This window comes from Hordeum vulgare, chromosome 6H (genome assembly GCF_904849725.1).
Source record: "Hordeum vulgare subsp. vulgare chromosome 6H, MorexV3_pseudomolecules_assembly, whole genome shotgun sequence".
NCBI classification, from domain to species: domain Eukaryota; kingdom Viridiplantae; phylum Streptophyta; class Magnoliopsida; order Poales; family Poaceae; genus Hordeum; species Hordeum vulgare.
In genome coordinates, this window is record NC_058523.1 from 221,581,469 (window position 1) to 221,725,647 (window position 144,179).

Consider the following 144,179-nt stretch of genomic DNA (forward strand, 5'->3'; position numbering starts at 1 on the left):
TAGTGGGTTTGCATCCAACTTGCTTGCTCATGAAGACCTAGAGCTCATTTGAGGAGGCTCATCATTGGAATATGCAAGCCAAGTCCTATAGTGTAAGGGTCCCCACATAGTTATGCATGAATGATAACCTCTATGTAGTACAAATATAACAATGGAGTACGAGTGTTGATCTTTCAAAAGGAATAATAGTGTCGCCCCCTTCTCTCTTTTTATTTCTCTTTTTTTGTGTGGCCTCTTTGTCTCTTTCTTTTTATCTCTCATTTGTCCTCTTTGGGATATTTCATTTTGCCCTCTTTGGGATCTCTTCCTCACTTAAGGGAAACACTCTATGTTTTACAAGAATAAAAAGAATATCATCACACTTTATAAGAAGTACTCAACATAAAGACAAGTGAAAACTATCATGATGTATGCAAATGTATGCCTCTGCCAGTGTAGCAAGATAAGGAATGAAACTAGCGGGTCATGTAGCAATAATAAGGGCAAGGACCAACTAGCATGCTGCTCCTCGATCAAGCAAAAGCATGTATGACATGAAGATCAAGTCATGAGATAGTGGATGTTGCATGGCAATGTATCTCGGAAAGGCTATGGAAATGCCTTAATAGGTAGGTATGGTGGCTGTTTTGATGAAACATATAATGAGGATTATGATGACAGAGCGTATCGTGCCAAGGGTTTGGATGCACCGGCGAAGTTTCCACCAACTCTCAAGATGAGAAAGGGCAATGCATGGTACCGAAGAGGCTAGAAAAATATGGATGGTGGAAGTGCCAACAATCGAATACTCATATTAGTCCGAAGAACTCATACACTTATTATTGGTAACTCTCTATCTAGTTAGGCGATTCACAAAGAGACAAGTACCCCGAGGAGGAGTGTTTGGGGGTTTGGTTATCCTTGCGCATCCTCTGCTCATGGTAACGTGAGGGTACTCTATATATTACAACCCCTCTAGAGGTTAGCGATCAATTTAGTAGCTAGAGTTCTCAACTAATTTTTAGTTTTTGAAAAACACATGGATTTCCCAAAATACAACACCTATCACTAATAGTCTCAAGCTCTGGGCACCAATAGTCCAAAAATTACTCAAATCAATAGCTCAAAACTATTGCAAGTTACTACTATACTTAAATAGCAACCTCAATTACCTACTCATGCAAGACACACAACTCAGTGCAACGAGCAATCTCTCTAACCAAGATAAGCATGATAACTCAAGAGAGTTCCAAAAGCAACCGAAATAAAAGCTCTTAAAATGATATAGCATGAAAAATAAGAGCTAAGCATGACAGTAGCTATGTAAAGATAGAGAACAAACAAAAAGGATAAGCATAAAAAACTATGTTGTGTTCTAGAGTGGAATGGAGCGTGTTTCTCTCCCAAACAAGTTCGGCTAGGTTCCGACTTGGTATGAACAACAAGAAAAACTAAAACAAACTAAAAAGTAAAGAGTGGGATGCTCCAATCATAGCAGATAACATATGAAGTGATAAAAATATAGCATGGAGATGGACGAACTGATGATTGTTGATAGAGAAGGGGATGCATGGGGGCATCCCCAAGCTCAGACGCTTGAGTATCCTTGAATATTTATTGGAGTGCATGGGGGCATCCCCAAGATTGAGCGCTTGACACTCCTAGATCTTCTTTCATCATCTTCCATCACATACATGAAAACTCCCTTCATACGAAACTCATCATAAGCTGATTAGAGTGGTTAGTACCCATGATAAGATAATTCATTACCTATTGGAAATAAAGATTTTCATGAAAATCTACTGTTTCTCATTATTGCCAAAAGGTTTTTGCAAAGGAAAAGCAAGCTTAAGATTTGCAAAATGATGAAAACGCAAAACGTGGTAGAATCTTTGAAAAACAGAAGAACATGTAGTAAATAATTTTTTCAGGCCACTTCTGCAACACAAATCAAAAAGCTCAGAACGGATGCCAGAAACACAATTATATAGAGCATGCGGTCAAAACAATTCAGATCAAAAATATGGTCTGGTGATTTTTGGTGAATTTTTCCATCATGCAGACACAATCTGTTTCTGGACAGCATGTCACAACTTTTGAACTTTCTTGCAATCAGATGCTAAAACTTGGCCCAAAGCTTGAAAATAAAGATACAATGATGTTTCTACAATAGTAACAAGCATCAAGACCACTAAAACGGAAAGTAAAAAACAAATTGGGTTGCCTCCCAACAGGCGCTTTCTTTTATGCCTTTGAGCTAGGCATGATGCAAAAGATCAAGATGTATCAATTGGACCATCACAAAGATCATCAAAAAGCTCTTCAATAGTACAACTAATCTTAAGAGGACTCCCAAAGAGAGGCTCAGAGGCAACACTTCTTGTGGGGACCCCGACTTACGAATCGAGATCGCCGAATGAACGTGGTCAGTGATCCCAGAGATCAATGCTCACCGAACACACAGATACTGAATATTGAGAGTCTTACATCGAAGTACCGAATTATTACATCACGTGACCAAATGGTCAAGTTCACAAGGTAGGGCCTATAAGGACAAATCACATAGATACAACTAGTAGCGGAAATCTTAGGGCTAAGAGGCTGCCCATGCCATCAACCTACACCAACATGCATTCTGACTAGGAAGCGTCCTAGTTCGCAGGGCCGTTTCTGAAGATGTACTCTTCTCCAAACTCCCGTCCTTCCTTGTTTGGTAAATAATATAACCAATGGCAAGCCAATGAGTACTTTTGAATGTACTCGCAATCATCCCATGATATTAGCAATGCAATGGAAAGGATACCAAGTAATATGCATCTTTGTGGATAGCATCTTATCTATGAATAAACTTGTTCATGGATATGCATCATAAACTAGATGTTGATTTGAAGAAGAGGTTACAGATATAAATAAATCTATCAAGGGATGAACACTCCGGGTTCACCCTATATGCCAAGTCACCAAACTTGCTCATATCAACTGTTTTAATTTAACACCAATTACTAGGCACTCAAACACACTTGGTTTATGCGAAAACGAATGGATGTAGTTTAAGTAGGATTACCTAACTGCCCTTGACCATGGACATGGCTATTCGAATAGTTTTACACTCTGCAAAGGTAGTACGCTGGACCCACGAGATCCGGGAAACTTTCGTGTTATCCACGACTCGCAGGGTAAATAACATACCCGAGGTAATTACCCGATCAATGCCTTTCCCCTGATGATACTAGACAAAGAGGTCCACTCGATTGGTATTCAACCCACATGTTGTACATCTTACGAGCACCGACTCTGGACAGTATCCACCATGTGGGGACCAACGGTGTGTGTGGAACATGTAAAAAAGGCATAGTCGCCCTACCTGGCACGACCCCATCACGAGAGTATTCAACAAAGTCCCGTCCCATAAGGGGTAACGTGGTCGTACATGTAAGGTTGGGATGGTCGACACATCATAAATCTAATTCCATTTCCGAAACCATACACACACAAAATACCCGGTGCACCACTTCTCCAAAAGTGGCCACCAAACTCATCATCACCCTCGGGCATTAGTGGCACCCGATGGGGTTTTCATAAACCTTTGATTTATACCAACATCATGCTCATGCTACTATTATTCTATCTTTACTTGTCAACATGTTATTAGCGTGATCCTCATAGGTGGTAGGATCAAACACAATGCAAGTGCTCCGAAGGGGCCATCGGTAACATCACTTCAATGATTTACCGACACTTATGATCACATGCAACGGAAATATTTCCTACACTAGCATGCAATATAACATATGCTCGGTAATGGTCAAAGGGCTGCTTGCCTTGGTCAGCTAGGTATCCGAGGTCTTCTGGGTCTTCAGGTCCAACTCCTTCGTCACACGGGTTTCCTATCGTCGTAAAATAAAAAGCAATAAGTGGCTCACTCCAAAACAGATCACAAAGTCACTTTAAAAATGTTGGTCAATTCAGATAAATCCTTATTGTTATTTCAAAAATATTTGTCTCTGGTTTTGGTGAAAGGATATCTTGAAAATCAATTTAACAGAAGCAAAACTATTCCAAGTTAGCTCTTTTTATTATTATAAAACAGAATAGTTGTTACAAAAATTCATCCAAGGGTTCTGTTAAATACTACATATTTTTAGAAAAATAACAGTGGAAGAATTATGATCTTTCACAGGATAAATATTTTTTACAAAGATCATCTAAAACCAGGTTTTAAATAAAAATAAAAAGGTTACAGCCCCGGCCTGGCTTGGCCTGGGACTGGGCCGGCCCACAGGCCATCCAAGCAGCATGCCCAGGCGCGCGCGTCGTCAGGTTTGAACCTGACGCGCGACCTCCTGCGGTCAGTGGCTGCCGGCAGCGAGGGAGAGAGAAATGGGCCACCGACAGGTGGGGCACACCTGTCAGGGTCATCTCCTACCTCTGGCCAGAGAGGAGGAGGAGCACCCCGCGTTGCTACCGACGTCCTAGGGCCCTAACGATGACATGAATGGGTCCGGCTCGTTGTCGCCTACCTGCTGGTGGTCGAGTCGATGACGGAGGGGCTGTGGTTCACCGGCGATGAGGTTGCCGCGACGGAGGGGTTTCGGGTGAAGGTGGAGGTGGCAGCTATGGGCACGAATTTGCTAAGGGAAGAGAGGGGAAAGCTTGCTGGGGTCACGGGGAGTGTTTTGATGGGCAGAGGGACGCGAGAGCCGACGTGTAGCCGGAGATCGACTGGACCTCCGAGGCGGAGGTGCCTCGGTCGATCTCGAGCACCGGTGCTCTGCTTGCTCAACGGGGTGGCTAGGGAGGTGATTGAGGTCTCGGTGAGGTGGAGTGAGGGGTTCTGGAGCGAGTGGAGGGGCTATTTATAGGCCCGCGACGGTGAGCTGACTCGGGAGCGCCAGTGATCCACTATGGCATGCATGAGGGTGCACAGAGAGGTTGGGGTCAAAACCACGGTCTTAGTTCGTGGTTTTAGTGCTCCAGGACTCACTGCGAGAGAGAGGAGGAGAGGAGAGGCGAGCTATCATGGCCGCGCTCCTCTGACGCATCTGGTGCACGCGGGCATGCATCGCACCGGCTCTTAGCGCGGGAAAGCAGGGGCCCTCAGGTCTGCCTGATGCAGGGGGGCCGTCGGGGGAGAGGAGAAACTCCGTGGGGAGGCTGGAATTGGCCGAGGGAGTCGCTTGGCCCCCACCTCGATTGCTCTCTATAGTGCGCCCAGAGCGCGGCTTTGGCATGCCACGGTATGCTGGCGCACCCTGGAGTGCCTTGGACGTGTCTAGTGTGTCCTCGGCACTGGCTTGGAAATGCCTAGCCATTGGAGTCCCATGGGAGCCTCGGCTGGTCAAAGGAAGACAGGGAAACAGGTGCTGTCAGCCTTGGGCTGAAGCTCAAATTAAGGATTTTGGTTTTGTTGGGGAACGTCGCATGGGAAACAAAAATTTTCCTACGCGCACGAAGACCTATCATGGTGATGTCCATCTACGAGAGGGGATGAGTGATCTACGTACCCTTGTAGATCGTACAGCAGAAGCGTTAGAGAACGCGGTTGATGTAGTGGAACGTCCTCACGTCCCTCGATCCGCCCCGCGAACAATCCCGCGATCAGTCCCACGATCTAGTACCGAACGGACGGCACCTCCGCGTTCAGCACACGTACAGCTCGACGATGATCTCGGCCTTCTTGATCCAGCAAGAGAGACGGAGAGGTAGAAGAGTTCTCCGGCAGCGTGACGGCACTCCGGAGGTTGGTGATGATCTTGTCTCAGCAGGGCTCCGCCCGAGCTCCGCAGAAACACGATCTAGAGGAAAAACTATGGAGGTATGTGGTCGGGCAGCCGTGAGAAAGTCGTCTCAAATCTGCCCTAAAAGCCCCATATATATAGGAGGAGGGAGGGGGACCTTGCCTTGGGGTCCAAGGGATCCCCAAGGGGTCGGCCGAGCCAGGGGGGAGGACTCTCCCCCCCCAAACCGAGTCCTACTTGGTTTGGTGGGAGGGAGTCCTTCCCCCTTCCCACTTCTCCCTTTTTTTCCTTTCCTTTGATTTTTTCTCTCTTGGCGCATAGGGGATTGGTGGGCTGTCCCACCAGCCCACTAAGGGCTGGTGTGACCCCCTAAAATGCCTATGGGCTTCCCCGGAGTGGGTTGCCCCCCTCCGGTGAACTCCCAGAACCCATTCGTCATTCCCGGTACATTCCCGGTAACTCCGAAAACCTTCCGGTAATCAAATGAGGTCATCCTATATATCAATCTTTGTTTCCGGACTATTCCGGAAACCCTCGTGACGTCCGTGATCTCATCCGGGACTCCGAACAACAGTCGGTAACCAACCATATAACTCAAATACGCATAAAACAACGTCGAACCTTAAGTGTGCAGACCCTGCGGGTTCGAGAACTATGTAGACATGACCCGAGAGACTCCTCGGTCAATATCCAATAGCGGGACCTGGATGCCCATATTGGATCCTACCTATTCTACGAAGATCTTTATCGTTTGAACCTCAGTGCCAAGGATTCGTATAATCCCGTATGTCATTCCCTTTGTCCTTCGGTATGTTACTTGCCCGAGATTCGATCGTCAGTATCCGCATACCTAATTCAATCTCGTTTACCGGCAAGTCTCTTTACTCGTTCCGAAATATAAGATCCCGCAACTTACACTAAGTTACATTGCTTGCAAGGCTTGTGTGTGATGTTGTATTACCGAGTGGGCCCCGAGATACCTCTCCGTCACACGGAGTGACAAATCCCAGTCTTGATCCATACTAACTCAACTAACACCTTCGGAAATACCTGTAGAGCATCTTTATAGTCACCCAGTTACGTTGCGACGTTTGATACACACAAAGCATTCCTCCGGTGTCAGTGAGTTATATGATCTCATGGTCATAGGAATAAATACTTGACACGCAGAAAACAGTAGCAATAAAATGACACGATCAACATGCTACGTCTATTAGTTTGGGTCTAGTCCATCACGTGATTCTCCCAATGACGCGATCCAGTTATCAAGCAACAACACCTTGTTCATAATCAGAAGACAGTGACTCTCATCGATCAACTGGCTAGCCAACTAGAGGCATGCTAGGGACGGTGTTTTGTCTATGTATCCACACATGTAAATGAGTCTTCATTCAATACAATTATAGCATGGATAATAAACTATTATCTTGATACAGGAATTATAATAATAACTATACATTTACTATTGCCTCTAGGGCATAATTCCAACAGTCTCCCACTTGCACTAGAGTCAATAATCTAGCCCTCACATCACCATGTGAATTACATTGTAATAAATCTAACACCCATACAGTTCTCGTGTCGATCATGTTTTGGCCGTGGAAGAGGCTTAGTCAGCGGGTCTGCTACATTCAGATCCGTGTGCACTTTGCATATATTTACGTCCTCCTCCTCGACGTAGTCGCGGATGAGGTTGAAGCGTCGTTTGATGTGTCTGGTCTTCTTGTGAAACCTTGGTTCCTTTGCTAAGGCAATGGCACCAGTGTTGTCACAGAACAAGGTTATTGGATCCAGTGCACTTGGCACCACTCCAAGATCCGTCATGAACTGCTTCATCCAGACACCCTCCTTAGCCGCCTCCGAGGCAGCCATGTACTCCGCTTCACATGTAGAATCTGCTACGACGCTTTGCTTGGAACTGCACCAGCTTACTGCACCCCCATTAAGAATAAATACGTATCCGGTTTGCGACTTAGAGTCATCCGGATCTGTGTCAAAGCTTGCATCGACGTAACCTTTTACGGCGAGCTCTTCGTCACCTCCATACACGAGAAACATCTCCTTAGTCCTTTTCAGGTACTTCAGGATATTCTTGACCGCCGTCCGGTGATCCACTCCTGGATTACTCTGGAACCTACCTGCCATACTTATGGCCAGGCTAACATCCGGTCTAGTGCACAGCATTGCATACATGATAGAGCCTATGGCTGAAGCATAGGGGACGGAGCGCATATGCTCTCTATCTTCATCAGTTGCTGGGCACTGAGTCTTACTCAATCTCGTACCTTGTAACACTGGCAAGAACCCTTTCTTGGACTGTTCCATTTTGAACCTCTTCAAAACTTCATCAAGGTATGTGCTTTGTGAAAGTCCTATCAGGCGTTTTGATCTATCCCTATAGATCTTAATGCCTAGAATGTAAGCAGCTTCTCCTAGGTCCTTCATAGAGAAACTTTTATTCAAGTAACCTTTTATGCTCTCCAAAAGCTCTACGTTGTTTCCAATCAGTAATATGTCATCCACATATAATATTAGAAACGCCACAGAGCTGCCACTCACTTTCTTGTAAATACAAGATTCTCCAACCACTTGTATAAACCCAAATGCTTTGGTCACCTCATCAAAGCGTTTGTTCCAACTCCGAGATGCTTGCACCAGTCCATAAATGGATCGCTGGAGCTTGCACACCTTGTCAGCATTTTTAGGATCGACAAAACCTTCGGGTTGCATCATATACAACTCTTCCTTAAGGAAACCGTTAAGGAACGCCGTTTTGACATCCATCTGCCAGATTTCATAATCGAAAAATGCAGCTATTGCTAACATGATTCTGACGGACTTAAGCATTGCTACGGGAGAGAAAGTCTCATCGTAGTCAATTCCTGGAACTTGTGAAAAACCCTTTGCCACAAGTCGAGCTTTATAAACGGTCACATTACCGTCAGCGTCCGTCTTCTTCTTAAAGATCCATTTGTTCTGAATGGCCTTGCGGCCCTCAGGCAGCATCTCCAAAGTCCACACTTTGTTCTCATACATGGATCCTATCTCGGATTTCATGGCTTCTAGCCATTTGTTGGAATCTGGGCCCACCATTGCTTCTTCATAATTTGCAGGTTCATTGTTGTCTAACAACATGATTGATAAGACGGGATTACCGTACCACTCTGGAGCAGCGCGTGATCTCGTCGACCTGCGTGGTTCAACAGAAACTTGAACTGGAGTTTCATGATCATCATCATTAACTTCCTCCTCAACCGGCGTCGCAATGACAGAGGTTTCCCCTTGCCCTGCGCCACCATCCAGAGGGATGAGAGGTTCGACAACCTCGTCAAGTTCTACCTTCCTCCCACTCAATTCTCTCGAGAGAAACTCCTTCTCGAGAAAAGTTCCGTTCTTAGCAACAAACACTTTGCCCTCGGATTTGAGATAGAAGGTGTACCCAACTGTCTCTTTTGGGTAACCTATGAAGACGCTCTTTTCCGCTTTGGGTTCCAGCTTTTCAGGCTGAAGCTTTTTGACATAAGCATCACATCCCCAAACTTTAAGAAACGACAACTTTGGCCTTTTGCCATACCACAGTTCGTATGGTGTCGTCTCAACGGATTTCGATGGTGCCCTATTTAAAGTGAATGCAGCTGTTTCTAATGCATAACCCCAAAACGATAACGGCAAATTAGTAAGAGACATCATAGATCGCACCATTTCTAACAAAGTACGATTACGACGTTCGGACACACCATTACGCTGTGGTGTTCCAGGCGGTGTTAACTGCGAAACAATTCCACATTGTCTTAAGTGAGTACCAAACTCGAAACTCAGATATTCACCCCCACGATCAGACTGTAGGAACTTGATCTTCTTGTTACGATGATTTTCCACTTCACTCTGAAATTGCTTGAACTTTTCAAATGTTTCAGACTTGTGCTTCATCAAGTAGACATAACCATATCTACTTAAATCGTCAGTGAAGGTGAGAAAATAACGATATCCTCCGCGTGCCTCCACGCTCATTGGACCACACACATCGGTATGTATGATTTCCAACAAGTCACTTGCACGCTCCATTGTTCCGGAGAACGGAGTCTTAGTCATCTTGCCCATGAGGCATGGTTCGCACGTGTCAAGTGAATCAAAGTCAAGTGACTCCAAAAGTCCATCAGTATGGAGTTTCTTCATGCGCTTTACACCAATATGACCCAAGCGGCAGTGCCACAAAAATATGGTGCTATCATTGTTTACTCTAACTCTTTTGGTCTCAATGTTATGTATATGTGTATCTCTATCAAGATTCAATATGAACAATCCTCTCACATTCGGTGCATGACCATAAAAGATGTTACTCATAGAAATAGAACAACCATTATTCTCAGACTTAAAAGAGTAACCGTCTCGCAATAAACAAGATCCAGATATAATGTTCATGCTCAACGCAGGCACTAAATAACAATGATTTAAGTTCATCACTAATCCCGATGGTAGTTGAAGTGACACTGTGCCGACGGCGATTGCATCAACCTTGGAACCGTTTCCTACGCGCATCGTCACTTCGTCTTTCGCCAGCCTTCGTCTATTCCGCAGTTCCTGCTTCGAGTTGCAAATGTGAGCAACAGAACCGGTATCGAATACCCAGGCACTACTACGAGAGCCGGTTAAGTACACATCAATAACATGTATATCAAATATACCTGATTTTTCTTTGCCCGCCTTCTTATCTGCCAGATACTTGGGGCAATTGCGCTTCCAGTGACCCATACCCTTGCAATAGAAGCACTCTGTTTCAGGCTTAGGTCCAGCCTTGGGTTTCTTCGGCGGATTGGCAACGGGCTTGCCGCTCTTCTTCGAATTGCCCTTCTTGCCTTTGCCGTTTCTCTTGAAACTAGTGGTCTTGCTCACCATCAACACTTGATGCTCTTTACGGAGTTCAGACTCTGCGACTTTCAGCATTGCAAACAACTCGCCGGGAGACTTGTTCATCCCTTGCATGTTGTAGTTCAACACAAAGCCTTCATAGCTTGGCGGCAGGGATTGAAGGATTCTGTCAGTGATAGCTTCTTGCGGGAGTTCAATCCCCAGTTCAGCTAGACGGTTTGAGTACCCAGACATTTTGAGCACATGTTCACTGACAGACGAGTTTTCCTCCATCTTGCAAGCATAGAATTTATCGGAGGTCTCATACCTCTCGATCCGGGCGTTCTTCTGAAAGATAAACTTCAACTCCTGGAACATCTCAAATGCTCCATGACGCTCAAAGCGACGTTGAAGTCCCGGTTCAAAGCCATACAAGACTGCACATTGAACTATGGAGTAGTCCTCCTTACGTGCTAACCAAGCGTTCTTAACATCCTGATCAGCCGTAGCGGGTGGTTCATCTCCTAGCGCAGCATTAAGGACATAATCCTTCTTTCCAGCTTGTAAGATTAGCTTAAGATTACGAGCCCAGTCTACCAAGTTGCTTCCATCATCTTTCAACTTAGCTTTCTCTAGGAACGTATTAAAATTCAGGATGACACTAGAGTGAGCCATGATCTACAACACAAACACATTCAAAGTGGACTTAGACTATGTTCAAGATAATTAGAGTTCAACTTAATCAAATTATATGCTAAACTCCCACTCAAAAGTACATCTCTCTAGTCATTTGAGTGGTTCATGATCCACTTACACTATCCCAAGTCCGATCATCACGTGAGTCGAGAGTAGTTTCAGTGGTAAGCATCCCTATGCTAATCATATCAGCTATATGATTCATGATCGACCTTTCGGTCTCATGTGTTCCGAGGCCATGTCTGCACATGCTAGGCTCGTCAAGCTTAACCCGAGTGTTCCGCGTGCGCAACTGTTTTGCACCCGTTGTATGTGAACGTTGAGTCTATCACACCCGATCATCACGTGGTGTCTCGAAACGACGAACTGTAGCAACGGTGCACAGTCGGGGAGAACACAATTTCGTCTTGAAATTTTAGTGAGAGATCACCTTATAATGCTACCGTCGTTCTAAGCAAAATAAGGTGCATAAAAGGATTAACATCACATGCAATTCATAAGTGACATGATATGGCCATCATCACGTGCTTCTTGATCTCCATCACCAAAGCACCGGCACGATCTTCTTGTCACCGGCGCCACACCATGATCATCCATCAACGTGTTGCCATCGGGGTTGTCGTGCTACTTATGCTATTACTACTAAAGCTACATCCTAGCAAAATAGTAAACGCATCTGCAAGCACATATGTTAGTATAAAGACAACACTATGGCTCCTGCCGGTTGCCGTACCATCGACGTGCAAGTCGATATTTCTATTACAACATGATCATCTCATACATCCAATATATCACATCACATCATTTGCCATATCACATCACAATCATACCCTGCAAAAACAAGTTAGACGTCCTCTAATTTTGTTGTTGCATGTTTTACGTGGTGACCAAGGGTATCTAGTAGGATCGCATCTTACTTACGCAAACACCACAACGGAGATATATGAGTTGCTATTTAACCTCATCCAAGGACCTCCTCGGTCAAATCCGATTCAACTAAAGTTGGAGAAACCGTCACTTGCCAGTCATCTTTGAGCAAAGGGGGTTACTCGTAACGATGAAACCAGTCTCTCGTAAGCGTACGAGTAATGTCGGTCCAAGCCGCTTCAATCCAACAATACCGCGGAATCAAGAAAAGACTAAGGAGGGCAGCAAAACGCACATCACCGCCCACAAAACCTTTTGTGTTCTACTCGAGAAGACATCTACGCATGAACCTAGCTCATGATGCCACTGTTGGGGAACGTCGCATGGGAAACAAAAATTTTCCTACGCGCACGAAGACCTATCATGGTGATGTCCATCTACGAGAGGGGATGAGTGATCTACGTACCCTTGTAGATCGTACAGCAGAAGCGTTAGAGAACACGGTTGATGTAGTGGAACGTCCTCACGTCCCTCGATCCGCCCCGCGAACAATCCCGCGATCAGTCCCACGATCTAGTACCGAACGGACGGCACCTCCGCGTTCAGCACACGTACAGCTCGACGATGATCTCGGCCTTCTTGATCCAGCAAGAGAGACGGAGAGGTAGAATAGTTCTCCGGCAGCGTGACGGCGCTCCGGAGGTTGGTGATGATCTTGTCTCAGCAGGGCTCCGCCCGAGCTCCGCAGAAACACGATCTAGAGGAAAAACTATGGAGGTATGTGGTCGGGCAGCCGTGAGAAAGTCGTCTCAAATCTGCCCTAAAAGCCCCATATATATAGGAGGAGGGAGGGGGACCTTGCCTTGGGGTCCAAGGGATCCCCAAGGGGTCGGCCGAGCCAGGGGGGAGGACTCTCCCCCCCCCCCAAACCGAGTCCTACTTGGTTTGGTGGGAGGGAGTCCTTCCCCCTTCCCACTTCTCCCTTTTTTTTTTCCTTTCCTTTGATTTTTTCTCTCTTGGCGCATAGGGGATTGGTGGGCTGTCCCACCATCCCACTAAGGGCTGGTGTGACCCCCTCAAATGCCTATGGGCTTCCCCGGAGTGGGTTGCCCCCCTCCGGTGAACTCCCGGAACCCATTCGTCATTCCCGGTACATTCCCGGTAACTCCGAAAACCTTCCGGTAATCAAATGAGGTCATCCTATATATCAATCTTTGTTTCCGGACTATTCCGGAAACCCTCGTGACGTCCGTGATCTCATCCGGGACTCCGAACAACATTCGGTAACCAACCATATAACTCAAATACGCATAAAACAACGTCGAACCTTAAGTGTGCAGACCCTGCGGGTTCGAGAACTATGTAGACATGACCCGAGAGACTCCTCGGTCAATATCAAATAGCGGGACCTGGATGCCCATATTGGATCCTACATATTCTACGAAGATCTTTATCGTTTGAACCTCAGTGCCAAGGATTCGTATAATCCCGTATGTCATTCCCTTTGTCCTTCGGTATGTTACTTGCCCGAGATTCGATCGTCAGTATCCGCATACCTATTTCAATCTCGTTTACCGGCAAGTCTCTTTACTCGTTCTGTAATATAAGATCCCGCAACTTACACTAAGTTACATTGCTTGCAAGGCTTGTGTGTGATGTTGTATTACCGAGTGGGCCCCGAGATACCTCTCCGTCACACGGAGTGACAAATCCCAGTCTTGATCCATACTAACTCAACTAACACCTTCGGAAATACCTGTAGAGCATCTTTATAGTCACCCAGTTACGTTGCGACGTTTGATACACACAAAGCATTCCTCCGGTGTCAGTGAGTTATATGATCTCATGGTCATAGGAATAAATACTTGACATGCACAAAACAGTAGCAATAAAATGACACGATCAACATGCTACGTCTATTAGTTTGGGTCTAGTCCATCACGTGATTCTCCCAACGACGCGATCCAGTTATCAAGCAACAACACCTTGTTCATAATCAGAAGACACTGACTATCATCGATCAACTGGCTAGCCAACTAGAGGCATGCTAGGGACGGTGTTTTGTCTATGTATCCACACATGTAAATGAGTCTTCATTCAATACAATTATAGCATGGATAATAAACTATTATCTTGATACAGGAATTATAATAATAACTATACATTTACTATTGCCTCTAGGGCATAATTCCAACAGGTTTATCTACTTTGAACGAGAGAGGGGCCACTTGACTGGAGTTAGGCACTGATGTCATCCACCTAATCTATGAGTTTGGGAAAAAGGTATTGGGTTTAGCTATGGTTTGGAGGGGTTTTAGCCAACTGTTAGAAGGTGCTCGATAGTGGTTTGGGGTGGTTGAACCCCATCACTGGCTATGCAACATAACTGGATTGGGCTTGGTGCTAAAACAAGGGGCTACACCAAGTTTGAGCTCCATTGGACAAGTTTAGCTTCGTAAACTTGAAAACATGCCTAAATGACCACATCTGTTCCATCCAAAGGGAGCGTGGGCAATTCAAGTCCCACAAATCCCGTTTTTGGCATGGAGTCCTCGTTTGAGGTATTAGGCACTCCTGCAAAGTTTCAGCTCCATTGGATAAACTTTGCTATGTAGAGTTGCTCTAACTTCATACTGGACAGAAGGGGTTTTGCAATTATTTAGTGGCCTTAACCACCTTGGATCAAGGTTAATATTTATATAGACACCAAATATGGCTTACGGATACCACTGGAATTTTGTAGGAATTTATTGAGAATATTTCCTTTGTAAATATTTCAAAAGATCAAAACAGACACAAAAAGTTTTCAGGGTTTTACTCAAATAATTATAATATGAATAGGGGTTGAAAATCTAATGTATGGAAAATATATGCCCTTGTGAGTAACACCAAATTTTCTCAGATTTTTCTAAGGCAGAAAAGTATTTTTTCCATATAGGAATACAATTTCTGACCTCAAAAATGGACATGCAAATAAAATAGGAAAATAATTTATAAAATAATTATTTTATTATTTTGGTGAACTAAAATGGTGCTAGAGCGCGATCACCAACTTTGGGTAAGAGCACTCCTTGCCATCAAGGACTTGTAGTGCAACCCAAAGCAGGGTTTTGAATTAACCAAAAATAAGAAAAAGGGTTTTGAAAATAATTAGGTTAGGAGAAATGTGGTTTTTGACATCACACAATCAAGCGTACAAGCATACAACGACAATCATGGCACTCACAACATTAGTTTTGAAAAAGTTTTAATAAACTCAGATTTTTGAATTACAGAAAAAGTGATAGTGAAAACAGGGTGTGACACTTCTAGGATCAAAAGCAAAGTTAGTAAGACCAATTCGAATTTCATTTCTAATTCTATTTAATAGAGGTATTTCTTCCAAGGTCTTGCTTGCGGCGGTATATTTGTTTTGGGTTGAGGAACCTTGGGTACGTGAATGAATTTAGGTCCCTTGCTTGCGGGGGTTTCTACCTTTTTAGTCTTGATGGAGGATAGAGTAGGTCCTAAAGTTTCAATAATATCCTCGGTCTTATCAATCCTAGAAGGATCCATATCATGGGATTTAAGGGTCTCCAAAATTTTGTAAATTCTGTGCATGGAGCTATCAAGTCTATTTAAGTTCCCTTGAATCATACGATGTACTTCATTTATTTTACTCATGCTTGGCATCTCTAGCTCTATCTTCTCAAGTTTACTAATAATGTGAGCTAAAGTCATATCATCCTTTATATCAACAATAGGTGGGATTCCGACAAGATTTTCTATAACATTAACAGCCTCCCAACGGGAGCTTCCAAGAAATTCCCTCCTATTGCTGTGTCTAGAACAAACCTATGCCAAGAAGTAATACCAACATAAAAATTTCTAAGCAAAATAGTGGTGTATTGCTTCTTGGTGGCTCTATCTTGAGAATTTTTAATTCTATACCAAGCATCTTTCAAACTATCTCCAACCCTTTGTTTGAAGGTGAGAATATCTCCTTCGGGTGCGACACTAGAGGCAAAGGACTTGGGCATACTGACTAAACAAAGAAAAGTAACTAATTTATTTGTTGTTTTTTCTATAAGACTCTAAAGAAAAAATAACAAGACTAAAAAGCAAACTAACAAGACTAAAAAGCAAAAATAAAAGATAGCGTGGAACTCCCCTGTCTTGAAAACTGTAGTTCCCGGCAACGGCGGCAGAAAACTTTCTTGATGACGAGATGATGGATATACTTCTTGCTCCTCGTTGGTTACACCAAGTGGAAGGTGGAGATGCAGTCAGCAGCAAGTTTTCCCTTACACGGAGACTGTAAGGTTTATCGAACCAGGAGGACTCCAAGGATCAACAAGTAGGTGTCCCCTGCCCTGGCACAAGCATAAGACGTGGAACTACACACACACAAATAACTTTGCTCCCAACGAGTACAGAGAGGTTGTCTATCTCTCCGGCCTTGTAGTTTGCAAAGGATCAAAACACAAGCGGGAATAGTGATAGTGATTGCAACGGAAAAGTAAATGAAAACAATAATTGATGGGGGTGTAAGCGATGGTGGTGATATGGGCCGGAGCCACATCATGTTCACTAGTCATGTCACTCTCCCAAAAGACGATAAACAACTATGCTTGGGTAAACAAATTACAGGTGGGCAATTGATAGAATTATAAACGCACCGCAATGCTAATTATGCTACTTGAAAGTTAGAGGCTCAATAGTAATGGGCAGTACGCCAAGACAAGTACACCGTTTATTCATCAGCATCAACTTACTGATCATCCACCTTGAGATATCTATCCAGAACATCTCGCTGGTATAAAGTTGCGAGCCCCACCCAAAGTGTAAATTCAAAGCAACAGAGAACTACATTAACGAACTATGCGTAAGGTAAACAATCCTTGCAACCGTGGTCACAAGGACCATTGTTTTCTCCCTGGTGGCAATAGCTCATCCCCTAGTCTCATGTTTCTGTCACTCAAGCTAGACATCAGGGGGCATGAACCCAAAATCATGCATCACGCTCCCTCTTGGAGTTACAATCTACTACTCGGCCAAAGCAATAAAGAGCAACGGTGAACATGCATGAATCACTAAAGAACATAATATAAAAGGATAATCAAATATATAACTCATAACATTCTGAACATAGTCTCATAATCCATCGGATCCCAACAAACCGAGCATAGCAATTGCAGCAAAATTACATAGATGCCTTGATCATGTAGGGCAGCTCACAAGGGTTAATCATGGAAGAACAAGATAGGAGAGAAGACATCCCATAGCTACTGGACATGGACTCATGGTCCAAGGAGGACTACTCATGGCACATCTGAGAAGCGTCCATGGTGGTGGAGAAGCTCCCGGAGTTCAATCCTCCATTCGGCAGAGTGCCGGGAAGAGGTATCATGATGCTCCCAATCTGAGAACCGCTGGGGCGGTGGAACGATGGAGAAATTTGCGATTCTGGATGTGATGGAAGGGTTTCCTCTCGGAGATGCAAATATAGGCCAAAGGAGGGCGTCAGAAGATGTGGGGCCCACCTAGGCGGCCTGTGGGCGCGATCAGGGGCCATGTTGTGCCGGGTAGTCGTCTTGACAGCCCCTGGCTGTCCTCTGGGTCATCTCGGGTGATCTGGAAGCTTCCGTTACGCTGATTTTTATATTTTTTCTTTCCGATTTTTGGGGCTCCAAAAAATTGGGTAAAATCTCCTACAAAAATTACACCAATAGACAGAAACTAGCACTTGGTGCACTGAATTAGTAGGTTAGTCCAAATATGTGTAAAAATATATAAAAGTGTAGCAAAACATATGACAATGTCACACAAAAGATCATGGAACAAGCAGAAATGATAGATATGTTTGGGACGTATCCTCCGCGTGCAAGAAGGGGAAGGTTGTGGCGCCTACGATGAACGTCGCCCCCGTCGGGCCAGCCCTCTTCCCTTGCTATGTCTCAAATAAAGAGTATCTAGGTCTGGTGCTCCCGTTTGTGGCCGGAGATACGCATGACTGGGGAGAGACCATTGTATGGCCGAGCTTAGCGACCCCGAGCAGCTTGGTGAGGTCTTCCTACCCTTTCTTCCTCCACAACGTCTACGTTGGGCTGGTACCACCATTCTTCGCCTTCTTCTATGCCATCCTCTCCCATTAGTGGATCTGGACTCTGCACCTCCAGCCCAACTCCGTCCTTCTCTTGTCTGTCTTCGCTTTCTACCGTGGGGCTTTCGTGGGCATGAGGCCCTCATTGGTGCTCCGTCGTCACTTCTTCACCGCCCCAAGCGAACATTCTACCTGTGTGTCCTTTGTCTATGTCGGGGGTTGATAACCCAAAAGTATAGGGGATCACTTGTAGCCTTTCTCAATAAGTAGGATTGTCGAACCCAACGAGGAGTGATACGTCTCCGTCGTATCTAGAATTTTTTATTGTTTCATGCAAATATTCTATAATTCTAGTTAAAAGTTGTAGAATATTGGCATGAAACAATCAAAAATTCTAGATACGACGGAGAAGTATCACTCCTCTTTGGGTTCGACACTCTTACTTATTGAGAAGGGCTACAATTGATTGCCTATGCTTGCGGGTTATCAAGACCTTTTTCTGGTGCCGTTGCCAGGGAGCAATAGCGTTGGGTGAATATTCTCGTGTGTGCTTGTTTGCTTTATCACTAAGTAGATTTTATTTTTGTTTAGCTTGTTTTCCATATTTAGATACGGGTAGGAAACGCAAAATACAAAAAAAAATAGATGTACTTGCTGCTCCAAAAGTTGAGGAACCACTAGTGTCCGTACCAAAATAAACGCAAGAATATTACTTGGGCCATCTTTGATCCATTTGTGCTCGTGCTGAAACCCAACTAGCTTAGTTGAGGGCACATCATTAAATGAGCATCCTTATTATGTGCGACACCGCTTGTCGGTGTTCTGGCAATGGGGGTACCCAGACCTGCCTGCCTGTGGCCCAGGGCTGGCCCACTTCATTAGTCAAACCAACGGGGTCGGCACCACTCAAGGCAAGGCCCTCCTGAGGGGCCAAGCCTCACGAGGAGGAACGACATCAAGACCCACAGGGGGCCTCCTCATGACCCCTACGGAACGACAGATATTTTGAGGCGAGGTCTAGCCTCAGGAGTCAAGGGTGACACAAGGGAAGGACAGTCGAGCAGCAGACAACAAGGTAGAGCAGTTTCCCCTTTAGTGCAAAGAGGGGCAAGGACATACCAGGGTTCCAAAGGCATCTTCCAAATGTTTCCCTTCTCATGCAACTAGGCTGTCGCCGCCCGCCAGCAGGACAGACGTAATCCCTGGGCCCATCCCTGCAGCGCGGGCAGCCACTTTGTAGGCAAAGACGACCTTCGGGCAGGGGAGCATGTTCCCCTGTTCCCCTTCAAAATTGGCCGATGTGGGATCCCTTCCCGTCGAAACGATAAGGGAAGAGGACCGGGGCCGCCACTATAAATAGAGGATATGTTGCTTCACAGAGTGCGATCCGATCCAGTCCCGAACCATTCATTCACCCATCTTTACACCACTAAGGACGCCTAGCCTCAGGAGGCCGAAGAACACAGTACTAGTTCATCCACCAAAGTAGGAGTAGGGTTTTACACTTTGTAGTGGACCGAACCTGGGTAAACTGTTGTGTTCTGTGTTTCCCTCTCCATCGAGTGAGTCTCCTGCCATCGCAAACAAGTAGCAAGCTAGGTGAGGCGAACCAGTGAGAGATCTTCATACACGCCCCTGAGTTTGAATCTTTAGGGTTTTGCGGAGCCCAATATCCGACATTTGGCGTGCCAGGTAGGGGGCGCGTCAAGGTTTCTTCCAAGCTCCGCCTTCACCAAGCTTCGCCTCTCCGATAGCTGACGCCAGTAGGGCTCGCGCAGAGCGTCGCGTCTCTGTCGCCCGTGGTGAACGCTGCCACCGGCCTTGAAGTTCAAGAGTAGTAGGTTTCCTTCCAGCCGGTGACCGAGCAGGCCGACGGCCGCACGACCACTCTATCGCTCGTCTGGGCTTTAGGGTCAGCATCGCGCACTCGGTTGGAGAGGCCGCATGGCCGGCGCGCGCTTGCCATGGACACAGAGCTGCTCCACTACCAGCCCGCCCCTGACCGCCACAACGACTGGCTCGTGCGCATCGAGGAGCTCGTCGCTGCCGCCGGTGACTCCAACCCCAACCGTCTCTGGCGAACGACGAGGAGCAAGACGTGCAACCCCACCTACGCGGACCCTGAACCCAAACAGGAAGCGTGTCCCCGCTATCGGCCTCGCGAACCAAGGGCGGGGCCAGGAGATGAAGGCAGCTGTCAAGTGGTTCCTCGGCCCCGCGCTGATGCACACGTGCCCCCATTGTTGTGAATCCCGCGTCATGAGCACGACCCTCTTGAAGAAGACCCGATGGAGCAACAAGACCCGGCCGTTCCCGCCGGTCGGGTGCCTCGCCATCTCCCCTGAGCTTTACCCAACTACGTGGACCTGCAAGTTCAAGCCAGATCTACCCCCGCGCTACAACGGCTCCCTGGACCGGGCCGAGTTCCTACAACTCTACATGCTGAGCAGCAGGGAGGAAGGAGGAGGTGACAAGGTCATGGCATGCTGGTTCCCCATGGCCCTCAAAGGAGGCGTGCTCTCTTGGCTCCTCATCCTCACAAAGCCGCCCATCACCTCCTCGGATGATCTGCGCGAGCGCTTCATTGCCAACTTCTAGGGCACTCGCGACCGCACTCCTACCGTGAACGACCTACGGTGCATCAAGCATGAGGAGGGGGCGACCCTGCACAAGTTCATAAAACTCTTCATGGTCATGCGCCGCAAGATCCCCAAGGCATTTGACGAAGCCGTCATCTCGGTCTTTTCTAACGGAGTCACCGACCTCAAGATGATGGAGGAGCTCGCCATGAATGACGAAATGAGCACTGCACTCGAAATGTACAACCTACCAAGCAAATGCGCCAGGGCTGAAGAAGGGCACATGTCACTCCTCGGGCCCCAGACGGGGACCCAAAAGAGAAGAAGGCCAAGGCCAAGGAGGTGAAGCGCAAGGCTCCGGTGGTGCTCGCCGCCGAGCCCGAGGCGAAGCGCAACCGAGGGGGAGAGCATCGGTCCGGAGAGGGCAACGTGCATCTTCCATGGCACCAGCGACCATGATACTTCAAAGTGCCACGAGCTCCGACTGGTCCATGCCGAGCACTTCAGCAGGCTCCCCAGACACGGAGACAAAGGCCCTGCGTGTGGTCGTGGCCGCTTGGATGACCAAGAGCCGCGTAAGGGGTGGTACGAGCAGCCTGAGGAGGACCTCTGGCGTGGACATCCTCAGGAGGACCACTAGCGCGACGACCCTCAGGAGGGGCAACGACGCGGTCAGCCTCGTGAGGCTCGCCCTCGTGAGGCTGGGCTGCCTCCGCTTCATCCACCACCCAGAAGGAGGGATGTAAACAAGCAGAATGATGGGGCTGGGTGCTTCCAGGAGGTCAGGGCAGTGGCCTCCATCCTGGGCGGCGCCCAGATCCCAGCCTCGAACCTTGCCTTCAAATAGTTTGTCTGGGAGGTGAATGTCGCTCTCCCGATGCCTGAAGCAATGTGCCACCTCAACTGGTCCCAGATCATCATCACCTTTGACCCCGGTGATCAGGTTAGGTCCTCGTTCATGGACGGCAAGCTCCCCATGATGTGCACCACGACCATCAAGAATGACCTCGTCAGCAAGACGTTCATCAATAGTGGAGCGGGGCTCAACGTCCTCGCGGTCAAGACCTTCGAGACACTTTCCTTACGAGCAGCTCATGCCCACCAAGCCCTTCTCGAGGTTCACGGAAGGGTCCACTACACCTGCCATTCACCTTCAGCGAACGCAAAAACTACCACACCTAGATCATCGTCTTCGACATCGCACACATCCACCTTTCATACAATGCGATCCTCGGGTATCCGGCTCTCGCCCAGTTCATGGAAGTGACCCACCATGGCAACAACGTCCTCAAGATGCCAGGAAGCGGCAGCTTCATCACCATCGCCTGGGACAAGAAGGATGTCGTCTGCACCCTCGTGCACGATTACCACGAAGCGGCTGTCGAACGCTCGGACGACGAAGAGACGAGACACCTCACGAGGACCCACACAAGAGGAAGAAGAAGCTCCTCCTCACAGAGCGCCCTGGGACTTCAGGCCTTGAGCCCGGGGACGTGGCCATGCCTCCCATCGCATAGGAAGGCGCACTCGACACCCCCTTGGGTCGGGCCTGGTGGCTCCCAACTGGGAGATCCCCGGCCTGATCAGTGAGATGAAGGTGGCGCTCGAGCCGAACCCGAGGGCGAGCTCCAGAGCACGCCCACCCAGCTCGTGTGAGTCCGTCATAAGAGCAATCTGATAACTTCGAGAGGCCCAAAACGTGCGAGGCGGGGACTTCCCTACACCACCAATCGCAGTCATCGGCACGATCGACCGGCCCCGCATCAGCATCAACGCGGTCGCAACCGACAGAGCCGTGGATCAAGGCCCTGTCTAGCCCGCTCTAACTGACCATCGGTGGGTGTACCCGCGCGTCAGTGCCCTCATGCCCTTTGGGTTAGGGAACGCGGCTGCCACCTACTAGAGGCTCCAATGCGCCATGCTCATGCCTGGCCTACTGGGGCATGGCGATGAAGAGGAGGAAATGCTCGGGACGAGCGAAGGCCCTGAACCTTGGGAGATGGCCGACCCGTGAGGGTCGCGACCGCGGAGGCAGGAGATCGGACAACGACGGCGCCTTCGGCACTTCAGCGGCATGGCCGCCGGGTGACTTTTTGTCGGCTGCTGGCAGGTAACTTTTTGGGTTACCCAGTCTGAGGGTGCCCCAGGGCCAGGCGCCCCCTAGGAGCTCAGGGCACTCCCCCAGCCGCTACTTTCATTTACACACCCTTTAGTTGTTTCTATCTCACCCAATTCGAACCCTAACGTTCTACCTTGCTTGTATTGTCGGGCGGTCGGCCCCCTCTTGGGGGCTCCGGTCGAAGCTTATCCTTGAAGGCCTCCTGAAGCAGCAGATACCCAGCCTCACTCCTGAAGAAGAAGAAGTCAGCCGGGTTTGCCAGTAACCCAAATGAAATCAACTCATTCCACCAATGACTCGGGGGTAGGGACACTCGCAAGGCCATAGCATCCTGGCGGCCTCCCATATACACCCCACTATGACACTCTCATATAATAACGAGTCGAGGTTGTATACGCCCAGGGCCCCACGAGGACGCGGAGGGGTCCATCCCACACCTAGTGGTAGCCCTATGCTCTGCGCTGGGGAGAAGATGAAGGCAATCAACACAGTCCGCCAATGACTACGCCCGCAGCTGGCATCAACACAGTCCGCCAATGACTACGCCCGCAGCTGGCATCAACACAGTCCGCTAATGACTACGCCCGCAGCTGGCATCAACACAGTCCGCCGATGACTACGCTCGTAGCTGGCATCAACATAGTCCGCAAATGACTACGCCCGCAGCTGGCATCAACACAGTCCACCTACGACTACGCCCACGCCCAGTGTGGGGGACACGCGATTGGAGGTACAGATCTGCTCGTACGTCAAGGGAGACCCCTGAGTATCACGACTCAGGAGCCTAACTATGCCCATAGCCCCTTCCCCCATTGGGCCGTCCTTGGATTCCGGTCGGTTCAATCACGGGGACGTAAGCGCGGAGCGGGCCCTGCCGACGCGGAGCCTGGAGCGCTCAACAAACCACCTCAAATCTCTTAGGAAGAACGCTGGAGTCACTCGTACATCAAGGGGGACTCCTGAGCATCGCGACTCAGGAGCCTGAACTGCGCCCGTAGCCCCTTCCCCTTTTGGGCCGTCCTTGTTTTCTGGTCGGTTCAACCACGGGGAGGTACGCGCGGGGAGGGCCCTGCCGAAGCAGAGTGCTGAAGGATTTTGGGAGTCTCAAATTATTAGCTTCCTAGGAGGGACATTGGAGTCGCTTGCACGTCAAGGGGGTCCCCAGAGCATCGCGACTTAGGGGCCAAACTGTGCTCATAGCCCCTTCCCCCTTTGGGCCGTCCTTGGTTTCTGGTCGGCTATATCGCGGGGAGGTACACACGGGGCAGGCCCTGCCAACGCAGTGTATTGAAAATGTTCCAAAGTTCCAAAATCCTCACTGCGTTCCCCTCATGAGGGCAACTCGCGCGTCAAGGAGGACCCTGGAGCATCGCAAGTCAGGGGCTTAACTGCGCTCGTAGCCCCTTCGCCTTTTGGGCTGTCGTGGAATTCCGATCGATCCAACCGCGACGAAGGTACGCCCGGGGTGGGCCCTGCCGACGCAGAGCGTCACGGGAAACATGAAAGTAACGAGGCGAAGAAACTATTCAAGCATTCAGTTATTACAACCCTTGACAAGTTCATAAAAAGACAAATGTGTTTAACGCCTCCAAAGGGGCTGGACGTCGGTGTCAGAAGCGTCGCCCTCACCGTCATCGGCTTCAGCGGTATCCGGAGACAATGGAGATGCGAAGCGGGTGAACCTCTTCACCAACGCATCCACGGGGCCCTTCAACGCCTCTGCGGTGTGGTCTCGGGCCTCCGCAGGGACCGACAGGATCACTAAGCCGAGATCAAACCCTGGCTCGCGAAGATGAAGGTGGCTAAGACGCGAGTCGCGGCCGCGAAGAAGAGGTCGCGACAATCGTTGTCCAAGATCTTGTCCATCTGCAAGACGGCATCCACCAGCGCCACAGCGAGCTCTGTCGTGAGCGCGGCAAAGCTGCCCTCTGGGGTGGTAAGAGGATTTTCGAACCCGTCCCGGCAGAGGGAGTGGAGCACTGTGCGAAGCTTGAGCTCAACGTGAGGGAAGTAGGTCAGCTCCACGGCCTTTTTCCTCTCGGCTGCGGCGAGGGCTTCCCTTTGGGCATCAAGGAAGGCCTTCCTCAAGGCACCCTGCTTCTCCTGCTCTTGCAAGCGCGTCTGCTTCTTGCCTAGGGGATTCGCCTCCTGGGATAGCTTTTCCTTTCGGGTGGTAGGCTTGGCCTCACGGGCATCAAGTACCTCCTCCTCGAGGTTATTCTGCTCGGCTAGCTTGGCATGTTCCCCTTGGAGTGCCTGCAGGCGGGCCTTCGCCTCTTTGCAGCGTTTGGCAGCAGCCTTGGCATCGTTCAGCACCTCCTCACGCGCAGCGCGGGCGGCCTTCACCTCCCTCTCTCCTTTCCCTATCTCGACTGCGACCTTGCACAGGACGGTGAAGGCCGCGTTCAGGACACCCTGGGTGAATACCGAGGTCCTCTGGACCTCCCCCTGAACAGACTCCAATGTTGTCGCGGGCGGTGCCATCGGGGAGGCAGCGTCACGAAGAATAGGCGGCTTCGAAGGCTGCGTGGAGGTTGCAGGCATTAGCGCATCAGCAGGCTTAGGGCCATCCAGAGCCTGCCCCTCGGAAACAGTGTCACCACGACCGCCTCAGGACTCTTCATGGGCTCAGGGGGCGCAACAATCAAGGCCTGGGAGGTCGCCACGCGAGCCTCCCCCTCTCCATCGGATGGCGGCGACCTATTGGACACGGTCGGCCGGGCGTCAGGAGTCACCTTCGGCTTGAAGCCCATCTTCTTCCTCTTCGCCCTCGGCGAGACGGCATCCTTGGACATTAGGCAAAATAGGGAATCAGCCAAGCACGGGCTGAAGATGCGCATGGCATGCCAAGACAAATGAGTCACTCTTCGGGGTCAATCCACCTCTTCCTCTTCACGTCCCACGCGCCGGCGGGAGTAACAGGACCCCCCACGGAGGGGGGTGAGCCCAGCGCCTCAGGTTTTCCACAATCGGAGGCGAGATGCGCCAAGGATGACCCAACCTCACACTTCTGCGGGGCACGCACGCGAACGTCGTAGCGCGCTGGTCGACGCTGGTCCCTCGGAGGTCCTAGTCGGCCGCAAGGAGACCCCCGCAGAGACCTCTACAACCGCATCATCATCTGCAAGCTTGTGCAAAAGGACGGCATATGATGGGAGAGGGGCGTTCGCCAGGCAGTCATCAACGGTCTTCTCCGAATCCCCCTCACCGGAGGTTTCGCGAGATTACACCTCTACCGGACCGGCGCCCACGGCTGGGAGAAGCATCCGCTTATGGAAGACTTTTAGCCCGACGATCACGTCGGCCCGGTCGTCTAGACGGTACATCGGACCCAGAGCCTCAAGGAGGTCACCAGGGTCACCGCCCCGCAAGATCACCATGACCCTGCTCGGCTCATCAGTGGGAAGGTCCTGCGACCATAGGCTGAGCTCTTCGTCACCAGCACAGTAGTCCCACAGAGGCTTGGAGTGGCACTGAAGAGGCGTCAGGTGCTGGGCCAAGAATTCCTTCATTATCATCCCACCGGTCACCCTCTTGGTACTGATGTCGCGGGAGAAGCGCTCGAGGACGGGCGCGGCCCGAGGGTCGGAGGGCTTCGTCGAGCTCCATGCGGAAGTCTTCACACGCAACCCCTTCGGCTCCTCCAGCCGAGTGTTGGCGTCCTTGTGGCTTATAAGAAACCAATGTTGCCTCAAGGTTTCCGCCTTCTTCCCGGCCTTCAGGAGCAGGTTGCCGCTCTGGGCCGTCATGAAGGAGACGCATACCAACGAATTGGCACCGTCATGCAGGCGCAGGCTGAAGAAATGGCGGAAGAGGGCCAGTGAAGGCCGCACACCTATGAAAGCCTCGCAGTAGAAAGCAAAGACGAACAGGAGCAAGACAGAGTTGGGCTGGAGGTGAAGGGCCTCGATCCCATAGTGGTTCGAGATGGCCGTGAAAACAAGGAGAAAGGTGGCAACAGCCCGGCGTAGACGTTGTGGAGGAAGAAGGGGTACACCGCCTTCGGCGCGGGCCGCTCCACTATGGCACCAGGCCAGATCGGGGTCCGCTCATGCTCGTTGGACTCGGCTGCAGTCCCTGGAAGCACATGCACGAGATCAACATCCTTGGAAAGGACGCACTCCAAGAGCGGAGGAGGCGGGGCTGGGCCTTGCTCCTCTAGCTTCTGCTTGCCGGTAGGCGCCATCGTTGGACTAGCGAGGGAGTGGCGCGATGCCGGATATGGGGGATGCCGGTTGGAGTTGAAGACCAAGGAGGAAGAGCGAGTGTGGGAGAAGGAAAGAAATAATGCACCGACGCAACCAGCCAGGCTCCTAATAACTCGAACACAGACAGAAGACAAGGAAGACCCAGCACCAGTCGCGTGACGCACACTGGCCTGGCCCATAGGCATTTAGGGCTAGCGGCGCCTCAGACCTACCCACGAGGCTTCGCCCACAAGCGAACCCGAGCGTGTCGTGGGCCCGGGGGTTATGGTCGGTGTTCTGGGAATGGGGGTACCCAGAGCTGCCTGATTGTGGCCTAGGGCTAGCCCACTTCATCAAGCAAACCAACGGGGTCGGCACCACTAAAGACAAGGCCCTCGTGAGGGGCCAGCCTCACAAGGATAAACGACCTCAAGACCCTTAGGGGGCCTCCTCAGGAGCCCTCCATAGCGGCGGATATTCTGAGGCGAAGTCCGGCCTCAAGAGTCAAGGGTGACGCAAGGGAAGGACAGTCGAGCAGCAGACAGCAGGGCGGAGCAGTTTCCCCTTTAGTGCAAAGAGGGGCAAGGACGTACGAGCGTTCAAAGGCATCTTCCAAAGGTTTCCTTTCGGGTACAACAAGGCCATCGCCGCCTGCCAGCAGGACAGACGTCATCCCCGGGCCCGTCCGTGTAGCGCGGGCAACCACTTTGCAGGCGAAGACCACCTTTGGGGAGGGGAGCATGTTATCGAGTTCCCCTTCAAAATTGGCCGTTGTAGGATCCCTTCCCGCCGAAACGATAAGGGAAGAGGACCGGGGCCGCCACTATAAATAGACGATAGGTTGCTTCGTGGAGGGCGATCCGATCCAATCCCGAACCATTCATTCACCCATCTTCACACCACTAAGGCTGCCTAGCCTCAGGAGGCCGAAAATCACTATACTAGTTCATCCACCAACCTCCACGAGAGGCAATCCACCAAAGTAGGAGTACGGTTTTACGCTTCACAGCGGCCCAAACCTGGGTAAACTATTGTGTTCTGTGTTTCCCTCACTGTCGAGTGAGTCTCCTGCCATCCCAAACGAGTATCGACCTAGGTGAGGCGAGCCAGTGAGATATCTTCGTAGACGCCCCTGAGTTCGAATCTTTAAGGTTTTGTGGAGCCCGATATCTGACACCGCTTATCTCAAAAAGGAAAAATTTTATGGCATCATATTAATACTTTGCAATTCTATGCTTGGAATTTATGCAAAATTTATGATTTTACTTGTTGTTGTGAAGACCCTAAAAAACACCTTCCCTATCAATATGAGTTTAAGGATAATGGAATGATCTCTCCTTATGCCAAGGGTGTTTATAATATTTATGATATTAAGCAAATTAAAGAATTTGTTGCTTCTAAGGGTGCCTATGATATTGCTTATTTGATTGAAAAGTTTGATTCTACTCTGTACAAATCGAAAAGTTTTGCCATACTTATATACTGCTATGACAACTATGATTCGAATGCTAATGTTAAGCCATATGTTGAGGACTCCTCCGCTTTCCAAGAGGAGACTAATATTTTGCAGGAATCTATGGAAGAAGAAATTGATGAAACTGTGAGCTCATTAGATGAAAAAGATAAGGAGGAGAGCGAAGAACAAAAGGAGGAAGAGAGGATTAGCTACATGTGCCCACCTTCTAATGAGAGTAACTCTTCAACTCATACATTGTATAATTTCCCTTCGTTCTTACCGAAGGATGAATGCTATGATAATTGCTATGATCCCTTGGATTCGTTTGAAATATCCATTTTTGATGAATTTGATGCTTGCTATGATGTGGCCATGATGCCAATATGAATGATGATTATGGAGAAGAACTTGCTATAGTTCCTTATGTTAAGAATGAAATTGTTGCTATTGCACCCACACATGATAGTCCTATTATCTTTTTGAATTCTCCCAAATACACTATATTGGAGAAGTTTGCACTTATTAAGGATTATACAGATGGGCTGCCTTTTACTATTACACATGATGATTTTTATAGATATAATATGCATGTGCTTGCTGCTCCTACTTGCAATTATTATGAGAGAGGAAGTACATCTCCGACTCTCTATGTTTCCAATACGATAAAATTGCAAGAAATTATTTATACTATGCATTGGCCTCTACTTTGTGTGCATGAATTGTTCTTTTATGACATGCCGATGTAGAGGAAGAGAGTTAGACTTCGTTGTTGTGTGATATATGTTACTTTGTTCTCACTACTAAATTACAAATCATTGTTAATTAAAATTGGGTTTGATATACCTTGGGACCCGGGTGGATGAATTACTTGAGCACTTTATGCCTATCTTAATGGCTTTAAAGAAAGTGCTGCCAGGGAGACACCCCGAAAGTTTTATAGAGTCATTTCATTTTGATGTGTCCTTTTATATACATTAAAAAACAAAATAAATAAATAGGGGAAGCTAAAACTTTTTCGAAAAGAAAAGTGAAAGTGAGAGAGACGAGCATTATTAAAATGAGAGCATGCCTTGAACTTTGTTCATTCCCATGGAAACCTTGTGAATCTTAATTACAGTAACTTTTTAACAAAAATAATTATCCCCTTGTATAAATCCACAGTATTATAAAAATAATGTGCCAAGATTTTCCTCTAGGATGATTAGATTGCTTGTTTGGTGTGTGTAGTGCAAAAACAGAAACTTTGGCTGTAGTAAGTGAATTTACATTTTTTACCGGAATGTCAAAAGTTTCTGAAATTTTTACACAATACTTATATGCAAATTATTTATTTCTTCCTAATGTTTCAGAACGTTTAGAGTTACACAAGTATAGTGAATGTATAGATTACTATAGACTGTCCTGTTTTTGACAGATTTTGTTTTTCATGCATTGTTTTGCTCATTTTGATGAAACTAGCGATTGTATCAGTGGTATAAGCCATGGGAAACTTATATTACAGTATATACAATAGAAAAACAAAATATGAATTGGTTGGCAATATTTCTTAAAGTTTTAATATGCTTTATTACCACCAACGGATCTCACGAGGGTTTTGTTAAGTTTTGTGTGATTGAAGTTTTCAAGTTTTGGGCGAGATCAAGATGGATGAATGAATAAGGAGTGGGAAGAGACTAATCTTGGGGATGCTCGAGGTACCCCAAGGTAATATTCAAGGACTCCCAAGTAATTAAGCTTGGGGATGCACCGGAAGGCATCCCCTCTTTTTTCTAACAACCATCAGTAATTTTACTTGGAGCTATATTTTTATTCGTCATATGATATGTGTAAATCTTGGAGCGTCGTCTTTTTTTATTTTTATTTGAATAATGCACCATGCTGGTATGAAAAAGATCTTGGTTTATTTATAGAAGGCTCTTTGCACATCACTTATATTTTCTGAGTATGGCTTTATAGAATGCTTCATGTGCTTCATTTATATCATTTAAGTTTGGGTTGCCTGTTTCTCTACACATACAAAACCACCATTTGTAGAATGCCCTTTTGCTTCACTTATATTTGTTAGAGCGTGGGCATATCTTTTCTAGAAAGAATTAAACTCTCATGCTTCACTTATATCTATTTAGAGATTTAACAGGAGTTGGGCATTCACATGGTTAGTCATAAAATCCTACATAAAACTTGTAGATCACTGAGTATGATATGTTTGATTCCTTGCAATAGTTTTGAGATATAAAGATGGTGATATTAGAGTCATGCTAGTGACAAATTGTGGATTTGTAGAAATATTTGTGTTAAAGTTTGTCATTCCTACAGAAGGCATGTATGGTGAACCATTATGTGAAGAAGTCGGACATGATTTATTCATTGATTGTCATCCTTTGTGTGGAGATCGGGACAGCGTGATGGGTAATTCCTACCAACCCTTCCCCTAGGAGCATGTGTGTAGTATCTTGTTTCGATGACTAATCAATTTTTGCAATAAGTATGTGAATGCTTTATGACAAATGTTGAGTCCATGGATTATATGGACTCTCACCCTTCCACATTTGCTAGCCTCTCTAGTGCCGCGCAAGTTTCGCTGCTGCATTAAACCCACCTTCCTCAAAAAAAGCCACCATACCTACCTATTATGTTATTTCAACAGCCATTCCGAGATATATTGCCATGCAACTTCCACCATTTCGTTTATTATGATACGCACCATCATTTCATATTGCTTTGCATGATCATAAGATAGCTAGCATGATGTTTTCATGGTTTTTGATGTCATTGCCACGCTAGATCATTGCACATTCTAGTACACTGCGAGAGGCATTCATATAGACTCATCTTTTATTCTAGTATCGAGTTAGAATTCTTGAGTTGTAAGTAAATAAACGTGTGATGATCATCATTATTTGAGCATTGTCCCATATGAGGAAAGGAGGATGGAAGCTATGATTCCCTCACAAGTTGGGACGAATCTCCAGACTGTATGAAAAATAGAAGAGGCCAAAGAAGCCCATGTAAAAAAAGAGGCCAAAGAAGCCCACCAAAAAAGGAAAAAAAACAAAAAATGAGAGAAAATATAGAAGGGGCAATGCTACAATTTGTTTTCCACACTCGTGCTTTAAAGTAGCACCATGATCTTCATAATAGAGAGTCTCCTATATTGTCACTTTCATATACTAGTGGGAATTTTCCATTATAGAACTTGGATTGTATATTCCAATGACGAGCTTCCTCAAATGTCCCTAGGTCTTCATGAGCAAGCGATTTGGATGCACACCCACTTAGTTTCTTTTTGAGATTTCATACACTTATAGCTCTAGTGCATTCGTTGCATGGCAATCCCTACTCACTCACATTGATATCTATATATGGGCATCTCCAATGCTCATTGATACGCCTAGTTGATGTGAGAATATCTCCTTCTTTTTGTATTCTCCACAACCTCCTCCATATTCTATTCCACCTCTAGTGCTATACCCATGGCTCACGCTGTATTGCGTGAAAGTTGAAAAAGTTTGAGAATACTAAAGTATGAAACAATTGCTTGGCTAAAACCAGGGTTGTGCATGATTTAATACTTTTTGTGATGAAGGTGGAGCATAGCCAGACTATATGATTTTGTAGGGATAACTTTATTTTAGCCATGATATTTTAAGAAGACATGATTGCTTTATTAGTATGCTTGAAGTATTATTGTCTTAATGTCAAGTGATAGACTATTTCTTTGAATCACTCGTGTCTTAATATTCATGCCATGATTAGATTATATGATCAAGAATATGCTATGTAGAATTCCACATCAAAAAGTATCTTTTTTATCATTTACCTACTCGAGTACGAGCATGAATTAAGCTTGGTTATGCTAAAACGTCTTTGTCGTATCTATAATTTTTGATTGTTTCATTCAATATTCTACAACTTTCATATGCTTTTGGCAACGTTTTATACTATTTTTCGGACTAACATATTGATCCAGTGCTCAGTGCCATTTCCTGTTTGTTGCATGTTTTTTTCACAGAAAGTCCATATCAAACGAAGTCCAAAAGGGATAACAACTTACGGGGATTTTGTTAGGAATATATGTGAATTTTGGGAAGTTGAATTAACAAAAGGTGGTTCCCGAGGGGCCCACAAGCCAGAGGGGCGCTACCTGGGGGTAGGACGTGCCACGCTGTCTTGTGGCCACCGCGTAAGGCGGTTGGTGCCCTTCTTTCGCAGCAAGAACGTTTATATCCGGATAAAAATCGTGTTAAAATTTAAGCCCAATCGGCGTTACGGATCTCTGGGAATATAAGAAACGGTGAAACACCAGAATCTGAAACACAGAAAAATGAAGAAGGAGAAAGAAACAGAGAGAGATCCAATCTCGGAGTGGATCTGTCATGACCGGTTTCCAAATAAAGGATTTAATTGGAAATCAGCCATTCTTGTCTAAAGTGAAGAAAATATTCCCCACTAACGGAATCAACTTGATGCAGAAAACTAGTAGAACTCAATATATTACAAGTAGAGCGAGGGTCGCTCTACAAATTATTACAACTCATCCAAGTCTTAGGATAGATGGAAATATTATAGCGGTCTTAGGGTGACTCTACTGCTCGCGAAAAATAAAGGGGCACGTCACATCAGAGTAATGTGACATGACAAGTACTACTACATGCAAAGCCTCAGAGTGAAGCTCAACGATTTACTCGGGGCGGCGAAAGCGATGGAATAAAACAGCGGCGGACTCCAGGATCGCAAGACTGACTGGAAATCCTCTAGACGTGGGACTCGCTATCGAACTCCTCATCCATGAGGTCTCCTTCATCCATATCTGGCCACAACAACAAGCCGATGAGTACTCCGAGAAGTACTCGCAAACAGTTTGCACAAAAGATGAGATGCATGCAGTTCATTTTATTATGCATGATTATAGTCAAGTTATATGCAAAAATATATGTACTCGAAGTAAATAGGTTAGTTGTTAAATCAGGCGGTAGTCCTCCCGAGATATCCATGCAGAAAAATAAATAACACTGTCGGGCTTCTGAGCAACACCACATACAGGGCAAAAAGTAAATAACATAACATGCCGCAGTCGGGCGTCTCAGCGACACCACATAGAGGGCTTATAAGAACAATAATAAAACAATGCCACAGTCAGGCGTCTCAGCAACACCACATTAAGGGCTTATAAGAATAAATAAAGACAATGCCACAGTCGAGTGTCTCAGCGACACCACATAAAGGGCTTATAAGAATTAATAAAGACAATGCCATAGTCGGGCGTCTCAGCGACACCACATAAAGGGCTTATAATAATTTATAAAGACAATGCCACAGTCGGGCGTCTCAGCGACACCACATAAAGGGCTTATAAGAATTCATAAATACAATGCCACAGTCGGGCATCTCAGCAACACCACATAAAGGGCTTATAATAAATAATAAATATTGAATACCCACAAGGTAGAACCATCCCAAGGATATCCAACAATAAAATCATAGGGGTTAGGCCAGATAATAATCATATATGATCATTCACCACGTCATCATACGATTCACCACATCATTGTTATTAATATCAATTAATAATCCAACACTTGACTCGTCAAACAACGTCCTTGACCGGGGACACGGCTGCTCGAATAGTTTTGACTCTGTAGAGGGTGTACTCTTTACCCATAGTCCATGGTTTTCAATAGACAATATGACTAATTCCACGTACGACATTTTAGAAGTGGACACACAGAATCATCACACACCCAATTTACCTCCGCGAAGCCCGTATACACACGAACTACGCTGCCAAGACGGGGAGGCTCTGACCTCGACTAGCATGGGATCAACAATATTTATACCGCACACTTACGGGGAGTGCCCTCCCTTCCGGTCCCAGACCGGAAACACCCATGCCCCCTGATCGGATGACGGGATTTAGTCCAGGGCCACGTATGCCTTCATACCAGTCCCTCTAATGGTGTGTGATTGATAATAGGTCTACAACTGAATATACCGAACCCATTATCCAGGGAACTTTGGTAGCATGGTAAGAAGTATGACACGGACAAGATTCGATCGAGGTCGATACTGGAGTTTACCAAATTTGTACCAGCACCAATGTGCTCAAGGCATGTCAAGGACATAACAAATCACGTCCCGCGTGACTAGGCTATTCCACAACCTTTCATAACCATCACTTTCCTTCATCATATTATATCACGGTTGATTATGTGTAACAAGTATGAAATATGCAAGGTGTTGGAAAAATAAATATGAGCATGATAGCAAACAGTACACCAAAAGTAACAAACATGCTTGCCTGGTTCCACGTAGTCGGGATCAACCTCGGTGCAGTTGGCGTCCGGTATCTCGGTGTTGGAATCTACTGTATAATACAAAAAAGGACATAAGCTACACTGCTTAGCTACTAGTATAGAAATAGTTTTAGAAAAATCTGAAAATAAACTAGACCTTATGAGGATCATTTTGCAAAAAGAATCACTACAAAAGGTGTTATAGAATAAAAGTTATAGCCAAACCAAAACTAGGGTTGTTCTGTAATTAGTTCCAAAGGAAACAGTGGCTAGACTAGAAAGATTCCAAAGCGCCCGAGGGTGGTGCGTTTCCCAGAAAGGAAAACGGCTTCGGTCGAATATGCCTTCGATGAAAACGTTTCAGAGAGGGGGAGAGAGACTGACAGGGGAGGCCCACCTGTCGGGTTTGAACTCCTCACTGGTGCTAGAGGCTTCCGGTGATCGTCGGTGACGATAGGAGGTGTGAGAGAGTGAGATAGAGGTGCGGGTGCACTCACCGTCGACTCGCCTGACGGATGGAGGTGGATTGGATGGCGGGGGATGGCTCACGACAGCGGCAGCAGATCTCCGGCGGCAACAACTCCGGCGACACGACGGAATCAACAACCGAGGGACTCTGCGATGACATCGAGCACGGGGTAAGTGGGGGAGGAGCTCCTCGATGCGACCGAAGGTCTCAGAGGATCCTACCTCGACTTACAAAGCATGGGAGCGGCCACATCCCGAAGCGGATCTGGGCGGCCGGAGCTGGGGAAGAAGGTCCCTCGAGGGCCTCTTCCTGGATTGGCTGCTTCCTGGAGGGGGAGATGGAGTGCGGGAGAGAGGTGGGTGAGCTCAGAAGTGCTGGGGAAGTGCTCTATAAATAGGCACCGCGGGAGGGGCTTCGGCCGTTACTCCGGCGAGGAATTCTGGCGAAGCAGGCGCTTGGGCAGGCGATTAGGTGGTACTGGACGAACCTAATTACCGAGAGGAACTCATTTTTGACCCAAGGAGGCTTGGTCATGCATGAGAAGAACGTGGCGACGACGCAGTCAATACGGAGCTCTACGGCGGCAGGAATGGTGCTCTGTGGTTGCAGGGGCGTTGCTACGAGATTTGCGGGTCTAAACCAGAGCACGTGGTCACGAGGAGCCTGCCAGAGCGATGGGCGGTGCCGGGTGGCGCGGCAGCGAAGCATGGAGCTGCTGTGGCTCCTGCAACGCCGCTGCTAGGGCTTTGGCCGGCTCTGTCGGTGATCTACCGATGAGAAGAAGAGGCCAAGCCTCTGGCGGCACTAAGGATAGGGTCGAGGGACAAGAGCGACGGCAAACTAGCTGCTACTGGCGAGATTGACGACGGGGGGGGGGGAGGAGGTTGCGCCTGTCTGAAGTTTGGTCTAAAATAAATTTAGACAGTTTCAGACAGGTGTAGGATGGGTGCTCGGCAGAAAGAAAACCTTAGCTATAAAAAGAATTTGATGCTGAAATTTGGAGGGGAGCACTCTCATTGGAAGAAAATAGGCTGCAAAAATTATCAGAATTTTTGGTGGAGTTTAAGGAAGGTTTGAGTCAAAAATGAGTTTCTGGGGTCAAACTTCAGTCAAACCAAATTTGAAATTTGCAAACTTGATGTCCCAAAGTTTTTGGTGGAATAGGCTGAGGATACCAACGACTAAAAACTGCCAAGGTTTGGGGTCAAGATTCCAAAGGAAAAAGGAGGTTCCTTTGAAAAAAATTTGAAGCTCAAAGTGATGACAGAATTTCCCATTTTCGCAATAAAAATAATTGGGGTGATCCAACCCTTCTAAATCTTTGAAAAACTTTAAAAAATAAGCTCAGGGATTAGGAGAGGAGTAAAAATATTTAAAAATAGAATGTTGATTAGTTATCTTTGAAGAATTAATAAATAAGCTTATGAAGAAATCCAAAAAAATAAATAAATAAAAGGAATCCAATTTCTCTACTATTAAAGGGGGATTTCCCGTCGTCGTGATGGTTCGACCAGCGATCCCCCTTTAGCGGTAAACCTTCCACCAATTTTTTCGATTTTTTTCAACCCTCCATAAACCAGCGCTGATTACAAAATGGTTGAAACTCAAAAAGCAGAAAAACCCACTAAACCACGCCCACGTCCTGGCGGCTCCACCCTTCCTCCCTTGCCCACGCCCACGTCCTGGCGGCTCCACCCTTCCTCCCTTGCCCACGCCCACGTCCTGGCGGCTCCAGCGGTTCAACCCTTCCTCCCTTGCCGGCTCCAGCTACGACTCAGGAGAGCACCTCTTGCCGCCGGTGCAGACCTTGCCTCACCTGGTGACCTTGCCCCGCCTGGTGCTTCGTCCGTTGCCGGCTCCACCTCCCCGCCTGGTGTTTCCTCCCATGCCGGCCTCCCTTGCTGGCCTCCCTTGCCGGCCTCCCTTGCCGGCTCCACCTCCCCGCCCGGTGTTTGCTCCCTTGCCGGCTCCACCTCCCCTCCCGATGTTTGCACCCTCGCCGGCCTCCCTTGCCGGCTCCACGCATGTGCATCTGCTGCTGTTGCCGAATCGATCACTGCAGCTCCTGTTGGCTGTGTTGGTAACATCTCTTCGTGTCGGCCTCTTCCCAGGTGCACCTGCCTCTATCTCTCTCTCATTCTAGCTGTAAATACAAAGTTCAGGTGTTAACTTAGTGAACTGTTGATGATAAAAGGTAGGAAGTAGATAGGGTTTTGCAAAGTAGGAAGTAGATAGGGTTTTCCAGAGTCCAACACTGTAAATACAACTGTTATCACATGTACACACTCAGGTAGACACTAATCAGGTAAATACAACTGCTAAGAAGGCTGTAAAAATTGCAGTTGAGAGATGTGTTAATGTTGTGGTCATGTTTAGTTGTACAACATGGCAGAGAAAGCATTCATTCAGGTTCTAGGAATGGAACACTGATAATGTATTGCCTACTTCTTTTTAACCTTTTTAAGACATTCATATTAACCTACTGAGTGGTGCTTAAACTCCCACTGTGTTACTTTAAGCTCCAAAGAACAATCTTTTACAAAATGTCGTATCTTGGTTATTAATAGGGCTCCTCATTTCTTAATTGGCCAAATATACTATATTATATATGCAACTACAAAAGTTCACATGGTAAATCAAGAAAAGAGAATGTGTACATTTGTTTACTGCACCTGTTGATTACAAGTACCAAGTTAAGTCTCTTCCAGAAATTTGTGATACCTCTGATGCAGTCTGCAGTCAAGGGCCCAAAGGGTGTGTTTGGTTGTTGCCCGAGGTTGCCTATAAATTGGCCTGCACTAGCTAAAATTTCGGTGTTTGATTGCCTATAAATTGGCCTGCACTCGGTAAAAAAATAAACTAGAGATTGGAAAGGAGCATTGGCATGCCAAAATGTTGACACTCATCCAGATAAAGATAAATATTTTGGTCAACAATCGAAACGAACCCAAAGTGTTCCAAGTTTGAGTTAGCAAGAAAATGTACTCTGGGCAAAATTAAAGAACCTACAAATCTGTTGCTGAGGTTATTAGTAGCCAAATAATCAAGTGGATAAGCAGCAAGTTCAAGTTGGATACTATGTACTGTAATAAATAAGCAGTAATGGCATGGAATTAGAGATATGAGGCTTCTGTGGCACCAGCGAAGGAATTAGAGAGATGAGGCTTCTGTGATACCTTTTGCATCTTAATAGTAGATATTGCTAGGTCTACATGATAAAGAAAATGGCTGTCCATGCATATTACTAAGAGTGCTTTGGAAACTTTTGCATCTTCCATGGTGATACCTTGGGGTAGTAAGCAGGACCCAATAGAAGCTTTGACAGTATCCGTGTGCTCCATCTCCAACCTGGAAAATGGTATGTCTTTTTATTATCATTGTGGGAAAGAATCAACTGCAGTAAATACATGATAAAGATAAATATTTTGGTCATAGCCAAAAAAATGGCAAGGTAATATTTGGTCAACAATCGAAACAAACCCAAAGTGTTCCAAGTTTGAGTTAGACAGAAAATGTACTCTGGGCAAAATTAAATAACCTACAAAGCTGTTGCAGAGGTTATTAGTAGCCAAATAATCAAGTGGATAAGCAGCAAGTTCAAGTTGGATACTATATACTGTAATAAATAAGCAGTAATGGCATGGAATCCATGGTAAGAACGAAAAATGTTGTCGCAAGAAAACAGAAGTAAAGAGGATAAAATATTCAAAAGATGCTTAAGGGTCGACTCAGTGCTATGCTTCACTTCTTGTTGTTTGTACCAGGAGCCACATAATACACACTATGTTCTTAGCTCTATTCTCAACCAAGAGTGGTAACCAGCAGGGCAATCTACTCGATCCTGACCGCACAACTAATGTCCAAAAGCAACTTAGGAACAACCAGACCGCGCGAATAGAGATCAGAGAGGACGGAGCATTGTTCAAGTACCTCATTAGGCTTGACAGTTATCATGTAAGGAGTAAATGTTGTCCCAGCTGAACCTACAGTTCAACAAATGAAATATCATAGTCAGCACCAAAAAACAGTTCACAGATAATATGTTATGTTATGCAACTAAAACCAAACCTGGTACATTGCGATTAATAATATATTTTATGCAAAAGGAAAATTCCAATTCGCTTGCAAATTTTAGAAGTTAACACAATTTGAGACATGATAGAAAAATGAGCAAAATAAAAATAGTAATACATAGAAGACGATTCTTGCCAAAGTAGGAAGTAGATAAATCAGATGCATGAAGATCACTTTCGGTCAATGCAGCAGCATAAGATGCGTTTCCACGCAGATTAACATCATGGCTTGCAGAAGTGTTGTTTTCACTTGTAACGGACGCTACCTCCTAAACATAGTCGGCGAAAATCCAACACTAGCTGACAAATTGAATTAGCAAATTCCCCACGGATGTACGGAGGGCATGCTTCTTGAGTAACACTCTCCAAGCACCTTTCTAACTGATGCATGTCAGTCTGGATAGACATTTGTTGCGCAGTTTTGTGAGGATCATCGGAAACATTCCGCAATGCATGAGGATCCAATCTAGGATGTTCCTACATAACCTTCTAAGGAGACATAAGTACCATCCATGACTTCACATATCTCCTTTGCATTTTGGTTTATATTAACCTAATGAGTGGTGCTTAAACTCCCACTGTGTTACTTTAAGCTCCAAAGAACAATCATTTAGAAAATGTCGTCTCTTGGTTATTAATAGTGTGAACTATTTTCTTAATTGGCCAAATATAGTATATTATATATGTAACTACATGATCTTTAATTATTCTGTTGTGCTAATATGCCACCAAAAAAAGATGCCAATTATTTTTATCGGTGTTGACAGTTTCATGAGAAGGAACAGATCGACCATCCTAATGCAATGTAGAGTCCTAAACTGATTACATTAACACATCCTCAGCATAAAACACAACAGGATCCAAAAGATTACACTAAGCATAAAACATATAACTAAATACGATTCAAGGAAGAGTAAAAACAACAGCAACGACAACAAAGAAAGAAAGATGAAAAGTAGGGCTACACATTAAGATCCATGTCCATGAAGATTGTGTACATACCTGTTCAGTTCATGATTGCGCTGCTTCTAAATTTTTAGTGATTCATTCAGTTAAAGATGATCCTTCCTGGTCTGCTAAATATCATAACATTGTCATCGATGGTCACAATAAAATTGCCATATCTGTGAATTGTCATTGGATCAATTTACAGTTTCGCTCTTTCTATAAGTACCATTTCTTTTACCAACTCTAGGTCAATTTTGAGGCCATAGATTTATCCAGACTGCTGTGCCACATGATTGCATTTGTTTCAATTTTTTCTTCAGCACATGTAGACACTCAGTCGGGGCTAAAAAGATACTAACAAACCGAGAGATGCTAACATATAGGTTCCATATCCACGTGCCATGGTGGTTTTGTGCAATTGTATTATGAATCATTAACTCCATTTGTCCATCAAACCGAGAGAACCATAAACAATCGATTTCTTCAGTTATTTCTACTTCTACAACGATGGCTTGAATGGCATCAATATCAAATTTTAATCAGGAGACCTTGGCCTGACCGGCTGACCACAAGAAAGTGTACGGGAAAAAACAGAAACTCTACGCAAGACTTGGCTTCTCTTAGACTTGTCTTCTGCCAATTACGATCAACTGTCAGTGCAGGCAAAAGGCGAAAGAAAATCCCATCGCCGCACCCTTCATGTTATGCTAAAAGTATAACCGAATACTCGAATGGCATCATTATCAAAGTTTCAGTAAATAATATATGCCGAACTAAATAGGTTTCTAATTTGTAACATCAAATTCAGTATTTATGTTAATATAAAAAATCATTCATTGAAACTGTACCGCTAGACTTTGAATTGGTAGGATTCCTTTTAGTCGCAAAAAGGCATCCGTGGGAGTAACAGAAATCCTTACAAAATAGATAAAAGTATATCTAGATTACAAAATAGAGTATATCCAAACTCATGAAGATCATGCTAACAGAGCTCTACTGACCTTCCATATTAGTCAATCATTCAGTACTACCACTGAATCTAGCAAGTGATACCAGAAGGTATGACAGAAGCACATACCGAAAATAAGGTGCCCCAGTTGCTGAAACCTGAATGACACTATAACATACTGCTACTAGAGACCAATTAACACATCCTACCAAAATAAATTTAAATTTAAGAGATTTTTATTTTACTTCTATGTGAAATCCCATTTGGTGAAACCTGAATGACACTATAACATAGTGCTACTAGAGACCAATTAATCATGTAAGGAGTAAATGATGTCCCAGCTGAACCTACAGTTCAACAAATGAAATATCATAGTCAGTACCAAAAAAAAGTTCACAGATAATATGTTATGTTATGCAACTAAAACCAAACCTGGTACACTGCGATTAATAATATATTTTATGCAAAAGGAAAATTCCAATTCGCTTGCAAATTTTAAAAGTTAACACAGTTTGAGACATGATACAAAAATGAGCAAAATAAAAATAATAATACATAGAAGACGATTCTTTCCAAAGTAGGAAGTAGATAAATCAGATGCATGAAGATCACTTTCGGTCAATGCAGCAGCATAAGATGGGTTTCCACGCAGTTTAACATCATGGCTTGTAGAAGTGTTGTTTTCACATGTAACAGACGCTACCTCCTAAACAGAGTCGGCGAAAATCCAACACCAACTGACAAATTGAATTAGCGAATTCCCCACGGATGTACGGAGGGCATGCTTCTTGAGTAACACTCTCCAAGCACCTTTCTAACTGATGCATGTCAGTCGGCATAGACATATGTTGCGCAGTTTTGTGAGGATCATCGGAAACATTCGGCAATGCATGAGGATCCAATCTAGGAAGTTTCTACGTAACCTTCTAAGGAGACATAAGGACCATCCATGACTTCACATATCTCCTTTGCATTTTGGTTTATATTAACCTAATGAGTGGTGCTTAAACTCCCGTTGTGTTACTTTAAGCTCCAAAGAACAATCATTTAGAAAATGTCGTCTCTTGGTTATTAATGGTGTGAACTGTTTTCTTAATTGGCCAAATATACTATATTATATATGCAACTACATGATCTTTAATTATTCTGTTGTGCTAATATGCCACCAAAAAAAGATGCCAATTCTTTTTATCAGTGTTGACAGTTTCATGAGAAGGAACAGATCGACCGTCCTAATGCAATGTAGAGTCCTAAACTGATTACATTAACACATCCTCAGCATAAAACACAGCAGGATCCAAAAGATTACACTAAGCATAAAACACATAACTAAATACGATTCAAAGAAGAGTAAAAACAACACCAACAACAACAAAGAAAGAAAGATGAAAAGTAGGGCTACACATTAACATCCATGTCCATGAAGATTGTGTACATACCTGTTTAGTTCATGATTGTGCTGCTTCTAAATTTTTAGTGATTCATTCAGTTAAAGATGATCCTTCTTGGTCTGCTAAATATCATAACATTGTCACCGATGGTCACCATAAAATTGCCATATCTCTGAATTGTCATTGGATCAATTTACAGTTTCGCTCTTTCTATAAGTACCATTGCTTTTACCAACTCTAGGTCAATTTTGAGGCCATAGATTTATCCAGACTGTTGTGCCACATGATTGCATTTATTTCAATTTTTTCTTCAGCACATGTAGACACTCAGTCGGGGCTAAAAAGATACTAACAAACCGAGAGATGCTAACATATAGGTTCCATATCCACGTGCCATGGTGGTTTTGTGCAATGGTATTATGAATCATTAACTCCATTTGTCCATCAAGCCAAGAGAACTATAAACAATCCATTTCTTCAGTTATTTCTAGTTCTACAACAATGGCTTGAATGGCATCAATATCAAATTTTAATCAGGAGACCTTGGCCTGACCGGCTGACCACAAGAAAGTGTACGGGAAAAAACAGAAACTCTACGCAAGACTTGGCTTCTCTTAGACTTGTCTTCTGCCAATTGCGGTCAACTGTCAGTGCAGGCAAAAGGCGAAAGAAAATCCCATCGCCGCACCCTTCATGTTATGCTAAAAGTATAACCAAAAACTCGAATGGCATCATTATCAAAGTTTCAGTAAATAATATATGCCGAACTAAATAGGTTTCTAATTTGTAACATCAAATTCAGTATTCATGTTAATATAAAAAATCATTCATTGGAACTGTACTGCTAGACTGTGAATTGGTAGGATTCCTTTTAGTCGCAAAAAGGCATCTGTGTGAGTAACAGAAATCCTTACAAAATAGATAATAGTATATCTAGATTACAAAATAGAGTATATCCAAACTCATGAAGATCATGCTAACAGAGCTCTACTGACCTTCCATATTAGTAAATCATTCAGTACGACCACTGAATCTAGCAAGTGATACCAGAAGCTATGACAGAAGCACATACCGAAAATAAGGTGCCCCAGTTGCTGAAACCTGAATGACACTATAACATACTGCTACTTGAGACCAATTAACACATCCTACCAAAATAAATTTAAATTTAAGAGATTTTTATTTTACTTCTATGTGAAATCCCATTTGGTGAAACCTGAATGACACTATAACATACTGCTACTAGAGACCAATTAACACATCCTACCAAAATAAATTTAAATTTAAGAGATTTTTATTTTACTTCTATGTGAAATTATACGTCGGACTAAGAATCAGAGATCCCCTTTTTCACTGTCCAAATCGTTTAGGTGAAGCCTCTCAACAACACGAATTATTGCACCTTCCCCTGCTTTATGTTCATGTGTATACTAAACCATGGCACGTTGACCAACAAAGTTCCCAATTTACGCAACGGATTGGAATATACTAATATGTAAGTAGTATACTTCTCCGATTCACAAATCAAAATCGAGTTCACCTACTATAGCATGTTGTCTATGCTCTACTTCACTTCTCAGCTTCCAAGATTTGTTTTGGCTTGTTTCTCATTATGACCGTCAAGAATTAGATGGCATGAAAACAAGCAGGAGCTATCGTAAACAGATATTTTTAGTAACTACAAGGTTGCCTTATTCATATTCATGCATTAGTCTCACTGTAAGAACTGGGTGACTAACTGAAAACTTGTTACATACATAACACTTATGCAAGGAAAGAAAGATATAGATTACATTGTCAAACAATAAAGGAACCAACGTTAACACCATACCGTCAGCAGTCCCAATGGGTTGGCCCCAACAAATCTTCCATGGCCTAGAAGTATTACAGCTAGGTTTAAAGCAAGGCAACTGTTTCCATTTCTCAACGTGTATGACACCAAATGACAGTCTGACTTATGTATCCTGAAAGTACAATGTTAATCTTGGATTAGAAAACTGGTAGGTAAGTTGCAGAACACTTCCCTAAATTTACATTAGAAAAGCAAGCAAGAAATAATAGCCTGGTCACTGCCTATTTATAGTCGGAAGTACTGTCCATATATTTCGTTTATTATGCTTCGTTTGTGAAAACAGAGACGGTAGACAATTCATTTACATATAGCATTGATGAGTCAAAATGAATTTAGGTGCTTATAGACCTATAAATGAATTTAGGAGAAATGGAACTTCTGTCAACCATTATTGGATAACACAGCTCCAATGCAAGAGCAGCCATATGCAAATCGATGTCACTGCCATAATACATAATCCAACATCAATCTTCGACCTAGGCAGGAAATGGATATTTCTAGATGAAAGCTAAGCAAGGATAGAGCCAATTTGACCACCATATGTGACAACCAGAGATTTTGGGGTCCTAATGATGCTTCTTAACTCAACTCAACTAAAACAAGGTTTACACAATATAGGAGAATGCAGTTTTCTTATTGCAACAGAGTGCATTCATCATTAATCATGTTTTATCATTTTCTTTTTTCAAAATAACACCATTTTACTGAATAACATATAGAAGCCAGAGATGTCACAGGAAAGCGGGAATGTGTATGATAAAGGAAAAAGAGGTATGTCGATGCCAATCACATGCGTGCATATAAGGTATACATTAAACTTTCACAACTTATCCTACATTAATTCTTATCAGTTATAGAATATGAGAGGACACCAAGGAGACAACCCACTATTACCCACCGGCCACTGTCTGGTTTTTTCATACGTGACCAAACAGACACTACTATCAACAGTGTTTCGTCTTCCGACGATGATGACAATCTGTCCACTCAACTTCGTATGATGGTTCCCATAGCCGGCAATCTCACGGCCTTTCGGCCAGTGCAGCATGTCGAAACACCAAGTGGTATCGCCCTTGACCACTAACATATTTTCCGTTAGCATTTATCCAATCCATAACCAAAGTGCTCCATAAAATGGTTCTTCAGGAAATTATTCCCGTGAAGAGGCCTGCAATGATCATCGTGCATCACTTGGAGGAATACCCAGGAGCGCTGAGCATGATATTGTTTCATATATAGTACCGAGGCTCAACACCTCACAGACTGGTCCTCAACAACTAGCTTCATGCACAGTCATTGCATAGAAAAAAAACAGAAAAGGCGAGACCAATATATAGCACGGCGAAATAGGTTAACACCTGAACAGAAGAAGGAAATCAATGCACGTCGCAGAGCAGCTAGGAAAACGAAGACAGATGAGGAGAGGAATTCCCGTCAAAGAGAAGCCATGCAACATATGAGATCAGAGGACAAGGAACAGAGCAGCGTCCTTAGAAGGGCAGCCTACCAAAATATGTCAGTCCGGGACAGGCAAGATATGAATAGTGGTAGAAGGGTTGCCTACCAAAATATGACCGACGTCGATAAGCAAGAGACAAACTCCCGTCGAAGAGCACGTGTGCAGAACATGTCACCCGAAGAGAAGCAGAATATGAGAGCTCACAGAAACACAAAAATCACGGCTATGCGCAACACCCCTTGCATTGAATCCATAGCAATGCCGCGACCAGATGCATCTACGTTAGCTGCCCCCAACCTGATGTCGACCACTCATGCGTTGGCAGTCCGAGAACCCGCCGCTTCATCACAAGCCCCTCGCTCAGCAAGTAAGGCTGGTCACGGATTGGAATCAGACGGTAATCCCCCTATCTTTACAATACTTCATATGTCCATGTGTGTTCAACGAGTAGTTAGTGGCTCACTAACGGTGCAGGCGAGTACCTTAGTCGTACCTTGGGCGACGGTGATCAACAGGAAGAGCACATAAATGCGTCGCAAGAAGGTAAGAAGTCAGCATTGCTAGATCATCGTAATGCAAGCTTTGAAGCTAAACGGAGGACTCCCCGCCAAGCGGCAAGTAGCTTAGATGTGAACAAATAAGCAACAAGCTCATCTTCACCACCCACAGGACCTGCTTCACTGGCTTCCCCCCCTTCATCAAGCATGCCGTCTTACACCATAGGGACCGATGGTAACCCTCTCATCTTTACTCTCCACCATGTCACCAGTCACACTAAACCTTCCTCCCCTTTCACCAAGCACACCGTCTTACCGGCTCAACAATGTTGCAGCTGATATGGAAGCCTTCCTCTGCGGCATAATGGACAATAATGCACTCTCCGATGGCCTCATGGATGATGAGTACTACCTGCTTGCCTGTGAAGGTAATCTGAAGCGCCTTTCACTTCTCGTCCCTGTATACTATTCATTTATGATGTGAATCCTATCATGACATGTTATGTCTCGACGATGCTTGCAGGATACGACGCTGATGGCACGGACATCGATCAGCCCATGGACTCCTCCAAAACGGGACATATCGACCTTGATCCTTTTGACTATGTCTCCTCCAACATCCCAGACAGCACGCACATCCTGAAGCACGCGGCGAACTATGACCATTGCAAAACCAAGAAGTTCCAATACGAGACAGATGGCTTCTGCTATCGAAATGGGGAAATACAGTTGGCCGAACCAGAGCCTATTCCAGAGCTGATGAGGTTATGGTCTAGCGCAGATGCAGACTCTCGGCACTTCCGGGAGAGCATTCGGTTCTTCAATGGCCACTTCTCCTTCACTACCCTTGGCGTCAGCCTAGACAACAACTATACGAACATGAAATCTGGGGTATACACGTTTCGGGCACAGGGCACTATTTACCACAAAGTGCATTCGTACAGACCAACAGCTCATCCTGGACATCTGCAGCTATACTTCTATGACGACGACCCGAACTTAAGCCATCGCAAGGAGGCTACCAAGAAATTGGACCAACGCGTTGTCAGCAAGTTAGTGGGCATCCTCAGGGGCAACCCCTACTGCAAATAGTTTAGAAGTTTGGGTGCCCACAAGGAAAACCTCGAGGAGTACCGGATATACCTCAACACTGACCAGAAGCTAGATCAACGGAGATATAACAGACCTGTGTCATCCGAGGTGGCTGCAATTTGGGTCGAGGGAAACGATCTAGCAAACAGGTTCAACCGCAGCATTACACTCTATGGGGATAACAACGAGAAGCATAGTATACATGCCACAGATGGCTGCTATGACCCGCTCTCGTATCCCCACTTTTTCCCAAGGGGGAACTTGGTTGGCATCCAAATTCCCCGAAGCGCAATGTCCCTTGGGAGCTTGCACAACAAGCAAGACGGAACCACGATAATGATTCAGGTTTGCCCGTTTGGTATGCATATATGCAAAAAATAAAAACATTGTTTATCCTTCCCATATGGTACCTAACCTTCTTTCACGTCTTTGCACAGAGGGGAACACCCGGTTGTGCGTCTCTGTCAGGGACTACTACTGTTACCGGCTACAGACACTCCCTGCGATATTCAACCCCATACTTCATGGAGCACGCCTGTTCCAGCAGTGGGGTGTGGACATGTTCATCAAGATTGAGGGTTGTAGGCTCAAGTGGATCAGGGACCACCAAACACAGATCCGTGCCGATCTATATCAAGGCCTTGTGGATAGCATCGCGGCTGGGGAGGTGCGAGCGAGTGCTGTTGGCAAGAGGATCGTGCTCCCAGGGACGCATCAGGGGAGCAACCGAGACATGAAGGGGAGGCATATGGACGCTATGGCACTGGTGCAAACCTATGGGAAGCCTGACATCTTTTTGACTATGACGTGCAATCCTAGCTGGGAGGAGATACTGAATGACCTCCTTCCTGGCCAGACACCCCAGGACCGACCAGATCTTGTCCCACGAGTGTTTAGGGCCAAGTTGGAGACCATGAAAGAGATGTTGTTCAAGAAGCACATCCTGGGTGTTGTGGTCACGTATGTGTATGTCGTGGAGTTCCAGAAGAGGGGCCTCCCCCACGCGCACTTCCTGTTGGTCATGAATAGAGAATATAAACTTGTGGTGCCAGAGCAGTATGACCGCATCATATCCACAGAGTTCCCGGACAAGCATAAGTATCCTGACCTCTATGCCATGGTCGTCAAGCATATGATGCACGGCCCATGCGGTAATCGAAATCCCAAAAATGTGTGTATTCAAGAATTGAAGTGCAAGAGCCAGTACCCACGACCATTCAACCAGAGCACCTTACAGGGGAAGGATTCGTACCCTGTCTATCAACGGCGGGACGATGGTCGTCAGGCTAAGGTCCGCCGTCAGATGCTGGATAACAGATGGGTGGTGCCTTACAACCCTTATCTGTTGCAGATGTTCAACTGCCACATAAATGTCGAGGTGTGCTCCAGTATCAAGGCCGTCAAGTACCTCTACAAATACGTATACAAGGGCCACGATCGAGCTTCAATCAGCATCGACCAGCCTGACGAGAAAGGGGTTGTAGACGAGATTAAAAGGTACATCGATGCGAGATGGTTTACTCCACCGGAGGTGATGTGGAGGGTATTCGGCTTCAATCTTTCCGAGAGTTTCCCGTCGGTCCTACAGTTTCCGCTTCATCTCCCAGATATGCATAGTGCCACGTTCAAAGCAGGAGAGGACCTGACCGATGTTGTCGCCCGTGATAAAGCATCTAAGTCAATGCTAACGGAGTATTTCCTCGCTAATCAGCGGCATGTTTGGGCTCGAGACATCCTGTACAAGGATTTTCCGGGAAGTTTCACATGGCAGAGAACAAAGTACTGGAGGCCGAGGCAAAAGCAACACCAAGTAGGTCGAATCGTGTCAGCACATCCAGCGGAGGGGGAGCGGTACTTTCTACGAGTGCTGCTCAACCACGTACCAGGCAATACATCCTTCGAGGACCTGAGGACCGTGGACGGTGTGCTATGTGATAGCTTCCGTGAGGCTGCCGAGAGATTGGGCCACATCGAGGCCAACAACACGCTTGACGAGTCTCTTACAGAGTCAACACAATTCGCGATGCCAGCCTCGCTCAGGGGGCTCTTTGCAACAATCTTGGTATTCTACGAGCCAGGTGACGTGTGCGGTCTATGGGAGAGGCACCTAGAGGCGATGTCTGATGACTACCGCCGATCACACACCTGCTCAAAGGTAGTGGAGCAGATGGTGTTGCTAGACATTAGGGGCATGCTATAGTCAATGGGCAAAGACATAGCGTTGTTCCCTCCTCCGGACATTGACGAGACCTATGACACTACCGGAGGTGAGGCCAGAGAAGTCACAGAGGAGTCCACCATCGAAGTTGACGCACACGACGCTGCTTTAGCGTCCTCGCTAAACAATGAGCAAAGGCTTGCATACGACGAAATCCTGGCAGCAGTAGATGCCGGTGATGGGGGTGTATTCTTTGTCGATGGCCCGGGAGGCACCGGGAAGACCTTCTTATACAGGGCACTGCTCGCGAAGGTTCGGGGGGAGGGCAAGATTGCGGTGGCGACGGCGATGTCTGGCGTCGCGGCTTCCATCATGCCTGGAGGCAGGACAACCCACTCGGGGTTCAAGATCCCACTCAGCATTGAAGATGGGGCGTCGTGCAGCTTCACCAAGCAAAGTGGGACGGCCAAGCTCCTGCGCATGGCTTCCCTCATCCTATGGGACGAGGCCAGCATGACGAAGCGGCAAGCTGTTGAGGCACTGGATAATAGTATGCGGGACATTACGGGACGACGGCACCAACCGTTCGGGGGAAAAGCTGTCGTGTTCGGTGGGGACTTCAGGCAGGTGCTTCGAGTCGTCAGGAAAGGGTCACGGGGTCAGATAATAGATGCGACCCTGCAGAGTTCGTACCTTTGGAAGGGTATGCGCCAGCTAAGGCTCATCACGAACATGAGGGCGTATAATGACCCGTGGTTCGCAGATTACTTGCTAAGGGTAGGCAACGGCACCGAAGAAACCGACGTCGAAGACAACATCGGTCTCCCTCAAGACATTTGTGTGCCGCCAACGGGAGACGGCGTTGACCTAGAGAAGCTAATCGACCATGTATTTCCTGCTCTAGACCACAACATGTCTGATCCTAATTACATGACATCTCGAGCGATCCTCTCCACCAAGAACGGCAACGTTAATAAGATAAACATACGGATGATAGAGCGCTTCCAGGGCGAAGAGAAGATCTACCATAGTTTTGATAGTGAAGAGGATAACCCACACGGCTACTATGCCCCTCAGTTCCTCAACAACCTGACTCCCAACGGGCTGCCTCCGCATGCCCTCAAACTAAAGATAAATTGCCCCATTATACTATTGAGAAATATAGATCCAGCTAATGGGTTATGTAACGGCACAAGACTTGTGGTCCGGGGTTTCCATAGGAACGCCATCGACGCAGAAATCGTGCTAGGACAACATGCTTGTAGGAGGGTGTTCCTTCCTCGGATACCTCTGTGTCCATCCGATGATGATATCTTCCCTTTCAATTTCAAGAGGAAGCAGTTCCCTATTAGGCTCAGCTTTGCCATGACGATCAACAAGGCGCAAGGACAGATCATACCGATTGTCGGGGTGTACCTACCTGACCCGATTTTCTCTCACGGTCAGCTCTACGTTGCATTGTATAGAGCCACCGCGAAGAGGAACATTAAGATTCTCGCCATCAAGGACGACGGCAAGGGTAAAGGCAAGGGCAAGGAACAAAGCAAGAATTCAAAGAAGCGAAAAAGGTTTGAGCCCTTATTAACGACCATGAAGAACATAGTATACAAGGAAGTCCTTAGCACGTAAAGTAGCCGGATCAATAGCATGAGCCTGAGTACATTACAATAGGCTTGTATAGTCGAAACTCAGATTCCAGAATGATAGCATGAGTCCGAGTGTGTTGTACTTTGCTTAAAAAGCATGAGTCTGAGTGTCTATGTACATAAAGATTTCTCCCATTTGGATGCCACTAGAACGATACGAGCTTGTAAATAACTGTTAAACATATTCTATTTATTGTTATTGAAAGGCTATGCCTCTACCAGTCTCTAGGGAGAACTAAAAGAAATGCAGCATTGATAATTGAAGGCCTACATTCAGTTTACTTAACTTGTTTTTCTCACTGGGTTCAGTCCGTCATGTCCATGGGGGTCTTTATGATAAATGGTAGTGTCAGCTTTAAATGTTTGTTGAAATGGGTTTACCAAAAAAAACTAAACCTACTGTTACCTGATTATAACTGACTACTAGAACCAAAGGAATGAGTAATTGGTGCTTAAATAATAATATTAAAGATTGTTTGCATTTATAGACAAAAAGCTTTCATGGAAATACTCAGGTATCCTTATTATAGTTCGTGTTTGTTTCTTTTGCGAAGGAAACGGTAGAGGGAAGCCCAACCCTAGATAACTGCACCGGTCTCCAATATTTCTTGATTTTCAGTAATGGGCGGAACCGGCTTCGGGCTTGGTTCATTGCTTTTGGAGTATCTAGCAGTAGATTATGACAGGAAATCTGTATCTTGCAAACTGTGTAGGCAAAAATTATGACGTATTTAAGTGCTGAGAGAATGGTGTCAAAATGTGGCTGATTACCTTTCAAATTGTGTTACAGGGTTCAACAAGTTGTTGTCACCTCTGGCATGTGAAGACTGAGGTTCTTAGTGCAATTGTCAGGAACAGCCGGTAGTAGTGAAGGAACAAGCATTACCAGTTCACTCTTGCCCCTTGCTTCATTAATAATTAACTCGTACAAGTTGTGTTGCTGTCAAATCAAAATAACAAACATTAAATGGGAACAGAATAAAACTTATTACAGCAAAAACAAAAGCGCAACTTATTAGGGAACAAACTCAAACATTACGTACATGAGGGATAACGAGATCTTCCTTCACATAGAGTAGGTTCTGAACCGATGTTGTCCGTACTTCATGGAACTCTGGAGCTAGCTGCTGATTATCAGCCCTCAAGAGTTCTCCAATAGAGTCGCCTTTACGCACCTGAGGGTGTAGAAGGATTTGTTTGAAATGTACAGTTCACATCTTTAGAACAATCAAAAGAGGAACACTTTTTCAAGCGTTAGAAATGCACCTGGATAGCTCTCATGTGACTAGTACCATCCCGGTAGGCGGCGTAAAGGGGAAGTCGTGATTCCTGGGCCAGTTCGCTAACTCGACCAATGGCAGCATCCTCACCTTTGGATGAACGAGTCGCATCCGTGGCCGTCTTGCGCGATTTTACCTGTATTATACGACAGGAAGCAGAACAGAAATGTGTTAAGTGGTATAATCAGAACATAAACTTAGAGCGGAGCAGCACGCAATTATATTTCACGCACTTATATTTTGGCGAGCGGCTAACAAGCTGCTCCGCTCCGTAGTTAAGGAGCAGAGGTTGCCGAACACGACCTTAATCACGAGAACATACATGTACATAACATAAACACATCGCCAGAGCTACTCTGGTATTTGGTACTCCTATTATGTCTTACCAACCATAAAGCGGCAAGTGATAATTAACAGTTATGAACTCTAAAGTCTAGACTTACATGTAAAAATGTTAAGGTCTCATTTGATGCATAGAGTAGTAATATCAATAGAAAAAGACATGTCATGTGATTTATAGGATAGGAATTTTTTTTATTGAGTCGAGGCTAATGTTTTTTTCCTATGAAATACTACAAAGGATTAACTCCTATCCTATAAAGGAATAGGATTCTATGACTACAAACCAAGGGGCTTCAAAGATAATTTTCGTATGTCCCACTTCATAGCTGCCCCGCAGGTCCAGGTTTGCTTCCGGTTTATGGAAATTCAGACGTATGGACCGGTCCACGGACGTCTGATGGACGGAGTTGGAGGGCACTCACAACCTCAAGATCGGACTCATGAAATTCCACCACAAAAGGTGCTGGATCACTTTGGTGAATCTGCTCGGAATCCTATGCAGCAACTTCTGATACGAAAGTGTTAACTGAATCAACCAGACGTAAAAACTGAGTTGTTTTCGCAATATAAATATTCTCCTAATCAACGAGAACTGATGCCCCAGCTTGATTGCTGGTCAAGTTTGAAAACCGATGAGAAGGAGACGAAGAAGAAAGACCCGTTCCGCATCCGGGATGACCTGAAGCCCACATTTGATAGCAGAGGAGGTACGAGGAGAAGGCCATGTGGGTTGAAGAATCGCAATGACATTGAGACGGGGTGCTGCTCCATGGACACGGTGGCGACCAAGTCCTAAACAACAATGCTCAAGATCCACTAGAGAGAAATGGGAGTTACGCAACATGCAGCAGACTGATGGTAGCTCTTGATCAAATTCCATTCCTTTTTTCTATGCTAGAGAGATAGGGAGCTTACTCAACATGGAAACAAGGATGGGACAAATTGGTTTCACTTCTATTTTTTTTGCTATTATCGGGATTTCCATTCTTTGTATATTTACTACTGCTGTTGCATCGTTAGTTTGAGCTGATGCGATCCTATATGTAATTGTGATGGTCAAGGGAGACATATATATACCCTATATAACTACTACTTCTTACTTCTACTTCCTCTACTGCTATATGTTGCATAAAAGAATAAAGAAAATAGCTTTGTGAGTTCACAAAATAGCAGGTCTCATTGTTTCACATTCAGCTCTTATCTTCCAGACCTAGATAAGTTCACAAAATAGAAACTTTGGCTCTTTTATCCTTGAACCAAAATCAGCTAGGAACTGAATAAGTAAGTTCACAAAAATACAGTATCAGATTTCTGGCCCATACAACTTTGTACGATCAACAAGTTTCATGCATGTCTCCAACGAAGTTTTGGAGACCATTATAATCAAATGTACTGAAAATATATTCTAATCATGAAGCTTTGGAGAAGATTATACTCTTTTTTAACCTATTTTTTTGAACATCTGTAGACCTTTCAATTCTAAAAAGTAGTTTACATGAGAGCCATTAGATGTGTTATTTGTGGCGGATACGGGCTAACTTATGCTCCTGACCTATGGATAGCTATGCTAGAGAAGTCGGCTGTCCCTATAAACATTGGTAGAAAATAAGAAAACAATTTGGATACTTTGTGATCACAAACCTAGGGCACCTCAGGTCCTCAGCAAACATGGATGACCATATCAGGGTGTGGCAGTATTCCATTAATCTCTGCCATCGTCCAGTACAAGAAATAAATCTTGAATCTGCACACACAATTGATCTTATGAAGCAATTTTAACAAAAAGACAATAACATTTTATCACTACTAACTTCATTTCATTTTCATTTGCTTTGATTTTTTTCTCATCCATTTCCACTCAACAAACAAAGATTCAAGCTTCACAAAATATCAATGGATTTAGAGAACCAATTCGGTTGACTTAAAAAAATATACGGTACAATATTGAGGAGACTCAATTATCCATTCAATCAATAGTTGAGCAAATAGGCTATAAAATACTTATCTAGGACATCAACTTCTCTCAATAGCTCGTTCACCTAACAACTTTTATGTGTCTTGCCTGCCATTAGAAACTAGAATCAGGCAAGATTGGATCGAAATCAAGTAAAAAAATTCATTCGAAACAGTTTACCAAAAATGCACCTGCATGTGCACAGTCACGAAAAGCTCCTAGCAACTCCTCGTTGATGTAGCTACGCTGCACCAGTTAAAACACCTTATCCAACGGAAACAAAATATGCAAAAACACCTTATCCAAACAACCTAATCCTAACCGTATACTACTTATCTAGCTAGACTAAGCGTGTATATATAAGAGATAGACTCAATCTAGGGTTTTTGCTTACCTCCAAGATCAAACTTCACCTGCGGTACCAATCCAACAGAGTTGCTGATGGAGGACGCGGAGGGAGAGAGGGGAGCCGACCGTGAGAAGGTAAGATTACATCCCGGGCGTTCCTGCTCGATGTCCTCCCATCCGTGCGTCGCCGGGCGTGGCCAGCAGAAGAGGCCGACTGCGCGTTGCGAGCAGAAAACGCCGACCGCGGTTCAGTCGCCGGGCGTTGAGGCCGACCGACCTGGCGCCACGCAGGGGGGGATGTGGTGAGAGGTTGGTCGCGCAAAGCGGGGGGACGCGGGGCAGAGGGCGCTGGGCGTGCCTGCCGGTGACTGTGCGCTCGTCGGCAAGATCGCTGCCCCCCGGATCTGGGGTGGTGGGGCGCCGCGCAGCCGGGGGCGCAGAACGGGGGACGCGGGCAGAGGGCGCGACGCGTGGGTGCCGTCGACTGCGCGCTCATCGACGGGAGCGCTGCCCCCGGATCTCGCCTGAAAGCACGAAGTGGAGGGATTGGGGTGTGAGGCTGACCACGGGGCAGAACTTGCCGTAGGGAGAGGCGTGGGAGGTAGGGTTGCTCCCGTAGGTGTCGGTCGCTCCGTCCCAAGCCGTGCGCCACGGCACGCCGGCGGCACCCACACAGATGGTCTGCACGGGAGGGGAAGGAGGAGATGGTCTGCACGGGAGGGGAAGGAGGAGATGGTCTGCACGGGAGTGAAGAGAGACAGACGAAGAGAGAGAGAGGGTGAGTGGATAGAATGTGTCGGTGAGCGCCTCCGGTTCCCCAGTGTCATTTTGTGCTCACTTTAATACCTTTCATTAATTATTAATTGGCCACAATACCTTGATTTGGATACTTAGGTGAATCTTGCACCGATTTATCTGCTGAAAGGAAGTATGCTTTGGAGCTAAAGTTGCTTTCCGGATTAGCTAAGCAAAAATTTATGCAAAGCTGTCACTCGATAATTCATACCCTCGAAATAGAAAGGGGCATGTCGTAAGTGCAGTAGTTTCGGTTGTGGAATTGTTTTTTGTTGCAACGCCGATGTTTATATTACAACATAGTAAGCAGGGTATTTAGACAATATGTCATGGTCACCAAATTTATTTGTGATCAGTCTTCTAATATTTTTATTTTGTAAATTGCATATGAATTATGATATTGTATCCCTATTCAAATTATATATTTTATATATATTTCACTTTTGCAGGATGTGTCAGTCACAGATACGGATATTGATGACCATCAAAATGAACCTATCAACGAGAGCCCAAAGGTAATAGATATGAATATTGTGAACCATCAAAAAGAAGCTACCGATAAGAGCCCCACGGATATGTCATTGGAAGAGAACAAAAACTCAGCAAATACTATAGAACATAGTTCTATAGATATATCCAATTCAGGTCATACAAAACCAAAAAGATCAAATATAAATATTACACCACAAGGTAATTACGTTTACAGTGGTTATCAACTTTTCATTCTATTGGTCTTTCTTATGACCTACTAATTTGGCTTCATGTCATTCCATGACAGATTATATTTGCACCCCGAAAGATATTTCAATTATTAAATCAATCATGCCCTTACATCCAAATACTAAGTTGGTGCACACCAATGATGCATTATTAACAAATGCTTAGATGAGATGCCTTACACACAATGATGTGTTTTCGCACGATGATGTAAGTCAAACCGCACAAACTCCTTTATACTAACCAAAATGTATTCTATTTTTGCACGGTAAGTTTATTAACATTTAAATGTATTCTATCTTTGATATTATAGGTAATAAATGCATACATGTATTGCATAGTGCCCAGAAGCATCTACAAGATAGAGTGGGTGGAAAGGTACACATTGCAAGCACGTTTGTGTCTTCCCTGCTAAAGAAAGATGAGATAGACCCGACAACACATCGTCACATTGTAAAACGAGTAAATACTTTTCTGGAGCATGACATGGTGAGTCTTAACTCACTACACTTTTTTTAGGTGAGAGTAGTTATGTGTTATATTATAAAATATTTATTGTTGTAGGTATTCCTTCCAATTAACATTACAAAATACCACTGGTATCTATCGGTTCTCAATGCGAAGAAACGAGAGATACATGTATTGGACCCACTTGGAATTGGCATCAACCGAGGTGACCTCACTATGACGGTAAATGTCTACTTCATGTGTTTCTTTCCCTAGACATTACATCTCATTTTCCTGATACGTGCTGACTTTTTTCCATTTAATAGATACAAGGACTTGACAAGCATATAAAAATCGCATGTGATATGCCGGGGTTTAAGAGAGGTGATAGGTGGCAGGACCTCGATATTATGAATTGGACAGTCGTAGAACAGTTCCAAAAGCCACTCCAAACAGATGGGTATGATGAACACATCTCATATTTGAACTGAATTATAGATAAATTTATGATAGATAGAACACTAAGTCTTGTGAATAATAAATTTTGTACACAAATATGGTCTTATTTTATAGCAAAAACATTGAGGTAATAGATACATTTGACAATGCATGGAGACATGTGCAATGAACATTGTTACTTGTTTAAATACTTTATTTATATGTTGATGAAAGCATAAATGAATATTTCAATATTGCAACACGTCATGTGGATTGTTCATGTTAAATTTTATGGAGTATTGGACAGGAGAACTTTTGTCAGATCAATTCACTCAGGTGTCTCTTTTGACTAAATATCAGGATTCATCTCAAATGCAAGTGCTTTTTAACGAATTATTTCTAATTGCTACATGCAGGAGGACATGAAAGAATTTCGACAAAAATTAGCTATCATACTATTGGAGACAGAACTTAATAAGTTAAAAGGAAGCCCAATATACTATGAGCCTGACAGTGAAGAAAAAGTATCTGATTCTGATGTTGAGCTCCTGGATGATCGAAAACGTAAGCGGCAAGATTCACCTGAGGGAGCCGAAGACAAAAGCCCCCTTCCGACTCCCATCATGGGCGTAGACCCGCATGATTTAGTTGACAAAATATGCAATGACATCATGTCCATTAATGATGCTGATTCGTTGGAGTAAGCAGCATGTCTAAGAAATATAAAATTTCAATATAAACTATTACAATGTTACAATTATTATATTTGTTACGTGCAGGAAGGAGTGGGTGCGAAGCTCTAAACCCCATCCGATAGGATTAAGTCTTAGAAGAATTCAAGGTATACTCTGCAGGGACCAGCCCCTAGACGTTGATTGTTTCAACATGGCTATACGTATACTTGCATGTGACAAGGCCTTACTGGCGGAAGATCCTCCGGTGCGCTATATGGACCTACAATTTTCTGTGAGTTACCCCAATTATAGAATAACATTATCATTGTCACCGCCATGTTTCTAAACCATTTTTCACCCAGACGGCTGTGACCGAGGCCGCTCTTGCGTCCGCACGAAATCTAGATTCACGGGTACAACCAGATATTCAGGCGCTAGCTACATTGCTTCGTAGCTGGACTGAGATAGAGCGCAACATCTCGTCATGCAATTTGGTAAGTTTGGTCTATTTTATATGGTTGTTGTGATAAATGTTTATTCTTAATGAGTGTTGCTCGTAGATTTTGCTTCCTTATAGATCCCTTGGCCACTACATCTTGTTCGCGATCAACAAACATGCTCGTCAAGTATCTATTATGGATCCTCTTTTTCCGTCCTTATCCTCGGAGAGATATGCAATAAAATTTCAAAGGGTTTCATTCTACCTGAATGATGCACTTGAATTAGCACAACCAGGTTGGAAGTCCGATATTTTTTTCTGGCCACGTAAATCAGCAATTGATGTTCCAACAAGCCTAGACCGGTAAAAGTTACTATGAAAGTCACTATGCACATTTTATATTCATTGTCATTAACTCCCAAAACAATGATAGTGTATTCATTTACAGGTACGAATCTGGCTATTTTGTTTTCCATTTTGTGCTCTTATGGTATGGTAACAAATTTGTTCGTCCAATTTGCATGGTGAGTGTCCTATAGCACATATTATTAATAAAAAATGAAGCATAATTGCATGCTAATGAGGTACACTGCTCAAGCAAGATGGTTATGAGCTGAGAAAGAATTTTTTGATATATTTGCTCGACTATCATACGAATGAAGCTGAAGAGAACATCCCGTATGATATACGACAAATTCTCAAGTGCCTTAAGTAGGGAGTTAGTAATCTAGATAATAAAAGTGGACTTATCTCTACACACTTGTACATAGACTATATTTTTTATCGAATTTTTTGTTTATCACCATGGATTTGTTTATTGTATTTTGCCATATGGTCTCGCTATATATTTATAATATGAATTTTATGATGCAATATGTCTTGGTGAGGGCAAAAATTAATCTCTGTTATATCTAAACCCGTATGATGACCCGCCATTAAGAACATGGAATCTAGCTAAATATAGAACGTGAAACCAGTATAGAACACTACTGGAATCAGAGAATTTGCCATCTGCCGGGTCTTTGCCGTCTGCTGGCTGATGGCAAAGAAGCTCTTTGCCGCCAGGTACCAAAAAATAGATGGCAAAGATCTGACAGATGGCAAAGAAGTGCTTTGCCATGAGTCGCTTCTTTGCCGTCAGCTAGCGGACGACAAAGATGGACCAAGCTCATGGCAAAGAAACGGCTGACGGCAAAGATGACCCATGCAGACGGGAAAGAAAAGTCGAGTTGTAGCCATTACGTTTGCCATCCGCCGTCTCTTTGCCGTCCGCCAAAAGCTCCTTTGCCGTCTGCCTTGGAGCACAGCGGACGGCAAAGAACTTCTTCCCCCACTAACGGCTGCCCAATAACGCTCCAACCCCACCTCGTTGTTTCCAAAAAAAAACCACCTCGTCGCCCTCCTCCCGCATGCTCCCTCCCCCATCCAGCTTGCGCCCACCGGCCGTCGCCTCCCCCACCGGCCGGCGCCTCCCCGCTCTCCCCACCGGCCGGCGCCTCCCCGCCCTCCCCACCGTCGCCACCTCCTCCCCCATCGGCCGGCGCCTCCCCGCCCTCCCCCACCGGCTGGCGCCTCCCCGCCCTCCCCACCGTCGCCACCCCCCTCCCCATCGGATCCCGTCCCCATCGGCTCCCCCCTGCAGGCCGCACCTCTCCTCCGATCCGGCGACGCCGTCAGGAGCACGACCAGCCCCCCTGACGCTCGTCCTCGCCCCAGACGCCCTGGAGCCTCGTCGCCACCCCCCTCCGTCGCCCGCACCCTCCTCCGCCGCCTAGCCGGAGCAGCCACCTCCCCGGAGGAACTCCTCTCCCGTGCCAGCAAAAACAGTGAGATTCATCTGTATAGGAGAAAATGAAAAAAATGAGTTCGTACTCCTATTTACCATCAATTTGGTAGTAATTCTTGGACACATGACACATCATACCTACAGAGAGAAAATATTCTCATGCTAATATCTATTCTCTTTGAATAAATGATACAAAATAAAGGAGGTGACACCTTCGAATATGTAGAATGGCACAATGTTGTTATAGAAATTATGCAAATACAAATATCTTTTTGTCTGCTGTGGAAATAAGATTAACATATAAATGTCAGTTTTACTTAATGCGTTGTGTTAAACAAAGGCCATACCAAGTTCCCAAAATTTAGAAGAAGAAGAAGGAGGAGAGGGAGGAGGAGAAGGAGAAGGAGAAGAAGGGGGAGAAGGAGAAGGAGCTCCTCCTTCTCCTTCTTCTTCCTCCTTCCTCCTTCTCCTTCTCCTTCTTCTTCTCCTTCTCCTTCTTCTTTTCTTCTTCTTCTCCTCTTCCTTCTTCTTCTCCTCCTCCTCCTCCTTCTTTTACTTCTTCTTCTCTATCTCTTCTTCTACGTAGCTTAGACTCATCCAAGAAAGGCTAAATTGGCTAATTATCCTACGAAATGACATAATTAGCTTAGTTAGCTCCAAAATTGCCTTTTTAATAAAAAATGACCTATACTTAGCTAATTATCCTCGAAATGACATAATTAGCTCCAAAAAGGCATTCTTAGCCAATTTAGCCCGAAGAAGGGGACAAGAAGAGAAAAAGAGGAAAAATGAAAGGAAGGAAGAGGAAAAATGAGAACAAGAAGAAGGAGGAGAGGGAGGAGGAGAAGTAGAAGGAGAAGAAGGAGGAGAAGGAGAAGGAGCTCCTCCTTCTCCTTCTTCTTCCTCCTTCTTCCTCCTTCTCATTCTCCTTCTTATTCTCCTTCTCCTTCTTCTTTTCTTCTTCTTCTCCTCTTCCTTCTCCTTCTCCTCCTCCTCCTCCTCCTCCTTTTACTTCTTCTTCTCCTCTTCCTTCTCCTTCTCCTCCTCCTCCTCCTCCTCCTCCTCCTTCTTTTACTTCTTCTTCTCTTTCTCTTCTCCTATAGTTATCTAGGGTTCCACCTAAATGACATAATTAGCTTAGTTAGCTCCTAAATGGTCTATACTTAGCTAATTTCTCTCCGAAATAACCTATATATACACTACTTCATCTAGTATTATTTTTCTAACTTTCTTATTTGTCATTTTGCAGATTACCTTCACTTCACGGGAAGCTTGGTTGATGGAATGCTTGAAGATGATTTCTTGTACCATGGGTTGTATTGAAACTATTGTAGTATATGAATATATGAAACTTTGTATGCACGTGGATGAAACTGGTGTAATATATGGTTTGGTACGGATGTAACTTGCATAATATGTATGCACTATGAATGAGAGTTATTTTAATATGGTTATGAGTACGGAAAGAAATTTATTTATGTCAAATATATATATATATATCCTGATTATTGTTAAAAATGCTGGATATAACAAAAAATAAATAAATAAGGGGCTGGTTCCCCTCTTTGTCGTGTGTCAACACATGGCAAAGGGGGGAAGGCACATGGCAAAGGGGGAATCTTCCCCCTCTCTCTCCCCTCTTTGCCGTGTGCCAACACATGGCAAAAGGGGGAAGGCACATGGCAAAGGGGGAATCTGCCCCCTCTCTCTCCCCTGTTTGCCGTGTGCCAACACATGGCAAAGGGGGGAAGGCACATGGCAAAGGGGGAATCTGCCCCCTCTCTCTCCCCTCTTTGCCGTCTGCCCCGACATGGCAAAGGGGGGAAGGCACATGTCAAAGGGGGAATCTGCCCCCTCTCTCTCCCCTCTCTGCCGTCTGCCAACACATGGCAAAGGGGGAATTTGCCCCTCTCTCTCCCCTCTTTGCCGTCTGCCCCCACATGGCAAAGGGGGTAAGGCAGACGGCAAAGAGAGGAGGCCTGCCGTTAACACTTAACGGGGACGTTGCAATATATGCCGTCCCATCTATTTTGCCGTCTGTCCCCTCATGGCAAAGATTCTTTGCCGTCCGTGGTCTGAAAGCTGACGGCAAAGAGTCTCTTCACCGGATTTTTTTACCGTCTACTTTGCCATGAGGGGGCAGACGGCAAAGCCTTTGCCGTCCGTGGTTGCCCCCTTTGTCGTCCGCCTTGGCAGACGGCAAATTTCTGAATTTCAGTAGTGGAAGGGGGATTTGCTTACCGCTTTCCTGGCTAGACCAAGACAAAAAAAGGTGCAAAACCAGCCCAGCGTTCATACAGTTTGTCCATTTTTTTTCTCTTTTTTACGTCAATCCATTTTAATTCTTTAAGATCTTTTGTAAGCAACCTTAATTTTCTTGCATTAAGAGAATTAGATAAGCTTGATGCTGTCAAGATGACAAGGACTTTCTGACTTTGTGACTTGACTGAATGTTCTCTACTTATGCTTTCCTAAGCAAGCTTAGTACTTTTGTTTTCAATCCGCTCTGTGTGAACCACTAAAACGTGTGTTATGATGGATTCTTACGGAGCTGATCTGAGCTTCTGTTATCTGAAAATAATTAACTCATTTTTAGCCTGTCTTATGTTTGTATATGCAATGTGTTTTGTTGAGTAAAAAAACCCTTTGTTATATGTAAACCCTCGGTCCGTTGAGATGCTGGGTCATGGTGAAGTTGGTGCGTTTCTACGGGATTTATGTCTGGGGAGGATACGTGTGAGAGAGACAACTGCTGCCATATATGAATACAAACTAAATGTTATCATGTTTGACACATGTTCTTAAAACAAAACAATTCTTTGGTCGTTAACATTTATTATTAACCCGTGGCAACGCACGGGCACTCAACTAGTAAGAATAAAAGGAATCCAATTTAAGAATAAAAGGCCATGAGAATATTTTGAAATTTGTTTGGTGGAGAAGAAGCTCAAAAAGTTCTCTCTCATGGAGATTAGCAAGAAAACTTCCAAGTTCTTGTCAAGCAAATTTAAAAAAAAATCCAAGGAAATCCAGAAAATAAAAGTTAAAAAATCTTGGGTGTTACAACACCTACGCCCTTAAGAAAAATCTTGTCCCCGAGGTTTAAGCCATTCCTCAAGAAGCTCTGGTTGCTCTTTCCGTAGGTAATCCTCTCTTCCCCATGTGGCTTCATCCTGTGAGTGGTTGCTCCACTGTACTCTGAATAGCTTGGTGACCTTCCGTCGAGTCCTTCTTTCTGATTCCTTTAATATCCTTATGGGGTGTTCCTGATAGGATTGATCCGGTTGCACCTCTATGCTATCATGAGCTACTTGTTGTTCGCAGGTCCTCACACACTTCCTTAGCTGAGATATGTGGAACACATCATGTACGTCTGACAATTCTGCTGGTAGGTCCAGTTGGTAGGCAACTTGTCTTTTACGAGCTATAATGCGGAATGGTCCGATGAAGCAAGGTGCAAGTTTGCCTTTGACATTGAATCTCTGCAGTCCTCTCATGGGAGATACCTTAAGGTATACATAATCATTGGGGTCGAAACCGACATCCCGGTGTTTTTGTTCGTAATAGCTTTTCTGACAGATTTGGGTTTTCTTGAGTTTCTCTGTTATAACTTTCACCTTGTCCTCGGCCTCTTGGAGAAACTGTGGTCCGAAGATGCGGCTATCTCCGGTCTCTAACCAATTTAGAGGGGTACGACATCGTCTTCCGTATAAGGCTTAGAAAGTGACATCTCCAGACTTGCTTGGTAAGTGTTGTTGTAAGAAAACTCGGCATAGGGAAAACTGTCTTCCCAACTGTTCCCATATGTGAGTACACAAGCTCTAAGCATGTCTTCGAGGATCTGGTTTATAAGCTCAGTTTGTCCTCCCGTCTGAGGGTGATAGGTTGTGCTGAATACTAGCTGTGTTCCCAAGGCTGGTTGCAGATAACCCCAAAATCTCGAGGTAAATTGGGTACCTCTATCGGATATGATAGTCTTGGGTACTCCATGAAGACACACAATGCGGGCGAGATATAGTGTTGCTAGCTTTTGGGTGGAGTATGTGGTCTTGACTGGTATGAAGTGAGCCATTTTGGTGAGTCTATCAATAATCACCCATATAGCATCATGCCCATGTCGGGACTGGGGTAGTCCGACAATAAAATCCATTCCTACCTCATCCCATTTCCACTCGGGTACCTTCATAGGTTGCATTAGCCCTGCTGGCTTCTGATGTACTTCTTTGATTCGTTGGCACAAGTCACAACAAGCGATGAAAGTGGCAATATCTCTCTTCATTCCGTGCCACCAATATTTGGTCTGGAGGTCCTTCAATATTTGTGTGCCTCCGGGGTGAATAGAATAGGGCACGTTGTGGGCTTCCTCCATGATTTGAGTTTTGAGGTTCTCTTGTTTGGGTACGCATAGTCAATAGTAAACTCGAGGGCCTTCCCGAGCTCCATCTTTCATTATGCTCTCAATGCTGGGGTGACCTTTCTGAGCTTCCTTGATATTACCGTCCAAGGTGGGTTGCAATTCAAGTTGTACCAGCGTACTTACTGCAACGAGGAACAGGTTTAGTAGATCTAACTCTTTTGCAAGCTTAGGTCTCATCTTTGCGACGGGCTTCTTGCCTGAGGCGGGTTTCCGGCTGAAAGCGTCTGCTACTAAGTTAGCCTTACCTGGGTGGTAATGGATGCCCACGTCGTCATCCTTAATTAATTCCAACCATCTTCGTTGTCGTAGGTTGAGATCCATCTGTATGAAAATATACTTGAGGGTGTTATGGTCAGTGCATATTTCCCAACGATTACCAAGAAGAAAGTGTCTCCATTCCTTGAGAGCATGAATCACAGCGGCCAATTCCAAATCGTGAGTAGGATAGTTCTCTTCGTGACGTCTGACTTGTCGTGAAGCATAAGCCACCACATTCCTTTCTTGCATGAGTACGCATCCGAGGCCTTTTCTGGATGCATCACAGTATATTTCAAAATACTTGTTTAACTCTAGCACAACTAGCACTTGGGTTGTAGTCAACTTTTTCTTCAATTCCTGGAAACTTTTCTCACAAGCTTCGGTCCATTCAAATTTCTTTTCTTTCTTGAGTAACTGGGTCATAGGTCGCGCAATAGTTGAAATTTTTTTCGATGAACCTCCGGCAATATCCTCCTAACCCGAGGAAATTCCGGATGTCCGTCACATTAGCTGGTTGCGGCCATTCGCTTACTGCCTTGACCTTTTCTGGATCCATGGCTATGCTTTCTTGCGTCATGACATGTCCCAAAAATCCAACTTGTTTAAGCCAAAATTCGCACTTGCTGAATTTCGCGTATAGCTCATGCTTGCGGAGTTATCCCAATACAATTCTTATGTGTTCCGCGTGTTCTTCAGGATTTTTTTAGTAGACAAGTATGTATTTGATGAATACTACGACAAACTTATCCATATACTTCATGAATACTTTGTTCATCAGATGTACGAAGTAAGATGGTGCGTTGGTTAGTCCGAAAGGCATTACTATAAACTCGTACAGTCCGTATCTTGAGGTAAAGGCTGTCTTTGGAATGTCTTCTGGGAAGATCTTGAGTTCATGATATCCAGACCTCAAGCTAATCTTTGAAAATACTTTAGCATGAGCTAATTGATCAAAGAAATCATTTATTCTTGGTAATTGGTACTCGTTTTTGTCACTGGCCAAATTGAGTGCTCGATAGTCAATGCATAGCCTTAGCGTTCCATCTCTCTTCTTTGCAAAAAGTACTGGTGATCCCCAAGGTGAGGAGATGGGTCTGATGTATCCTTTGTCCAATAGTTCCTTAATGTGTTTCTTGAGCTTGACTAATACAGTTGGTGCCATGCGGTACGACTTCTTATATATTGGGGATGTACCAGATGCAAGCTTGATGAAAAACTCTATCTCTCTGTCCGGTGGCATACCTGGTAGCTCATCTGGAAATACATCTGCATACTCGCACACTACTTGAACATCTTTCAATTCACTGGCTTCCATTTGGTTCAACCTTGCTTAGCTTGATTTTTCCCTTCGTAGGGCTGCGAGAGTTACCTTTTTACCTTGGTGATGAGTGAGGGTGACCGTCCGATTTAAGAAGTCAATGAATCCCTTGTTGGTGTTTAACCAATCCATTCCCAAGATAATATCCACTGTGTTGCTTTTGATAACAATAAGATTTTCCCAAAACGTCAAATCTTTGACTTCAATGGTAACATTCTTGCAATATTCCTGAGTAGTTTGTTGTACCCCCTGGGACTTGATAGTCATTGAGTTTTCTAAGGGGAGGGTTGAAAAGTTGTGTTTTGAAACAAATCTTTTCGAAATGAACGAGTGAGAAGCTCCAGAATCAAACAAAACCAGGGCAGGAATTTTGTACATAGGAAACTTACCGAGTACAATATCAGGTGCGTTCATGGCATCTTCCTTAGCGACAATATTCACGTGACCCTTTCGGTGATTGTTCTTGGGGTTGAAATTGTTGCGCTTTAGTGCTGAGTCAAAGTTGGAAGTGTTGTTCTTGGCTGCACCATTTCCGGCCTTTGGGCATTGCCGAGCGTAGTGTCCTCTTTCTCCACATGCAAAACAAGTGATGCTGGTACGGGGAGTAAAATCTTTGTTCCTCACGTAAGAGTTGTTGTTGAATCTAGTGGTTCGTGCTGAGGTACGCGGAGCTTGAGTCTTTGAGTTCTCTCTCTTGTGTCTGGTGTTGCATATTGGGGTAGAGTTATTACGGCGGCGTTGGCGGATGTCATCCAGGCTGCGACGTTCAACTTCTAGCATAATAGCTTTGTCAACTAGTGTCTTAAAATCTGGAAACGTGTGGACAACCAGTTGGCACTTTAATGCTGGAGCAAGTCCATCCAGGAACTTCTCCATCCTTCTTTCCTCAGTCTTGTAGTCTTCACTTGCGTATCGAGACGGTTGATTATACTAATCCAGGTACTCCATCACGCGCTGGAACTCCGTTGCTTCAAGGCTTGAAATTATTTCTTCTTTATTTTCATAACACTATTGGGTATGTGCGCTCCACGGAAACTTTCTTTAAATTCAGCCCATGTGATATTGTTCTCATCTGGATGTACGCGGATGATGTTTTCCCACCATGAAGCTACGGCTCCAGTTAAATAGTGGGGAGCGTACAATACTTTCTCATGATCTGAACATTGTACAATTGTCATCTTTCTCTCAATGTCCCGTAGCCAATCGTCCGCTTCCATTGCTATGTATGTATGTGAAAATGTTGGCGGACGTGTCTTTTGCAGCTCAGCCAGTCGGGAGTGTTGTGGAGGAGGACAACGCTGATTTCCCATGTTCATTAGTTGATTCATCATTTCATGATGCTGTTGTTGGCTCTGCTCATATAAACGACACACTTCTGAGAGTGCTCGGTTGCTTTCATGTTGGCTAGACTGGCCTTGACTGAAGTTGTTCCCTGTCTCAGTGGATTGATTTTCTCCCATGTCCCTTGGCATGGAGGGTGTCCAGGATCATACTCTAGTATCACTACTGGAATCAGAGATTTTTCCATCTGCTGCTTCTTTGCCGTCTGCTGGCTGATGGCAAAGACCTCTTTGCCATCAGCTACCAGAAACCAGATGGCAAAGAGAAGGCTGATGGCAAAGGTACTATTTTCCATCAGCCACTCTTTGTCGTCATCTGGCTCACGGCAAACATCACTAACGCAGACGGCAAAGAGCTCGCCTGGCCCACCCCGCACCCCCTCTCTCCCCCTTAAGGACGTCTCTCTTTGCCGTCCGCTTTTCTCCTCTGTGTCGTCAGTAGGCGGACGACAAAGAGGGTACGCCCTAACGGCCGTTAGCCCCACCCCCATGCGCCTCTCATCTCCCCTAACGGCCACCCCACACCCCTCTCTCTCACCCCCCGAAACAACCACCGCCACCGCGCCCACCTCCGGCCTCCCTGCGCCGCCGCCCCTCCTCCTCTGGCCTCCCTGCGCAGCCACGCCCTCCTCCGGCATCCCTGCATCGCCGCACCATCCTCCGTCTTCCCTGCGCCGTCGCGCGCTCCTCCGGCCTCCCTGCGCAGCCACACCCTCCTCCTCCCCGCGCCACCACCCCGCCCTCCTCCTCCCTGCACCCCCTCCTCCACCACGCCCCCTCCTCCTCCCCGGGACCTCCTCCTCCACCACCGCGATCAGAGCTCGCCCCTTCTCCACCACCACCCCCTCTGCCACCACCGCCCTGTCCTCCACCGCCGCGCCCTCTTCCTCCCCGGCCGCCCCCCTCCGGTAAGTCCTTTTTTCTTCTTTTTTTTGCTAATTAACAGATTTAGTGGCATATATAGTTTAGTTGGTAGGTTAGTTAATTAGTAGATTTAGTGGTAGTTTAGTTAATTCGTAGATTTAGTTAGTTAATTAGTAGATTTAGTAGGTAGTTTAGTGGTAGATTTTGTTTTGTTAATTAGTGGTAGCTAGATTCTGTTTTAGTCACTTAGTGGTAGATTCTGTTTTTGTTATTTTTTTGCTGTTTAGTGCTATATAGGTTTAGCGATAGGTTTGGTTAGCTTGGTTAGTTAGGTTAGTTAGTTAGTTAGCTTAATAGAAAGAATAGGAAGAAGAAGAAGAGGAGGAGAAGGAGAAGAGGAGGAAGAGGAGAAGAAGAAGAAGAAGAAGAAGAAGAAGAGGAGGAGGAGGAGAAGACAAAAATAAGAAGGAGAAGAAGAAAAGAAGAAGAGAAGAAGAAGAGAAGAAGAGAAGAAGAATACCTTCTCCTCCTTCTCCTTCTTCTCCTCCTTCTTCTCGAACTCCTCCTTCTCCTTCTTCTTGATTTCTTCTTCTTCTTCTTCTCCTCCTCCTCTTTCTTCTCCTCTTTCTTATTCTCCTTACCTGATTTTCCCCAATGATGAGATAATTAGCCCATTTAGCTACAAAATGGAATAAAAACCTTGGTTAGCTCATGAATATTATATTCTTAACTTGTTTTCCTATAAAATGACATAATTAGAATATTTGTGTTGACCGGGTGGATTTACATGTGATAGTTGTCTCGTCGCTGTGAGGTCTGCTGTGCCAAGACCTCCCCGTGCGTTGTACGAGCTCCGCCCCTGCATTCGTGGGTCAGTACAAATTTCATCTCCTCCTCGCCCCTTCATTTACTCTGGCTCGGTTTCCGGATGGAACTTTCTAGATTTAGTACGCGTGACTAGTATTCGTCTCCTGTTCGAAAGGGCGACATCTATAAATATGCATGTCTTTGCATATTTATAACCGCCATCCTTTCGAATTGTCCAACATTATCCATGGACAGCCCGAGTATGTGTAGATTGGGTTCGTTTTCCCGTATGTTGTGCTCTGGATCCGATGCGGAATTTCGTCAATGCCTCCCTGTTGTTCTCTCGATGCACATCCTCTTTGTTTATTGTGGAGACGTTATCAACAGAACAGTGGGGAGGTGCTACCGAAATTTTGCGTTGGATCTGGAGCAGAGCATGGGAAAACGAACCCAATCTACACATACTCGGGTGGGATTAGGACCTATCTTTACCTATTAGCGTGTAGGTTGCTTGGACGTAATAAAAATGGCGAACTTGATTAACCGATGAATATAAATGCTAAATTATATATAAATATATTTCTTCTGTCTTTAGTAGCTAGGCAAGATGAGTGATCGTGTGTGGATGTATACCGGTCACCCTAGTCAGAAAGAGATGATGAAAGAATGATTTGTAAAAACAAAGGAGTTTGTGAAAGCCGCATTCGCAAATGTCCAGGAAAGAAACTATTGCCCCTGTCCTGGATGCGACAACTATAAAAAGACGACAAAGGCTGTAATGATTAAACACCTGTAGAGGAGGGGTTTTAAGCCTCATTATACGGTGTGGACATTTCATGGAGAGTCTATAAAACGCACAAGAGCTGAGGTGGTCCGTCGTCGCACCGACGAGCATGGTACCGGGATCGAAGACATGGTGCAAGACTTTGATGATGCTCGGGATTCGGAAGATGAGATGGAGTAATCTGCAAAGGCCTTTTATGAAATGTTGGAGTCTTCAAAATGTCCTCTCCAGGAGCACACTGAGCTCTGTCAGCTGGATGCAATTGCACAAGTAATGGCTCCGAAGGCTCAGTTCAACTTGGGAAGAGAATGCTACGACGCGATGATGACACAATTTGGACGCTTCCTACCCAAAGGCCATGTCATGCCTGCAAACCTGTGCCAGTCGGACAAAATACTTCGTGTACTTAAGATGCCCTATGAGAAGAGAGATGCATGTGAGAAAGGATGTGTCTTATTTAGGAAGGAGTATGCACACTTGGACTATTGTCCCAATTGCGAGTCTTGCAGGTATCTTGTGGTAGACAACGGTATGGGTAAGAAGAGGCAGACCAAAATCGCAGTTAGTGTTCGTCGGTATATGCCAATCGTACCAAGACTTCAACGTCTTTTCATGGTCGAAGAGACAGCCAGACAGATGACATGACACAAATTGGGCAAAAGAACTGAACTAGATGCGGATGGGAATAAGATGGTGGCACACACATTGGATGGGGAAGTGTGGAAACATTTCTATGGATTGCATCAGGATAAAGCGGCAGATCCAAGGAATCCTCGAGTCTGCATCGCCACAGATGGTTTTAATCCCTTTAGCATGACGACAACCAAATATAGTTGTTGGCATGTATTTGTCATTCCACTCAATCCCCCCCCGGACAGACTATGCAAAGAAAGAACATATTTCTGACGTTGATAATTCCAGGGTCCAATTATCCGGGGAAGAATATGAATGTGAACCTGCATCCGTTTAAGGATGAATTGGAAGAAGCTTGGGATAATGGGGTCAAGACATACGATGCCACTAGAAAACAAAACTTCAAAATGCATGTGTGGTACATGTACTCTATGCATGACTTGCGGGCGTATGCACTATTCTCTGGATGGTGTGTGCATGGAAGGTTCCCGTGCCCCCAATGCAAGGCAGCTCTTCAGGTTCATTGGTTGCAGGAGGGTCGGAAGTATTCTTGCTTTGACTTGCATAGACAGTTCCTGCATCCTGACCATCAGTTCAGAAAAGACAAGAAGAACTTTACCAAGGGTAAAGTTGTCAAAAACTTGGCACCACCTGCGTTGACAGGCCAACAGATCCTGGATCATTAAACGCCCTCGAGCCTGATCCAGAGCGTCCAGGGTATTTCAAGGGGTATAATTCAAAACACGCCTGGACTCACAAGCCATGCTTCTGGGATCTGCCTTACTTCAAAAACCTCCTTCTTCCACACAATATCGACATGATGCACACTGGAAAGAATATCGGAGAGGCTATTTTTGGTACATTGTTCGACATAGATGGAAGACAAAGGATAATACTAAGGCTAGAGTCGATCAAGAGACACTATGTCATAGACCGTTACAAAACATGCGAGAAGGCAAAGGAAAGCAGAAGTGGTCGAAGCCAAAGGCCTGGTTCAATCTTGGAAGGCCAGCTATGAGGGAAATTATCTTGTGGGTCAAAATGCACTTGATGTTCCCCGATGGGTATGCAGTGAATCTAAAGAGGGGAGCGAGTCTTGAAAAATGAAAAATATTTGGTCTCAAGAGTCATGATTGGCACATATGGCTAGAACGGGTAATGCCGGTGATGTTACGTGGCTTTATTCCTATGGATGAATGGCTAGTACTGCCGGAGCTGAGCTATTTCTTCTGTGTTCTTTGTGCGAAAGAATTTTCGCCTGGCGTGGTAGAAGACATGGAGGAGTTTGCACCGGAGTTGTTGTGCAAGTTAGAGAAGATCTCTCCACCGGGCTTCTTTAATCCAATGCAGCATTTGATTTTACATCTACTGACCGAGGCAAGATTGGGTGGTCCCGTCCAAGATCGTTAGTGCTATGAAACTGAGAGGATGCAGAAGACCCTTCGAGCTAAATGTAAAAATAAGCGTAGAATTGAAGCATCGATGGCTGAGGCATTCATTACTGAGGAGGTGGCAAACTTTGTGACAGCACACTATGAAGCCAAAAATCATCATTTGCATAATCCGAAGCCTCGGCACAATGATGCAGAACCTAAAAAATGTGGGTCCAACCTCAGCCTATTCAAAGGGAAGCTCGCACCAGCCGGTGCTTCGAAACCAATAACGTTGGATGTCGAAGAATGGAGGAACATTTCGTTGTATATCTTCAACAACCTAACGGAACTGCGGCCGTACTTCGAGTGAGTTCTCGACACATTTTCCAGTAACTTCTAATTCCTTTGAACTGCTCTTATTCCCGGATATTTCAAACAGCCGTTACGTCGCCAAATTCTTGGATGGAGCGGTGATCGAAAATGATTCTGTCGAAGAGTATGAGCTTCTGTCAAAGATAGGAGGCGGCTATCCCGGTTTCATCTCTTGGTTCATACAAACGGTAATTATCAATAATGGACCATTTCATTTCTTGGTCTAACTTGCGGCTAATGCAACAATCGTTTCATATTAAAGTTGTAGGCTAATTCAGAGTCTATGGACGTCGAATTGAGGCAAGTCGCTAATGGTTTTGACTATAAGGTCCGTTCAATTGAGAAATACAACATCAACGGGTATCTCTTTCATACCTTTGGCAAAGGGCTATCTATGCCCGACCATAAATCTACAAATTGTGGTGCCTTTGCTATCGGCAAGGTGTTATCGAGTATTATGGAAGAGTTGAAGCAATTTATGAACTTAAATTCTATGGTGAAAACCCACCGAACGTCGTAGTCTTCAAATGTTATTGGTTCCAGCCGATGGAGACTAGAACGACTCATGAACATATAGGACTAGTAGAAATCAATCCAAACACCCATTTAGATGTTCCCGATGTCTATATTACGGCTCAACAGGCGACCCAAGTTTTCTATATACCGTGTGCATGCCAAACGGATAAGAATCTGGAAGGTTCGTATGTTGTTTATGAAGTGTCGCCACATGTCAGACCACCACTTCCAAATGAACAGGATTATGAACCTCACATTAACCCGGACACATATGATGGAGAATTCTTCCAAGAAACACGTCTTTCCAAGGAACGTTTCAAGAACCACCGTGCTTCACCCAAGAACATGGAAGTAGACAGCGACAATGAATCCGACTCCACCCCTGAGCCGGAACCAGAAGACCTGGAACTCGTAGAGGTTACTGATGCGGATGACCTGTGAATGCTTCAACGATTAAAGAAAGGCCTTTCACAACTTCACGCCGTTGAACCCGACGAGCACGTCATTCATGAAGACATGCGTGATAGTGATGATGATGATGCATTTATTGATGATGATTATTAGTTTGTAAGATTCACAAATTAAATTATATATATTTTAATCTTTATTATTCATGTACATATTATTATTCATCTCAGCTATTCAATTTTTTTATGTTGTACTAATTTCTTTTAATCTTTATCATGGCAGGTCACCAGGTGTGGAAAGATGGTGGGCGCTGGTCCAAAGCGCTCGACGGGTTCTTCCCAACCGCCCCGCACGTGGGGTGGTACTTCCCTTCCACCCCTATCTCTTCGTAGAGCCTTGGAAGACAGTCTGTCCGCACCACCCATGGGTTCTTCTTCGTCGGCGACATTGCCGACTAGGAGAGGTGCTAGTCGGGTAGGGAAGAAGGGGAAGGGTATAGGGAGAGGTGGTGGCTGCGGAAGATCCAGGAGGACTGTTGAGCCGTCCTCGCCACCACCACCAGCTCATTCACCCGAGCATAGGACTACTATGGTCAACCCGTTTGCGGAGAGGCTACGGGGACTCCGGTCCTGGAGCCTGGTGTTGACGGGCATTCGTCCCATGAGACTCTGGTCCAGGATCAGCCTCGGGTCGAGGTGCATTCGGCCCACGAGACTACGATTCCGGAGGCTTCACCCGACGTGGAGAGGCCCGCATGGGATAACTGGCCGGATCGGACCGAGTTGCCGGATTGGACCGAGGGTCCGGGTGGCTCAGGGGGCGGGGATGAGTTTACAGATAGTAAGGGCGATGTGCAGGTGGACGGGGCCACCGTGTACGATCATGGTAGTACACGTCTCCCGGTCGTGCCGGTTACCCGCAAGCAGAGGCCGGTGATTAAACCTGAAGGAGATAGGTAAGTACATTTACTCTTTTTTAGCTTTTTCCTTTAAGTTTGTTCAAATATCTAATGCATTGACCTTATCATACTGCAGGGGATGGGCACACCCTCGTGGAGTCCGCAAGCCGAACTCCGTCCTTGGTGTGCTTTGTTGGACAAATTTCCCGGGGTTTGTCACGTTGCCTGGTGAGGGTCAGGTTCCTACACTAGGATTTTCCTGGGAGCACTACCAGGCTGCGCAGGTCCCGCCGGAGGAGATTATAGATGGTGTCTTGTGCCACACGAGGCCCGACATGGTGATCAATAGCTTTTGGGTAAATTATCCTTTTACACAATCTAAGATTAACAATATAGCTAATTATTGTACTAATCGGTGTTTTCACGTTTGATTGCAGACCTTCTACAGGTGTGAGGATGGATATGAGGAGGAGGCGGCCAAGGTTCTCGAGGCCGAGTGTAGGCGGTTACTACATAACTTATGCCACGAGGCTCAGCTGCAGGCTATTCGAGACTACTAGACCACGCATGGTATTAAGAAGCAGAAGAAGGATCGCCGCGGAAAATTTCTGAAGAAGGAGCAATACATGAAGGTAATTACCTATTCTTAAGTCCTTCTACGTAGTTTTCTTGATTTCATTCATAGGCGTAGCGCTCAAAATTCTTTCTAATAACTTACAGGTGCTCCCGAGATGGTGTGCGGATAAGATGGATTGTTGGGAGGCGTTGGTTGATGAGTGGTGCACACGCAGCTGGCGAGCCGTCCACGAGAATGCGAAGGATCGGCGTAGCCTAATGGTTGGTGTGCCACACCATCAAGGAAGCGCCAACTTACTTCAGTTCAGACGACACTGGTTATGTGATTTGCTTCATGATTCATGCAATTCATTCTTCATGCTAATATTTTGTTCCTCTCTTTTAGGCGCATCACAAATAAGACGGAGATGCCACACTTGTACGACCTTTATGGCATGACCCATACTACCTCATACAAGAAGGCTAAGGCATTCTCTGAGTCTGACCAGGATGATCCAAATAACTTTACGAGCATATCATCCCACCACAAGCTCGTGACATATAGGGACACAGGGAAGGCTACGAAATTTGATGACTTTAATCCGAGCCAGGAACCTTTGGATCCAGAGCTGGTGATGATATCTGGTGGCGGGAGGCCCCATGGCTTGATAGCCATTGGAGATGGGATAATATCTTGTTCACTCACTCTCCCGGAGATCAAGGCGCGCCAGTCGAGCAACTGTCCTGAGATAACGCGTCGTCCACGGCCAGTCGATCTTGCCATCGAGGTTAGTTGTATGGACTATCAAAACTTTCATCCATTTCTTTATGTGTGTCACCATAGATCATTACTGTGGTAACGAGGAATGGTGTTTCAGGCTGCTCTTCAGAAAGAGAGAGCGGCAAACCAGGCTGCTCTTGAGAAAGAGAGATTGGCAAGCGAGGCTGCTCTTCAGGTTGCTCTTGATGAGGGGGACCAGACCACGACACGATTGATTGAGGAGGAGAGGGCCCGGAATGAGGCGGGTCAACGGGCCCTGTACGAGCTTTTTGTGGTAAGTTTTTTTTCACATTAGCCAAATCATGTGTGTAATGTCTGTTTCATTACTAACTAATACGACCCACTCTTCAGGGTCCGTGCGAGAAGAGCGGTCAAGTCCCTCCGCCGATGCCCGTCTTCTCTTTGATTGGCACGGTGAGTTTCATTATAAACTAGTATTAATAATTGAGTGTCATCATGCTAACTGAGACATTGCAACATATCTTTTCTACAGAATAACTCCCGAGCGTCATCGCACGACCCTTCTCCAGGTGTTCCTCCTCCTTGATGACCACTATGGTAAGTTTCTCTTCTCCTCTTTCATATTCTCCTTGCCTTAATTTCCCCAACATTGACATAATTAGCCCATTTAGCTCCAAAATGCCATAATAACCTCAAAATGGCATAAGAACCTTGGTTAGCTCATTAATATTATATACTTAGCTTGTTTTCCTCTAAAGTGGGATAATTAGACCATATAGCTCCAAAAAGACATAGTTAGCTAATTGAGCTCCAAGAATAGGAGAAGAGGAGAATAAATAGGAAAATGAAAAGAAAGAAGAAGAAGAAGAAGAATAGAAGAAGGAGAAGGAGGAGGAGGAGGAGGAGGAGAAGGAGGAGAAGGCCAAGGACCTTCTAGTCCTTCTCCTCCTCCCCCTCCTCCTTCTCCTTCTTCTTGATTTATTATTCTCCTCCTCCTCCTCCTCTTTCTTCTCCTCTTTCATATTCTCCTTGCCTTAATTTCCCCAACAATGACATAATTAGCCCACTTAGCTCCAAAATGCCATAATAACCTCAAAATGGCATAAGAACCTTGGTTAGCTCATTAATATTATATACTTAGCTTGGTTTCCTCTAAAATGGGATAATTAGCCCATTTAGCTTCAAAAAGATATAGTTAGCTAATTGAGCTCCAAGAAGAGGAGAAGAGGAGAATAAATAGGAAAAATGAAAAGAAAGAATGAGAAGAAGAAGAGAAGAAGGAGAAGGAGGAGGAGAAAGAGGAGAAGGCCAAGGACCTTCTAGTCCTTCTCCTCCTCCTCCTCCTCCTTCTCCTCCTTCTTCTTTATTTCTTCTTCTCCTCCTCCTCCTCTTTCTTCTCCTCTTTCATATTCTCCTTGCCTTAATTTCCCCAACAATGACATAATTAGTCCATTTAGCTCCAAAAAGACATTATAACCTCAAAATCGCATCAGAACCTTGGTTAGCTCATTAATATTATATACTTAGCTTGGTTTCCTCTAAAATGGGATAATTAGCCCATTTAGCTCCAAAAAGACATAGTGACCTAATTTAGCTCCAAGAAGAGGAGAAGAGGAGAAATGAAAAGGAAGAACAAAAAGAAGAAGAGAAAGAGAAGAGAAGGAGAAGGAGAAGAAGGAGGAGGAGAAGAAAAAGAGAAGAAGAAGAAGGAGGAGGAGGAGTAGAAGGAGGAGAAGGCCAAGGACCTTCTAGTCCTTCTCCTCCTCCTCCTCCTTCTCCTCCTTCTTCTTTATTTCTTCTTCTTCTCCTCCTCCTCCTGTTTCTTCTCGTCTTTCATATTCTCCTTGCTTTAATTTCCCCAACAATGACATAATTAGCCCATTTAGCTCCAAAATGACATTATAAGCTCAAAATGGCATAAGAACCCATGTTAGCTCATTAATATTATATACTTAGCTTGTTTTCGTCTATAATGACATAATTAGCACATTTGGCTCCAAAAAGACATAGTTAGCTAATTTAGCTCCAAGAAGAGGAGAAGAGGAGAAATGAAAAAGGAAGAACAAAAAGAAGAAGAGAAAGAGAAGAGAAGGAGAAGGAGAAGGAGGAGGAGGAGGAGAAGGACGAGAAGGCCAAGGACTTTCTAGTCCTTCTCCTCCTCCTCCTTCTTCTTTATTTCTTCTTCTTCTCCTCCTCCTCATCTTTCTTCTCCTCTTTCATATTCTCCTTGCCTTAATTTCCCCAACAATGACATAATTAGCCCATTGAGCTCCAAAAATACATTATAAGCTCAAAATGGCATAAGAACCTTGGTTAGATCATTAATATTATATACTTAGCTTGTTTTCCTCTATAATGACATAATTAGACCATTTAGCCCCAAAAAGACATAGTGAGCTAATTTAGCTCCAAGAAGAGGAGAAGAGGAGAAATGAAAAGAAGGAAGAAGAAGAAGAAGAAGAAGAAGAAGAAGAGAAGAAGAAGAGAAGGAGAAGGAGGAGAAGAAGAAGGATGAGGAGAAGAAGAGAAGACGAAGGAGAAGAAGGAGAAGGAGCCCTCCTTCTTCTCCTTCTTCTTCTCTCCTCCTTCTTCTCTTCTTTTTTCTTCTTCTCCTCCTCCTTCTCCTTCTCCTTCCCCTCCTCCTCCTCCTTCTTGTTTTTGTTCTCCTTGTTCTCTTCTTGCTTCTTCTCTTTCTTCTTCAATTTAAATTATTTGTCATATATATGTTGTTGTTGTTCTTTTTCTGACTTTCTTATTCCCATTTTGCAGATTGGATGTACTACATGCATGGAAGCTGGCATTGATGGAGTGCTTTAGTTCTTGTTTTCATTTGAGTTGATGAACAATGTGGAATTATATGTATATGTATATATGGATGAACAATATATGTGGAACTATATGTATATGTATATATATGGATGAAACTTCGTGCTATGAATATGTGTTGTGACCTATATATGTGCTATGAATTATATGTGCTATGTATATGTATATGTGTTGTGACCTATATATGTGCTATGAATTATATGTGCTATGTATATGTATATGTGTTGTGACCTATATATTTTCTATGTATATGTATATGTGCTGTGAAATAAACAAAAAAAAATAAAACTTTGACAATATGGGCTCTTTGCCGTCTGCCAGCTAATGGGAAAGGCCTTTGCCATGAGCTGACCGACGGCAAAGGTGCCATGTGGCGCCCAGCTGTGCAACCTGGGCAGCAGCAGCTGGCCATATAGTCTCTTTGCCGTCTGCTTCCTGGGGGGTGGCAGACGGCAAAGAAGAGGGCATAGAGCAGGGGGAGGAGGGGTAGGCATACGACAAAGAGTGTAGGGGGGGGGAGGTGGAGGCCGACGGCAAAGAGTGGAGGGGGGGAGGAGGTGGAGGCAGACGACAAAGAGTGGAGGGGGGGAAGAGGTGGAGGCAGACGGCAAAGAACAGGGCAAGGCAGACGGCAAAGCCTCCGTTAGCCCCTAACGGAGGCAACTCCTATCGGCTGCCGTCTCGACTTCTTTGTCGACTGCTCTTATGAAAAGCTGACACAAAGCTCTTTGTCGTCCGCTTCAGTGAGGCTGACGGCAAAGAAGCTACAATGTCGTCGTAGGCTCACGCAGAATTTTTGACGACAGGAGTTTTCTTTGTCGTCTGTGTATTACTCTTTGCAGGCGGTGGATTACTCTTTGCCATCTGTGATGGCAGACGGCAAAGAAGCTAATTCCTGTAGTGTATGCCTTTCTTGTTATTTAAGCTAGTGCACTTCTCCTGCCCTACATGACGCAACACACTACTTCCCTTTGATCTAGGAGCACAACATCATCCATATCATACATATCATACAAGCGGACTAGCGATCTGTTTCACCATCTCTAGGCGGAGTCGGAAGGAACCTGGATCGGCTAACCCAGAGTAAGTACCAGATGAGGAGTTGGGGAGTTCACTTCCTCCTCTATTGGCACTAAGCGAACTGCACGAGACGGCGAGGCGTGTGCGTGACTAATAGGCACAACAGCTCTAATGGGGGCAGGAGCAATAACTTGGTTAAACTCCTCAGTGGTAGGCAGCTGGTGGCGGAGCTGTGCTAGTGGAGTACATGAGACAGAAGAAGACGGGCATGACCTACGCGGTGCTGGATGAAGGAGCTCAGTCCTGTGGTGAGGACGAGTAAGGTGCTCCATGCGAGCAGCCACCAAGTCATCCACTAAACCATCAATAGCTGACTCCAGGGCTCGGACATACTGCACGAGCATCCCAAGAGCATCATCTTCCTCTCCTCTCGGGCATGCAAAGGCATAGTGGCTGGTGTACGTCACGTGGCATGGCAGATAATAATAAGGACGAGTCTTCATTGCTGGAAGAGTGTCCCGGAGACGAGCAATCGCTTCCCTTGCTACCATCTGAATAGCTTCCCTCTCTGTAGGCATGGCTCTCCCAATAAAACGAAGGCGACAATACTCTGGTCGACCACCATTAAAATGAACCGACGCTTGATGCATTGTCAGGGGGTCGCTGATCTTGTGGCGGTAAAACGTGTACTGGGTGCGGACCGTCTGTCCAATCACCATCTTCACGATGACTGAAAGCAGTCTCGAAAATCCCGTTGGCTCATTAGCGAACACCTGTGACGGGCAACAGTTGCCAGCCATCTATAAAACAAAAAAAATCGTATAGTCAAAACATAAATATATGTTGACTAACAGAAAATTGCTAACACAAGAAACCAATAAAATGACTAATCCGGTCAGCGATCATACCTAGGGGTTTCTTACAGTTAGCCTGGCTCTGGTACAAAGTTTATCACGACTCCAAATAAAGGATTTAATTGGAAATCATCCATTCGTGTCCACAGTGAAGAAAATATTTCCCACTGACGGAATCAACTTGATGCAGAAAACCAGTAGTACTCAATATATTACAAGTAGAGCAAGTGTCGCTCTACAAATTATTACAGCACATCCAAGTCTTAGGATAGATGGAAATGTTACACTGGTCTTAGGGTGACTCTACTTCTCGCGAAAAATAAAGGGACACGTCACATCAGAGTAATGCGACATGACAACTACTACTACACGCTAAGCCTCAGAGTGAAGCTCAATGATTTATTCAGGGTGGCGTAAGCGATGGAATAAAACAGCGGCGGACTCCAGGATCGCAAGACTGACTCGGACTCCTATAGACGTCGGACTCGCTATGGAACTCCTCATCCATGACATCTCCTTCATGCATATCTGGCCACAACAACAAGCGAGTGAGTACTCCGAGAAGTACTCGCAAACAGTTTGCACAAAAGATGAGATGCATGCAGTTCATTTTATTATGCATGATTATAGTCAAGTTATATGCAAAAATATACGTACTGAAAGTAAATAGGTTAGTGGATAAATGAGGCGGTAGTCCTCCCGAGATATTCATGCAGAATAATAAATACCACTGTCGGGCGTCTGAGCAACACCACATACAGGGAAAAAAGTAAATAACATATCATGCCACAGTCGGGCGTCTCAGCGACACCAGATAGAGGGCTTATAAGAACAATAATAAAACAATGACACAATCAGGCGTCTCAGCGACACCACATAAAGGGCTTATAATAATTATTAAAGACAATGCCACAGTCGGGCGTCTCAGCGACACCACATAAAGGGCGTATAAGAATTAATAAAGACAATGCGACAGTCGGGCGTCTCATCAACTCCGCATAAAGGGCTTATAAGAATTAATGAAGACAATGCCATAGTCGGGTGTCTCAGCGACACCACATAAAGGGCCTATAAGAATTAGTAACGACAATGCTACAGTTGGGCGTCTCAGCGACACCACATAAAGGACTTATAATAAATAATAAATATTGAATAACCAGGAGGTAGAACCATCCCAGGGTTATCCAACAATAAAATCATAGGAGTTTGTCCAGAATAATAATCATATATGATCATCCACCACGTCATCATATGATTCACCACACCATTGTTATAATATCACCGATACTCAAAAGACCGACTCTAGGACCGAAACTTGAATCGTCGAACAACGGCCTTGACCAAGGACACGGCTACTCGAATAGTTTTGACTCTGCAGAGGGTGTACTCTTTACCCATAGTCCACGGTTTTCAATAGTCAATATGACTAACTCTGCGTATGACATTTTAGAAGTGGATACTGAGAATCATCACAAACCCACTTTACCTCCGCGAAGCCCGAATTCACCCGGACTACGCTGCCAAGTTAAAACCATAAGACGTGGAGGCTCCGACCTCGACTAGCATGGGATCAACAATATTTGTACCTCGCGCTTACGGGGAGTGCCCTTCCTTCCGGTCCCAGACCAGAAACACCCATGCCCCTGACCTGATCACTGTATTTAGTCCAGGGCCTGGATACCTTCATACCGGTCCCTCTAATGGTGTGTGATTGATAATAGGTCTACAACTGACTATACCGAACCCATTATCCAGGGAACTATGGTAGCACGGTAAGAAGTATGACACGGACAAGACTCGATCTAGGTTGATACTGGAGTTTACCAAATATATACCAGCACCAATGTGCTCAATCCATGACAAGGCCATAACCTATATGTTCCGCATGACTAGACTATTCCACAACCTTTCATAACCATCAGTTGCCTTCATCATATTATATCACGGTTGATTATGTATAACAAGTATGAAATATGCAAGGTGTTGGAAAAATAAATATGAGCATGATAGCAAATAACACACCAAAAGTAACAAACATGCTTGCCTGGTTCCACGTAGTCGGGATCAAGCTCGTTGCAGTTGGCATCTGGTATCTCGGTGTCGGAATCTACGGTATAATACAAACAATGACATAAGCTACACTTCCTAGCTATTGGTATAGAAATATTTGTAGAAAAATCTTATAATAAACTAGACCTTATCAGGATCATTTTGCAAGAAGAATCACTACAAAAGGAGTTATAGAATAAAAGTTATTACCAAACCTAAACTAGGGACTTTTGTGTAATTAGTTTCAAAGGAAACATGGGCTAGACTGGAAAGATGCAAAAGTGCCCGAGGGGGGTGCGTTTCCCAGAGAGGAAAATGGCTTCGGCCGAAAACGTTTCGGAGAGGGGGAGACAGACTCACAGTGGAGGCCCACCTGTCGTGTTTGAACTCCTCACCGTCGCCAGAGGCTTCCGGTGATCAGCGGCAACGATAGTGTCACACCTCAATTTTTGGCTTTCCTGACTAATTAACTTATTTCAAAATTTAGGACCAATTAAAATTTTTGTGAATGCTTGTGATGCTTAGAGTGACTATTGTTTGCCTGTTTGCTTGAGTGCATGTGATAGCTCCCCATTAATTCTTGCCATCCTCCTAATCACCTCCTCACTCCATGATCTCCTACCTAATGATCATACCATGTGTTTAGGACAAATATCTATTTTTACCAAATATTATTTTCACCGAAAAGCTTTTCTTTGAATTAAACTTTCAAACCCCTGAGATGAGGTTTGCACTACAAGTCCTCAAATTTGGGAGTTTATTTTGCACCAATTGTTTTATTTAAAACCATTATCAAAATGACTTTCAAAAACCATATTATTATTATTTTAAAAGTTATTTTATTATTTTATTCAAAAGCCTTTCTGTGAGGCCAGAAATGGTCTCTTATGAAGGAAAGTTATCTTTATTGCTTTATAAATATTTAATAAAATTTAGGGAAACTCAATGGATATATTTATTCCATATTTATGAGTTTCAACACATGGTCATGTTCAAAATATTGGGCAAACCCCTCCAAAACCATTCCTGCATATTTCAAGATTCTGGAATATTTCTATAAGACATATTCTCAATAAATTCCAGTAAAATTCTAGCATGTCATTTATGATATTCTTGATGATCTTGCCAAGTTTCATTTCAATCCAAGTTGATTTGACTCCCCTAATCACTCTAAAACCCTATCTGTCCAGAATCAAATTTGAGCAACTCTACATTATGAAGTGTCTACAATTGTGCTCAAATTTGGTGGACATGTTCCAGTACTCCAATGAGGCATCCACACAAAGTGGTACACCAAGGAGAATAGAGGAACTTGTCCTAAAACCCTCAAAACCCTCTCTGTTGACTTCTGACTTTGACAAACTTTACATTATAAAGTTTGTCCAATTGACCTCAAACTTTTTGTGCATGCTTTAATGATCAAATAATGCCCCTACACCAAATATTGGATTTGTGGAAATTTTATTGAATAGGGTTCTAAGCAGAAACCCATTTCTGCCCATTCCTAGGGTTTCCCAAGTCTAAATTGGAAAACTTATCCAGAAAATCCCAAATTTGGTGTGCAAGCCTATTTTCATCTATTATTTGATTCTGTTAAGTTTCATAGACATTGGAATCCATCTGATAGCCTAACCACAAATCAAACACCTTGTGTGCACTCACTAATCTGTGTTCTATTGCCCCTTCCACTTTATTCCTTGAGCTCAACTTTCTACCACAGCCTCACATAGTTACATTTCACCTCCAGTAACATTCTCATGGCCACTCGTCAATTATTGGAGAAGGTCCCTTTGTAACTTTCTCTCATTTTCACCTTGGCAGCACTGTTCTACCTCTCTTTCCATTCTTCTGCTTAAGCTATCACCCCCAATTCTTTCCAGAGCCTCTCTAGTGTCTCAATGCATCATTTCAAATCAATTGATGGCATGCTCATGTGGAAAATATGAGCAGCACTTCTACAAATGGATTTCTGGCTCAATCATGACTTTGTACAACAAGTACTAGCTAAACTTTCTTTCTTGAGCTGAAACTTTGCAGTATGGTAGTCCTTCCATGCCTAACACGACCAGACATAATTTCTCCCCAAGGATCCCCACCTAAGACCCACTTTTATCAGCTCCAAGTTTGCTGTTAGAAACTTAACAGCAGTCAAAGCATGTTCAAACCAGCCCCAGATGCTTCCAAACTCCTCCAGTGCATCGTGGTAAGCATGCCTTGCACGGTTGACACCTTGGCCTGGCCAAGGGGTGCCCCAGGACACCAGGTGGGGTGGTGACCACCAATCTAGCGTGCAGTACTGGTGCTCTGCACCTTGTCTTCCTCCTGCAAGCTGTGTGTGGCCATTACAACATGTCTCAGCATGCCACATACCTCCATTTGACCAGTCCAACGACTCCCCGACGCCAGCTTGCCTCCAAAACCCTTCTGGCATGCTTGTCTACCCTGTGCTCTCAGAGCTCTAGAAAGCCCTGAGCTCTCTCCCTCCTTTCCCTCAAGGATCTCCTCCTCCCCTTGAACATTAGCAGCAGAGGGCAGCTCTCCCTCTCACCCTGGAGCCCCCTCGAACCCCCTTCCTCTCCTAAGCTTCCTTCCCTTCTGCATGGCCAGCATGGCCGAAGCTCCCGAAGAATCTCCGCGCGAGCCTAGCCAACCCAGGGGGGTTTCCCCTCGCCCTAGGCTCTCTGGTGAGCTACAGTTGTCGCGCACCCCCTTCCCTCTAGCCCTACGGGCCCTCCTCCTTGTTGCAGGTGCCGAGGGCAACGGCGTTGACGGCCTCCCACGGGTGCGCGACGGCTCCCCATTGCAGCCCTCCGCAGAGGCCGTGTGTGGGGGGATGGAGGCGGCGAGGTGTCTTGAGCTCGCCGATGCTCCTCCTCGGGCCGGGAACGGCCGGAGACGCGGCGCCGTGCGGCCCCCTCTTCCTCTCCTCGCGGTCTCCCTGCAACCACGGCATCGGCACCTTTGCGGCCCTCCCCTGTAGGCGCCGGGCAGGGGAACAGAGGCGGCTAACTCCCCCGAGCACGCTGGTGGCCGGCACAGTGCCGGGGGGTGGCCAGAGCCGCTTGGGGAGCTCCTCCCGCGGCCGGTCTACCCCCTGCCTCCCCTGCATGTGAGCCTGAGGAACGAGGAGACCCTGCAGGCGGGGCCCTCTGGTCAGCCACTCTAGCCGGCCAGCTGGAGTAAGTGGCCGCGCCCCGTCTAGCGGGCGTTTTCCCCGTGCGGAGGCGCCTTCCCTGGAGTACGTGTCTGGCGTGGTCGGGTGCTCGCGGCTGGAGCCACTGGGCCGGCCCGAAGGCCTATCTAGCGCCAGTGTCACAAGATAAATCCCCCTAGAGGCTGAGCCCTTCCTTTTTCATTTTCTCCTTGACTTATAAATTCCATATTAAATCCATTCTAACTCCAAATCACTTGGTTCAAATTTCTGCAGGTTCCTAAATTCAAACTCTATCCACTCATGTGCTTTGCACATTTTTCCAAGAAACCTTTCTGTGGTATTATTATTCAAATGCAGATTTGAATATATTTAGCCCACCTTTGTAAAATCCTATAGGGTTCAAATCAACTCCAATTGGAGTGATTCGAATTTCCAGAACCTTCTTAAATCATTTCCTAATTTTAGAGCCTTGGTCAACATTTTTATGAAACTTAATTCTGTTGCTTATAATAAATAGCTTCCTATTGCTATTTATTCCACATTAGAAAATTCCTAGTATATTCATACCATCTCCAAATCCAGTGAAACCACTTCCGAAATATTTCTAAAATCATTCTCTGTTAAATGGGTGCCTCCACTCATTTTTAACAGAATGTTTTCTATTGACCTCTTCAATGGTCACATATCCCTCCTTTCCTTCCATCTAGACACCCCTGATGATTCAAACCGCTTGGCAAGGATTCAGGTATTTTTCTTATGACCAGAGAGGTCCAAGAAAAATATAACTTCTATTTATAGAACACTTTTATTCTGCTTGTTATATGGCTTACTATAGTTGTGTCCGATGATAGTTGACGGTAGACGGAGTACTTGGACTTGGAGCGGAAGACCTCGAAGACCCCGAGGACTTACGTGATCAAGGCAAGCAGCCCTTTTGCCATGACTTAAGTATATAAAATGATGCATGCTAGTATAGAAAGTATTTTCCGTTGCATGTGATCACGATGCCGGTTCATCATTGATGTGATGGTATAGAAGGCTTTTCGAAGCACTTGCATTGATAGTAATGATATTCACATGGCTCCTGGAGCACAAACATGATGAGCTGACCATATCTACGAGGATCATGCTACTGTCATGTGGACTAGTAAAGTAAGATCATTGCATTAAGCTTGACCCTACCCCGTGAGGGTCATGTTATACCATGTTGACAAGTAATGATAGAGCATATTATCACAAGCATGATGATGAGTTAAATAAAGGATTTATGAAAACCCCGTCGGGTGCCACTTATGCCCGAGGGTGATGATGAGTTGGTGATCACTTTTGTTGAAGTGATGCACCGGTGATTTTGGTGTGAGTATGGTTTCAGAAATGGGATTAGATTTATGATGTGTCGACTGTCCCAACCTTACCAGTACGACCACGATAACCCCCTTTATGGGACGGGGCTTTGTTGAGTACTCTGGTCGGTACTAGCAAAGAGCCACATTACTAGTGGCGGGAGTGATCGGTGTCACTCTCGTGACGGGGTCGTACCAGGTAGGACGACTATGCCATTATTATGAGTTATAGGCACACCGTTGGTCCCTGCATGGTTGATACGGTCCAGAGTCGGTGCTCGTAAGACGTACAACATGTGGGTTGGGTACCAATCGAGTGGACCTCTTTGTCTAGTATCGTCAGGGGAAAGATGATGATCGGGTACTTACCTCGGGTATATGTGATATACCGCGAGTCGTGGATGACACGGAAGTTTTCCGTTTCTAGTGGGTCCAGCGTACTACCTCTGCAGAGTGTAAACTATTCGAATAGCCGTGTCCATGGTCAAGGACAGTTGGGTGGTGTTGCTTAAACTACGTCCAGTGTTTCCGCGTAAACCAAGAGTGTGTGTGTGTGGTGTTAAAAAGGTGTTGTCATTATAATCACAATAATTTGATCAAGTTCGGTGACTTGACATATAGGGTAAACCCGGATGGTTTAGCCCTCATTAATACATTGAGGTTATGACAAGTCCGATGACTTGGCATTTAGGGTGAACTCGGTGTGTTCATCCCTTAGCAGATATGTTGATATATGTAACCTGTTCTTCAAAAGTAATTCTTTAACCTGATGCATTTACATGATCATTCCACCCAGATGAGTTACACTAAAGATGCATGATACTGTTATCCTTCACTTTCATTGTTCGTATCATGGGCTGTTTGCGAGTAGATTCAAAGTACTCATTGGCTTGCCACTGGTTATTTCATTTACCAGGTATGAAAGTCAGGATATGGTGAAGATTAACTCGGTGACGTTCTTGCGAGCTAGGACGCTTCCCAGTCAGAATGCCTGTAGGTTAAGGTTGATGGCATGGGTTCACGCTTTCAACCAATAATTCCGCTATTGGTCTAGTTTGGTGCTTTGGCCTTGAAGTCCCTATGTATGTGAGACTCGACCAAAGTGGTCATTTATTGTATCAAACGGTATGTATGGATGTAAGACTCTATTATTCAGTATCTGTGTTCAGTGAGCATTGATCCTTGGGATCACTGGCCACGGCGATCTCGAGTTACCAGTTGGGGTCCCCACAGATAGGAGGGGGGAGAGAGCGAGCTAGAGGTGGGGGTGCACTCACCGTCGACTAGCCTGACGAGTGAAGGTGGATTGGATGGCGGGGGGTGGCTCACGACGGCGGCAGCAGATCTCCGGTGGCAACAACTCCGGTGACACGACAAATCGACAACCGAGGGACTCTACGATGATATCAAGCACGGGGTAAGAAGGGGAGGAGCTCCTGGATCGACCGAATGTGTCAGGGGATCGTACCTCAACTTACACAGCAAGGGAGCGGCCGGATCCCGAAGCGGATTTGGGCGGCCGAAGCTGGGGAAGAAGGTCCCTCGAGGGCATCTTCCTGGATCGGCTGCTTCCTGGAGGGGGAGATGGAGTGCGGGAGAGAGGTGGGTGAGCTCAGAAGCGCCGTGGAAGCGCTCTATAAATAGGCGCCGCTGGAGGGGCTTCGTCCATTACTCTGGCGAGGAATGCCGGTGAAGCAGGCGCTTGGGTAGGCGATTAGGTGGTACTGGACGAACCTAATCACCGAGAGGAACTCATTTGTGACCCGAGGAGGCTTGGTCATGAACGAGAAGAACGTGGCGTCGATGCATTCAACACGGACCTCTGCGGCGGCACGAATGGTGCTCTGGGGTTACAGGGGCGTTGCGACGAGCTTTGCGTGGCTGAACTAGAGGAGGTGGTCGCGAGGAGGCTGCAAGTGCGATGGGCGATGCCAGGCAGCGCGGGAGCGAATCATGGAGCTGCTGCGGCTACTGCAGAGCCGCTACTAGGGCTTTGGCCGGCACTGTCGGTGAGCTACCAACGAGAGGAAGTGGCCAATCCTGCAGCGGCACTGACGATAGGGTCGAGGCACAGGAGCGACCGCAAACTCGCTGCTACTGACGAGATTGACGATGAGGGGGGGGGAAGGTTGCGCCTGTCTGAAGTTTGGTCTGAAATAAATTAAGACAGTTTCATACAGGTGCACGTGAGGTGCTCGACAGAAGGAAAACCTTAGCTAGAAAAAGGATTTGATGCTGAAATTTGGAGGGGAGCACTCTCATTGGAAGAAAATAGGCTGCAAAAAAATTCAGAATTTTTGGTGGAGTTTAAGGAAGGTTTGAATCAAAAATGAGTTTGTGGGGTCAAACTTAAGTCAAACCAAATTTGAAATTTTCAAACTTGATGTCCCAAAGTTTTTGCTGGAATAGGCTGAGGATACGAAGGACTACAAACTACCAAGGTTTGGGGTCAGGATTCCAAAGGAAAAAGGAGGTTCCTTTGAAAAAAAATTGAAGCTCAAACTGATTACAGAATTTCCCATTTTAGCAATAAAAATAATTGGGGTGACCCAACCCTTCTAAATCTTTGGAAAACTTTCAAAAATAAGCTCACGCATTAGGAGAGGAGTAAAAATATTTAAAAACAGAATGTTGATTAATTCTCTTTGAAGAATTAATAAATAAGCTTATGAAGAAATCCAAAAAAAGGAATCCAATTTAAGAATAAAAGAAATATTCTATTACCCATTTAATTTATGAAAAAGTCCATCAGAATATTTCTCAATTTGTTTGGTGGAGAAGAAGCTCAAAACGTTTTCTCTCATGGATATTAGCAAGAAAACTTCCAAGTTCTTGTCAAGTCAAGAAATTTAAAAAAAAAGTTGAAAAATCTTGGGTGTTATAGGATCTCGCCCCTCCCCCACCATGGAGGCCAAGGACGAGAGGGGAAAACCTCGTCCCATCTAGAGGGGAGGCCAAGGAAGAATAAGAAGGAGGGGGGCTCTCTCCTCCTCTCTTCCGGTGGCACTGGAATGGCGCCAGGGCGATCATTGTGACGGTGATCTACACCAACAAATTCGCCGCCGTCATCACCAACTCTCTCTCCCTCTATGCAGCGGTGTAACACCCCTTCTCCCCACTTTTATCTCTACTTAAACATGGTGGTCAACGCTATATATTATTTCCCTATGATGTATGGCTATCCTATGATGTTTGAGTAGATCCGTTTTGTCCTATGGGTTGATTGATGATCATGATTCGTTTGAGTTGCATGTTTTATTAATGGTGCTCTCCGTGTTACGCAAGCGTCGGGGATCCCAGTTGTAGGGTGTTGGAATGTGTTCATGATTTGCCTATGGTGGGTTGCTTGAGTGACAAAAGCATAAACCCGAGTAGGTGAGTTGTTGCATATGGGAGTAAAGAGGACTTGATACCTTATAATGCTATGGTTGGGTTTTACCTTAATAATCTTTAGTATTTGCGGATGCTTTCTAGAGTTCCAATCGTAAGTGCATATCATCCAAGTAGAGAAATTATGCTAGCTTATGCCTCTCCCTCATATAAAATTGCAATAATGATTACCGGTCCAGTTATCCATTGCCTAGGGACAAATATATTTCTTGTGACAAAAAGATCTCTACTCAGACCAACTTCATTGTTTCTTTATCTTAGCTCCCCTAGTTTTTATTTACGTGTTCTTTATTTTCTTGCGAACCTATCCTATCACGCCTACAAAGTACTTCTAGTTTCATACTTGTTCTAGGTAAAGCGAACGTTAAGCGTGAGTACAGTTGTATCGGTGGTCTATAGAACTTGAGGGAATATTTGTTCTTTCTTTAGCTCCGTGTTGGGTTTGACACTCTTACTTACCGAGAAAGTCTACAATTGATCCCCTATACTTGTGGGTTATCAAGGAGCTAAAGGTGGAACAAATATTCCCTCAAGTTGTATCGACCACCGATAGAACTCTACGCACGCTTAATGTTGGCTTTACCTAGAACAAGTATGAAACTAGAAGTACTTCGTGGGTGTGATAGGATAGGTTTGCAAGAAAATAGAGAACACATAATTAAAAACTAGGGGCTGCTAAGATAAATAAACAACTAAGATGGTCTTTGTAGAGATATTTTTGTCACAAGAAGGTTTATTTGTCCCTAGGCAATCGATATCTCGACCGGTAATCATTATTTCAATTTTATATGAGGGAGAAGCATACGCTAACATATTATTTTCTACATGGATCATATGCACTTATGATTGTAACTCTAGCAAGAATCCGCAACTACTAATGATCATTAAGGTAAAACCCAACCATGGCATTATAAGCTATCAAGTCCTCTTTATTCCCATACGCAAACAACCTACTTACTCTGGTCTGTGCTTCTGCCACTCATGCCACCCACCATAAGCGCATGATAAACATATTGCAAACCCTACATCAGGGATCCCTCATGCTTGCGTGATACGGAGAGCACCATAGGACAAAACCGATAACAAAACATGCAACTCACTCCAATCATGATCGTCAATCAACCCATAGGACAAAACGGATCTACTCAAACATCATAGGATAGCCATACATGATTGGGATAATATATAGCGTTGAGCACCATGTTTAAGTAGGGATTACAGTGGGGAGAATGGGTGTTACACCACTGCATATAGGGGAGAGATTTGGTGATGACGGCGGTGAATTTGTTGATGTAGATCGCCATCACGATGATGGCCCCCGTGATGTTCCGGTGCCGCCGGGAGAGCGGGGTAAAGAGACCCCCTCCTTATCCTTCTTCCTTGGCCTCCCCCTAGATGGGAGGAGGGTTTCCCCTCCGGTCCTTGTTCTCCGTGGAGGCGGAGGGGCGAGATCCCCTCCGATATTAGATCTCACTCAGTGTTTCTTTGTGTTTCTGCGTTTTTCTGCCTTACAGATTCTGGCGTTTCACCGTTTCTTATATTCCGAAGAATTGTAACTCTGATTTGGCTCAAATTTTAACATGATTTTTATCTGGAAATTAGCTTTCTTGCGGCGAAAGTAGGGCACCAACCACCTTACGGGGTGGACACAAGCTTGCCTGGCGTGACCTACCCCCCAGGCCACGCTCCTATTGCTTGTGGCCCCCTCGAGCACCGCCTTCTGTTGTTCCACTTCCCAAAATTTAGAAATATTCCAGAAAAATATCTATTAGTTTCTATCCTGTTTGGACTTCCTTTGGTATGGATTTTCTGTGAAGCAAAAAACATGCAACAAATAGGAACTTGCACTGGGCACTGGATCAATATGTTAGTGCCAAAAATAGTATAAAAAGTTGCCAAAAGTATACGAAAGTTGTAGAATATTGGCTTGAAACAATCAAAAATTATGGATACGACGAAGACATGTCAACATCCCCAATCTTAATTCCTGCTCGTCTTCGAGTAGGTAAATGATAAAAACATATAATTTTTGATGTGGAATGATACCTAGCATAATCTTGATCATATAATCTAATCTTGGCATGAATATTAAGACACGAGTCTTTCAAAGCAATGGTCTATCTAATACTTCAAGCATACTTATAAAGCAATCATGTCTTCTCAAAATACCAACACTAAAGAAAGTTATCCCTAGCCCATCATGCTCAATCATTGATCTATTCATGAAACACACTCAAATATTAGCTATGCCCAATGCTCAAGTACGATCATAGTGTTCCCTAGTTGGTGCTTATAAGAGAAGATGGAGACTCGAAGCAAAAATAAAGCATAAAGTAAATGGATAGGCCCTTCGTAGAGGGAAGTAGGGACTTATAGAGGTGCCAGAGTTCAATGTTTAAACTGAGAGAGAAAAATTATTTTGAGTAGCATGCTTTTCCAGTCAAGGAAAACGCTAAAGTAGCTCATAATACTTTCCATGCTAAATACATTATAGGCGGTTCCCAAATAGAAAAGTAAAGTTCTTACTCCCCCACCACCAATCAATCATACTGCACGGCGAGCCGAAGCCACAGGTACTGTAGATACTAACAACATTCATTGGAGAGTTTTGTTTCATTATATTTCATTTGATTTTTGAGCATGGCACTGGGCATCCCGAATACCATCCACTTTCTCGTGAATGATAGTGAATCAACACATATCGTGAGAATAACCCATCTAGCATGGAAAAATATTGGATACCCCCCACCGTTTCATGAGCGGTATGGGCACACAAAAGAGAAAAATTATCTTGAAAATTTAGAGATGGCACACACAAATTTGCTTGGAACGGCATGGAAATACCGCATATAGGTAGGTATGGTGGACTCATGAGGCAAAACTTGGTTTAAGGATTTTGGATGCACAAGTAGTATTTCTACTTAGTAGAAATGAAGGCTAGCAAATAGATTTGGAAGCAATCAAACCAAGAAATGAAAATTCACATAAGTGAGCATTGAGTCATATCTAACACCGAATAATGCACCACAGTAGGATATAACTTCATTGCATAAGTATTGACTTTCGTGCATGCATAGGGAATCACAAACCCAATATTCCTACCAATCCAAAATTAGTCACTAGCATGACTCTAATATCACGATATTTATATCGCAAAACTATTGCTAGGAATCAAACATATCATATTCAGTGATCTACAAGTCTGATGTAGGATTTTATGACTAACGATGTGAATGACCAACTCCTGTTAACTCTCTAAATAGATATAAGTGAAGCATGATAGTTTAATTCTTTCTACAAAAGATATGCACACTCTCTAACAAATATATGTGAAGCAAAAGAGCATTATGCAAATGGCGGTTTTCTATGTGTAGGGAAACAAGCATTATAAGTGAAGCACATGAAGTATTCTATAAAGCCATACTCAAAAGATATAAATGAGGTGCAAAGAGCCTTCTATAAATCAACCAAGGACTTCCTCATACCAGCATGGTGCAATATTAAAAGAAAAAGAAAAAACACACGATGCTCCAAGATTTACGCATATCATGTGACGAATAAAAATATAGCTCCAAGTATAATCACCGGTGGTTTTTAGAAGGAAGAGGGGATGCCTTCCGGGGTATCCCCAAGCTTATAGTTTCTTGGTAGTCCTTGAATATTACCTTGCGGAGCCTCAGGCATCCCCAAGCTTAGTCTCTTTCCACTCCTTATTCTTTCATCCATCGTGATCTCACCCAAAACTTGAAAACTTCAACCACACAAAACTTAACAAAACCCTCGTGAGATCCGTTAGTAATAATAAAGCAAATTACAATTTCAAGTACTATTGCCAACCAATTCATATTTTGTTTCTGCAATGTATCTGTTGTAATATAACTTTTCCATGGCTTATACCACCGATACAATCGATAGTTTTATCAAAACAAGCAAAACAATGCATCAAAAGCAGAATCAGTCAAAAACAGGACAATCTACAGTAATATGTACATTGAGCATACTTATGTAACTCTAAAAATTATGCACAATTAGGAAGAAATAAAAATTTGCACATAAGTATTGTGTAAGAATTTTAGAAACTTTTGACATTCCAGTAAAAAATGTAAATTCACGCACTACAGCCAATGTTTGTGTTTTTGCACTTCACACACCAAACAAGCAATCTAATCATCCTAAAGGAAAATCTTGGCACATTATTTTTATAATACAATGTATTTATACAAGGGAATAACTTTTTTTGTTGAAAAGTTTCTGTAATTAAGATTCTCAAAGTTTCCATGGGCATGAACAGAGTTCAAGGAGCTCCCCCACTTCAATGGTACTTTCACTTCTGTTTTTGAAAAAAATTTAGGTCCCCATATTTATTTTTTTGTTTTTAAACTATATGAAGCACAAAAAAGAATAAAATGACTCTCTAAAACTTCTAGGTTGTCTCCCTGGCAACGCTTTCTTCAAATCCATTAAGCTAGGCATAAAGTACTAAAGTAATGGCTCCACCTGGATCCCAAGGTATATCAAAGTCAATTTTAATTAACAATGATTTGTAATTTAGTAATGAGCACCAAGTAACATATATCACACAACAACGAAGTCTAACTCTCTTCCTATGCATCGGCATGTCATAAGAAAACAATTCATGCACACAAAGTAAAGGCCAATGCATAGTATAAAGAATTTCTTGCAATTTTATCTTATTGGAATCATAGAGAGGCGGAGATGTAGTTCCTCTCTCGTAATAATTGCAAGTAGGAGCAGCAAGCACATGCATATTTTATCTATCAAAATCATCATGTGTAATAGTAAAAGGCAACCCATCTATATAATCCTTAATAAGTGCAAACTTCTCCAATATATTGTAGTTAGGAGAATTCAAAAAGATAATATGACTATCATGTGTGGGTGCAATAGCATCAATTTCACGTTTAACATAAGGAACTATAGCAAGTTCATCTCCATAAGCATCACTCATATTGGCATCCTGGCCACAATCATAGCAAGTAGCTAGTTCATCAAAAAGGGATATTTCAAATGAATCCAAGGGAGCATAGCAATTATCATAGCATTCATACAAGCACGAAGAGAAATTAAACAATGTATGAGTTGAAGATTTACTCTCATTAGAAGGTGGGCACGGGTAGCTAATCCTCTCTTCATCCTTTTGTTCTTCGCTCTCCTCCTCATCTTTTTCATCCAATGAGCTCAAAGTGTCATCAATTTCTTCTTCCATACATTCCTCCAAAATATTGGTCTCTTCCTGGATAGCGGAGACTTTCTCAATAAATCGATCAATATGGGCATTATATTCATAATTGGCATAACAATTATGAAGCATAGCCAAATTGTGAGATCGGTTAACAAGATCATCATAATCTTCATACTTTTCAAACAAAGCTTCAATTTCATAAGCACCGTTAAAAGCAACAAACTCTTATATTTATTGCACATCATTGTAATCATATATACCATTAGCATAAGAAGCCAAGGTTTCATTATCGTTAAATTTACATGAAAAGGGAAGGTGTTTAACCTTAGAGCAACAAGTAATATCATATCTCAAGCATAGATTCCGAGCATACCATTTCAACATATGAATTTGAGCCCATAACAGTTTCCCTTTACGAGTCCAGCGATAATCCCTAAAGTATTCACGTTGATCCAACGTGTTTCCCATTATATAATTGAATGGGATTTTCTCAGGATTATTAAAGTAGTGCATAATATCTTCCACATAATGAGCATCGATGGTTTTAGGAGGTTCCCCATCTCCATGAGTAGCAAGTACACCTAATTATTTTTGTATTTGTCGGGACCCCGATTCTAAGCCATAGGAATCCAGCCTGTAACACATCGCATCTCTTTGTGGTCTCACGCACGGTTATCCCCACGGCTGCAGCCTTACCTTAGCCAAGTCGCGTATGCAATTGTGTCGCTACCAATCCAATGACAAAGAACCCGGATCGACATGTCTATTCATAAACCAAATCGGCAGTTCCGCACAGGGACACGCATACATGACCCAACAAAGCAGGTGTCGGTCACAAGCGAATATAGACGAGTCGTAGCAAGCTACAGGGACTCCATTACATCGCGTGACATTTCCCCAAAGGGGACAGACACAGCAGCTAAGAAGGACACATGCCGGTCAAACAATGTGTCCGGAGCAGTAGCGAACTACCATGGCTCATTGGATCACAAAGGGGAATTTCCCTCTAAGGAATGTTGCTAAAGCCTACGACTAGGTAATCGAACCCCATACATATCAAGTACAACACACGTACGCACGGCATACCGATATGTATAGATACATCGAAGGCATCACAACATAACCATAATCATACAAACTTTATTTAGAAGGCTCGGAAGAGCCACACACATAATATTACAAACTAAAGGTCTCACGACCCATCATCACAAGTCATACACATAATTCTTACAAACCAGCGGAAGAGTAAAGCTGTCTGAGTACAGACAGATGGAAAGATAAAGGCACATGGCCTGACTATCTACAGACCCATCCTAGGGCCAGACCGTAGCTGGGATACCAACTACTCGTCGTCGTCGATGTCTAGATAGAACCCTCCATTAGGGTCACTAACAACCTCTGCAACAATTTATTAAGCAAACGTGAGTACAGAGGTACTCAGCAAGACTTTAGGATAACTATCTACTCATGCAATGTATCAAAAAGGAGTTGAGGGGTTTCATGCGGAAAGCCAGCATTTGACTCGTGCCTAGATAACTTGAATTTTTAAATAATTTTGACAACTTGATTTCTCGCACACGAGTCCACTAACACCACAACAATACTCCATCGTGGAATCATTCCGTCTCCATACGGAAATGCCGTCCACGACACTCATGCTTATCTTCACAATTTTATGAGTATCCATTAAAGTTATCTATGAACAACATATGTCTCCAAGTAGTCCATATCTGCGGACGCGGCTATTCGAATAGATCATAACCCTGCAGGGGTGTACTTCTTCACACACGCTCTCGCCACTTGTCTCCATGTGCACGTCATGCACCTCGGCAACCTTCAAGCGGAAGCCCAGCGAGGGAGTCGGCCACGACCGTTAACCATGCTAATACCTAGTCGAGGTCTATCGCCTATCTGAGGGTAACCCGCACGAAAGTCCGGCCAAGGTTTCCGCCACGGCCCCAAACGATATCCGCAGGGTTCCCAAGCCCACCGTTCGGGTGCCACTTGGTACACCGTGCCACTGTCTACCACACCAGAGCCCACCTCTCAGGTCAGCGCTATGCACGGCCTCGAGCATGACTATACACACCAGAAACTACTTGCAACTCCTGGACCGAGTACTAAGCGGTTAATAAGTCGAGAGGGTCAATTAAGTATCCCAACGTGTGGTAGTATCTAGTCTTGGATTACATACACGAAACTCAGTTCCTAAGGACGGTTCCAATGAAACAACCCGACATGTACTCCTACATAGCCTTTCACCGGTACCTTTACCAAATCAGGTTAAACAAACAACCTTTACTTACTGAACACATTCTCACAATTCTGTTCATCACCCAGATGACAGACCATTCACAACTCTAAGCATAGCATGCATAGCAGGATACGGCACATCATGGCTCAAGCATCTACCAGGTATGCTAGGTTGCAAGGTTCAACTATTTACTGTGACAAAGACAGGTCATGCATAGGAAGTGGGTTCAACTAGCGTTGTAAAGCAGTGAAAGCATTTTCCCTAATGCAAGAAATAAGAACAGGAGCGGGAACATGGGATTTATTGGGATGATCAAAATGGTTGCTTGCCTTGTTGCTCAGCAGAGGGACAATATACGTCAGTCGGATATTCGGTGGAATCCGGAGGAGCGGAGCCTACCGATAGAAATGACATCAATCAATATCAATCATATGCAACAAGATGATGCATGAGCATGACAAGAAGATGAAAGGTGATAGGCTAATCTAGCTATCATTTATTAGGTTTGAAGTTGATTTGAATCAAGATTCAAATATCACTTCAAACAAGGTATTTTTAGATACCCTTTTAATTGATTCGACCTAATGCTCAGGTCATCTTGTTTTAACATGCATGGGAATGATATGTTAAATTGCATTTGCGATTGAGCATTGTATGGTCATGGCATTTGAAGTGGAATTCAAATGGATTTCAAATTCCAAATATATATTACTTAATATGGTTATCCTAATCATCATTTAATCTGTTTAGTGATGTTAACATTTTCAAACATGTCTGAAAATATCAAAATCAGATTCCTTGGATTTTTTTGATACTTTTTCATATATAAATTATTTCCATTGGAGTTATAGATTATTTTCTATGATTTTTAGAAGTTTTGGGAATTTTCTAGAATTATTTTAAATCAGAAAACTCTTTACTGCATCAGCATGACATCAACATGTCCAACTGGCCGTTGAAATTCAAACCTGACCAGTGGGACCCACTGTTCAGTGACTGATGCTAGATTTTAAATTAGATTTAAGTTAATTAGTTAATTAATAGGGTAGGACCCACCCGTCAGTGTCTGATTAGTTTAATTAATTTTTATTTTTATTAACTTCTACATCCATAGGCTGGCCCCACGTGTCAGTGGCTCAGGCCAGCCGAGATCCACCGGCGGCGAGGTGGTTCTCGCCGGCGGTGAGCCTCCGGCGACCACCAAGACGGTGGAGGGGCTCAGAAAACGGCGCACAGGCAGCCAAACTCTGTGCTGAGTGCACCAGAAGAACGCCACGAATTGGCAGATCCATTTTAGCACTCAGGCGAGGATGATCTGGCCGGAGAAGGCACCGGCGATGAGCTTGGCGGCGGCCGAAGCTCGGGCATCGCCGGGCTAGTCGAATCCGAAGGAGAAAAGCACGGGACTGAGCACCTACGGCCTGAAGCTACTTGTGGCCTCAGAAGGACGAGCCGTTCACCGGAGAGCTACCGGCGACGAGCTCCCGCGGTGGATCTCGTCGGGCTCCGGTGAAACAGAGGTAGAGGAAGGGATTGATGGGGAAAAGGGAGGGGAAAGCTGCACAAGCTCACGGGGAGTGCAGGGGTAGCGCTAGTTTGCTCGGGGGTGGCCTGCAGGGAGAGAACGCCGGCGACGAGCGTCGGTGACCCGAGGAAAAAGACGGTGGCTCCTGGTCGACTCACGGCTTCCTGGCGTCGGGCTCGTAGCTAGAGAGCTTCAAGAGGATGTGGCGGAGCTATTGTGCGGCTTAGGAGGGAAAGCCCTTGGCTGGAACGACGGCGAGCTCGACCTCGAGCTCAGCTCTAATGGCGGCAGTGGGGAAACGTAGCAGAGGGGGAGAATGAGGAGGGATTGAGCTCGGGCACATCTGCCGGGAGGTTATCCTCGCCTTGCCAGCACACCGAGGCATCCAGGTAGGCAGGGAGCTGCGTGGAGGCGCCGGACGTCACGGCGGCCAGTTCCTGCTGCCCACTCGCGAGGAGGAAGCCGACAGAGGAGCTGTTGGGCTGGGATGAGGTCAGCGACATGTAAGCTTTTCTTCATTTTTTTCTGTTTTATTTTCTGGTTTGCTAACTAATTTGATTTGCTATTTATTTTAGCTCCAAATAGTTTATAAAAATATTTTGAACACACTAGAATATTAGTTGGAATATTGCCAACCATTCCTGAAGTTTTCAACTTTTTGAAAACTTAAAAGTTTTTGAATTCAAATTTAAACTGGAATTCAGTGGCTTTTTGCATTTAAACAAAATTCAAAATCTGTTTTAAAAATAGTTTTCTTCCGTGATTACTTGTTTTAAGGAATTATCAGAAAAGTTGAACTTTTCTTGAGGTCATTTTGGGTTCATTGATTTTGACAAGTTTTTGAATTTCCTTTAAATTTAGAAGTGGCTAGGGTTTTTGGGTTTTGCTTCACCACTTGCTTTGATCTTGTTGCAATTTTCTTGGATGCAATGCAAAGAAGATATGAGCACAATGCTAAACTTTGCTTAGGGTTCCAGGGATGTGACAACTCACTCCAACTCAAAAGAATCTCGTCCCGAGATTTAGAAGTCGTCGGGAATAACGCGGAATACTCAAGTCAGAGACAATCCTCTCTTTCCCATGTTGCCTCCTTTTCAGAATGATTTGACCATTGAACTTTAAGAAACCTGAGGTTTCGATGTCGAGTGGTACGCTCAGCTTGATCAACAATACGAACAGGGTATTCTCGGTATGAAAGGTTATCTTTGAGATCAAGCGTTTCATGGTCCACTTCATGGATAGGATCCGAAAAGCAACGCCTGAGTTGCGAGATGTGGAAGACATCATGAACCTTCGAAAGATGCGGAGGAAGTTCCAACTGGTAGGGAACTTCTCCTCGTTTGGCAAGAATGCGAAAAGGACTAATGTAACGAGGAGCCATTTTGCCCTTGACACCGAATCGATGGGTACCCTTCAAAGGTGTAACCCGGAGGTAAGCCTTCTCTTCAACTTCAAAGGTCACAGCCTTATGATGATAATCATATTGGCTCTTTTGACAAGACTGGTCTGTTTTCAACTTTTCACGAATAATGCGAACCTGCTCTTCTGCATCCTGGATCATATCCGGGCCAAAGAGTTGCCTCTCTACGGTTTCTGATCCATTAAGAGGTGTTTGGCATCTTCGTCCATAGAGAACTTCAAAAGGATCTTTGCCCAAACTTGATTGATAACTATTGTTATAAGCAAATTCGGCGAATGGAAGGCACTTCGACCAATTCATACCGAACGATATAACACAAGCTCGGAGCATATCTTCTAGGATTTGATTCACTCTTACTACTTGACCACTTGATTGAGGATGGAAAGCAGTGCTAAAAGATAAGTGAGTCCCCATAGCATTCTGAAAACTTTCCCACAAGAGAGAAGTAAAGATACTCCCACGGTCTGAGTTAATCTCCAGGGGAACACCATGAAGAGACACTATTCGAGAGATATATAACTATGCTAGTTGGCTAGTTGTTATACTCTCACGAACTGGAACAAAATGGGCTACTTTAGAGAGACGGTCAATGACCACAAAGATAGAATTATTTCCTTTCTGGCTCTTGGGAAATCCGGTAATGAAATCCATACTGACTTTATCCTATTTCCATTCAGGAATAGCTAAAGGTTGAAGGGTGCCAGTAGGCCTTTGATGTTCTGCCTTAACTCGACAACAAACGTCGCAGTTAGCAACAAACTCAGCAATTTCTCTCTTCATCCTAGTCCACCAAAACCTCTGGCGTAGGTCCTGATACATCTTAGTACTACCAGGATGAATGGTGAGAGGAGAATCATGAGCCTCCTTAAGGATCTATTACCGCAGACGTTTGCTCTTAGGAACCACTAAACGGTTCTGAAAGAACACAACACCTTTCTCATTGATGGAGAAATCCCTAGCGTTTCCGCTAGCAATATTCTCCCTGATCGGGGATATACCCTTATCATAAGCCTGCACGGCTATGATTTGATCCCTAAGAGTAGGCTTCGCCACCAGGGTAGAAAGGAATCATTGAGGAACAATATGGAGATTTAACTTCTGAAATTCCTCATAGAGATGTGGTTGACCTCGTTGTAGCATCAAATTGTTACAATAAGACTTACGACTTAGTGCATCAGCCATAACATTGGCCTTCCCCGGGGTGTAAGTTATCCCTAAGTCGTAATCCATGATCAACTCAACCCACCTTCTTTGCCTAAGATTCAAATCCGGCTGGGTGAAGATATATTTCAGACTTTGGTGATCAGTGAATATTTCGCAACGATTACCAAGGAGGTAATGTCGCCAGGTTTTAAGTGCATGGACTACAGCTGCAAGCTCAAGATCATGTATGGGATAATTATCCTCATGTGGACGCAACTGTCGAGATGCGTATGCAATCACATGGCGATCTTGCATGAGAATGCAACCTAATCCTTGTCGCGAGGCATCGCAATAGATAACAAAATCCTTAGAAAAATCTGGTGGTAGCAACACAGGTGCGGAAGTCAGGCGTCTTTTCAGTTCCTGAAAACTATGCTCACACTCTGCTGTCCACTGGAACTTTTTATCTTTCTTGAGGAGTTCAGTTAGAGGCTTTGCAACCTTGGAGAAAGTCTCGACAAAGCGGCGACAATAGCTCGCTAGACCAAGAAAACTCCTAACTTGCTTAACCGATTCAGGTTGAGTCCAATCGAGGACAGCTTGAACTCTCTCGGGATTGACAGTAATACCCTTACCATAGATTACGTGACCTAGATAGGTCACTTATGGTAACCAAAATTCACATTTTGAAAACTTGGCATAAAGGCGATGCTCTCGAAGTTTCATCAATACCAGCCTTAGATGCTCGGCATGTTCTTGTTCGTTCTTTGAGTAGATGAGAATATCATCGAGGTATACCACGACGAATTTATCCAAATATTCCATGAATATTGAATTCATCAAAGGAGAGAAGGTGGCTGGGGCATTGGTTAAACCGAAGGACATGACGGTGTACTCGTATTGGCCATAACGAGTGGCAAAAGCCGTTTTTGGAATGTCCCTGTTCTTGATCTTGATTTGATGGTATCCCAACCTCAAATCCATTTTTGAGAAGACTGAGGATCCAGCGAGCTGATCATACAGGTCGTTGATCCTGGGGAGCGGATACTTGTTCTTTATGGTGACCAGATTAACTGGTCGGTAATCTACAACCATCCGATCCGTTCCGTCTTTCTTCTTGACGAAGAGGACGAGACAAGCCCAAGGAGAAGATCTAGGACGAATGAAACCTTTATTCAAGGCCTCATCTAGTTGCTTCTTAAGTTCGGCTAGCTCCAGGGGTGCCATCTTATATGGTCTTCTGGCTATTGGAACAGTTCCCGGAACAAGATCTATCACAAACTCTACATCACTGTGAGGTGGAATTCCTGGCAGTTCCTTTGGGAAAACATCCGGGAAGTCACGGACTACCGGAATGTCTTCAAGTTCCGGAAGTGGGTCGGCATTGAGGGAATAGAGTTGGCATTCGGCAACTCGAGTAGAGACATTGACTATCTCACCCGAGGGGTGGGTAAGCTGAACATTTCTAGAATGTGTATCAATCTTGGCATAGTGAGCTGACATCCAGTCCATACCCAAGATGATATTAATATCCAAAGATTTCAGGGCTATCAATGAAGCTAGAAAAACTAGCCTGTCTACTAGAATTTCATTGTCATAAGTTATCCTGGAGGTTTGTCACTTACTACCAGGGGTTTGGACAACCAATGGGATTGGCATATCACGGAAAGACATGTTATGCAACTGTGCATAACTTTCTTAAATGAAGGAATGAGAAGACCAAGTGTCAAAAAGAACAGACGTTGGGTGATGATTAACAAGGAGCGTACCCAGCATGACGTCTGGATCCTCTGGAGCTTCTTCTGCTGAAACATAGTTCACACGGCCATGTGCAGGAGTTGGCTTCACATAGAAAGCTTTGCCCGACTTCCCTTGCCCGAAGGACTTTCCGGGTTGCTTGGCACCCACATTCTGAGGACACTCACGGGAATAGTGCCCTGGTTCTCCACACTTGTAACAGATCACTTGATTGACACGTGGTGCAGCATTGGTAGCTGGACCACCATAGGTTTTTGCAGGAGGGTTGGTTTGATTCGTCTGAGGCGCCACATAGGATGGCCTCGGAGTGTATCTTGGCGACAGAGAACTGTTTGGAACCCACAACCTGCATTTTGGAAACGCAGAACCAGATGACGAGCCAAAATCAGGGGAGTGCTTCTTCGTGGCTTCATAGTCGGTATGACTAGTCTCAGCACTGATCGCCTCGTTTACCAGGGCTTGGAATCTTGTACGTTCATTGAGGCGCAAATCACGACGAAGCTCAGGGCTCAGACCCTTACGGAATCTTGCTTGCTTCTTTGCATCAGTAGACACCTCCTCTGTTGCATAGCGGGCGAGGTTACCGAACTTGCGGCTATAGGCATCCAGGGTCAACTTTCCCTGGGTGAATGCACAGAACTCCTCTCTCTTTCTGTCCATCAGGCCCTCTGGAATATGGTGCAGACGGAAGGCTGCAGTAAAGTCTGCCCATGTGGCGGCTGGTTCAGCAGGACGCATAGCTTCAAAGTTCTCCCACCACAGATTGGCGGATACTTCTAGAAAATACGACGCAAAGGTCACCTTGTCGGCCTCAGAAACATTCGCGGAGCGAATCTTACGTGAAATACTGCACATACAATCATCAGCGTCGAGGGGATCGACGGAGTGATGGAACTTTGGAGGATTCAGCTTCACAAAGTCATTGAGGGACACCGCAGCATTCCTAGGCTGACGAGTCGTATTTTGCTCAATACGCTCTAACAGTCGGTTGGTCTCCCTTTTGTTTCTCTCTGTCTCAAGCATGACTTCCGCCAGAGAGGGCGGGTGAGGCAGTTCTTCCTGCGACGCTTGACTACCCTCGCCTTGCTCATGAGCAGGGGCACGGTTGAACCTGGTGAACACCATCCTGACAAGCAAACTCACAGCTTAGACCAAAATCATCATCAATACTAGCTATGGATTAAGAATGCACTGAACACATGGAATGCGAAAATGAATATCCGAACAACATTGTAACAAGCAACTGCTATATATACACCATGGTTCATACACACCCTTACATAGTTCAATACAATCTTAACCGAGGGACAAACTACTTGAAAATATGAAACTACTCATCAGAGGATTCCAAGCTTCCTATACATTATTTATCTATGCCTCCGGAATTCATTTCACGACACAAGCATACTTCACAAGTCACATAGGACTGTGAAAGTATAGCTACTACCATACTATCCTTCCTCTCACGGTTCAGGCATCCGCGTAGAACATCTCATACAGATTGCCTCCATGGTCTGGAAGCTCAACCTGCGGATCAGGAAAGACTCTAGCCTGAGATCCTTGGGATCCATAAGGACACGGATGTGGCCTTGGTCCCCTGACTGGTGGTAGTAGAGGTCCCCGAAGAGGGTGACTCCTCCTATAGCAGGCCAGTCAACATGAGGCGGAAGATGGTTTCTAATAGGGTTCAGCATCTCCATATCTCCATACCCTGTCTGACAATAGGTGCCAGCTTCATCAAAGTCGTCCACAGACGGGCACGTGTAGCATAAAGCTCCATGCGGAAGGCACGAGCATCCGTGTCTCTATTCTCTAGCATCTCGGCAGTGGACTGCAGCAGCGGATCCTCCATAGAGGAATCAAAGTAGACCCCGCTGAGGTATCCTTCCTCACCTGGCTGAGAGGCAGGAACATAGCAGAACTCTGAATTCTGCAGCAGTGCATGTCTAGCCCTCATGATGGTCAGCATTGAATAGGCCGCATCTTGTAGTGCCATGTCAATAGTGACTCCCAATCCATAAGTCCAATGGATTGGCTCCTCAGCTCCAGGGTAATATGGGAATACCCTAACAGTGCAGAGGTATTGGCTCTGATTAAAATCCCGGTACTGCTCCTCCATTGTGTACTCTGGGTACCAGCGGTAACCGGACACTGATATCATCCTGACAAGCATGGCCGTATGACCCGGCACATCAATGCACCTAGTCAGACGAACCACCTGACGAGAAGGATGGCCAGGAATCTGAAACAAGAGAGTAATGCAAAAGCATTAGAGCTCTGAATGCAAAATTGGGCAGCATAACGGCTGTAAATGCTCAAAAACAATTTTGAGACAACCCATAACATAGAATAACGTAACCACTCAACTATCAAGTACAATTCTCTGATCATCAAACTTACTTCCTTTTCCTAGGGATAAAAGAAACCCAAAATAACTCTCAACCCGTAGTCCTATAATCTACCGATCAGAAACACGAGCCTAGAAGAAGATCAGTAACCTAGTCCTTAATCCCCGCAGAAAACGAGGATGACCATAATAGAATAACTGGAGAAGAGAACAAGAGTCTTACGTTCCCTTCCACAAACAATTCCCTTATATATAACTAAAGCAATTCTAGACTCAACTTCGACCAGTTTGGCTTAGTAATCCTACAGTCAGTCAGGCTCTCATACCAACGCTGTCGGGACCCCGATCCTAAGCCATAGGAATCCAGCCTGTAACACATCGCATCTGTTTGCGGTCTCACGCACGGTTATCCCCACGGCTGCAGCCTTACCTTAGCCAGGACCGTTTGCGCCATTTGACTAGCGTATGCAATTGTGTTGCTAGCAATCCAATAACAAAGAACCCGGATCGATATGTCTAGTCATAAACCAAAGCGGCAGTTCCGCACAGGGACAGGCATACATGACCCAACAAAGCAGGTGTCGGTCACCAGCGAATGTAGACGAGTCGTAGCAAGCTACAGGGACTCCATTACATCGCGTGACATTTCCCCAAAGGAGACAGACACAGCAGCTAAGAAGGACACATGCCGGTCAACCAGTGTGTTCGGAGCAGTAGCGAACTACCATGGCTCATTGGATCACCAAGGGGCATTTCCCTGTAAGGAATGCTGCTAAAGCCTACGACTAGGTAATCGAATCCCATACATATCAAGTACAACACACGTACGCATGGCATACCGATAAGTATAGATACATCGATGGCATCACAACATAACCATAAGCATACAAACTTTATTTAGAAGGCTCGGAAGAGCCACACACATAATATTACAAATTAAGGGTCTCACGACCCATCGTCACAAGTCATACACATAATTCTGACAAACCACCGGAAGAGTAAAGCTGTCTGAGTACAGACAGATGGAAAGATAAAGGCATATGGCCTGACTATCTACAGACCCATCCTAGGGCCATACCGTAGCTGGGATACCAGCTACTCGTCGTCGTCGATGTCTAGATAGAACCCTCCATTAGGGTCATTAACAACCTATGCAACAATTTATTAAGGAAACGTGAGTACAGAGGTACTCAGCAAGACTTTAGGATAACTATCTACTCATGCAATGTATCAAAAAGGAGTTGAGGGGTTTCATGCGGAAAGCCAGCATTTGACTCGTGGCTAGAAAACTTGCATTTTTAAATAATTTTGACAACTTGATTTCTCGCACACGAGTCCACTAACACCACAACAATACTCTATCCTGGAATCATTCTGTCTCCATACGGAAATGCCGTCCACGACACTCACGCTTATCTTGACAATTTTATGAGTAGCCATTAAAGTTATCTATGAACAACATATGTCTCCAAGTAGTCCATATCCGTGGACGTGGCTAATCGAATAGATCATAACCCTGTAGGGGTGTACTTCTTCACACACGCTCTCGCCACTTATCGCCATGTGCACGTCATGCACCTCGACAACCTTCAAGCGAAAGCCCAGCGAGGGAGTCGGCTACGACCGTTAACCATGCTAATACCTAGTCCAGGTCTATCGCCTATCTGAGGGTAACCCACATCGAAGTCCGGCCGAGGTTTTTGCCACGGCCCCAAAAGATGGGCACAGGGTTCCCAAGCCCACCATCCGGGTGCCACTTGGTACATCGTGCCACTGCCTACCGCATCACAGCCCACATCTCAGGTCAGTGCTATGCACGGCCTCCAGCATGACTATAAACACCAGAAACTACTTGCAACTCCTGGACCGAGTACTAAGCGGTTAATAAGACGAGAGGGTCAATTAAATATCCCAACGTGTGGTAGTACCTAGTCTTGGATTACATACACGGAACTCAGTTCCTAAGGATGGTTCCAATGAAACAACCCTCCATGTACTCCTACATAGCCTTTCACCGGTACCTTTACCAAATCAGGTTCAACACACAACCTTTACTTACTAAACACATTCTCACAATTCTGTTCATCACCCAGATGACAGACCATACACAACTCTAAGCATAGCATGCATAGCAGGATAAGGCAAATCATGGCTCAAGCATCTACTAGGTATGATAGGTTGCAAGGTTCAGCTATTTACTATGACAAAGACAGGTCATGCAAAGGAAGTGGGTTCAACTAACATAGTAAAGCAATGAAAGCCTTTGCCCTAATGCAAGAGATAAGAGCAGGAGCGGGAACATGGGATTTATCGGGATGATCAAAATGGTTGCTTGCCTTGTTGCTCAGCAGAGGGACAATATCCGTGAGTCGGATATTCGGTGGAATCCGGAGGAGCGGAGCCTACCGATAGAAATGACATCAATCAATATCAATCATATGCAACAAGATGATGCAAGAGCATGGCATGAATATGAAAGGTTATAGGCTAATGTAGCTATCATTTATTAGGTTTGAAGTTGATTTGAATCAAGATTCAAATATCACTTCAAACAAGGTATTTTTAGATACCCTTTTAATTGATTCGACCTGATGCTCAGGTCATCTTGTTTTAACATGCATGGGAATGATATGTTAAGTTGTTGGTTGTGATTGAGCATTGTTTGGTCATGGCATTTGAAGTGGAATTCAAATGGATTTCAAATTCCAAATATATATTACTTAATATGGTTATCCTAATCATCATTGAATCTGTTTGGCGATGTTAACATTTTCAAACATGTTTTAAAATATCAAAATCAGATTCCTTGTATTTTTCTGATACTTTTTCATATATAAATTATTTCCATTGGAGTTACAGATTATTTTCTATGATTTTTAGAAGTTTTGGGCATTTTCTGGAATTATTTTAAATCAGAAAACTCTTTACTGCATCAGCATGACATCAGCAGGTCCAACTAGCCGTTGAAAGTCAAACCTGACCAGTGGGACCCACTGGTTAGTGACTCAGGCAAGATTTTAAATTAGATTTAAGCTAATTAGTTAATTAACGGGGTAGGACCCACCTGTCAGTGTCTGATTAGTTTAATTAATTGTTATTTTTATTAACTCTAATCATCTAGAGGCTGGCCCCACGTGTCAGTGGCTCAGGCCAGCTGAGAGCCACCGGCGGCGAGGTGGTTCTCGCTGCCGGTGAGCCTCCGACGACCACCGAGACGGCGGAGGGGCTCGGAAACGGCGCACAGGCAGCCAAACTCCGCGCTGAGTGCACCAGAAGAACGCCACGACTCGCGCAGATCCATCTTTCCACTCAAGCGAGGATGATCTGGCCGGAGAAGGCACCGGCGACGAGCTTGGCGGAGGCCGAAGCTCGAGCATCGTCGGGCAAGTCGAATCTGAAGGAGAAAAGCACGGGACTGAGCACCTACGACATCTACTGGACAGCATGAAGCTACTGGTGGCCTCACAAGGACGACCCGTTCACCGGAGAGCTACCGGCGACGAGCTCCAGCGGCGGATCTCGTCGGGCTTCGGTGAAAACAGAGCTAGAGGAAGGGATCGATGGGGAAAAGTGAGGGGAAAGCTGCGCAAGCTCACGGGGAGTTCAGGTGTAGCGCTAGTTTGTTCGGGGGTGGCCTGCAGGGTGAGAACGCCGGCGACGAGCGTCGGTGACCCGAGGAAGAAGACGGTGGCTCCTGGTCGACTCACGGCTTCCTCGCGTCAGGCTCGTAGCTGGAGAGCTTCACGAGGATGTGGCAGAGCTATTGCGTGGCTCAGGAGGGAAAGCCCTTGGCTGGAACGACGGCGAGCTCGAGCTCGAGCTCGGCTCTAATGGTGGAAGTGGGGAAGTGAAGCAGAGGGGGAGAATGAGGAGGGATTGGGCTCGGGCATGTCTGCGGGGAGGTTATCCTCGCCTTGCCAGCACACCGAGGTGTCCAGGCAGGCAGGGAGCTGCGTGGAGGCGCCGGATGTCGCGGCGGCCAGCTCCTGCTGCCCACTTGCGAGGAGGAAGAGGACAGAGGAGCTGCTGGGCTGGGCTGAGGTGAGCGACAGGTAAGCTTTTCTTCATTTTTTCTGTTTTATTTTCTGGTTTGCTAACTAATTTGATTTTCTATTTATTTTAGCTCCAAATAATTTATAAAAATATTTTGAACACACCAGAATATTAGTTGGAATATTTCCAACCATTCCTGAAGTTTTCAACATTTTTGAAAACTTAGAAGTTTTTGAATTCAAATTTAAACTTGAATTCATTGGCTTTTTGCATTTAAACAAAATTCCAAATCTGTTTTAAAAATAGTTTTCTTCCCTGATTATTTGTTTTCATGAATTATTAGAAAAGTTGAACTTTTCTTGAGGCCATTTTGGGTTCATTGATTTTGACAAGTTTTTGAATTTCCTTTAAATTGAGAAGTGGCTAGGGTTTTTGGGTTTTGCTTCACCACTTGCTTTGATCTTGTTGCAATTTTCTTGGATGCAATGCAAAGAAGATATGACCACAATGCTAAACTTTGGTTAGGGTTCCAGGCATGTGACAGTATTTCATGTTCCATACCAAGAACTAAAGATGGAGAACAACTTAAACAATAAATAAAACCTACTTAGTAATAAAGCAAACAAGCGCACACTAGAATATCCCCCCATGCTATTGCTCCCCGGAAACGGCGCCAGAAAAAGGTCTTGATAAGCCACAAGTATAGGGGATCAATTGTAGCCTTTCTCGATAAGTAAGAGTGTCGAACCCAATGAGGAGCTAAAGGTAGAACAAATATTCCCTCAAGTTCTATCGACCACCGATACAACTCTACGCACGCTTAACATTTGCTTTACCTAGAACAAGTATGAAACTAGAAGTACTTTGTAGGTGTGATTAGATAGGTTTGCAAGAAAATAAAAAACACGTAAATAAAAACTAGGGGCTACTAAGATAAAGAAACAACTAAGCTGGTCTTAGTAGATATCTTTTTGTCACAAGAAGCTTTGTTTGTCCCTAGACAATCGATAACTAGAACGGCAATCATTATTGCAATTTTATATGAAGGAGAGGCATAAGCTAACATACTTTCTCTACTTGGATCATATGCACTTACGATTGGAACTTTAGCAAGCATCCACAACTACTGAAGATCATTAAGGTAAAACACGACCATAACATTGTAAGGTATCAAGTCCTCTTTATTCCCATACACAAAGAATATACTTACTCGGGTTTGTATTTCTGTCACTCATGCCACCCACCATAAGCGAATCATAAACATATTGCTAACCCTACAACAGGGATCCCTCACGCTTGTGCGACACGGAGAGCACCATAGGACAGCACCAATAATAACCATGCAACTCAAACCAATCATGATCATCAATCAAGCCATAGGACAAAACAGATCTACTCAAACATCATAGTATAGCCATACATCATTGGGAAATAATATATAGCATTGAGCACCATTTTTAAGTAGAGATTGCAGCAGGGAGAAGCGGTGTTACACCGCTGCATAGAGGGAGGGAGTTGGTGATGACGGCGGCGAACTTCTTGGTGTAGATCGCCGTCACGATGATGGCCCCGGCGGCATTCTGGTGCCACCGGGAGAGAGGGGGAGAGAGCCACCCTCCTTCTCCTTCTTCCTTGGCCTCCTACTCTAGATGGTAGGAGGATTTTCCCTCTGTTCCTTGGCCTCCATGGCGGCGAAGAGGCAAGAGCCCCTCCGAGATTGGATCTCTCTCTCTCTGTTTCTTTCTGTTTTTGCGTTTTTCTTGCTTCGAGATTCTGGCGTTTCACCGTTTCTTGTATTCTCCGAGATCCGTAATTCTGATTGGGCTGAAATTTTAATTCAATTTTTATCCGGAAATTATCTTTCTTGCGGAGAAAAAGGGCACCAACTGCATTACGGAGTGGCCACAAGCCTGCTTGGTGTTACCTACCCCCCAGGTTGCACCCCTTTGGCTTGTGGTCCCCTCGGGCACCTCCTTATATTTATTTCATTTCCCAAAATTCACAAATACTGCAATAAAAATCATCGTAAGTTTTTATCCCGTTTGTACTTCGTTTGATATGGATTTTTTGTGAAACAAAAAATGCAACAAAGAGGAATTGGCACTAGGCACTGGATCAATATGTCAGTCCCAAAAATAGTATGAAAAGTTGCCAAAAGTATATGAAAGTTGTAGAATATTGGCATGAAACAATCAAAAATAAGAGATATGACTGAGATGTATCAGGGGTGCGGGCACCCATTTGAAGGATGGCAAGAAGGTCAAAGGCTACCGAAACCGTTGGGTCTTCATGGACACGCACCAGGAGAGCTCGTCCTTGGCGATCCCCTTAAGCCCGCCTGAGCAGACCTCGAGGTGGAGCCACGAGAAGCTCACCGACCAAAAAACGGGGCCAGTACTTGACGAGATCACCTCTCTCACGGAGGCCCGCCTAAGAGGGGCGGTGATTAAAAAGAGTTACTGGGGCACCGCATTGCGCTGCTTCAGGCGCACTCGCGCCCCTTATGGGAGTTTACCGTTGATGGTGACCCAATTTGCCTGCACATCAGTGGCCTGATGCACGATGAGCTAGACGGAGCCCTAGGGGCAATGGTGGGTCATTATCCCGAGGATCTCCCTCAGGCCACGCCGCCGTTGTACGCTTGCGAGGACATGATGGAGAGGGTCATGGAGATGCCCGTCTTTGATCAATGGGGGCCTACCGGGATGCCCGAGGGCTCCCCCATCACGGTCTCATCCTCAAGCGGGAGCAGCGGCGACCGTGATTTGGAGCCGATGGAGGGTGAAGAGGAAGACACCAGCCGGATATTGCTGGCCGACCTCCATCCATCCCTGCATGACCTTGGGGACATCGCAATTGCTAACGAACAGTGCGACATGGTCCGTCCTGAGGCCGCGACCTCTCGGAACAAAGAGGGGCTAGGCTCCGCTATGGTCAGGGGGTCATGGGAGGGAGCCCCCAGCGGTGGTGACGCTCCCACTTTGGTGGGGCCGCGTTCCCCCTGGATCCCCCTTTAGGCTGCTCGTGAGGAAGGGGTCGGGGTGAGACCACCGAAGTCCTTGACAAGCGCCCCCTGGCGCTAGCAAAGTGGCGTGCGAAGGCGGCGGAGATGCTCCCACCACCACCGAGAATACGAGGAAATGGGCCGCCTGCAATGAGTAAGTATCTCGGACAGCCCCTGTGCTATTTATCCGTGACCGGCCTGCTTAGATTGCCTCTTTCACGGTGTAGGCTCCCGAGCGGTAGTGAGAAGAAGAACAAGAAGGCCCTCACTAAAGTTATGGTCACACAAGTCTTTAGGGCGCCTTCGACCCTTGTCGGGGCCTCGCCATGCGAGGAGGCAGCCCGCACAGGTCGAGCGCTGTGCCCGGGTGCACGGGCGCCGCCATCGCACCGCGGGGGGGAAGCTATTGTCGGAGCCACGGTGGTTGAGCTACGGGTGCCGTCGGTCGAGCCTCTGGTGACAGTTGAATGGGCCCCTCCCTCCGCCAAGTCCCTAGAAGCAGGGCAGTTGCCGTAGAGAGCATGCTAGGGTATCCGAAGCGGGGTGGGGGGGGGGGCGAGAGCCCCCAGCGCCTCAGGCGGAAGCGGTTGGGGCCACTCTGAGAGCGACAACGGGAAACACCGGGTCAACAGTGGCTCTTGAAGCGGCTGCCCCGTTAGTCCCGAACATGCTGCTTTGGCGCGGGGATCTGACTGACACACAAAAATTGCTCTCCCAACTTGAGGCGAATTTCGGGATGCCAAGGCACGTCTCTCCATGGAGCATGCGAGGTCAGCCGCGGGGTGGAGCCAGCATAACGCCTCCACCATGGCGTCCCTTAGCAAGGCCGAGGCTATCCGTGCAGAGGGCTAGCGGGAGGTCACCGACACCAAGGCAACCCGTGCGAGCCCCCTTGCCAAGAAGGAAGCGCTCGTCAAGCGGTGTGAAGAACCAAATGCCGACATCAAGGAGCTTCAGTTGGCCGCCAAGACCCGCGAGGCAGTGCTTTCCCATCGCTTCTCCGAGATGGCGAGGGTGGCGGCGGAGCAAGTCGCGAAAAACGGGCGCCTAGAGAAGCTCCAGCATGAGGTGGCCGAGGCTCGGGACGTCCACACGTAGACGATCTTCGACGCCAGCACGAAAGCGGTAGCGGATCGCACTGCCTCTCTTCTATGGAACTCACGGCTCGCGAGGGGCTGGGTTCCATCTGCAGGTTGAAGCTCGAGTCCTCCCTCGTTCCTCGGGATGCGGGCTTCGTCGAGTTTTCTTCCAAGCTCATGAAGGAGCTCAAAGGTAGGATCAAGAAGGTGGACAACGCCTTGGAGGAGGAGTGTCACGACTTCCTCTCCTTGGCCACGATAGGAGGAGTGCCACGACTTCCTCTCCTTGGCCATGACGCGCGTCTTCAGCCATCTCTTCCTTCGTAACCCGCACTTCTAGTTCGGATGGGTGATGGGCCCTATGCGAGAGGAGTCCCACATTGACTTAGCGACCGCCATGGGGGGCCATGTGTGCATGCTGCTCGAGATCTTCTCCTCCGACAATGATGAGGAGTCAGACAAAGAGCCCTGTGCCATGCTCTGAAACAAATTGCCTTTACCTCGAGGAGGTGTTAGACTCGTATGGAACAATTTGAATTATGTAATAACTGATTGCTATTTGTAGTGCCAATTTCCGCGTTAGGTCTTCTCTTGCTTGTCTTTTTGCTCTGTGTCGGAGGGACCAACCATGCGCTTATCTCAGCCGTTGTTGGATCACCAGGAGGAGAGATAGGCTACAGGGATAGTGTAGGCCCGGAGTCGCGTTGCTCGGGCGCCCCCTTAACACGCAAGCGACTTGCTTCACGACCTCTGCATTCCTCTTCAGGAGTTTTGATGCTCTATGTCGGCAGGTCCTATCCCTGCGCATATCTCGACGACGCTGCATTACCAGCAGGTGAGAGGCTATAGGGCCAGTGCAGGCCGTAAGTCGCGATGTTCACGCCCCCCCTTGATGCGCAAGAAAATTAACCCATGGAGGATGCTAGTACTTACTGTGTGGAGCCTTTGCCCTCTGCATCGGCATGGCCCAACCTCGCAGGTATCTCGACCCCTGCCAGATTCCCAGGAGGTGAGAGGCTACAAGGCCGGTGCATGCCATGAGTCGTTCTCCTAAGGCGCCTCCCTTAGACATGCAAGCAACTCCTGCTCCATGATGAAGGCCTTGAACTATGCGTCACAGGGCCCAACCCTACGCATATCCCGACCACCCCTGGAATACCAGGAGGTAAGAAGCTACAGTGCTATTCCAGGTCATGAGTCGCGATGGTCAGGCACCCCCCCTTTACGCGCAAGCGGCTCAAATATGGGAAAATTGGTCGGACCCCGAGCGCCCGTTAGCAGTGCCTTGGGTGTCGTGTGACAACTAGACACCAATAACCTCGCAAGGTGACGTGTACGGGGGTGAGCCCGTGAGACAGAGCTTGACCGCTTGGATTTTTCAGAGCTGCACGGATGCACCCAATGACAGGCACCGTGTATAGCCCTCGCCCACGGTAGGTACAAGGGGGAACTGGCGGGCATGGAGCTCCAGCTATCCTCCCGAGTGCGATGCATGGGGCTTCCACATGGACGTGGGCATAGTCTTGGGTCAATAGTAATTCCGCCTAGCACGGAGTTGGGGACTTTCACTTGGGCATGGGAGGTGCCCCATACCGAGTCTACAACGCGGCCTGTCGTGGGATTCCACTTCGGGAGGCTCTGGGCGTGTACATCCCAGAGTCATTATTACGTGAGAGGGTCAGAGGCGGCAATTTAGTGAGGGGTTAGATACCCGAGGCACGTCAACATGCTCGCGGTACCTACAACATGAAGAAGGCAGCAACATGTAACGAGTGACCGCCGTTGGGTCGCTGCACGAAGGAGCTAGGTACTGAGGACCCCGAGCACAGGCGCAAGCACTTCATTCAGATCTCAGCCACTCGGGTTTGTGATGCTGGAGGGACGAACCCGAGCACAGATGCCATCTGAGGCTCCTTCAAGGAACGATCAAGTAGAAATCACGCGAAGCGACGAAGCGCCAAGCTAACAACAGAACACTTCAGGCGAACAACATAAGCGTTGAAGGGAAATAGTCAAGTTACCACACAACCAAAAAACGAGAACTTCACGAGGGTCAGCCCCCACGTCGGAGGGTGGTGCAGCTTGGACATGTTCCCTCGGTCTCGGGTGAGGCGGGGCTTCACCATGCAGCATCGTCGTGGTGAGACGGGTCGACGGGTGAAGCTCGTCACGATGATTGATCCCCTTAGGGGTCGTCCACCTCCTCAGGCCCTGGGAACTTGTGAGGATCTGGCGCCATGCATGGCACCAGGGCGAATCATGCCAGCCTTTGGAAGGTAGCTGCAGCATTCTCTAGGACAAAAGGCATGCGGTCACGACCGGTGTGAATGCCTCGAGCTAGCCCTACTCTGGCAGGCCAGTAGGAACTCTCGGAGGTGACACGTTGAGGGCCGCGATGTCAATGCACATGCACGTCGTGATGGTCCCCTCAGGAGAGGTGATCCTCTTGAGGCAGAGCTCCTCGTTGTGCCCTGATACGTCCATTTTGCATCATGCTTTTATGTTGATATGTATCGCTTCTTGGGCTGTTATTTCACTTCACGGTACAATACTTATGCCTTTTCTCTCTTCTTTTGCAAGGTTTACATGAAGAGGGAGAATGCCGGCAGTTGGAATTCTGGCCTGAAATTGTAGCAAGTTTGAGATACCTATTCTGCGAAACTCCAAACGCCGTAAAAATCAAAGAGGATTTTTTTCCGGATTTATAAAAAATACTGGGCCGAAGAAGCACCAGAGGGGCGCCAGCAGGTGCCACAAGCCTACTAGGCGCGGCCACCCCCCTGGCCGCGCCTAGGGGGCTTGTGGGCAGCCTGTTGGCCCACTGGCCCCCCTCTTCTGCTATATGAAGGGTTTCGTTCGGGAAAAAATCAGGGAGGAGCTTTTTCGTGGATTCGCCCCCGCCACGAGGCAGAACTTGAGCAGAACCAATCTAGAGCTCCGGTAGGACGATCCTGCCGGGGAAACTTCCCTCCCGAAGGGGGATATCGTCGCCATCGTCATCACCAACGGCCCTCTCATCGGAGGGGACTCGTCACCATCAACATCTTCATCAGCACCATCTCATCTCCAAACCCTAGTTCATCTCTTGTAACCAATCTCCATCTCGCGACTCCGATTGGTACTTGTAAGGTTCCTAGTAGTGTTAATTACTCTTTGTAGTTCATGCTAGTTGGATTACTTGGTGGAAGAGTTTATGTTCAGATCCTTGATGCTACTCATTACCTCTCTGGTCATGAATATGATTATGCTTTGTGAGTAGTTACTTTTGTTCCTGAGGACATGGGATAAGTCATGCTAATAGTAGTCATGTGAATTTGGTATTCGTTCGGTAATTTGATGTGTTGTATGTTGTTTTTCCTCTAGTAGTGTTATGTCAACGTCGACTACATAACACTTCACCATTATTTGGGCCTATACGCAGGCATTGGGAAGTAGTATGTAGATGATGGGTTGCTAGAGTGACAGAAGCTTAAACCCTAGTTTATGTGTTACTTCGTAAGGGGCTGATTTGGATCCACTAGTTTAATGCTATGGTTAGACTTTGTCTTAATTCTTCTTTCGTAGTTGCGGATGCTTGCGAGAGGGGTTAATCATAAGTGGGATGCTTGTCCAAGTAAGGGAAGTACCCAAGCGCCGGTCGACCCACATATCAAACTATCAAAGTAACGAACGCGAATCATATGAACATGATGAAAACTAGCATAACAGAAATTCCCGTGTGTCCTCGGGAGCGTTTTTCCTCCTACAAGACTTTGTCGAGGATTGGCCCTTGCTACAAAGGGGATTGGGCCACTTTTCTGCACTGTTGCTACTTTTGTTACTTGTTGCTTGCTACGAATCATCTCACCACACAATCACCTGTTACCGACAATTTCTGTGCTTGTAGATTTTACCTTGCTGAAAACCACTTGTCAGATCCTTCTGCTCCTCGTTGGGTGCGACACACTTACTTATCGAAAGAACTACGATTGTTCCCCTATACTTGTGGGTCATGAAGACTCTTTTCTTGCGCCATTGCCGGGGAGTGAAGCGCCTTTGGTATGTCGAACTTGGTAAGGAAACATTCATATAGTGTGCTGTAATTTATTGTCACTTGTCATTATGGAAACTAATCCTTTGAGGGGCTTGTTCAGGGTATCTTCACCTCGAACGGAAGCACGAAGATTTGCTCCTCAACCTGCTGCACCTACCGAAATTTTTTGCTTTGAATTTCCTTCGGGTATTCTTGAGAAAGTGCTGGCTAATCCTTTTACAGGAGATGGAACATCACATCCAGACTTGCATCTAATCTATGTAGATGAAGTTTGTGGTTTATTTAAGCTTGCAGGTTTGCCCCAGGATGCGCTCGAGAAGAAGGTCTTTCCTTTATCTTTGAAGTATATGGCTTTGACATGGTATAGGCTATGTGATGATACTGGATCATGGGACTACAGTCGGTTGAAATTGGAATTTCATCAAAAGTTTTATCCTATGCATTTAGTACATCGTGATCGGAATTATATTTACCATTTTTAGCCTTGTGACAGAGAAAGCATCGCTCAAGCTTGGGGGAGGCTTAAATAAATGGTATATTCATGCCCCAATCATGAGCTCTCGAGATAAATTATCATTCAGAACTTCTATGCTCGGCTTTCTCATGATGATCGCACCATGCTTGACACTTCTTGTACCGGTTCTTTTATAAAGAGAGATATAGACTTCCGATGGAATTTATTTGAGAGAATTAAACGCAACTCTGAAGATTGGGAGCTTGAAGAAGATAAGGAGTCAGGTATGAATTTCAAGTTTGATTGTGTTAAATCCTTTGTTGAAACAAATGCTTTTTGTGACTTTAGCGCTAAGTATGGACTTGTCTCTGAGATAGTAGCTTCACTGTGTGAATCATTTGCTGCTCATATTGATCTCCCCAAAGAGAAGTGGTTTAAATATCATCCTCCTTTCGAAGTCAATGTAGTTAAACCCAATCCAGTTGAAGAGAGAGTCATTGCCTATAATGATCTTGTTGTTCTGAGTGCTTACATTGAGAAACCACCTTTCCCTGTTAGGATAAAGGATCATTCTAAAGCTTCAACTGTGATACGTAGAGGCTACATTAGAACACCTACACCCCCTGAGAAAATTAGAGTTGAACCTAGCGTTGCTATCATCAAAGATCTCCTGTCACACGATGTTGAGGGACATAATATTCACTTCCGTGAAGATGCTGCTAGAATTGCTAAACCTCACGCTAGAGATAAACATAGGCCTGTTGTTGGCACGCCTGTTGTTTCTGTTAAGATAGGAGATCATTGTTATCATGGTTTATATAACGTGGGTGCTACTGTTAGTGCAATACCTCAATCCTTATATGTTGAAATCAAAGATGAGATTGCACCTGTTGAGATAGAGCCTATGGATGTCACTATTCAGTTTGCCAATAGAGATACTATCTGCCCTATGGGAATTATTAGGGATGTTGAAGTCTTATGTGGTAAAACGAAGTATCCTGCTGATTTCCTCGTTCTTGCTACCGCACAAGATAGCTTCTGTCCCATCATATTTGGTAGACCTTTTCTCGATACTGTCAATTCTCATATTGATTGTGAGAAGCAAACTATCACTGTTGGCTTTGAAGGTGTGTCACACGAGTTCAATTTCTCTAAGTTTGGTAGACAACCTCATGAAAAGGAGTTGCCTAGTAGGGATGAAACTATTGCCTTAGCTTCTATTGCCGTACCTCCTACTGATCCCTTAGAGCAATAGTGGCTTAAGCTTGAAAATGATATGCATATGGATGAAAGGGATGAGATAGATAGAGTTGTCTTAGAACAATATCCTATCCTTAAGAATAACTTGCCTGTTGAACTGCTTGGGGATCCACCCCCACCAAAGGGTGATCATGTGTTCGAGCTTAAACAGATGCCTGATACTCTTAAGTATGCTTATCTTGATGAAAGGAGATATATCATGTTATTATTAGTGCTAGCCATTCAGAGCATGAAGAAAAGAAGTTACTAAAAACTCTGAGGAAGCACCGTGCTGCTATTGGATATACGCTTGATGATCTTAAGGGAATTAGTCCCACTCTATGCCATCACAAGATTGAAACTGGTCCTGATTCCAAACCAGTTGTTGATCATCAATGGAGATTAAATCCTAAGGCGAAAGAAGTAGTGAGAAAAGAAATACTAAAGCTCCTGGAAGCAGGTATTATCTATCATGTTGCTCACAGTGATTGGGTGAGTCCGGTGCATTGCATCCCTAAGAAGGGAGGCATTACTGTTGTCCCTAATGATAAGGATGAATAGATCCCATAGAGGATTACTACTGGCTATAGGATGGTGATTGATTTTAGGAAATTGAATAAGGCCACTAGGAAAGATCATTATCCTTTGCCTTTTATCGACCAAATGCTAGAAATACTGTCTAAACACACACACTTTTGCTTTCTAGATGGTTATTCTGGTTTCTCCCACATACCAGTTGCACAATCTGATCAGGAGAAAACCACTTTCACCTTCCCTTTCGGTACCTTTGCTTATAGACGCATGCCTTTTGGCTAATGTAATGCACCTGCCACCTTTCAAAGATGTATGATGGCTATATTCTCTGACTTCACTTATCATTGAACCATGCGGGAGATAGAACTGCACACAAGGTATTGCAATCAGGTTTCTATTGGACCACTCTCTTCAAGGATGCCCGTAAATTTGTCTTGTCTTGTGACGAATATCAAAGAGTAGGTAATATCGGTAAACGTCAGGAAATACCTATGAACTATTCACTTATCATTGAACCATTTGATGTTTGGGGCTTTGTTTATATGGGACCTTTTCCAAAATCCAACGGGTATACTCATATCCTAGTGTCTGTTGATTACGTCACTAAGTGGGTAGAAGCTATCCCCAGTAGTAGTGCTGATCACAACACTTCTATCAGGATGCTTAAAGAAGTTATCTTCCCTAGATTTGGAGTCCCTAGATATCTAATGACTGATGGTGGTTCACATTTCATTCATGGTGTTTTCCGTAAAATGCTAGCTAAGTACAATGTCAACCATATAATTGTGTCTCCCTATCACCCTCAATCTAGTGGTCAAGTAGAGTGAAGCAAGAGAGAGATTAAACTAATTCTGCAAAAGACTGTCCACAGGTCTTGAAAGAATTTGACTAAGAAGCTCGATGATGCACTGTGCGCTTATAGAACTACCTATAAGAATCCCATGGGCATGTCCCCATACAAAATGGTGTACGGTAAAGCATGTCATTTACCTCTTGAGCTAGAGCATAAAGCTTATTGGGCAATCAAAGAGCTCAACTTTCATTTCAAACTTGCTGGTGAGAAGAGGTTATTTGACATTAGCTCGCTTGATAAATGGATAACTCAGGCATATGAGAATGCCAAGTTGTTCAAAGAGAAGGTTAAGAGGTGGCATGATAAGAGTATACAAAAGTGTGAGTTCAATGTAGGTGAGTATATCTTGCTATACAACTGTCGTTTAAGATTCTTTGCAGGTAAGCTTCTCTCTAAATGGGAAGGTCCCTATGTTGTTGAGGAAGTATATCGTTCTGGTGCTATCAAGATCAACAACACGGAAGGTAATTGTCCGAGAGTTGTAAATGGGCAGAGAATCAAGAATTATATATCAGGTACTCCCATAAATGTTGAAAGCAATATTATCAATACCATAACTCCAGAAGAATACCTAAGGGATATTGATCAGCCTATTTCGGCCTCCGAAAACGAAGAGGTATGTGATTCGGTAAGAAAACAGAGTCCAAAATTTTTCCCGTAGGAAATTTTCTCCATTTTGGAATATTTGAAAAAATACAAATATTGGAAGTGGTTCGGAAAGGGTGCGAGGAGGCGACAAGCCTGCCAGGCGCGGCCCACCCCCCGGTCGTGCCTGGGGGCTTGTGGCCACCTCGTGCGCCTCCCGGACTCTGTTTTCGTGCAGAGTACTCCTTCTGGTCTAGAAAAAATCAATATATATTCTCCCGTTTGGTCTGACCCTCGTATCATGCAGATTTCCTCTGTTTTTCGTTCGAGCCTCTTTTCTGTTGCAGATTTAGGGCAAGATGTCTTCTCAAAATTCGGAGGGGGAAAGCTATGTGGCCGATTACCTTGCTAACCCCAAGGTCTATGGGGACTTTAATCCTTATGGCTGGACCTCTGATGAGGAAGAATATTTTGATCCCAAGGGGAAGGAACAAACGAGTTCCGACGAAGAGGAGGCTCCTCTACCTCAACCTGGACGCACGCATGTGGATTTCAAGAAGTCGAGCCTCCCTGACTTAAGGAAGAATCCTAAGACCTTGTTTATCCCTTCTCATTTATTGCAGGAGAGTAAGCAGGAATTATGCCAAAGGGTGTTGAAGCTTGAAGAGGCAAATGATGATATGAGGGAGCAAAATTTTATGCTCAAGTGGAAATTAAACAAGCTCAAGACCTCTGCAACAACTCCACCACCATCACCTCCAAAGGAAGTCAACTGAGCATGGGTATGGGCAATCCCCTTGTCTTTTGCCAATCTTGGGGGAGTTGCCCCGGTATCGTGTCGCCATCACATCTTTTGCCTTTACCTTTGTTTTAATTTTCCTTTTCAGTTTTCTCTTTCTCTAGTAGAATAAAAGTCTTAGTGTTTAGTCCTGAGGTTTGCTTTCAGTCACCCCCGATGTAGTCGAGCTCGTGAGCCATATAATAAAGAGTGTCTTAGTTGAAGGGCTTTGCCTCTTGCCATGATCAATAGATTGAGAAAAGAACAAAAGCATGAAAGATCATGTAATGATCTTATGGGAAGTGATGGCTTCATAGATAAAAAGAATGATGATTGAGACTTGTTGAGGGTAGACAAACGTAGACCTTGGTCATCGTTGCAATTAATAGGAAGTGATAAAGAAGGAGAGGTTCACATATAAATATATCATCTCTCACACCATCTATGATTGTGAATACTCACTAAACTATTGCATGCCTTGAAGTAGATGTTGGACAAGGAAGACAACATAATGAATTGTGTTTGCTTGGTTCCGAACAATGTTATATGATTAGAGATCCCTTAGCATGTGACGATTGCTTCCACCTCATATTAGACAAAACTCCTGCACCAAGTAGAGATACTACTTGTGCATCCATAAACCTTCAACCCAGTTTTGCCATGAGTGTCCACCACACCTACCTATGGATTGAATAAGATCCCTCAAGTAAGTTGTCATCGGTGCAAGCAATAAAAATTTCTCCCTAATATGTATGATATATTAGTGTGTGGAAAATAAGCTTTGTACGAACCTGTGATGAGGCAGACATAAAAGCGACATACTGCATAATAAAGTTCTTTATCATAGGAGGCAATATAAAGTGACGTTCCTCCGCACTAAGAGGACACGCATCCAAACCTTAAAAGCGCATGACAACCTATGCTTCCCTGTTGTACCTTTACTTTTTGTCCCTGAAAGAGCCATGGTGATCTTCACCAATTCCTTGTTTCACCTTTATCTTGGCTAACGTCGTATGGTAGGGAAAGATCTATACTCATATGTCAACTTGGATGTAAGTATTCATGAATTATTATTGTTGACATTACCCTTGAGGTAAGCAGTTGGGAGGCAAAACTATAAGCCCCTATCTTTCTCTGTGTCCAGCTGAAGCTTCGATCTCATGAGTACCACGTGAGTTGTAGCAATTGTAGAAAATGAAAGGATGATTACGTATGTGAATTTTCTTTACAAGCTCTTATTTGACTCTTTCTGATGTTGTGATAAATTGCAATTGCTTCCATGACTAAAGGCTATCTGTTGTTACTCCTCGGTAAGGTTCTTGATCCATGCTTTACTTTGTGAAGGAATTATCACTTTAGCATGAGAGTTATATGTTGGTATTATTGTTCTGATCATGATCATGATGCATGCATGTTCGTATTCTGTTTTGTCGACACCTCTCTCCCTAAACATGTGGAAATATTTATTGAGCTCGGCTTTCGCTTGAGGACAAGCGAGGTCTAAGCTTGGGGGAGTTGATATGTCCATTTTGCATCATGCTTTTATGTTGATATTTATCCATTCCTGGGCTGTTATTTCACTTCACGGTACAATACTTATGCCTTTTCTCTCTTATTTTGCAAGGTTTACATGAAGAGGGAGAATGCCGGCAGCTGGAGTTCTGGCCCGAAATTGTAGAAAGTTTGAGATACCTACTCTACGCAACTCCAAACGACGTAAAAATCAACGAGTATTTTTTGCCGGATTGACAAAAAATACTAGGACGAAGAAGCGCCAGAGGGGCGCCAGCAGGTGGCCACAAGCCTACTAGGCGCGGCCACCCCCCTGGCCGCACCTAGGGGGCTTGTGGGTAGCCTGCTGGCCCACCGGCCCCCCTCTTCTGCTATATGAAGGGATTTGTCCGGAAAAAAATCAGGGAGGAGCTTTTTCATGGATTCGCCGCCGCCACGAGGCGAAACTTGAGCAGAACCAATCTAGAGCTCCGGCAGGACCATCCTGCCGGTGAAACTTCCCTCCCGAAGGGGGAAATCGTCACCGTCGTCATCACCAACACTCCTCTCATCAGAGGGGACTCGTCACCATCAACATCTTCATCAGCACCATCTCATCTCTAAACCCTAGTTCATCTCTTGTAACCAATCTCCGTCTCGCGACTCCGATTGGTACTTGTAAGGTTGCTAGTAGTGTTAATTACTGTTTGTAGTTGATGCTAGTTGGATTACTTGGTGGAAGAGTTTGTGCTCAGATCCTTGATGCTACTCATTACCTCTCTGGTCATGAATATGATTATGCTTTGTGAGTAGTTACTTTTGTTCCTGAGGACATGGGATAAGTCATGCTAATAGTAGTCATGTGATTTTGGTATTAGTTCGGTAATTTGATGTGTTGTATGTTGTTTTTCCTCTAGTGTTTTTATGTGAACGCCGACTACATAACACTTCACCATTATTTGGGCCTAGAGGAAGGCGTTGGGAAGTAGTAAGTAGATGATGGGTTGCTAGTGTGACAGAAGCTTAAACCCTAGTTTCTGTGTTACTTCGTAAGGGGCTGATTTGGATCCACTAGTTTAATGCTATGGTAAGACTTTGTCTTAATTCTTCTTTCGTAGTTGCGGATGCTTGTGAGAGGGGTTAAACATAAGTGGTATGCGTGACCAAGTAAGGGAAGTACCCAAGCGCCGGTCCACCCACATATCAAACTATCAAAGTAACGAACGCGAATCATATGAACATGATGAAAACTAGCATGACAGAAATTCCCGTGTGTCCTCGGGAGCATTTTTCCTCCTATAAGACTTTGTCCAAGGTTGGCCCTTGCTGCACCGTTGCTACTTTTGTTACTTGTTGCTTGCTACGAATCATCTCACCACACAATCACCTGTTACCGACAATTTCAGTGCTTGCAGATTTTACCTTGCTCAAAACCACTTGTCGGATCCTTCTGCTCCTCGTTGGGTTCGACACTCTTAATTATCAAAAGGACTACGATTAATCCCCTATACTTGTGGGTCTTCATGCCCGCCGAGCATGACGCATGCATCCCACATCTTGTCGATCTCCCGGGTGATGAACTCCTAAGCCCCCGCGTGTGACGCTGCAGCTCTTGCTCGTGAGGGCGCTGGGCGAGGCGGCACATCTCGTGGTGCCCAAGATCCTCCTCGGGTGCAACGGCCAGGTCGGGTGCCTTCCAGATAGAAGCCCCCAAGCCTAGCCCGAGGGAGACTCCGGGCACGCTTTCCTATGCCTGAGGGGAGAGAGCACCCACGGCATGCTCCACGCTTGCCACCATGGCCTCAGTCCCCAGCATTCGCTTTGGCAGAACCAAAGGCCGGCAGCGACTGCTTTTTCTTTGGATGCGCGTCTCAGCGAGGACCATCGCCTTCGGCATCATGTGAGGGCTCCACGGCAGTGGCCTCGTAAGCGTGCTCTAGGGAGAAAATTGCTTATTTCTCCTTGCACGTGACGGTGATGATGCGCTGCAACATGGCATCTTGAGGATGTTGTAGCTATGGTGTGTTGCAACAATTAACATGGCCAGCACGGGGTCGCCCGGGATGCATTGTACAGAAGTCTAATGTGCGCCACGTCGAAGTCAATGTGGCTAGTGTGATAGTTATAATGTGTGCCGAAGTTGACTGGGAGGCAAACCTGCATCAGCGGGATGGTGGAGCCGCTGGTCACCCCCGAGAACATCCTGGTCGGCATCAACTTGTGGTAAAGCACCTGCAGCCTGTCGATGGTTTTGACGAAGAGCACGTTGAGGCCCGCTCCTCCATCAATGAGAGTCTTGGTGACCGCCACGTTCCTGATGGTGGGGGTCCACATCATGGGGAGTGTGTCTGCGACAGCCGCACACTTCAGACTGTCTTGAGCATCGAAAGTGATGGGGTGTTGGGACCACTTGAGAGGCATCGCAGCCCCAAGCTTCGGGATGAGGACATTCTCCTCGTGGTAGAGTTGCTTGAGGTGGCGGTCGGACGAGGTGGTGTTGGCCCCGCCAAGGATGCAGTCCGGCGCACAAGGCCCCTGGTAGACCCCGACTTTCTCGTCGCGTTGTTCGCCCTTGTTTCTTCGCGGAGGTGGCGGCGGTTGTGGAGGGAGTTGTGCATTGTACCAAGGGCGGATCTCGAGAGGCCAGTCGCGCCAGCCGTTGTTGCTAGGCTGATTGTACCAGCCTCTCCACGAGTTTCCGTTGTGGGTGTCCCATCTACCACCACTACAACCGCCGCCGTAGCCAGCACCACGATCATTGTGCTCTGGGCGCCGAACGACCCATTCTTCCCGGAGGACTCTGAGGTCCTGGCAATCTTTGGATTCGTGGCTGTGCCCGTCATGGTAGATGCAATACGGACGACGCTCATTCTCGGGCATGCTCTGCTCGTCGCCACAATTCTGTTCGCACAAGCGTTTCGCACATCTTGAGGTCTTTGACACCGTTAGTAAACACCATGATGAGAGTTCGTCGATGGTGTGCGGGATATTGTTGCGCACCTCACTGAACCTCTGGATGTACTTGTAGAGGGTCTCGCCGGGGCGTTGCTTCACACGATGCAGGTTGTTGACGGGGGGGGGGGGGGGGTCATCGTGCGTGCACTTGAAGTTGGCGACGAATAGTTTGCAAATTTAGCTCCACGAAGAGACCGAGCCCTTGGGCAGGTTCAAGAGCCAGGACCGCGCGCGTCCTTAAGCACCATCGGGAGCCAGTTCACCATGACCTTTTCATCGCTGCCCGCCGATTCTATGCTCATGGCCTAGAGCTGCAGGAACTCCATGGGATCCAGGGAGCCATTGTAGCGTGGGGGCAGGTCGGGCTTGAAGTTGGTTGGCCAATCCACCATGCGTAGCTCGCGGGTGAAGGCGTGGCAACCTACAGTGCTCGTGTGGAAGACATGTAGGAGTGCAGCCCAGTTCTAACGTCTGGCGGTGGCGACATCCTCGACGACCCTATCAAGGCGCTACCGCTGCTGCTCGGGAACCGTGCACATGCCCATCGGCACCTCGTGCTGGACGATTTGACAGTTGTCTCCATCCCCTTGGTCATGCACTGGCGGTTCGCGAGGCGGCTTCACGGGGTGCGGGCCGCACCCGGGCTCGACATGGCCACCACGTGTGGGAGGAGGCGGCGGCGGCGGACCGTGTGCTTCCTCGTCGTCGCGGGACGGGGGTGGACGGTACGAGCGAGAGCGCATCGGGGCCTCCTTGGTGGAGTTGACGAGTTGGGTGATGCGAGTCAGCCATGCGTCGTAGTCGGTGTCCGTGGAACGGTAACGGAGCAGCTCACGGGCCATGAGAAGCGCTGTATACGCATTCACCAGGACCTGTGCATGGGAGGAGGAAGCTGTGGTGGTGCATCCTTCCCTCTACACGAAAGGGTGCCCAGACCAGGCATGCTGCTCGCGGGCCCCGGGGTCTGTGGTCGTGGCTTCAGCCCCAGCGGAGTGATGGCGGGCATCAAGGCATGCGGGCGCGGTCACCAGGACCTGTGCAGCCCTGTGCTCGGCTGCACACGACAACCGTCGGCCAAGGGGTTGGTGAAGCCGGAGCAAAACTGGAGCGGAAGAGCGGCTGTGCAACCCTACCACGCACGCCGAATGTCGGCATCAAGGCTCCGTAGACCCAAGGAAAGGTTCGAACACTGGTGTTTTCTCTCTCTCCTACCCTATTTGACCTCTCAACCTCACGATGACCCTACGGCTATGCGGGCTAAGGCGACGAGCTAGAACACATGGCAGTTACCGAGGTTCAGGCCACCACATGGTGTAAAACCCTACTCCTGCTTTGATAGATTGCTTTGGGTGGAAGAACGGTACAAAGGTGGGTTCTTTCTCTAGTACAATACACAAAAGCAGATCCCCCTTTACGAGAGGTGGGCTCTTCTTTCATACAGTCCTTGGTCCTCTTCCCCCAAAAACACCTTTGGTGGGAAGGGCAGCCACTACAACCATTTCGAAAGGGGACAAGATTGTCGCTTTCCCTGGAAAATGTGGTATTCCCATGTAAAAGCTTCCCTTAGTGATGCGTAGGTGGGATCGGGGTGACCTTCGTCCTGTCGAGCTCCATCCTCGGTCCTCTTGCACTGATTAGGAAACCTTTGGTGGGTCACCTCGGGAACCCCCAACCGGCCTTGGTTCCTTTAGAACCAAAGGGGAAACCCTCCTCTTCCTTGCTTGTTGGCACCGGTCCGGACACCACACAAACCATCTCATGTCATCCATACTGGTAAGCCAGGCCGTGTGACCCTGGCAACTCGCCTTCTACAGATCCACCCCTTAGGGGGAAGGGCTTCGATAAGTGCCTTCCCTGTGTGAGCCTCGCGAGAGAAGGGAGAGGGCCCTGCGAGCGGCCCCTCGCGAGTGTGATTTCATGTGCCATGACAAGGGGTACCCCCGGTCTTAGAGCCCCGACAGTTACCAGTGTGATGATTCTCGCCCTCATTATCAAAAAGCATCTCCCGATGTTATATAGTAGTAGTTATTCCACTTCTGGGTTCTTGGACCCAAGATTCATTCTATTTATTCCTGTTGATAGTGTTTGCTTGTACCTTTAGGATAGTGGTAACTTTGTTCTAGTCCTCGAGGTCCATGGAATATCATTCTTCCAATACCATGAACAATCATAGGAGAAGTTCGTTGTGAACCAAATGATCACAATAAGAGTGCTCGATGAGTTCTGCATTCTAATTTTTACTCTTCCAATCCTACCTTTCTGCATGGGATATCCAAAAGAATTATGTCGAACTTGTTCGACATGCTAAGCTATGCATCCACAACTCACAACAATTTTGTGCTCTTTGAGTTATCCCTCCTTAGTTGTATTTTGACCCTCAGCTATGAGAGGATAGTCAAGACTATTGTGCGTTCGTACTCATTGATGCATATTATTCTTGTGTACCCTCAAGTTATTCTATTTCAGAATTTCTAGGAGAAACAAAGTTAACTGCTTCATCCAATGCTAGGATTGGGTAAAAGCAGTTGTATTCTGCACATCAAAATGCCAATCTAGCTTTTGCTCTGTTCGTTCTTAAAGTATTACCCTCTTCATGTCAAGATTTTCATGAGAATTGCACCACCTCTTATGAACTCTTGATGCAATGATACTCCCCGCCATCATTATTAATTCTTCGGTCACTGTGTTGGTTGTAACTGGAATACCGACAAGTGAACCATGATGTGTGAAATCAATACTCCTGGCAACCATGTAAATTCATTCTTAGTGTGTTGGTTATTGAATCACCATTCTAAAGATTGATCGAGCTACCTAGTCCATCTTTCATGGTGCACTCTTCGATCAATGAGTTCGGATTGTGTCAATCCTCCGCTCTTTGGATCATATCATCTTGACCTGAAAAGGGAGATTATTCTCGAGCTTAGGAACGTATCGGTAGTTTGTGATTTTCAAATATCTTCTTGGAAGTATTACTATGTTGTTCCCTGACCGTTATGTTGAGCTCGTGATCAAGTTGGTTTTCCCATAAACAACTCCTTCTCCGAGAAGCTATGTTGGATTCCTCTGAGATAGTTGGTTAAGCTAAACAACAACTTGGAGTGTTGGAAGATAAAATATTTACCTGACATAGTTTATTCCAAAGGTAAATCCTTGTGTGCGTATGTCTGAGTGTTGAATTGTTGCATCCGTGTGATCAATTGTTGCATCTATTATCTTCTCCAAATTTTGATTTGTGTATGGGCTATCGTCAAATCAAACTCGGAATCAAAGATCTTTGTAATGGTATCTTACTCGTGGATTTCCTTGAGCATACACCATTATATTCTTTGATCTCACCAATGCTATCACCTTGCTCACATGAGATGTGGAATTCCATCTATATGGATATTTGATGAATTGGTGTTGAGCCCATTGGCAACATTTTTAGTTGTTCCATGATTCATGCTGGACATTAGGATAGTGTTGGAAACCTTGGTAGGCATTACCTTCATGTCTCGTACATGAAGCATATGTTTGGTGTAAGAAGTGACTTGCTCTAAATTCATGTGCATTTTATGCAAGTTGTCGGTGTGAATTCGAGAAAGGTCGTTTTTCTTTCTTTCGAATTATTCCAAGTCAGTCACGCACGTGCGAAGCATTCTATGGTTTGATAGACTGGTCGTCTCCATTCCATATGTATCTCCTAGCACACCAAGCCAGTGATTGATTTGTCCAAGAATAAGAAGTTTATCATTGAGTGCACAAGGACTTCAATATTCATGATGATGGTTCCAAATGAGAACTCGGTAGTGTTTTGTTGTAAGATTTCCACATGTTTTAAAATTATATCATAGATCTGTGTTGCAAAATTTCTTTTGAGACATGTTGATCCTGAAACATCCTTTCACCAACCAGATATGAATCTCACGCGGACATGATGGTTGTATCATTCCCCATGAACTATAATATTAGTCTGTTTGTAACCGGTAAAGTGATGTTGTGGCTAACATACCTAGCCGGAAGACCTAGTTTTATAGTATCTTGTATCACCAACATTAGCCACTTTCCCGTGATGGTTTTTTATGACTTTTTCCAACAGTTGTTCCTCATGGGCCCCCATTGAGTCCCCGAAGTCTGACCTATACTTGATGTTCTACATAGTAAATGTTACCTATAATTGGGTTATTCTAGTACATCAAGGAGAACATTAGAAGCGGAGTGCTAAATATCTCTCGGTCGATCATCCAGGTTTCGTTCCCTTGGTATAACTAAGGTGAAATCGGAGTAAGTGTTGTCTTCATTTGCATCTTCATCCTCCATTATTATTCATCATGATAGTTGAAGTGTCACCAACATCTTGGCACATATGTTAGTAAAACCCTGATGAATATGGAAATACTCAAGTTCTAGAGAACATGCTCAGACACTGAATTCTACCCTCGGCATCAATTGGAATGTGCCTCCCGTTTGCCGAGTAGTACTATAACTCTAGTCCTCGTTCCAAGATGAGTATGCCATTTCATCAAACGATCGGTTGTGAATTGTCTTAACTTGGTATGAATAGTTCTATTGATCTTTTTATCAAAAATAATTATTTTTTCCACTTAAGGGAAGAACTCTATGAGTCTCCTTCCTAAGGTGCCCTGTTATGGCATAAAGGGCAACTTCACTCCTTGCTACTTTGAAACCTCGCCACCATCCGTTCTAGCATGGTATTCTTGTCTACCAAATTAAACCTTAGTTATCTTCCTTATTCCATCATTTTCTATGTGTGTTTTGGGTCTCAACTCAAGATATGTGTTTACATCTCATTCCATGAGTTGATCATGAGTTACTCGATCTTCGTGAAGATCGATTTCCGTACAATTTTACAATTTCCGTTGCCGTGGTGTTTGGGTGACGTTCCCAAAGGTAAAGATGTCAAGATCAAAATGTTGCAATGAATCAACTCCTTCGAGAAGTCCAATTGGATCATGAAGATTGCGTTAGTCGTGTCCCCTCTATCCTCCTAGCCTACACCTGAATCTCGGGACGAGATTCTCGTTTAGTGGGGGTGAGTTTTCATAGCCCTAGCTTACCTTTCCTTGTTAGTTCATTCAGGCATGGATTTTTCTCTTTTTAATTGGAATTGAGGAGTGACCAAGCCTCAGAAAGAACTTCTGTCAAAAGAGCAACATAAAAATTGCTTCAAAGAAGTCTAATAAAATGTCCTTGGTATTCTAAGAAAGAATTGACATGAGGTAAAATTTAAATCAATATTTTTTGAATCACAACAACATAAATATATATATTTTAAATCAATATTGTTTGGGCATTTGAGTTAATCTACCAACTATTTGTCACGGATTTATATTTATTATATATAAAATATAAGTCCATTAATTCTGAAACATTTTGTGGTGCTATGGTTAATCAATTGGACTAACGTGCAAATTGTCAGAATTTTATAAAATTGTTTGGTATATTTTTAAAATCAAAACAAATTAAATAAACTAGAAAACATACACTTAAATAAATAATAAAAGGGATAATAGAAACTTACATGTTCGGCCCACCTACCTGGCCGAGCCCACACAGCTCCCTATTGTCTTCCTCCTGAGAACAGTAGGCACAGCACATGCTCACCGTGCGCGCACACGCGCCCGAGCCACCTCCTTCTTCCCCCTCCACGTCGACGTGCTACATGAGCTCGCGGGAGACTTCCGCATTAGCAGACGTCCCCATTCCTCTCCCTCGCCTTCCCCCTCTCGTTTCTATGCTCGCCCGAGAGCCACCTGAGTGCCTCCGTGACCATAGACGTAGCGTGTGTCCCACTCGACCCCTTGACATATCCGAGAGCTTCTCTAGGTCTTCCTCGTCATCTTTGACAAACCATGACTCGTTAGACGCCCTCGACTGCGTCCAAGGAGCCGTCTTCCTCCTCGACACCGACGGGCACCACTGGTCGATTCGAAAGCTGCAAAGCTTCCCCGACCTCGCCATATGCTCCAACCGCCGCTATGTGAGCTCCTCCTTTGTTCTAACCTAACCCCATGCTCGATTTTTTCCTCTAAGCATTGCCGCCATCGAAGCCGAAGCTTCTCGCCGCCTGAGCTCATCACCAATAGAGCTCTGGTGGCCATTTGGTCACCCCATTATGCCCAAGCATGTCGTGAGGACCCGTAGAAGCTCGCAGGTTCTAGCTGCATGTGCCGCATGCACCCAAGCGCCACCGCCGCCTAACTCGTCGCCGTCTATGCAACACGCCACCTCCGGTCGCCCCTCTACCACTATTGGATGCACCGCATTACTAGTGTTCCAGCATGGCCACACGTGCATCTCGTCGGTGCCACGGAGGGCCGGCCGGTGACCTCCATCATCATGTGCTTAGCGTCGGCGTCTAATCGCTTATTAGATGACATGGTTGTGATTAGCTTAGGCTAATCCAGTTTAAATTAAGCCCAGACACATTGATAGTGGGCCCCAGCCTCTTAGTCATATTAATTTAGGTTTTAGTTAATCCCTATTAGCCATAGTGTCACTGACGTGCGGGTCCCAGTGTCAGTTTTGACCTGGACCTGGAGCTCTTGACTAGCTAACGTCATGATGACGTAGTGCTGATGCAGTTAATGATTTTTTTATTTTAAAACTATTCAAGAAATTCTAGAAAATAGCTAAAACTTCTAAAAATTATAGAAATTAAACCATAGCTCCAAATAAAATAAATTTTATATGAATAATGATCAAAAAAATCCAAGGAATCTGTTTATGCCATGTTCATGCATGTTTGAGAAATATAACAACACCAAACTAGGACAATTCATGGTTAGGGCAATGTATTAAATAATATTAGGAGTTGAATTTGCTATATGTTTGTATTCCACTCAAATTAAATTGGTCACCTGTTTCATCAGGTCAATACAGTACCTTAACGTGTCATACCATTCATTTTGGTTGTGCATTGCATTGAATGTTGTTCCTCTCTTGTTTGCTGGTGTTTGTCCCCCTATGGTAGACATTGTTCCGGCGTTGAGATCGCTGTCACCAATGAAGACTCACTGTTAACTTCAGAGGTGCCATGCAAGCAACCCAACTCGAGCATTCGTATACAATCTCACTATCTTGCTCCTGCTCTCTTTTAAATGCATTAGGACAACAACAATTCAACTGCTACTTGTTCTCGACAGTTGAACCAATTCATTTGGATGACCTGTCCTCATTGAAGTAATTAGTTGAAACCACTTAGCATGAGTAGAAACTGCTTGAGCCTTCATGCGCTTACTCATCCATGCTTGCTTACTATGCATGCTATGCTTAGAGTTGTGCCATTTCTGATCCATCTGAGCGATGAATTAGAGTGGTTTTGTTCATGTCCTATTGTGTGGGAATAAAGTGTGTGAATCTGATTTGGTAAGGGTAGCGATTAGAGGCGATGTAGGAGTACATGGTGGGTTGTCTCACTAGGACCATCCTTAAGAACTAAGTTTTGTGTATGTTATCCAATACAAGATACTACCACACATTGGGATCCTCAATTTACTCTCTAGGCTTATTAATCGCCTTGATCTCGGTCCAGGAGTTGCAACTAGTTTCTGGTGTTTGTAGGACGTCCTGCCAGCCGTGCATAGCGCTGACCGAAGGGGTAGGCTATGGCACGGTAGATGCGCTAGTGGACGGGTGTACCAAGCGGAGAACCATCCGTCAAGGTGGGGTTGGGAACCCTGTACACACCATTTGGGGCTGTAATGGAAACTTTGGCTAGACGTCCTTGTGGGTTCAGTCTCAGATAGGCGGTAAACCTGGACTAGAGTCTTGTGTGATTAGTCAGGTCTTGGCCGACGCCCATGCCAGTGCTTCCGCTTGAATGTCGTTGAGATGCATGACGTGCATATGGTGATAAGTGGTGAGAGCGTGTTTGAAGAAGTATACCCCTGCAGGGTGATTTAATCTGTTCAAATAGTCGCGTCCTCGGATATGGACTACTTGGAAACTTATGTGGTACATAGACAATTTGAGATGGATACTCTAAAATACGCAAGATAACTTTGAGTGTTATGGATGGCCTTCTCGTAGGGAGACGACGGTTGAATGATAGTGGTGTACTGATATCGTGAATATGTGGACTCATGTGCGCTATCCCACCTCAAAGAAAGTGCTTGTAGTCGTAGTACAGGTTAGCCAAGAGTCAAAGCTGGCTTCCTGCAATAAACTCCACAACACCCTTTGCTAAAAATGATGCATATGTAGATAGTTGTGATGTAAGTCTTGTTGACTACCTTTGTACTCATGGTTGCTTAATTGTGTTTTTGGAGAGGAGACTTCAGTCTAACTATTGGTTTTCTATGCGAAGTTCAATATTGACCAGGTTAGCATGGGAATCCCAGATAGTGGTCTTGCTCCTTTGGTAGGGTTGTTGTAGACTTTTAGGCTCCTGCAGCCACATTTAATAGATGTCTCCACCCAGGCATGTTGTGCTTTCTCTTGTTATTTGTATGCTCTAAATGTTGGGTCATGTGACCCCCTACTTCTAACATTATACTATGTTGGCTCTTCGAAGCCTCCTAAATAAATGTTATTTTTTAGAGTTAGGTTGTGATGCAATATTGTATCATCGTGCATATTGTGTGTGTGCTTGAATTGCATTGGTATGTGTGGGATACGACACATAGTTGTATGCGTGTAGTATCAATCTTTACAGGGAAATTCCTTTTTATGCTTCCAATGAGCCTTGGTAGCTTGATACTACTCTCGACACATTCATTCACCGACATGTATCCTTCTTTGTTGTTGCTTATGTTCCTACGAGGAAAGTTCACACTGTGTAATGGAGTCCTTGTAGGTTGCTATGACTCTTCTACACACGCTGATGACTCACACCTGCATTGCTGGGTTACATATGTCTGTTCGTGTACGGTTGGGCCACTTGGGTCTATAACTAGTCACGTCGACCCGGGGTCTTTGACATATGGATGCTAGATATATAATCATATACGTGAGCCAAAAGGCGAAACGGTCCGGCCAAGGTAAGGTGGCCACCGTTGTGTGCTATGCGGATATATGATGTGTTACATGCTAGATCTGTATGGCTAAGGATCGGGGTCCTCATAGATTGTTTTCCCCAAATACTTTATTTGGAAACTACCATATCTAAAATTTCCGAAAATGACCAGACATTGATTTTAAAGTTAATCTCATATTTTATTAAAATACTTCTTTGTTAGACCAGAAATCTTATTTTATAGTGAAAAATTATTTTCTTATGTCAAAAATATTTCAGAAAAATTTAGGGAAACTAAGTGGACATATATTTCCATATATAAGAGTTTCGACACATGGTCATGTTCAACATATTGGACAAAACCACTCAAAACCCCTTTTGTCTATTTGAAGCTTTTGAAATGTTTTGATAGGAAATATTCTCAATAAATTCCAAGAAAATTGTAGCAAGTTACACATGAGTTATGTGATGATCCTACCAAGTTTCATATCAATAGAAATTATTTTGGTTCACCAAAGTATTCTAAAACCCTCTCTATCTAGAACCAAATTTGAGCAACTTTATATCTCCAAGTTTGTCCAACTGATCTCAAACTTTGAAAGAATGATCTAGACCCCAAATAAGGATGCTCCAGCAAGTTGTGCATTTGTGGGGTGTGGGGACCCCGACTTACGAGTCGGGATCATCGAATGAACGTGCTGAGTGATCCCAGAAATCAATGCTCACCAAATTATTAAGATGCTGAATATTAAGAGTCTTATATCCAAGTACCGAATTATTACATCACATGACCGAATGGTCAAGTTCACAAGGTATGGCCTATAAGGCCAAATCACACTGATACAACTAGTAGCGGAAATCTTAGGGCTAAGCGGGTGCCCATGCCATCAGCCTACACCAATAGGCATTCTGAATGGGAAGCGCCCTAGTTCGCAGGGCCGTGTGTGAAGACATACTCTTCTCCAAATTCCGGTCCTTCCAAGTCTGGTCAATAATATAACCAATGGAAAGCCAATGAGTACTTTTGAATGTACTCTCATACAGCCCATGATATGAACAATGCGATTGATAGGATAACAAGTAATATGCATCTTTGGTCGACAACAACTTAACTATAAATAAACATGTTCATGGATATGCAACATAAACTACATGTTGTTTAGAAGAACAGGTTACAGATATCAATATACCAGTCATGGGATGAAGACTCTGGGTTCACCCGATATGCCAAGTCACCAAACTTGGTCATATCAACTCTTTCATGACAACACCATTGTACACACACACACACACTTGGTTTATGCGGAAACTACCGGACGTAGTTGAAGCAGCACCACCCAATTGTTCTTGACCATGGACACGGCTATTCGAATAGTTTTACACTCTGCACAGGTTGTACATTGTACCCATGAGATCCCGAAAACTTCCATGTCATCCACGACTCGCGGTATATATCATACCCAAGATATGTACCCGATCAATGCCTTCCGCCTGACGATACTAGAGAAAGAGGTCAACTCGATTGGTACCCAGCCCACATGATGTACGTCTTACGAGCACCGACTCTTGACAGTATAATCCATGCGGGGACCAATGGTGTGCCCGCAACACGTAAAAACAGCATAGTCGCCCTACCTGGCACGACCCCGTCATAAGAGTGACCACACATCACTCCCTCCAGTAGTAATGTGGTTCTTTGCTAGCACCAACCAGAGTAATCAACAAAGCCCTGACTTGCACTCTCTGGCAATAGCTAGACGAATGTTGATTCTGTAACAACAGACCTTCCCCTCCAACTGCACCAGAAGAATGTTGTTGACGGCCCACAAGCCTGTGTGTTCGCAGCAGTTTTCGAGGGTAGAGTATTGGACCCAAATTTGTTGATTCGCCAACAGGAGGTGAGAGGATACTCTCGAGTATTAGCAGCTGAATTTGTCCGATTCAAGCGCACCTCAAAGATTAGTATCTGCAAGCAAAGTAGTAGCAGCAAGGTAACGAGTAATAGCAGTAGCAAGGAACATCAGTAGTGACAGCAGTAGAAAGTAGCAACAGTAGTAGCAGCAGAGCAAGACAAGTAACAGCAGCAGCAACAATAGTGATAGCAGTAGCAGCAGAGCAAGACAAGTAACAACAGCAGTGGGAAAAACTCGTAGGCAATGGGTCGGTGATTTGTTTGGATGATATTCATCATGCAGAAGTTATAACACGGAGAGATATGTGGCTAGCTCCCGTTCGTGAATATGATGTAGGCATGCATTCTGTGTGTCGTCATACGTGCTTAGGGAAAAGAACTTGCATCACATATATTGTCCATCCCTCCCGTGGGAGCGGGGTCCAAAAGGAAACTACGGGATATTAAGGTTCTCCTTTTAATAAAGAACCGGACCAACGCATTAGCACTTGGTGAACACATGAACTCCTCAAACTATGGTCATCACCGGGAGTGGTTCCGGTTATTGTCACTCCGGGGTTGCCGGATCATAACAGATAGTAGGTAACTACAACTTGCAACATCGGATCTAAAACACACATATATTGGTGACAACATAATAATTTCAGATCTGAAATCATGGCACTCGGGCTCTAGTGACAAGCATTAAGCATGGCAAAGTAGTAGCAACATCAATCTCAGAACATAGTGGATACTAGGGATCAATCCCCATCAAAACAAACTCGACTACATGATAGACCTTATCCTACTCATCACCGCCCAGCGAGCCTATGAATAGATTACTCACGAACGACCAACAGCTACATGGAATTGGAGAGGGGAGAAGGTTGATGATGATGATGGCGACGATTTCCCCTCTCCGGAGCCCAAAACAGACTCCAGATCTGCCCTCCAGATGAAGAATAGGTTGTGGCGGCGCCTCCGTATCGCAAACGCAATGAAATCTTCTCTTTTTATTTTTTCTGGGACGAAAGTGAACTTATAGAGCTGAGATTGGGGGCGGCAGAGCCACGTGGGCCCCACAAGCTTGCCCACCGCCACCAGGGGGTGGCGGCTTGAGGGCTTGTGGCCCACTGGCCCACCCCCTAGGGTGGATCTCTGCGCAGGTATTTTTCATATTTTCCAAAAATAATCTCCGTAAATTTTTAGGACGTTTGGAGAACTTTGATTTCTGCACAAAAACAACACCAAGGCAATTCTGCTGAAAACAACTCCAGTCCAGGTTAGTTCCATTCAAATCATGCCAATTAGAGTAAAAAACAAGGGCAAAAGAGTTTGGAAAAGTAGATACGATGGAGACGTATCAAGCCCCATCACATAAAGGGGGTAACGTGGTCGTACATGTAAGGTTGGGACGGTTGACACATCATAAATCTAATCCCATTTTCGAAACCGTACACACACAAAATACCAGGTGCACCACTTCTCCAGAAGTGGCCACCTAACTCATCATCACCCTCGGGCATTAGCGTGATCCTAACAGGTGGTAGGATCATGCTTAGAATGCAAGTGCTCCGGAGGAGCCATCGGTAACATCACTTCAATGATTTACCGATACTTACGATCATATGCAGTGGAAATATTTGTTCTACTTAGCATGCAATATAACATATGCTCAAACATGGTCAAGGGGCTGCTTGCCTTGGTCAGCTAAATATCTGGGGTCTTCGGGGTCTTCAAGTCCAACTCCTTCGTCACACGGGGTTTCCATTATCGTAATAAATAAAAAGCAATAAGTAGCTCACTCCAAAACTGATCACAAAGTCACTTTAAAAATGTTGTTTAATTCTGATAAATCCATATTGTCATTTTAAAAATATTTGTCTCTGGTTTTAGTGAAAGCATATTTTTAAAATCAATTTAACAAAAGCAAAACTATTCCAAATTAGCCTTTTCAATTATTATAAAACAGATAACTTGTTCGAAAAATTTGCCTAACAATTCCATTAAATACTCCTCATTTTTAGAAAAATGACAGTGGAAGAATCATTAATTTTCACTATTTAAATCTTTTTATAAATATCTTTTAAGACACAACTTTAAAAATAAAAGAAAAAGGGCAACAGCCCTGGCCTGACTCGGCCTAGGGCTGGGCCGGCCGAGATGGCCAGCCAGCCAGCCTCCCCTGGCGCGCGCGCCGTCGGGTTTGAACCTGACGCGCGGGCCCCTGCGGTCAGCGGGTGCGGGGAGAGAGGGAGAGGGAGATGGGCCACCGATAGGTGGGGCACACATAGAGAGAGGAGGAGGAGCACGCCAACGTGGCTACCGACGTCCTCAGGCCCTAACAACGACGGGAATGGGTCCGCCATGTCATCGCCTACCTACTGGTGGTCGATTCGACGACGGGGGGGGGGGGCTCCTGGTTCACCAGAAACAAGGTGGCCACGACGGAGAGGTTTCGGTCAATGGTGGAGGTGGTGTCTATGGGCACGGATTTGCTCGGGGAAGAGGGGGAATGATCATGGGCTCACGGGGAGTGTCTAGGTGGGAAGAGGGATGGGAGAACCGACGTGTAGCCGTAGATCGATCGGAGCTCCAAGGCAGAGGGGCCCCGTCGATCTCAAGTACCGGGGCTTTGCTTGCTCAATGGGGTGGCTAGAGGGTTAATTGGCCTTAAATAGGACCGCGATGGTACACTGGGCGGGAAGCTCCGGTGGTTTCACCGCAGCGTGCATGGGAGCACAGAGAGAGACTAGGGTCAAAACCGTGGTTTCAGACCTTTGAGCTTACTGCGAGAGAGAGAGGAGCGAGAATTGGCGTGTGTGCGTGACTGCGTTCCTCTGGCCGCTACTGGTGCGTGTGGGCACGCGTCGCACTGGCTCTCAGCGTAGGAAAGAAGCGGCCCTGGGGGCTGCCTGATGCAGAGGAGCTGTCGGGGGAGAGGAGAGACAACGGGGGGAGGCTGGAACTAGCCGAGGGAGTTGCCCCCACCTCGGTTTCTCTCTGTAGCATGCCCAGAGCGCAGGTTTGGCATGCCACGGCATGCTAGCATGCTCTAGGGTGCCTTGGATGCGTCTGGCGTGTCCTATGCCCTTGCTTGGAGATGCCTAGCTGTTTGAGTCCCGTGGGAGCATCGGCTGGTCAAAGGAGTGGTGGAAACCGGCTGCTGTCAGCCTTGGGCTGAAGCTTAGATTGGGGTTTCTGGATTATCTACTTAGAACCAGAGAAGATCAACTTGACTGGAGTTAGGCACTAATGCTAGCCACCTAATCTAGGAGTTTGAGAGAAAGGGAAAGGGTGTAGCTGGTATTAAGAGGGGTTTTGCCCAACTATCAGAAGGTGCTCGACAGTGGTTTGGGGTGGTTTCACCCCACCACTAGCTATGCAACTTAACAGGACTAGGTTTGGTGCAAAAACATGAGGCTACACCAAGTTTGGGCTCCATTGGAAAATTTTAGCTATGTAAACTTGAAATCACTCCTAAATGGCCACATCTGATCGTTCGAAAGGGAGTGTGGTCAACTCAAGTCCCACAAATCCCATTTTTGGCATGGAGTCATCATTTGAGGTATTAGGCACTCCTGCAAAGTTTCAGCTCCACTGGATAAACTTTGCTATGTAGAGTTGCTCTAACTTCATACTGGATAGAAGGGGTTTTGGAATTATTTGGTGACCTTAACCACCTTGGATCAAGGTGAAACTCTACATGGGCACCAAATATGGCTTAGGGAGATCACTGGAATTTTCTAGGAATTTGTTGAGAATATTTCCTTTGGAAATATTTCAAAAGGTCAAAACAGACATAATAGGTTTTCAGGGTTTTACTCACATATTAATAATATAAATAGGGGTTGAAAATCTTATGTATGGAAAATATATGTCCTCTGAGTATCTCTAAATTTTCTCAGATTTTTCTATGGCAGAAAAAGTATTTTTCCATGTAGGAATACCATTTTTGGCCTCAGAAATGGACAAGCAAATAAACTAGGAAAATAATTTATGAAATAATTATTTTATGGTTTTGGTGAACTAAAATAATTTTAGAGCCAAATCACCAACTTTGGGTGAAAGCACTCCTTGCTAGCAAGGACTTGTAGTGCAACCCAAAGCAGGGATTTGAAATAACCAGAATAAGAGAAAGGGTTTTGAGAATAATTAAGTTATGAAAAATATGGTTTTTGATATCACATAACCAAGCATACAAGCATACAATGACAACCATGGAACTCACATAATTGATTTTGGAAAAGTTTTAATAAACTCATATTTTTGAATTACAGAAGAAGTGAAGTGAAAACAGGGTGTGACATGGGGATAGATTTGTCGAGCCACATCTAGAGAAATCTAATTCTGTCCATTTCTAGGGTTTACAATGTTTCCATTGCCAACTTTTCTCAAATGGGGTAAAGGTTTGTGATCAACCTTTTTTTTACCCTTTATTTGATCTTGATAAATATCATGGCAAGTGGAGTTTTTTTACTTGCCAAAACCAGCATCAAACACCTTATGGTAGTTTGGTAAAGCCATGTTTTGACCACTTCTACTCTTCCCCTTCACTTCAATTTTTTACCCCATCATCTACTCGTGCTCTTTTACCTCGAGTAAGAAAGTTATGGCCTCATATCGATAGCCGGGGGTGAGGGGATAAAACTCCAAATTTCTACCCTGGACAACAGTGCCAGATGCCTCTTTCCCTCTCATTTCTACCTTTCTAACAAAGCCTCACTCCCCAAGGATCCCAGGGCATCTCCATACCCCTCCAGTAGCTAGTGGACAAGATGGGATATGCCAGAGCACGTGAACATGCCCTGGCATGCAATTAGCACGCTCTCGAGTGTGCTAGAGTGCCCAGTCGCACCCATCTCAAATCTCTCGACTGCCTCGAGCATCCCCCTCTCGCCTGACGGTCTACCTCAGCGTCCAGGAGAAACCATGCCCCTGCCCCCCTCCTCTCTCTCCCTGAAGTGGCTCTCCCAACACGCGCCCGGCGTCGCTTATCTAGACCAATCCCCTACCTTGCAGGCGCGCACTCTCCTATCTCCTCTCTTTGTCCCTCTGGTGATGGACGACACCCAGGAAGACCCCATACACAACCACGCCTCACCCCGTGACCTCTGGCCTCAATGACTGTCTTGCGGGTGCACCAGCATACGGTATACCACATGACAACCTATAAGAAGCCACTTGGGGCTCTCCTTTGTGCTTAAATCTTCTCCCCACCTCCCAATCACACTCTCGCACCAATTCCCCTTTGCCTTTGAGCTCAGACGCTCGTGATTGGGACCGAGCTCGCTACCTCGAGTCGTTAGCATCTGCACAGTGAGGACCCTCTCCACCTTGACCTCTGAACTCCTCATCGCCGGTGAACACGGGATCTCCAGCATCCTTCTCCACCACCATTTGATGTGCGGTGATGCCACGAGCCCAACCTTACCACCCACTAATCAAACCACCTCCGGAATCGGCGCTGGTGAGCGTCGTCTCCCCTCTGTTGCAAGGAAGGAGATGACAAGCGGGCCCCGCTTGTCTTCGCCAGCCGACGCACGCACCACTTAGCCCCTTGGGTCGTTTCTTATGGGACGGCTCGGGTTCCCCTCCGATGCGGCCCACACACAAAGTGCCCCTTTTATTTTCTATTTATTAGAAACTTGGAAAATTCCAAAGAATTAAATATTGGTCCAAATGAAGTGATTCCAAGTCCTAAAAATTTCTAAAAAACCCACCGATTTAATAGTACCACTTGTGTAATTTTCACAAAAAAGTATTATACATTGTTTTATTTGAAAGCGTAGCATTGAATATTTTAACCATCTGCTAAAATACTTTATCTTACTTTTGACACTTCAAAACCAAAATCCACCAATTTTTACAAAACTTATATTGACCCTAGTATTTTACAAAAATAGTGTGACATTTTTAGGAACACTTTATTTTCTTTGTTTATGCCGTGAAATTATTATTCCTGTTATAATGCGACGATAGATTGTGTTGTTGATGAAGGAGTTGGACCAGAAGAATTTGAAGACCCCGAAGATTTTGTTGAGCCAGCCAAGCAGCCCCTTGACCTTGACTTGAAACCCTTTTTCCATGGCATATAGCTCTTACTATGTTGCATTGAATCATGGTGACTATGGTGACCACCTTTATGGGTAGCCTCTGTTACTT